The sequence below is a fragment of the Lepidochelys kempii genome, chromosome 8, assembly GCF_965140285.1.
Source record: "Lepidochelys kempii isolate rLepKem1 chromosome 8, rLepKem1.hap1, whole genome shotgun sequence".
Classification (NCBI taxonomy): domain Eukaryota; kingdom Metazoa; phylum Chordata; order Testudines; family Cheloniidae; genus Lepidochelys; species Lepidochelys kempii.
In genome coordinates, this window is record NC_136387.1 from 77,883,454 (window position 1) to 78,004,827 (window position 121,374).

At 42.9% G+C, this 121,374-nt stretch overlaps 2 protein-coding genes across 5 annotated transcripts; both read right to left on the reverse strand.

Annotated features, from left to right (window-relative positions):
• Positions 1–13,946: 13,946 nt before the first annotated feature.
• SH3GLB1 (SH3 domain containing GRB2 like, endophilin B1) lies at positions 13,947–47,928 on the reverse strand. 4 transcript variants are annotated; one of them, XM_073357160.1, is made up of 11 exons: positions 47,744–47,928; positions 40,661–40,802; positions 33,785–33,913; positions 31,831–31,964; positions 31,318–31,410; positions 29,611–29,697; positions 27,363–27,386; positions 23,467–23,556; positions 22,805–22,905; positions 18,148–18,379; positions 13,947–14,425 (listed from the first exon to the last, which is right to left on the reverse strand). In XM_073357160.1, exons 1-11 carry the CDS (start codon positions 47,813–47,815, stop codon positions 14,318–14,320), a joined length of 1,212 nt encoding a protein of 403 aa, XP_073213261.1. In that variant the 5' UTR covers positions 47,816–47,928; the 3' UTR covers positions 13,947–14,317. The 4 variants fall into 4 exon arrangements, with proteins under 4 accessions (XP_073213261.1, XP_073213262.1, XP_073213263.1 ...); XM_073357161.1 differs by having other exon boundaries at positions 29,659–29,697; positions 47,744–47,927; XM_073357162.1 differs by lacking the exon at positions 29,611–29,697 and having other exon boundaries at positions 47,744–47,927.
• Positions 47,929–61,085: 13,157 nt separating this feature from the next.
• LOC140916627 (calcium-activated chloride channel regulator 1) lies at positions 61,086–92,670 on the reverse strand. Its single transcript, XM_073358300.1, has 14 exons — positions 92,521–92,670; positions 90,627–90,767; positions 90,002–90,152; positions 88,193–88,310; positions 85,248–85,425; positions 79,350–79,577; positions 76,326–76,550; positions 75,216–75,393; positions 73,603–73,709; positions 69,068–69,298; positions 68,237–68,507; positions 67,038–67,202; positions 63,606–63,842; positions 61,086–61,584 (listed from the first exon to the last, which is right to left on the reverse strand). The coding sequence occupies exons 1-14, from the start codon at positions 92,668–92,670 to the stop codon at positions 61,160–61,162; spliced, it is 2,805 nt and encodes a 934-aa protein (XP_073214401.1). The 3' UTR covers positions 61,086–61,159.
• Between the last annotated feature and the right edge of the window lie 28,704 nt (positions 92,671–121,374).

The following is a 121,374-nucleotide window of genomic DNA, read 5'->3' on the forward strand; positions in this document are numbered from 1 at the left end:
TTCATGGTTTCCAATCTAATTCCTGGTTTTCGTCATTTTTAAATTTTCTGAAACTTGCATCTTTTAAAAACTAAAGTTTGGAATCAAAAATGTCCTCACTGAGGAACAGCAAATGGCCTTACTCTGGAGGAATTAGGTTCATAAATCAAATCTTAAGCCAAGAGCATTTGAAAATCACATTCTGAGCATGTGCAGGGTTGTTTTTGTTTTTGTTTTGGTTTTGTTAAATTCATTAAGGCCCTAATCCTGCGATGGGTTCCATGGGATCCAAGCCCCAGTGAAGTCAAAAAGGCTCTGTGCAGACTGCATTGAAGGATCAGGACTTGTGTGTACATTCTCAGAACAACATGCTGTGTGTGTGTGTATGGGGTTAAGTTAGCTTTCAGTGAGCCAGTCAGTCACCTAGGGCCATATTTCTTCTCTCTCTTTCTCTCTCTCTCTCTTTTGTAGTGTAGGAAATGCCATAATAGAAAGTGTTTAATTATGTCCCTTGAACATTATTTTAACACATCAGGAAATTTTAAAGTCAGGTGTGTACATACAACCATAACTCTTGCCTGTATGTATGTGTGCATTCTGATACTGTCGAATGACATGAACACATCCTATTTCTCAAATACAATGTATTCTCCAATTTTTATTCAAAGCCTTAAGATTCAGACTTTCATGTCAGAAGGGACCATCACAATCATCTAGTCTGACCTCCTGCACATTGCAGACCACAGAACCTCACCCACTCTTGCAACAGATCCCTAATGAGTTAAAGACTTCAAGTTACAGAGAATCCACCACTCACACTACTTTAAACTTTCAAGTGTGCCCCATGCTGCAGCAGGAAGCAAAAAACTCCTAGTGTCTCTGCCAATCAGATTTACGGGGAAATTCCTTCCCGACTCCAAATATGCGTTGTCTTACAGTACAGTAGTACACAATGCCCCATGATACTGAGAAGAGTCAGTACATATCAATTATATGAAAACAGTACACTACACTTATCTAGGACTTTTCCAAATACAAACAGAGTAATACTTAAGGTTCTCCAGCACCTCTAGGGGTTTGGAATCAAATTAAAATTCTTCCAGTGATTACAATGTTCTCAATGGTGCTTCATTAATATGTATTTGAATAATATAAAGGCATGTAATTGAAGGCTATCATCTCCCAGAAGGGAACAGAATTAAGCACAGCCTTAACTTTCATTGTTCATGTCAGCAAATGCCATTCTCTGGAGACTGCATGGTTAACTCAGGCCCTAATCCTGCAATCATTTCCCTGTGAGCAGAGCCTCAGCTTCACAGGGGCTGAGCACAACTACACTGGGGCTGAGTTAACAGCTTACATGCAATTATTAATAGCTCTTGCGTCCAGCATGACAGAGGGAAATAGTGTTTAAATTACAGTTCACACCAAATTTATTCTTATTTATCTGTACAGTCCACCAGGCTCATTTCCCTACAAGAAACAGAACGTAGAAAAATGAAAATAAGGTGTATAAATTGTCAAAACAAAAACAACCAACATCGTCTCATAGTACCGCAGTGTCCCAATTCTCTTTCACGGTACCAGGCACTAACATTCGGTCATGCGATGTCCCATCTGAAATATCTGAAAGAGAGAGAGAGAGAGATTTTCCCTCCACCACACTCAGGGGTTTGTTTAACTGAAGATCTGGAGAATGTGTTCATGGGACCACACTGGAGCCAAACTGTGGTACTGCACATGCTGGATTTCTTGTTTTGTACAGACTGCCTGGCTCTCTTTTCTACATCACTATGTATCAGCCAGTTTGCTATGGGAAGTACTTTTTAAACCAATACTATAAAGGACCCTCCCAGGAACATACCCTGTTGCCAGTCCTGAAGGCTTCTCTTTCCAGAGCTGACAGCAAAAACCATCCAGACAATCTGAATTGCCTGGCATGAGTCAGCTTCTTGTGTAACTGGGTTCCACACAATCTGAAATTACACCCTGAACTGCTAACCACTGCAGAGCACAGAGCATTAGCGTTATGTGGAGTACTCGGTGTCTCCACGCATTTGGAAGAAGGGGAGCTGAACTCTGCAGCTTCCAGAACAGTTCCAATAATGTACCTTGTAATAATCCAACCTGAAAATAAAGACATGCAGAACTGTGGCGAGGTCCATATTAGAGTGGAAAGCTCAAAGCCCAGTGACAAACTCTAGATGAAAAAGGCACTTAGCTTCTTTCAAAAATGTGCCTTAATAGATTTAGGAGCCAAGTACCAACTGACTCTCAGTGGGACTTGTGATCCTAAATCCTTTAGGGGCTTTTTGAAAATGTCCCCTGTAACTGAGAAACCAAGAGCAGCAATGGATCCAATATGACCCTGATGCAAGGACCTCTCTTTGCAAATGGAAGAGAACCCCTACCCCAAAAAGGAGCTAACACAGCCTTTCCCCATGTCTCCAAATGTTTTCCTTTACAGGCATCACTTCAGCCTGATCTGGAATGAGTCTCACCACACACCTTATCTCAGCTAGGCAATGAGAAACAGACACTGCTACAGAATCTTAATTCTGTGAAAAGCTGGGGAAGAGCTAAGTATCAGCAACCTAATGACTCTGCAGCTCAGAATCTGTCTGCAACAGCTCAGTGCACCACTAAACAGGACAGGTGACAAGACAGAATTGAGTTGGAACCCACATGTGAGTCTGGAGAGCAGAGGAGCAGTTAATCATAAGTAGGGCCCTATCAAATTCCCGGCCATGAAAAATGCATCACAGACCATGAAATCTCCCACCAAGAAATCTGTTCTTTTGTGTGCTTTTACCCTATACTATACAGATTTCATGGGGGAGACCAGTGTTTCTCAAATTGGGGGTCCTGAAGAAAAGGGAGTTGCAGGGGGGTCATAAGGTTATTTTAAGGGGGTCTAGTAGAGCAGGCTTCTTCTATACCTGCCCCACCAGGTAGTAGGTGTTTCTGGTTGCTGTACCTGCATTACAGTAGCAGCCCTCAAGGACATAAGAACAGCCATACTGGGTCAGAACAATGGTTCATCTAGCCCAGTAACCAGTGGCCAATGCCAGGTGCCCCAGAGGGAATTAACAGAACAGGTATCATCAAGTGACCCATCCCCTGTTGCCCATTCGCAGCTTCTGGCAAACAAAGGCTAGAGACACTTCAGAGGATGATTTTGCATCCCTGCCCATCCTGGCTAATAGTCATTGATGGACCTATCCTCCATGAACCTATCTAGTTCTTTTTTGAACCCTATTATAGTCTTGGTCTTCACAACATCTTCTGGCAAAGAGTTCCACAGGTTGACTGTGTGTTGTTTATTTTCTTTTGTTTATTTTAAATCTGCTTCCTCTTAATTAATTAAGGATATGTCTACACTGCAATTAGACACTCAGGGCTGGCCTGTGCCAGCTGACTTGGTCTTGTGGGGCTTGGGCTAAGGGGCTGTTTAATTGCAATGTAGATGTTCATGTTTGGGCTGCAGTCTGAACTCTGGAATCCTCCCATCTCCCGAGAGACCAGTGGACAGCAATATGCACCAATTGTTCATATACTGCCTATCCAGAATAAGGCCCCTCGGAAACAAAGTCCTTGCCTTCAACTTCAGAGCTTTCTTATGCTATAATGCACACAAGCTTCTGAGGGAGCTTTGTAATTTTACATAGGTCAACTAACTCCCACTGCAAAACCCAGCATGGAGACATCATGTGAATATAAGACTCTCCCTGAAATTTTATATCCCTAAACCAGTACATGGATGCACTCAACTCTATATATAGATTTTTAATATGTGACAGATTTAAATGATATTCTCTTTTAATTAATCCATCATCATACAATTTGGTAGCATTCGTTTGTATTAACTGTTTCAGAAGGCCTTATGAGTAAGAACAAAAATGGGACTAAATACAAATTGTGACTTGGGGCTGCAAATAAAGTCACCAAAAGCTGCAACCCTACTAGGTTCCCTACAGGCTAGTTTAGTGCATTGCTGAGGCAGAGGTAGCTATTTTTCCTGTAAGAGCAGAATGATGAGCAAATTAACCAATATTTTTTATTTCTGGGTCATACAATTGTTGGTAAAATCAGAAGTGTGATCATAATTGTTCTGTTTGTCTTGCATTCAGCAGAGAAACAGTTAAATAGTCTTCCAAGTGGGACAGCTAGAAGAGAACAGTATAGAAAACTACTGAATGCCCTAACACTTAAACAATGGGCATGTTTGCCAAAAGCATCATTATGGAAACCACCTCCCTCTCACCATGGAGAAGTCTGCTTCAGTGACCCACTCCAAAAGAAATGTAGGTTTGGCAAATATATCGATGCATGAACTATTATTTTAGCTAGTTATGTGTTTCCAGGAGAAGCCAAGGTTGGGCCTGATCACTTCAATAGGATTGTACCTTTTCTCCAAGGCAGGATATCACTTATATTAAAATTTTAGGATCAGGTTTTAAAATTAGTTATTTTAACAGTTTGAAAGATAGCTTCAGGCCAAAAACATCATGGAAGAACAAGAGCTTGGGGGAAGAAGTGAATTTTTCCCCTCTGAAATAAATCATACAACCCTCTCCAAAAATCTTAGTTTATTGCAGCGTAGGCAGTAGCCGAATATTGTGACAGACACAGCATGTGCCTACAGCCTTTGAACCGTAAGAAAGGAAATGCCCATTCTGATCCTCTTACTCTAAAAGATGTGGTACATCATCATATGAGCCAGGATGACAACCCAGACACATGATCCCTCTACAGTTTTTTTCCTCTCCCCTGGCGTGACTGTAGTCAGGGCTCTATATATTCCATGATTCTGTGGCTGTGAAGCATTTGCCAAAGATTTGTGCTCCACAATCAAAACACTTAAATTAAAAAGAAAAACAAGGGAGGGGGTGGTAGAGGTGTTCAGCTGAATGGCTGTAAAAATCTAAAGATACTAATTGAACGCAAATGAACGCAATGTCATGTGCCTGATTCTGCAGAGAGCCTGAAACAATAGCTCAGGTCAGAATCAAATGGGGGTGGGGGTTTGAAACCTAAATGCAACAAATGAAGCATTAAAAATAATTACTTCAGGACATTCAAGTTGGTGCTTCGTTTAACCTCTGTTTTCTTAAATATAAATGAAGCTTCATATTTTCCAGTCTGCTACAGAATCTGATAACCCTGCTCCAGAATCTCGGTTCGGCTTGCTGCAGAGTACACAGCACTATGACTATGTTGATTGATATGGTACAAGCCCCCTGATAGTATTAATCCAAATACAACTATTAAACAGGCCACTATGTATGTATTATTCAGTGGCGGAAGTATGCACACCCACATAGGCCAGCACACAAAGTACTGATCCCTAAGTACCTATGCCCCTTGTATAGAGTAAATGCAGAATGCATTCTGCATCACCACCAAAATTAAATTAACCAATCAGAGAATTAACAAAAGTAGTAAAACTAAATTGCTCTACCGAGTCAGAAATACAGCCTCAGTCAGAGTTTCTCCCTCCTCACCCCCAGTAGCGTTCTCAAGTTTGGTTGCTAGAATTTAACTAGTATCCAAAATACCAAAAGTTGTTAGTGTTCCGAGAGAGCTTTACAAGGCAGTGGTAATGCTGCTACTGGACCCTACCAGTAAAGTAGTATCCTTTGTTCTGTGACCGTGGTTTTCAACCTGGGGTCCACAGACTACATCTAAGGGGTCTGAGAAAGGCGACTATGAAAATAGTTTCAGATCCCAGAAAAGGCATTCAAAAGTATGTGAATACCCCCACCTACAGGTCAAAACCCGGAAGTGTTGTCTTTACCATAGAAGCCCACAGTTCAGCGCTCTTTCTCATGCTGCATTAAATGCCATGTGCAACATTTATAGTTGAATTCTGTTTAGACAGTTTTCAGTCTGACTTCCATGGTAGGGGCCTGCAGACCACAGGTTGAATTTCCAAAAGGGTCCACACCATTTGAAATTTTTTAAGGGTCTGCAAATGAAAAAAGGTTGAAAACCACTGTCCTATGAAGTAGAACATTAATGGAGGACCAACAGATTTCTAACGTAAAGGACAGTGCGAACAAGGCTTACCTTGGAAGGAGGAAAAGTGAACAATGAGAGCCACATAGAAGTATCAGAGAAACAAAATGGAAGTTGCAATGGAAAACAAGGTTTTGTACCCATAGGTACATGGTCCAAGATAAGCTAGTCCTTAAACAAAAGTTGTCTCTCTAAAGTGCTTACCAGACATAGGGTAATCCACTGTTTAGCAACAGGCTTCCAAAAGAAGATGCCAGTTATTTAAAAATAGATGATGTGTTTCCACATTACAATACTGGTCCCAAATGTTTGGAAATTTTCAGTGAGTTTGATTTTTGCCTGGTTATGGCCAAGAGTATGGCCTCAATTTACTGAAGCATCTCAGAAGCACATCCCACATAGAACTTCTGCTCAGAAAGCCTGGTGGGGTGCATTTACTTAGGACTAATGTACAGCTGAAGTGTTTAGACAGTGTTTTCCTGTGGCACAGGTCTATTGTACCTACATCCTAATTAGAATGCATAGCATAAAAAACTAATATAATTGGCTGAGAGATGAATAATGCTTCATAAAATACCTCAATAGTACAAGTTTATGTGTGTTCTATTATTCATGTGAAAATAAAGAAAGAACGAACTACAAAATTATTTCAGCTTCCTCACATATCAGTCTGGCATTAAATACTGCTTATACATTATTATAGAAATATATATGGTCCTCATGGTTCATTTCAGTATTGAATTATTCATTTGGGTCATTGCTAATCACACCTTAGTTTGACAATTCATTTATTATGCCTTTATTACATCAAATGTGTCAAACCAAGAACGTGAAGGAAGATGGAAACGCACAACTAAATTTAGAAACCTGATAGATCTCCGGCTCTCCCTCCACTAACCTCAACTAGTGGGGCTTTACTGTCGGACACCCCACCCCTGCATCCCATGGGAATGTTCATACTGAGGCTACTTCTGACTGAGCACATTTTTCTCAGGATGATCAAATGGTCAGAAGGTCAAAGATAATGGACTACTGTGAAATGAAGCTATAGGATTCAGCAAGACTTCTAGAGAACAAGAAGGTAGCAATCTTTTCAGAACTGGTGTTTATGCAGCATATAGGCTCTGTCTACACTGGCGTCTGGATACACGTCCACACATCTGTATATTCCCCCTGACAAGTGTCCAAACATGCTGTGCTAGCCACGGCTATACACTTTGTACCTGGGTATATCCACATCCACGCTGTCTTCTTTGGTACACAAGGTTAGCGTTAGCATTTCAGGGGTGGTATCCCCAGGTTCAGTGAGTCACAGGAGACGTCCTAGGATCTGCCTTGCTGGGTATTGCAGGAGCCTTCACAAATCTGGCAATGGCAGCTCCCACTAACCCCTCTCTCCTGTCCAACTTGGAAGACATGAAACAAGTAATCAATTATGTGGTTCTGCTCCTGCCCTTCTTGCTGGACAAATGTGTGTATATTGCAGTCTGCGACAATTGAGAATCCTGCGTCAAATCTCTCTCACAAGCCAGAGGCAGGTGACTGGGACGGTGACTGACCCACCAATGCCCTATGACACAGAGATGCAAGGAGAGGGCCCATGTTGTGACTGTAAGTGAGCTGTAGCTCACGAAAGCTTATGCTCAAATAAATTTGTTAGTTTCTAAGGTGCCACAAGTACTCCTTTTCTTTTTTGGTACATCCATGATGGACTGCTGCTTCTGGACCACAAAAACCAGCAGAGTGTGGTGGGGCCACAGTCTTCAAAACCTGGAATGACCACCAGTGACTCCGGAACTTCAGAATGAAGCAGCAGACATTCCTGGACCTCTGTGAGGAGCCAGCCCCAACCCTAGAGCAGCAGAACACATGGTTCCAGAGATGCATACTGGTGCAGCAGCAGGTGGTTATTGCCCTCTGGAAGCTGGCAATGCCAGATAGCTACCAGTCAGTCACAAAACACTTTGGGATAGGGAAATCCACTGTCAGGCTCATGGTAATGCAGATTTGCGAAACTATCAACACTCATCTACCCATGGGTAGCTGCCAAAGTTATGGAAATTATTGCTGGTTTCCAGACAATGGTGTTTCTCTGAAAACATCCACTCAATGTGCAGTGGCAATCAAAAAAGCAAACAGAATGCCAGGAATTATTAAGAAAGGGATAGATAATAAGATAGAAAATATCATATTGCCTCTATATAAATCCATGGTACACTCACATCTTGAATACTGCGTGCAGATGTGGTCGCCCCATCTCAAAAACAGATATATTTGATTTGGAAAAGGTTCAGAAAAGGACAAAAAAAATTATTAGGGATATGGAATGGCTTCCATACGAGGAGAGAGTAATAAAACTGAACTGTTCACCTTGGAAAAGAGATGACTAAGGGGGATGTGATAGGGGTCTATAAAGTCCTGACTGGTGTGGAGAAAGTAAATAAGGAAGTGTTATTTACTCCTTCTCATAACACAAGAACTAGGGGCCACCAAATGAAGTTAATAAGCAGCAGCTTTAAAACAAACAAAAGGAAATATTTCTTCACACAACACAGAGTCAACCTGTGGAACTCCTTGCCAGAGGATGTTGTGAAGGCCAAGACTATAACAGGGTTCAAAAAAAAAAAACTAGATAAAATTCATGGAGGATAGGTCCATCAATGGCTATTAGCCAGGATGGGCAGGGCTGGTGTCCCTAACCTGTTTGCCAGAAGCTGGGAATGGGCCACAGGGGTGGATCACTTGATAACCTGTTCTGTTCATTCCCTCTGGGGCACCTGGCATTGGCCACTGTCGGAAGATAGGATACTGGGCTAGATGGACTTTTGGTCTAATCCAGAATGGCTGTTCTTACGTTCTTAAGATGCATGGAGGCTATCAATGGCACTCCCCCCCACACCCCCCCGTACTTTGTCCACCAAAAGTGAGGGAGTACATCAGTCAGAAAGGGTCCTCATTCAAGCTCTAGTGGACCACAAAGACAGGTTCATTAACAGTGACAGACACACAGGCAGGGTTCATGACACCAGGGTGCTGAGGAGATTGGAACTGTACTTGAAGTGGAAGGAAAGGACTTTATTTCCCCAGAAATTATATGTTTCTGTACCCAGGATCATGCTGTGGGACCCCGTCTAACCACTCCTATCCTGGCTAACGAAACCCTACCCCGACATCAACAACCTGGCAAAAATTAGAATACAACTTCACACTAAGCAGCTTCAGGATAGGAGTGGAACTCATCTTGGGATGGCAGAAGGCTCATTGGTGATCCTGACACACCTGATTGGATTCCAGTGTGGCCAATGCCATTCCCATTATTGTGGCATGCTGTGCATTTTGTAACATGAGAGACTGAAGGTGAATACTTTGGGACAGAGTGGGCACAGGACAGGACATGTGCACGATGGCACAGTTACATCACTGTTTTTCCTGTTCTGTTTTGTCAAATGCAGAGGGAAGTTTATCCACCCTTTCTTCTCCCAGACTCCCGTTAACAAAGTTAACTTATTTCCATGCACATTGTACTTTCAGCACGTCTCCAGCTTATTTATATTCACATATCTAGATGGGGGTCAGGGTGGACTGACTGGAAGTTCTGGGAGGGACAGATAGGACCTTGCACTTCTCTGTCCTGGGCAATTACACCACTTAAGGCACAGACTGGTGGGGCCCAAACCAAAGCGGGAGACGGGACAAAAATGTACCCTCTTATAGCCCAAATGAAGGGTCTGCACACAAGTAAAGGAAACAGACTTCTATTGAAACTAGTGCATGTAGCATAACTCTGAACATTAAAAAGAAACAAACAAATCAGACTCCCTGAAGTACATTAAAACTTCACTGCCTATGACCCAGTCTCCTTGGCCTTGACCTCCCTTCCCCCTGGACAAGGAGGGGGTGGGGAACAGCTGTGGAAAACATTTGAGGTGAGGGGCAGGGGACATAAAGAAGGGCATCTCCAGCATGGCATTCGGGGGGACAGACGTGTGTCCGTCAGGCACAGTCTCAGGCTCATCCCTCTGCTGCACTGTCACAGATCTCCCCCATGAGGGGTTCTGGGTACTTGTGCAGGGTGTTGTGCCTGGAGTCCTGAGGCCACGCCCCCATCATGGAGGTTGGGGAGGGGAGTCCTCCACCGTAGCAGCACAGTGGGCAGCAGATGCAGGAGGTGGTGCCAGCTCTCAGATACTGGCAGCAGCTATTGTGGCAAGCAGGACCCAAATCTGTTCCACCACCACTTGTAACAGGGACTACAACAGGACATGCTCCTGGGTCCTTTGGGGCAAGCTCCCATTCCTTGAACCACAAGTCCTGCTCCAGGAACTGGACCATTAATCCCTCCTGCCTTTGAAAAAACATTCCTCCCACTCTACAGTCTGTTGCTTCCACTCCATAGCTCTTCGCTCCCATTCCCTCAAACTGCTCTGAGCTTTCCCTGTCGAGCCCAGGGAGCAGGTCCTCAAGTAACTTTCTCCATCTGGCCCTACTGTCCCTGCACAGAACAGGTGCAGTCTCCTCAGCCAAACGTCCTGCAACTACAATCTCAAGAGCAGCGCTATACTTTATCTTTCCTCTGAAAGCGGGTATGAAACCCTCCCACAACTTTGCGGTGGAAGGCCAAGATATGGGCACTTTACAGCATCTGAGGAATGCCATTGTTTCATTCAGATGTCTTTTACAGACCGAGAAAGGAGCACCTTCTGAAAATGGTAGGTAGCATGAACTAATGGTTTTTAAAAGTGTAATGCCTTGAAAGTGTGTGATTGGGTTGGTGGGGGGCATTTATTTCAGGGACAACATTAAGAGTTCTCCATTTTTTCCTCTTCAGACTGGCTAGCTGTTGGAGAACATAGTTTTGGAAGTACCAGTCTGGAGGGTTTGTGGGGGGTGGGGCATGGGGGAAAGAGAGAAGGTGGCTTAACTGTTCTGAGGTGGGGATCCAGCAATCTATGCGAAAGAGAAGTTTGTACAACTTTTCAACTCTTTACATAATTGCTTAATAGAGAGGCTTTGGAAGCCAAGAAGGTAGACCAAGCCCAATTACACTGCTGTTGAATCTTAAGAACTAGCTGGAGTTTCTGCTGCACCAAACGTTTGCCAACATATGCTCACAGAACTGGGAGATAATTCAAATGGAAAGAGACTATAGTCTAAGCTAGCAGACAGAACTTGCATAGAAGCGAGAGTGAACCACTTCAAGTGCTCACCTGTTCCCAAACTAGTCCCTGCAACACCAGGAAATGCAACCCCTGCGTCCAGAGAACAGCAGTTGTCTCTTGGCGACCACTGGGAGCTGTGGGGTGGGGGAACATGCCCCTTGGACATATATCTATATAGACACTGGCTTCTGTACACAGGTCACTCACATGTTTATGCCAGAACTCCCCTACCGTCTGCATCTAAACCCCAGAAACACAGACTTCAAGGCATGTACAGGGAGGGGGGAGGCTTCCAATCATGCATGGAGTCCCAGAGAAAGAGGAAGCATGTTGCCCAGGAGAGCCAGGTTTTAACTTACCAGAGTTGGGTTCTGGATCCTACTGAGTCTCAGGGTCCTTCTCCGACTCCTCAGGAGAGGCTTGCTGAACTGGCTCCTCCAGGTAGAGGTGTGGAATAACATGCTCCTCTCCTTCTCCATAGTTCCTGCTGCCTCCACGACCTTGCCTCCATTAGCATCCCACCAGATGACAAAGCCAGCAGGGTTGAGGAGGGGGTCATCCATCACCTCCAGCTCAGTACTTGGAGCTTGGGAGAGCACCTGGTTCAGCTCCTTGAAGAAGGGATATGTTGCAGGACCCCTTCCACAGTAACTGCCGGAGTTTTTTGACCTCTATTACTGGAGCCTCGAGTGCTTTATCCAGTCCTGGCCCTGGGCCACGGTGCAGTGAATGCCCACTTGCACTAACTCTCCAGAACTTCCCGGTACAGGTGTAAGTTCCTGGTGTTGTGGGAGAGGCCGTGGAGGATGGTGAACTTCAATCACAGATTTAGCAGCATCCGAGCATGCTCAGCTGACCAGGCAGCTGCTCTTGCATATTCCGTGTGTGTATATATGTGTGTGCGTGTGATGAACCTTTGTAGATTTGGTTAGAGAGTCAGGCAAGAAAGTGCAATGCATTGTGGGAAAGGGGCTAGAAGACTAATTAATTCAGTGCATATACCTTACCCTCATCCACACTACATAGTGGCATGGGTAGGGGGCCATGCCACACCACACTCCAAGGCATGATCATACCCACACCCCTCAGGAGTGCTAGCGTTCTTGCCTTGTACATGCCTGGAAGCCTGTGTTTCTGCGGTTTAGGTGCAGATGGAAGCAGGGTTCTGCCACAAACACGTAAGGGGACATGTGTCCAGAAGCCAGTGTAGACATAAATTATAGGTATGTCTAAGAAACATATTCCACACAATATTGAGTGTTTTATTCAAAGGAAGGTCTAAATGGTAACTCTAGTTCCGAACTGTAACACTGAAAGAGCTGTTCATTGTGGCTCCCCTTGGCCACAGTAATAACATTCTAGGAAGTAAGAGTGGGCAGGAGCAGGAAAAGCTGATGCCACCAGAAGGTATACGTATAAGACACAGCAGGTGGCAAGATGCAAGAAGGTTGAGCCCTTCAATGTGACTGGGGCACTTTTCACCTTTGTTGGGTCAACTGTCAGTCACAAGCCCACTCCAAAGGAGTTCAGCATAAAAATCAAGGAGATCAGCGGTCAAGAAAATTAAGGGGGCACCAGGGGCTGTTTCTGCAAATTAATTCTTAGCTTAATTGCAGTGAAGTTGTGTTCTGCTTCTGAACAAGCGTTAATGTCTGTGCATTCCTCCCAACCTCCCCTTCTGTTCAGAGTGCACCAAGTCACCTTTAGTGATACAATGGTAACTGTTTGGCAGAGTCTTATTACCTAGAAAAACAAAACAGATGCAGCTCCGTTTTTACCTCTGCTCTTAAAAATAAATAAATAATAAGATGGAGTTCAACTGTTTGGCTATCTATTCTAGCCCATCACAGTTGTGTTAGGCCCTCGGAAGATCTCTTGCATGTTCCGACAAGTTCTGGGTTTCCTTTTCATATACATTGTTAAGAGTTAGTTTTGATCATCTCCAGACATTTTATCTACTTTCACTATTTAATAAATGACATTGCATTAGATCCCCATTATCCTTTTCAAGAGCAAGGCTGCTCTGTGGCAGCAATATGTTGGTGCATCTCAATAAGATGCAACTGACAACTTACTGAAAATTCAATTAAGTCCTTTGATTAGTTTGAAGTTAGTATTAATAAACACGAAGCGCGAGAGTAAATTAGTGAATTGCCCACCTTTGCCTATATGTGACCTTGAACTTAAAACCACATCTGATGCAAAATGCATTCGTTACATGAAAGGGACAATTAAAAATAGCATAAATTGACACTGACTTGTGTTCTGGGGTCAATGTCATCAGTGGAAGTTATGGTTAAATCATTGGGTCATTTTCTTCTCCCAAGACCTCAGTACTATCCTCTCTTACTTATAGCGAATGCAAACAGATGAACGCAAGTAAAATTGCAAACATTTATGATGCATCCTGTGACATTTATACTCAATGGAATGAATATCTAGAATTTTCCTGGTGCTTGGCTGTTTCTTTGAGTAGACTGCAGTAAGCCAGTTGGAAAGTTTGGGTTGGTTCATGTGTTTGCTTTATTAAAGCTTTGGCATGAGGGAAAAACAAAAACACCAAATAAATAAAAAAATAAAAATAAAACCTTGGCTTTTCAACTAGGAACTCAATTTATTTTAAAATTTATTTTAATTTTATCATTAATTGTTAACCACAAATGTCAACAAGTTCCTATTCAATATGCCATGTTGGAGAACTAGAGACAAATATAGTTTCATTTTTAAAGTGTTAACACCTGGTTTTTGGCTATTCACTATGCTGAGCAAATAACTGGAGTCAGACTGATATCAATTCACAATAAATTTATTTTGTGTGAGGAAAGCAGCTTGCCATTAATGAAAAATTCAGTAGAAAACAGTGCCTCCTGCTTTCAGTCTAGATTACTCAAAAGTAGAAGCTTGGTATTAGTGAAAACTTCAGTAGAAACAATTCTGTAGGAAACATTCTTGGCACATGAAATAAAAGCTTTAAACACAAATTAAGTCTGAACAGAGTATTTACCATGCAACAATACTGGCAGAAGAGCCAGTTTCTGATGACTGGTATTCTTATCCCTTAAGACAATATCATGGAAGACACTTAAACCTGCTTTATATAAAGTTAATTGTATATAAATATGGTGTCACCATAACTGGCAGTCTTTATTCAAGCCAGCCATTTAGTTTAGCAGTTCTAAGTAAGTAATAGGCACTTTGCCCTTCTGATTCCCCCTTTCACCCATCAGCCAGTCTGAATCCATACCAGGGACACTGTACACTGTGATCACCTAAAAACAAAAATACACCATTAACATTTGACCTAGAATAAATATTCCTGACAATAAAAAACAACCTATATGCACTTGAAAACTTATGTTCCATCTGTCTTCTCTTTTCCAGACTAAACAAACCCAATTTATTTTTCAATCTTTCCTTTCCTCCTTTCTAAACCTTTAATCATTTTTGTTATTGTCTGAACTTTCTTCAGTTTGTCCATATCCTCCCATAAATGTGGCACCAGAAACTGGACAATACTCCAGTTGAGGCCTTATCAGTGGTAAGCAGAGTGGTAGAATTATTTATCATGCATGCTAACAACACTTCTGCTAATATATCCCAGAATGATGTTTGCTCTTTTTGCAACAGCGTTACTTTGTTAACCCATATTTAGTTTGTGATCCATGAAAACCTCCAGAACCTTTTCTGCATTCCTCCTTTCTACGCAGTCATTTCCCATTTTGTATTTGTGCAACTGCTTATTCCTTCCTAAGTGTAGTACTTTGAATTAGTCCTTACTGAATTTCATCCTATTTAATTCAGACCATTTATCCAGTTTGTCCAGATCATTTTGAATTCTAATCTGGTTATCCAAGGCGCTTGCAACCCTGCTCAGCTTTCAATTTATAAGTGTGCTCTCTATGGCATTATCCAAATAATTTATGAAGATATTCAACAGAACTGGACCCAGAACAGATCCCTGAAGGACCCCTCTCGATATGCCCTTCGAGCTCGACTGTGAGCCATTGATAACTACTGAGTATGGTTTTCCAGCCAGTTGTGTACCTACTTATAGTACAGGGGACGGCAAACTATGGCCCGCGGCTGGATCTGGCCCATCAGGACTTTCAATCTGGCCCACGGGATTGCCAGCCCTGCGGTGCAACAGGGCTAAGGCAGGCTCCCTGCCTGCCCTGGCCCCGCGCCGCTCCCAGAAGCGACCGGCACCACATCCCTGCGGCCTCTAGGGAAGGGGAGCGCAGGAAACCCCGGCCAATGGGAGCTTCAGGGGTGGTGCCCACAGGTGAGGGCAGCATGCAGCAGAGCCACCTGCCCTACCCCACCCTAGGAGCCATTGCCGGATATGCTGGCCACTTCCGGGAACGGCGCGGGGCCAGGGCAGGCAGGCAGCCTGCCTTAGGTAAGAGGAGCTGGGCCGGAGCCTGCACACCAACCCCCTGCGTGAGCCCCCTCCTGCATGCTGCACTCCCTTCCACACCCCAACCCCATATTCATGGCCCTACATAAAATTTCCCCACCCAGATGTGGCCCTCGGGCCAAAAAGTTTGCCCATCCCTGTTATAGTAGGTTCATGTAGGCTATATTTCTCTAGCTTATGAGAGGACTATGAGACAGTATCAAAAGCTTTACTAAAGTAGATGACATCTGCTACCTCCCCCATCCACAAGTCTTATTACACTGTCAAAGGAGGATATTAGGTTGATTTGCATGATTTGTTCTTGACAAATCCATTTTATTATAGGTGCTTACAAATTGTTTATTTGCTCCATTATCTTTGTGTGTAGTGAAGTTAAACTCACTGGTCTGTAATTCCCCTTTTAATACATAAGTATTTTATTTGCCCTTATCCAGTCCTCTGACTCTCTCCCATCCTTCACAAGTTCTCAAAGATAATAGCTAATGGCTCAGAGATCTCTTCTGCTAGCTCCTTAAGTATCCTAGGATGTACTTCATCAGTCCCTGCTGACTTGAAGACTTCTAACTTGTCTAAAGGCATGTCTACACTTAAAACACTGCAACGGTGCAGCTTCATCAACACAGCTCTAGTGCTTGAACGAAGTCACTAAGCCAACGGGAGAGAGCTCTCCCATCAGCATAGTTAGTCCACTTCCCCAAGAGGAGAAGCTCGCCTGCCGATATAGCACTGTCTACATGGGAGGTTACATCAGTATAACTACATTGCTCTGGGGTGTGGATTTTTCACTGATATAGGTCCATACTGTAGACCAGACCTAAGTAATTCTTACCTTGTTCATTTCCTATTTAACCTGATATCCTATTTCATTTACATTGATGGTCTTTATGTTTGTCTGATGACTACTAACTTTTTTGGTGAAAAAACAACAAAAAAGGCATTTAGTACTTCAGCCATTGCTGAGTTTTCTGTTATTGTCTTTCCCCTCCTCATTGAGTAATGGGCCTACCTTGTCCCTCATCTTCCTCTTGCTTCACATGTATTTGTAAAATGCTTTTTTGTTACCCTTTATATACCTACCTAATTTAATCTCATTTTGTTCCTTAGCTTTTCTAACTTTGTCCCTACATTCTTGTGGGGTTTTTTTGTATTCATCCTTTGTAAGTTTCCACTATTTATATGGCTCTTTTCGAGTTCCAGGTCATTGAAGATTAATTGGTTAAGCCAGGATGGCCTCTTACCATACTTCCTATCTTACCTACACATTGATATTGCTTGCTCTCATGCCGTTAATAATGTCTTTTTAAAAAGCTGCCAACTCTCAAACTGCCTCCCCACATAGACTTGTTTCCCTTTGGATTTTACCTACCAATTCTCTGAGTTTGCCATCTTGAAGTCCATTGTCTTTATTCTGCTGTTTTCCCCTCTTACCATTCCCTAGAATCATGAACTATCATTTCATGATCACTTTCACCCAAGTTGTCTTCCACCTTCAGATTCTCAATGAATTACTCCTCGTTTGTCAGAATCGAACCCATAATAGCCTCTGACCTAGTTCCATTCTCCACCTTCTGTAATAAAAAGTCTCCAATGCATTCCCAAGAAGTTGTTGGATAATCTGTGCCCTGCTGCATTAATATCCCAGCCTATAATGCTAATTAGCACTTTCTAATAGATTTTATTGTCAAATAAAAGCCTAATAGTGCCATTTCTTTCCAGGTTCTCTGTTGAAATCAAGTTTTTGTGCTTGTGCACTCATCCTTGCGTGTAACCTAAGCAGAATTTAATGACTCAGTGATTACAATGGTAACACCAATGGGTACTAATGGAGGGAGGTACTATATAACATGAAAAGGGATGGCAGAATTGAACCCCAACTGCTTAACTCATAAGATAACACCTACTGTGCCTGCCTCACAGAAGTTATCCCCATTTTATGATATTTGGATATGCAAGTACCGGGCACTTCAGTGACAGTGAAATTCTGATACATTAGATCAGTGGGTCTCAACCAGGGGTACGTATACCCCTAGGGGTACACAGAGGTCTTCCAGGGGATACGTCAACCCAACTAGATGTTTGCCTAGTTTTACAACAGGCTACAGAAAAAGCAACAGCTAAGTCAGTACAAACTAAAATTTCATACACACAATGACTTGTTTATACTGCTCTATATACTGTACACTGAAATGAAAGTACAATAGTTATATTCCAATTGATTTATTTTATAATTATATGGTAAAAATGAGACCATAAGCAATTTTTCAGTAATAGTGTGCTGTGACACTTTTGTATTTTTGTGTCGGATTTTGTAAGCAAGTAGGATTTTAAGTGAAGTGAAACCTGGGGTATGCAAGACAAATCAGACTCCTAAAAGGGTACAGTAGTCTGGAAAGGTTGAAAGCTACTGCATTAGGTTACACGGAGAGGTTTATAGCTTCCACTCCAGAATACTTACATCACTATTTCTATGTTGAATACATAATTTACCTAAAATAGTATTTAAGACATTTAAACTTGTTAGTCATGAGTATACTGGTTTTAAATTACTATGCTATTTAGAAAAAAACCTCTTACCTCATCTGCAAGAAGGGATAGTTCACTGCTGTTTGCAGCATCATAATCATAGAGAACTCTGGCTTTCCTGCTGCCACTTGATGCTTTCAGTTCACTGAAGCCTGAAGTATTTACGGAATTGCTTACTGAAGGCAATGAAGCAGAGCCAGAAGCCAAGACTGAGGAAGCAGAAACACTTGGTGCTGGGGTCGAGGAAGACTGATTATTGTTAGAGAGGAAGGTAGATGGAAAGCTGTGGAGAAACAAGATGACCACTGACTGAATTATTTCAACACACATGCAAGCAAGTCTTCATCACTATAGTAAGAGTTTCAACTATATGACCCTGTGACCTTTCCTACCAACTGTCTAACCGGCACTACACATTGTGAGAGCTTATTACTTCCTTGAAGTCTGAAGTGTAGTTCTCTTCATGCCAGTTGTATCTGTCAACACCCCAAATGGGAATCACCTTTGATTCATGGATTTCACAAGCAGAACCATTATAGCTGATACAGCTAGCTACTAAGCATTATTCATAAATGATAGGTTTTATCAGTTTCACAAACAAAACATCCAGCTATTGGACATGAACAGGAATACTTACAACTCGGGCAATTCCTCTGACAAGAGAATATATTGCCCATTAAAAACACACACACACCCACCCACCACCCCCGCACCCCCCCCACAGGAAGCCATTGTTGTGCAAATCCCACTTTCACTCTGCCCCACACCTTCCCATACAGTCTATGTACAAAGTGTTCCAGCCACTCTTGCTCAGACATCTTGCTGCGGATCCCCAGTCCCCCCCCCCACAATCAGTCCTCCTACACAGGCTGGAAACCCCACTGGTGCTACCCCTTTCACTCTCCCGATGTGGGGAAGAGACTTCACCCTACCCTGCCTACTTTATTTCACAACAGAATAGCATTAATGGGATTTCAAGTAAAATTAAGAGCTGGGGTCTTACCATGAGCAAGCTGGAACTTGCATTTACTGGCTGCAAACCCCAGAGTAACTACATACCCAAACAAGAACATAATTTCATCTCCTCAATCAAGATAGAAAATAAGCTAGGGCATCTGCCCTTCTTGCTTGGCAGCCTGCTTCTGCAGAAAGTCTGGCTGTTGCCTGTATCTGACAGCACTCCAGTGGTCACTCAGCTAGTACACAAGCCCAGTGGTCTACATATCCTCCAGCTATGCCTCATCTATTTAGAAATGTACGGCCCTATCCAGTGTGAAAAGTGCAACTCAAGAAACTGTCCTGTCACGCTCCATGACTAGTACAATGGAGACTTCCTTGTCCAAGATATATAGCAGGAAGGACAGGAATTGGTTTAACCACCACTATAGTTTTAAGTCATGTAGATTACTCCTGTGGTAGTTCTGCGCCAAAAAAAATTTAAAATCCTTCAAATTTTATTTGTCAATAAATAAATGTGGCTCTAGCATGAGGAGCACAGGCCATTGGCTGCACTGAGGTGGGATATCACCCTGAAGCCCCCACCTTCCCTGGTACTGGGACTTGGCAGTACAGCTGCACCTGATCCTGACGCAGTGCAAGGGCTGGGCCTGCCTCAGAAACACCCCAGGGCCCTGCCCCTCTGCACCAGGTGTGGGTGGACAGGCTTAGCCCAACAGGATCTAAGTCTGGAGGACTTCATGTGGAGGGATCCAGGTGTGTGGTGAGAGTTTCTGTGCGGGGCAATCTGGGTGCAGGCGGCTCAGTGGGAGATCTGGATGTACAGGGGCTCATGGGTGGGGGAGGGGAGGAAGGTTCCAGGTGAAGGAGCAAGGGGACTCTGCAGGGGATCCGCAGGGGGGTTTGGGTGTAGGGAAAAGGGGCTCTACAGGAGTGGGTCTGAGTGTGGAGGGCTCAGTGGAGTGGGGCTTGATGTCCAGGTGCAGCTAGTTGTGGTTCAGTGGGGTGGGGGTCCAGGTGTAGGGGGCTCGTCAGAAGGGTCTGGGGGTAGGGCTTCTCAGGGTGAATGTTCAATGGGCCTGCTTAACAGGGGAGCCCCAGCTGCTGCCGAGGGGATGCTGCATGCTGGGCTCCTGCTTCCCCTATCCCCTTGTCTTCTCCAGCTCCTTCCCCCTCACTCCCACATTCCTCTCCCCTTGCCCTATTCCATCCTCTCTTCCTTCCCCACTGCTTCTTCACCTCACCCCCTTCCCTCATTTCCCCCACCCTCCTCTTACCCAGCCCCACCGCAGGCATTCATTGTTGCACAAAAAACAGGAAGGCTCCTAGCACATAGAAGGGGAGCATAACTAGCACTGGGATCCAGGAAGCAGCGTTCAGCCCCCAAAAACTGTACCCATGGTAGTCAGTTCTCAGTGGCTTCCCTTTGCTTCCCTGCCGTTTTCTGCAAAATCCCCACAAGAGTAGCAGATGCAAGTTTCATAGGGCAGTTTGCGAGACTTTTCAGCCATAGACTGAGCATCGGCAGGATTATGGAGATAGAGTTAAGGCCAAGTTTCAAGACCACACTGACATAGTTCCAAGAACATAGGCAGTTTGTAAAAACATGCTAAAAATAAAAGCACTTTTACATGCCTAGGCAAAGAAATTAGTTAAGAGGAACAATCTTCTTTAGGTTAAAACTACTATGTTTAAAGCAAGTCCTATTTGCTTTCTATAGATTATCAACCTAGTTCTTGAAGTCTGTACTCTTGTCATTTGCTGATACTCAGAACAGTCTTCCAAAAACACTTCATTTGACTTATCATAACAATTTAAGATATCGAGAAATCCATGCCCTTATTCTCATGTAGCTTCTCTTCAACTTTTGATTCTGCAGTATGTGTTGTATACAAGTTACTTAATTTATACGAGTGTACCATCTTTCATGGAGGCTCTCAATGTGTTTTACAGATATTATACCTCTTCACTTGTTCATAACTAGCACTTTATAAGTGGAAGAAATGAGGCAAAGGGCTTAAGTGACAAGGTAGTGATAAGTCAAGAAAAGACCCCGGAGTATTAAGTTTTTCCTGCTATAGCTACTACACTCTCCCTCTCATTAAGGCAAAGCTTATGCATTCCTTATCTATATAGAGAAATAGAATGCCTCATATAGTAGAGCCTCAGAGTTATGAATACCTCGGGAATGTAGGTTGTTCGTAACTGAACAAAACATTATGGTTCTTTCAAAAGTTTACAACTGTAAATTGACTTAATACAGTTTGAAAACTTTACTATGCAGAAGAAAAATTCTGCTTTTAACCATCTTAATTTAAATGAAACAAGAACAGAAAGTTTCCTTACCTTGTCAAATCTTTAACGTTCCTTTTTTTTTAAAAAAAAAAAAAGTTTACATTTAACAGTACTGTAGTGTATTTGCTTTTTTTGGTCTCTGCTGCTGCTGCCTGATTGCGTACTTCCAGTTCCAAATGAGATGTGTGGTTGACTAGACAGTTTGTAACTAAGATTCTACTGTATGTATGTTTTGGGCTTGTTGATTTAGAAGCCCCCATACAACATATGCATTTAGAATCCAACAACATAACAAAACTTATAAATGAGTTAGTGCAAATTATAACACTGCTTCAAATTTTAAAAGATACTAGTTTCAAATGCCAGTTATTTCTAGATTTGTTTTGATAAGGCAAGTCAATGGTAAAATGGTAAAATTCAGTTACCACCACCATCCCAAAAAAAAAAAAATTTCCAGCCACTGGGCACATGTTAGAATGTGTTTCAGCAGGTATGCTAAGAGTTCTAGATAAAGCAGCTTATAATTTACAAGTGGCTGCAAAAGAGAATCTTTTCTTCTAGTAAAGAAGTGGTTGTTAATAGAAATTATCCAATTAGGGCTTGTCTACACCTTGAAATACTCCAAAATAGCTATTCCCGAATAATTATAAACCTCCACATGGACACCGATTCCAGAAAGCTTGCTCTCCATTTAATAAAGGGGTCTGGCATACACCATAGTTTCAGAAAAATTCTGATTGGGACAAAGGGTTTGAAAGAGGGAGCTGTAGGGAATGTATAGAATCTATCAGCATACAGTACGATTCTTTAAAGCATTTTAGAATACAGAGCACATCAAATTAAAGAGTCTTTTAGGCAATAGATGGTTTCTTCCACTTGCTTTTTAAAAAAAGCTTAAGCTATCCAGACTCTAGGCAAGTAGTCTACCTACTCAGTTGCTACTATTAATTTCCCCACCAAGCTTCTCGTATTATGAAATATATTTCTCCCCATAGTATATTGCTTTACTGGTAATCTGCTCTAACTTTGGAGAACACCCCTGTTCTCAAATCATCTTAAGGTCTTGCATGTCAACACTTCTTGACAGCTGTTTGCTAGCATGAATCACCACCAACACAGTAGAATAATTAGCAGTATACTGCTAGGAATCCTCTAGATCTCTACCAGAAGTGATCACGTTAATTATAGACTCCGCAAAGTCTCCGTCTCGCTTTATGCTTCACAGCATTGGCTCCATCTACAGGTTTGGGATTTTTGCTCCACTGGTGCAACATCAACATCACCACCTTCGTTACACTGGTACAAACCCTGTTTTGCACCAGTGCAGCACATCTGCATTAGAGGTTTGCAGCACTATCACTACATTAATGTAGTTCCAACAGTGCAAGTTTTCCTACCTCTAAACAAGTCCTTACACAAAGCTGTAACTATAACAAAGCTTTTGCAGTTTTGTTACCTTCCAAGTTGTTTCTGGAGGTCCAACATATATTGGTAACATTGTGCATAATAGGTCATCTGAGCTTCAACAAAATCATTCAGACAGCGAAGATGATGTGCCTATAATATAATGAAGGTTTCAAATTTTTAGTGCATATGAAGAATACTATACCTACATTAAAAAGGCTGGCTTGGTAGCTTAGCATCAGTGGCAACTCTGAACTGGGGAAGGGACGGGGGACGACACAAATTCAGGACCCAGACTCACAAGATAATTGGGATGTTAGTGCTCTAGAAACAACATTTTCAGGCCTGAGAGATAGGATACTTGTATGATGCCCACCATTCTTAATTCTCTGCCCAATTAAAGAGTTACTGTAATATACAGTAATTTTGTAATGTGTAGCCTCAACACAGGGTGGGTCTGGTGGTGGTGGGGATCACAGCAGCTTAGAGGAAAGTAAGACCACCCTTTGGGCGCCTAGGGCCCTGGGGAGACCAGAGTTAAGTTAGCTGGACCGTAACTACAGCTTAGAAGTTGAGATTCAAATGGGTATGTATTGTGCAACACATTTTAAGGTGTTAAGGAAAATTAGCATTTTAAAAGTTTTTCCAAGCAACTTCCTGTAGTTATTTTAGAGGGTCTCAATTTTATTCATTTTCTTCATTTTAGATACTCACATGTGTACTGCTGATGCCTTCCAGCAGCAGTCTGGTAATCTCTGCTTGACGGTCAAATTCACTCTGAGTTATTCGTACTTCCTGTTCAGACTGAAGAGTATAAACTTATTAGAAGTTTGTACAGCACAGCTTAAAACACTGATTACAGTTTCTATGGGAAGGCCATGACCCTATAAACACAGACAGGTGCTTAACTTTATGCATCTAAGTGGTTCCATGGACTTCAATGGGACCATTCCTATGCATGCAGTAAAGCACATGTTTAGGTGTTTGCAGGATTAGGGCCCAATTTTGCTTTCGCGCTCTACAATACTAAATAGATTACAGCTACTTAGTGTTTTCAAATAGTTGCAAATATCAGACTTTTTGGCAAAATTTTAACAGAATATTTTATTAGTCACCAAGCTTTATGTTTGATCTACCTATCCAGATCTATGGGTGCCTCAAAATTAAGATCTTGAAGGAGAAAATGAAATTTAGATTTAGTCCCACAGTCTGATGTTTTAACCTCTCTTCTAGACTAGAAAATGAATTAGGTCACCAACAGCAGAACATCTTTAAGACTTCATATATAACACTAATATTTATTTTTACAAATCTTTCAAATTCCTGGATTGCTCTCATGCTGCCAGTTAGCCTACAATTATTAGCAATTTTAGAACAAGTCTAAAATGATCTAGTAACAATAGAGGGCCTCATTTAAAACACAAGAACAAGTCATTCTGAATTCCATGCTGTTCTGAGCAACCAATACCACCCAAATTGCACAGGACTTTTTACCGAAGTCTATATTTCTGCTTATTCTACTATGGATAGTTCCATGGGAACACAAAAGTGATTCATTCAAAGGAATATGCACAGAAGAATTATGGAACTAAAATGTTTCTGGGTTAAGTTTTTACAGCCACTTTTGAAATTGCTTGAAAGACAATGAAAAAGCTGTGGAGAATGAAGTATACAGTGATATTTAGCACACAAGCTAATTCATATTAACTTTCCAAACTTTGTGCAGAGTGTACCAAATGGACAGCATGGGTCCACTAGAACTTGTTCTGTCAGAAGTCTTTCAGGACAAGCTAGCTTACTCCTCCCTCTCCCCCCAAAAACAAGCAGTTTTACTTTCAGAGAAAATGGCAGAGAGACATTTACTATAAATTCTTATGCCTGAAGTGTTGACGCTTATTGCTTCAGAAGTCAGGACTTCACCAGCACAATGAACTCATGGCCTGCCATTCGGAAAGAGCTGGGTAAGAACAGGAAGGAAAATAAGAGGGTTTGTGTGTGTTTTGCTTTGGTGTTTGTGTTTTGTTTTTTTTTGCAGGGGAGAGGCGGGAAGATTGAAAAACGAAAAAAAGGAAGAGTTCCATTTCCTGCTTTTGCACTCTACACATAGCTTCCCACTGGATGGGAAAACTAGTAAACTGTCTTGAGTTATTACAAAAGTTATTTTTTGGTACTTCAACTTGCAGTAAATTTCAGGTGATTGTTTTTAAACACATGCAGATATGAAGCTGTAGCAAGGCTGATAATTTGCCCTCTGCAGTGTTTCATTAAAGTATCTACTTTAACGATAGCAGAGAAAATAAAGCAGATTCCTTCCCATACCAAGTCGATAAGAGACAAAATAAGAAGTTATACAACTGTGTGTTAAACAGGTGCACACTGAATTAGTCCACCAGACAGAAGGGCCTTTGGAAGCGCTACTGCTTTAAAGTCAAGCTTACTTGCTATATGCAGAGAGTTCCTTGAATTGGCGGTTGCGATGGCATGCTCCAAGATCTCTAGTTTCCTGATCTTCCCACGCATTGCCTCATCCCCTTTTTCCACTGCTGCTGATTCAAGTGTAGCATTATGGCATACCATTTATATCCCTGGGGTAAAACTTGTATACATGCACAACTGACATTCTGAGTTCACGCAACTTGTAACCTTATCACCCCTGTTTTTGAGAAGGGTTAAGGAAAGAGCCTTGAAATGTAAATCTAGGCTACCCTGTCCCCCAGTGTACAACTGCAACCAGAGTCAGTGAAACCTCCTGTTTGAATAGGAAGTAGCAGGCGACTGGCGCTGTCTTGCCATGAAGAGCCCTTGATGTGATACCTGCTCTCCACCTCAGTTCAGACCATGGATTTGTAAGCCTTCTAGGCTGAAAAGCTTATTATAGATAACCAGTTGACTCAGAGTATAGTGCGTCCAGTGCAGGCCACACTTCAAAAAAGAAGGTTAATTGCAAAGAATGCAGAAGAGCTACAAGACTAATTCAAGGTCTGGAAATCATGCCTTGCAGTAAGAGACCAAAGAAGTTCAGTCTATTTAAGTTCACTCTAGAGAAAGTTAAGGGTGACAATCACCATCTACACATGCCTACCTAAATGGGAAAGATTTGACAGACTAAGCTAGTAGAAGCAGGCATAACTAGATCCAATGGTTAGAAACTGAAGCGAGACCAATGCAAACTTGAAATAAATCACAAATTTTATTTTATTTTTTTTTTTAAAGGCAACTATATCCATAAGATTAGTAGTTCTCGTGGTTAAGTGATTCTCCATCATCTAGAGTCTTAAAAGCAACACTGGAGATCTATTTCTAATGATAAGCTATTTCAAAACAGAAGTTACGGTTTGATTCAGAGATTAGTTTATGAATCAGACTCCCCTCCATCCCCAGGCTTTCAATAAAGGGGAAGACAGATCAACCTAAATGCATTTAGATCAGTTACTGGGCCTTCGGAAGGAGGCATGAGCTATGGGTTGGAGGATTGGACTGGGTGGTCTCTGGTTTTATTACTTTTTCATTTTTTAAACCCTACAGCACTTACAGCAATAGATAGGTACTTTATAAACCTAATAAGGCATTCAGAGTTTCTAGCCTCTCTCGGTTAAGATTTGAAAACAAATAAGCCAATAGCTAGCGTTGAAAAGTTGCCACTGCATTTTTCCTTAGATACACAACTCAGTCCCCCAGAATTGGCTTTTGGGATGCAAGACAGCTCTCTAGAGTAGACCACTTCTCTGCTAGTTGGGTGATGGAATGCCATTCAGGCTGCTGCCAACTGCACTATGATTATTCTCCAGCATCCCCCAGAGAGCTGCTTGTAGCTCCTGTCACAGAATGGTAGCTCAATAGTATGGAACAGCATGATTTGGCAACAAGCTCTGATGTTCTACTCCCAGCTCTGACTTCTTAAGACTTTGCTTCTTAGTTTTGCCATACGAAAAGAAAGGGGAACCAGTTTAATAGTGTTTATGATAGCACTGCGTGTGTGCTAAAATCCAACAGAAGGCAGACACAAGCCTTTGGTAAGTCAAGTGACGTCTCAAAGTATCATCTTGTCAACCTATGGTTTTGTCCTGCATTCCATTACATTTGCGGGCAATGAGTGCTGCTCCTTTTTTCACCCTCCTTCAGATGAGCTTACTACTTCAGCAGTATCAGTTCCCCATTTGAGTACTAGGAGGCCGACAGTTGAACGTCTGTCTTTTAATTGTTTCACAAAATCCTTCAGAAAAAAAATCTACAATGCAATTTGTTACTGTGATGAGTTTGCAATAAGATACTATCCTAAGAAATTAACTTTTGTAAGAGAAGCCCTACTGTCTTGTTACTTGCAGGCTTACAGTCTTATCATATTATATCTTGCCACAAGAATGTCACATGATGGCAATGGTTACTTAGAAACAGTATTTCTTCAAATTCCAAGTTTATTCTAAGCACTACTCTGACGATGTACCTCACTTCACTACTGGTACCTGAAAGTCTCTACAAGAGGCTAAATAGTTAATGCAATACAGCAGAATGACTGCCAGCAGTATATTAACTACAAGAACACTCTTTATTACACTGTACCAAACAAGTAATTGTTTCATAATGCTGCAGTTTCTGAACTGTTTACTTACTTTTGTCACTTCCTCTGCCCAAATCTTGTCAGCATTAAGAGTTAAGACAGACAGACATTTAGAACAGAGAGTGGTTTTAACACAGTAAAGCCATACTTGTGTCTCCTTTAATAATTCTGCCCCCGCATCCCCCCACGAAGCTGTAAAGTTTTTAAAGAGTGAACAACTGTGACTCATTGCACCCATATGAAGGCCTTTGCTATGAACTATGTTCAGTCAAGAAAATGTAATGCATTCTTTAAACAAAATAAAGAATTCCAGTTTAAACTGCATACCTATAGCACTATATTACGTACATTATGTGAGGTTATAAAGCTATTATAAACTTAAGTGGATACGCTACAGAGCAGAAGTGATGAAAATCCAAAAATTGTCCAAATTGGGAACTTGTCCGTAAAACATGAAGCTCTTAAAATGTAAAATATGTAACTACTTGGAAAATGGATACAAACTAGACAACAACCTAAATTACTTACGGCAAGTTATAAATAAATTAAAGATTTTTAATTTAGTTATGGATACTTTAAGGTTCGCTAAGGTTGAAATATTGATCAACTGAAAGATATGCTCACCCTTCACAAGAGCCTACTAGACAAAACTATGTTAATATAAAACTGTGAAATTGAGACAAGCGATTTCTCTTGCCATCTTAATTCCATTATTGGTTGCGGCCTCCACAAGGATTTGCAATAAATTGGACAATTTCAGTAAATTGGACGATTAAAATTCTATTGTGACATCTCAATAATAAGTTAATATGAAACTTAATACAGCTACAACAGGAGTCTTCCTCACAATGCAGCTTTTCCTCTAGTTTATGATGTTGAAATTAGAAGTTTTTTGGAAAGCCATCCTAACACAGTCAAAGTTGTGGTTAAAACATACAATTATGACCCAAGACTTCATTAGTTTTATAACTAGAGGTAAGATATTTTTGGTTTAACGATTCACTGTCCATCAGCAATGGAACCTTTAACACTTCAGTGTTGATTTGTATTACAGGCCCCACTGAAAATCAATGCCATATTGTACCAGATGCTGTACAGACCGAGGACAACGCCACCAGAATGAGGAACCATCATAGAATATTATGCATGTTCTACAGAAGTAATTTTGACTAGTATGCTAACACTCTGGTCTAAAAACTGTGTAAATATTTTCCAGGCTGAGAAAGAATCTGCAAATATTTGCAACAAGTATCTTGCAATTGTTATTTCTAAATTAGCCCAATGATCATATTGCAATATTCATAGTTTCAATTGTTTGTACAATTAGTTTGATATCAAAAGACAAGAAATAGTCCCTAAAATATTTAGATTTACAGTTTATTCCAACTGTGATAGAGATGAGACCCTGATAGCATGAAAACTACAAAGATTATGATGTTGAGATTATTTATTATGATAATTCAAACATCTGGAGTCTAATCAGATGCTATGGGCAAATAGGTTGCTCATAAACTGTTATATCAATACATATCTATGTGCATGTGTGTATATATCTGTGTTCCTGGTTCATTGGGTGGGTTTACTGTGAATCTGGAATCATTAGGAGGTAATTAATGCAAATCCATAGAAATACGACACAGACAATTATATATACTGGCTTGGACTGGGTTCAAGAGGTGAGCAAACATCCCTCTCCCCCCAGAAAACAGTATGAAAGGTCAACCTGCACTGACTGTGGATAGAACTCTGAACCACACTGGATGATGGGTAATCCCTGGTAAATTTAATTTGTGTTTATGACACTATTTTGATGACATGTTCTCTGTAATGCTTTTGACTGGTTTGGGGTGCCCTCAAGGACACCATAAAGTAGTGTGAGGTGCAGTTACTCTGAAACGGCCCTGTACAAAAAACTAGGGGGAAAGTCAAATAATGCATTTCAGTTGTTTTCCCACAATTGCACTTAATTTTTCAATAGTAAAAAAATTTCAAATTGGAACATTAAGCTTTCTGACATCAGTAAAGTTGTGGAAACAAGACTATAGTATTGTACACTTTAGATTATTGGATACAGTCTGACAAGGACAATTTAACAATACAGAACCATGAGTCATTTATCTAGCAATTCCCCCCCCCCCCGCCTTTTTTTAAAAAAAATATAAAGTAAGGACTCTAAGAAATTGGAATATTGATTCTGTTCTCCATTCCAAATATTTGATATGACAATTAAGGCCACTAGAGATGGATAGCAAGAGGAAACACTTTGTAAAAGAATGTATGAACACAGAAGGCCAACAAACCTTTAGCCATTTTACATGCAGCAAGTTGAGCATGTAAGAGACATTTACCATAATGTTATTTTCTTCGGGCTGAGAGGTGTTTAGTTGCTTTAGGGCATAGATAGAGACAAAACCAGGTTATACTGTTATTACTATAGGTGAACAACATGTTACAGAACACAGAATAGTTAAAACACTGCAAGATTGAACTAAGCAAGTGGTGAAGCATACCTAGAAATCCAGACAGTTGCTGGTTTAATTCAAGTAGTTTTATTCAGCCATCTTAAATACTGCTCTGGGCTACTTCATTTAGCTATTAAACATAATGGTGCATGACTTATGAAGAGATTAAAGTTACATGTTACTCCATCTGCATGTGTTTCATTTTCTTTTACAGAAGAGAGAAAAACATTTGAAATAAGACCTGAGGCTATCACAAAGATGAGCACTAAAACCCTCAATGAAAGTGTGCGCTACTGACTCAGACATTCACTACAGCTATCAAGCCAGATAAACATCCCTCAGAAATAAATAAAGAATGATCCATGGTAACCTGAACCAATCCCCTTACACTTCTTCACCCCCTCTTGATCTTCTGGCTTCTACTCTGACCATTCACTACCAACTGCACAGTAAGACTTTAGAGGCCCCTTTGTGTATACTCTGGAAGCTTGAAACCCAGTGTTCAAGAGGAAGAAAAGCATTAAAATGTTCTTAGTTTGAGTTATCAGCCACTAAAGTGGATCTGGAATTGAAGTATAGGCAAGCAAGAGGGGAATGTAGACGTACCTTTAATTCCATCACAAATTGAGGTGTACTTTATAAAATGCAGGCAGGCATACCTGTGCTAGCTTTCGCACAGAAGACGTGATGTCATGAGCTTCAGTGCAGGCTAGCTGCCCCAGTTCAAGTGCACCGCCCAGTGGGAGTGGGCATGTATTCTGGTTGCTAGCCCACACCAAGGTCTGCGCACCACATCTTCACTGCTATTGTTGTCCACGCTAGCTAAATTAAAGCTAATACAGGTATTACACCATAATTTGCAATGTGGATATACCCGAAGAAGTAGGAAGTCTCATGATCTACCACCAATGAAACATTGACAGATAAATGTTTACAAGAAAAGTATTTTTCTATTACTAGTCCTGTAGTAATGACCAGCAAGTAATTTGTTCCTCTGAATAAATCAGCAGATTAATTCCCTCCCCCAACTAACAAAAATATAATAATGCATGTAAGCAAATCACAACATAACTTGAGATAAAACTAAGATGAATGAGGCCACTTAAATGTTTTGGAAATGGTTGTTCCTGGGATTTTTATGTTTGGTAAAATGTGTATCTGCTACACTGGCCCTAGCAAGCTAATACGTAAGGTAACAGGACTTGTAGCTGTTAATATGTAAAAAGGTATAAAGATGTGATAAGTTCCCTGAAATTATGTATAATGTGTGACAAGCCATTTCAAAGAAAAAGACAAGAATATTTAGCAGAGGGCAAGGCTGAGCCTTCTGAAGGCTCCAAACTAGTCTACTTATGCTCCCACACTTCTAATAAACAATCAAACCACCAAAAAAATATTTACACATCTATATACATAAAAAAGTGTCTGGCTTCTAGCATAAATAATTACAATTTGCATAGGGCCAGAATTGTCTATGTTTGAGACCCAAATGTGGAGAGTTATGGTGAACTTCTTGTTTTTTAATGAAAAGATTATTCTACTTACTGCAGCTCTAGCTTCTGCAACTTTTGCCTTCTTCAGTCTGGTTTTTGCTGCATCCAAATCTAGTCTTTTATTTTGCAATAGTTTGCGTTCTTTCTGGAAGTTTAGGAAAATCAGTTGGTAAAAAGGATCATGAAATAAGTTGTGAGCTTGTACTACATAAAGATCACTCACTCACTACTGTGGATTATATTCGTAACATACTGCATGCAAGCAGCCTCCTAAAACTGACAGCACAGGCATAATTAGATCCAGATTTTTATTACTATTATTTTAACTCCTATCTAAGATAAGACACTTACTGAAAGTGGCAGATACTCAAGAAAATTTTCTCGAGTCAGACAACCCCCCCCAAAAGAAAAAAAAACCCACGACATGCATTACTTAAGACAAAAGTCTCAACTGCTTCTTCCTTATTGTAAGTTTAAAGAAAACTCCATGATTTATCTATCCCTTCACTTAAATGTTTATATTTAGAACTATTTACAAATGTTTAAAATACATTTGTCAACTTACAGTAATTGTTTTATAATCTCCTTCTATAAAATTTCTTAGAGGAGTGAGGAAGTTTATAGCAGATGTTTGAATTAGTTCTCTATCTGCTGTTCCAATTCGCTTTTGTGTTTCTCCACATTTAATTAATGCATTTCCTGCAAAGGAGAAGAGACGGTTGTTAAACAGTGATTCCTGTAAGTGGTTATGCAAATTTCTACAAGCACAAGAATTTAGGCCAACATTTTGAAGAATTACCAAATGCTAAACAAATAGCTTTTAAAGAAAAAGTTAGAACCAAGGCTGTTTTAATGAAAGTCACTAACTGGAAGTTGTGAAGGAATTAACATTCCTTGTTAGATCTTAATCTATTGAGCAGTTACGGCACTGTGGTAGTAGTACCACCTATGGCAATTCCATTTCGCCTTTGCTAATGAAAGTTCTAATTGTTAGTATTAGTCCAGAAGCAGTTTCCCCCCTTTTGACTGTTTGATTCACCTATCTGGGCTTTTGCTAAATAGAAAAATGTCAACTGTTGAGAATGCTTTTTGCATTTTATGTAAACTCTGAAAGTCTACTTTTGAAGACACAGGTAGGCTTTGTACTTTAATACAAAACATTAGTAAATTTGATTCTGAAGAACAGGGTTATGAAAACAACTTCAGGGAGACACCATGATCAGATGCTTCCAATGATCACACATTTTACTGTTCTTAGAATTTTTAATTAATTAAAAGAGGAAAGGGACTGGGGACCTTATCATTCAAAGTTTGTTTTGTATGCCCTGGAGGTATGGAACTTTTCAGTGCAAGTGCTCATCAATACCAGTTTCCTACCAAAATTCATCCTTGCTCAACATGTTAAGTATCATGCAATGAAACTATTTGAAAGCTAATGCTGTAACTTATTTATTTTTGCATCCTAGAATGAATCAATCAAGTTGCAATGGCTGCATACTTATAAGAAGTTACAAACACTGGTATGAATAAGCTGAGTTTCATTTAGTTTGTTTTATATTAAGACTAGCAAGCTTCAGGCCTGGTTAATACTTGGACAACCAGCCACTGATGTTTAAAGTGTCTTGTCACTTCTCTGATTGTAAAGGTTGCCATTACTGAAGTTATGCCCATACACTTTCTGTGAAAATCTATACTTGGATGCTTCAAACAGAAAGAGTAGGTTATCTTCTACTTAACAGAAAATCCTATTAATTTCAGATGCAAAGATCTATGATTCAATTCCTTGTGGAAATTCATCTCACAAAACAAAGTTTTTTGATTTACTTGCTCAGCTGGCTTGTGTTCTGAAATGAAAATTATCAAGCTTTGTAGTATGTGTATTTTGGCAACAATATACCTATATATTAAACAGTTGGTTAATTTTAACTGTTACCTATATTAAACTGATGGGTAGGTTTAAGAGAAGATGAGAACTGGACTTCATGTTATTAAGACCCAGTCTCTAAAATTTTCCTTGAAAATACCAGAGATGACATTATAAAGGAGTACGTTTTTGGGGGAGTAAGAGAAACATATCCATGAACAAATGTACTCTAACTCTAATAATCCCTTGAAGAAAGTAGTTAAAAAAAAAAAAGTCAGGACTATGAAACTGCACTGAGATTTTAAACAAGAACGTAGTTGTTTCCCACAGCATTTCTACTCTGCACACAGTACATATGTATTTCATATCTTTTTCAAAGAAATCACTTTATTCAAAAGAAAGGAACTGCATTTTTCCCTTGTGACTCGAAATTCATAGGGAAACAAAATGTGAGCTATCTGTTCAGGTAGTAAAGTTATGCATCCACTAGGGGGGTAGAGATAGGGTTCCAACAGCAGCTATAACTAATGCTACCCTCATCTTCATTTTAGATTAAGGCTTCAGAGCTTTAATATTCTCAAAGATGTACACTGAATACATAAATTTGTGCAGTTATTTTTTTGAAATTTGAGTCATCTCCTTGGCTCGAACTTACCATATGCTGTTCCTGGGCCAAACTCATTCCCTGCATCAATCATATACTGGCCTAGTAGTTCTGGGTTATTCATACGACTTGGTGCTTTGCGGTCCAGTTTCTCGTAGACAAATTCTTCTATTCTAGCATCTAAAAAAAAATGTTATTTGCTAATTTGAAGTGCAATTACTGTAAATCAAAGCAGTATTTAAAAAAATACTCACTCACAGAAAATCAACTTACTAACTAATTCATTCAAGGAATATCAAAGTATTAGGTAATTGACGAAACCGGATAAAGTGATTGTCACTAACTGTGATAAGTTAGTCTAAATCTCCATCTGCTCTGTTTACAAGTATTTCTAATATTATCCATGAAAATTCAACACAGGCTCTTGTAATAAAGCAAATTCATACCTTCTTACACATCGGCAGTATCAGAGGTTATGCAGGGCACATCATCCCTAACACTTGAGCCATACCCATTGTCACTAAATGCAGTTGCAATTTCGACTGATTTCATCTGTAAACTAGTGTAGACCTAGCCTAGCACTTTCGTCAGTATAACTTACGTTGCTCAGGGGTGTGAAAAAAAAAACCAAAAAAAAAAAAACCAACAACCCAAAAAACCCCGAGTGACAAATTACATCGACAGAAGCACTATGGTGTGGACAGCACTATGTTGGTGGGAAACGCTCTCCTGCAGACATAGGTATTGCCACTCATTGGGGGCGGGGTTTAATTATATTGATTGGAGAGCTCTTTTCCATCAGCTTAGAGCTACTACGTGAGAGATCTTACAGCGGCACATCTGCGTAAGTACAGCTGTGCGCTGTAAGCTCTCTAAGGTAGACATGGCCTCAGTAAGCAGTTCTGAATTCACCAGGAACAGAACACAGCCTTCTTCCCTATAGCCACACAGACATCTGTTTCCAAAAGTACTTAGTAAAAACTCTGCCTCTAGAGTCAGTAGTAGATATCACTACATGTAGTGAGTGAATCTGTTGAGTATGAAAGAGGGTTTTTGTTTTTTAAAAGACACTTGAAGTCTAGAAGCCACACAAGTTATGCTCTCTTCAGCTTTCATTTCTTTAATATTTCAAATCTCTAATGTGCTAGAGATCGTTTGACACTGAGCCTTGGATGTGAATACACCTCAAACTTTAACTTGGCTAGAATCACGATCTGAGTTTTGTAACTTTGGCTGATCTCTAATTTCATAAAGAGCACTTATGCTTACCACTGAAACTGTCATACACTTGTCACATACATCTGCCACAAGTTTCCCGTGAGCTACAGTAGCATTTTGGGGTTAGGACTATTGTATAGCGCCAAGTAGGCTTTCCCTACATTAGTGATTGCTTGTACCCCTTAACTGTAGCATAAACAAATCTGTTCACCCTGTTTACACATCCATTACTACTACTTAGAATCCAGCATTCTTCTGTAGCAGAGCCTTTAGTTCCATTACTCATAGGAAAAAATGGCTGTGCTTGGATTGTGGAGAGAAGATATACATGTCTTAAAGGTACCAAATAAAGCATTTATGCAGAAAGCATTTGTCAAGGTTCCTCCCCCACTCTGAACTCTAGGGTACAGATGTGGGGACCTGCATGAAAACCTCCTAAGCTTACTTTTACCCGCTTAGGTTAAAACTTCCCCAAGATACAAATTAATTTTATCCTTTGCCCTTGGAATTTCCACTGCCACCACCAAACTTTAACTGGGTTTACTGGGAAACGTAGTTTGGACATGTCTTTCCCCCCCAAAATCCTCCCAACCCTTGCACCCCACTTCCTTAGGATTTTTACTAAACCTTCCCCACCAATTTGCATAGGTGACCACAGACCCAAACCCTTGGATCTGAGAACAATGAAAAAGCATTCAGTTCTCTTACAAGAAGGCTTTTAATAGAAGTAAAGGAATCACCTCTGTAAAATCAGGATGGTAGATACCTTACAGGGTAATTAGATTCAAAACATAGAGAATCCCTCTAGGCAAAACCTTAAGTTACAAAAAAGACACACAGACAGGAATAGTCATTCTATTCAGCACAGTTCTTTTCTCAGCCATTTAAAGAAATCATAATCTAACACATACCTAGCTAGATTACTTACTAAAAGTTCTAAGACTCCATTCCTGTTCTATCCCTGGCAAAAGCAGCATACAGACAGACACAGACCCTTTGTTTCTCTCCCTCCTTCCAGCTTTTGAAAGTATCTTATCTCCTCATTGGTCATTTTGGTCAGGTGCCAGCGAGGTTACCTTTAGCTTCTTAACCCTTTACAGGTGAGAGGATTTTTCCTCTGGCCAGGAGGGATTTTAAAGGGGTTTACCCTTCCCTTTATATTTATGACAGCATTAAAGAAAGCATCTTTTAGAGAAAAACAGATTAAGGTGTGACACTCAAGTTGAAGAGAGATAGCTGATTTGAACTGAGTATTTTCAGATTAGATCAGAACTGAATACAATTCAGAGAGCTGAAAGTAAGGTTTAGATGGCATTATTGAGATATTGCCATCCATTCATTATTTACACTGTAGTTAATGACTCAGGCTTCTGGTTAAACGTTTAGTGAGACATTTTATAAGCTGTTTATTTTTTTCTCTCTTAAAACCAGAAATCCAAATTATGTAAGTGTTTAAGTTTATTTTCTCTATTATTTCAAGCCAGAGACTCAAAGCACTGTAATTTTATTATTTATAGTCTAAACTGTCTCTGGTTCACTCAGATTTTAAGTGAATAAATTTGACAAGTGTTTCAGATCCTTAAGTTTGCTGATGAAGAGAGATCAGACACTGCACTGGAACCTAGATTTGAATAATAGATTTACAGTCAAGCCAGGGTGACCACTCAGCTCAACCTCCCATAGCACTCCTGCCAACTAGATGGCCCAACTGAGCTCAGAAGGGGAACCTGAAGCTGTTGCCCCAGCATTACTGCTGCTCTGCTCCTAGCAGCTGCTCCATATGAAGGACAAGGAAGCATTGCTTACCTTTAGAGTAGGGGAACATTAGTTCTAGCTACCAATTGTGATAAGTGTGACTTGTTGCCAAATACACTGAAACCCTCCCCTACATGTCTGAATCCCCACCATTTCAAAGGTGTGGGGACAGAGGCGGGAGAGAAGGGAGCGAAAGGGGAGGGAAAGTTACTTAGCTTGGGCACTCACATCTTTCCCAATACCATTTGTTTATCAGCCACTCATCTACTGAGGTCAAAATTCCCTTCAATCATCCTATGGCTGTAGGAAGCAAAGAACTTAACTCTCTGCTGCATCTGCTCCTCCTCTGCCCCAAAGAAGAGAATGGAGCTAGCATTTTTGTTTATAGGCCATTCTATTTATGTAATGGGAACTATAATATACAGGTTTCATAGAATTTGGCTTTTAATTATATTTTTATTCAAGGTCTGTGTATCCAGCTGTTGCAGAATTTATTCTGGAATCCACCTCTTGCAACAAGTATGCTCCATGATTTCAGCACCATTCAGTTAAGAGAAGTGTTTTCTATTTTTCTGGATGTCAGGAAAACTTTGAAGATGTGAAGGAAGAGTAAGTTGGAGGTCTGAGTATACAAACTGCTTGAAACAATAGCTCTGAGAGGCATGAACTGTTACACTTACCTCAGCAGGTGAAGACTGAAACCCAAAGATGACCATTTGCATCTATACGGTCAACTATTTCACGGTTGCTCATTTTGGCCGACATACGCAGCTAATGTGCTTGTTCCACAATCCTAAACTGCCTTACTCCCTCCTGGATACCATGAGCCTCACTCACCACTTTATGCAGCGGCCAAAACACTCAGCTTCACCTCTGACAGGTTCTAGAAAGCAACTATGCTTTAATACAAAACTGGCATATTAAACTAAGTGTGGAACACCATAAAATTGAATTTTGTATCTGAACAGTACCAGTTGTAACTCAATTTCATGCTGAATCAATCAAAAACACCCATCTTTTAATTTAAGAGAATCTTACAGGATTTCCAGTTTGCCACACCAGAATGTCACAGAATCCAGGTATTTTGCAACAGAGTTTAGGTCCAGCTTCCCATGGAATACTGTGAAGATGTGAACAGCCTACAAAAATTATGATTTCTAGTAGGTACAGCAATTTTCACAACTTCATAGTATCAGTGAATACCTCTGTGTAAAAATGGAATCCACCGTGGGCTGACAGTGCTTGTGTACCCACCAAGCTAGGGAAAATGGAAAGCAGTTATCCTTAGCGACTGTACTCTGACCACACAACGGGTAAGTAAGAAGGTTGGCTGAAGTTGGGGAAAACAGATTCTCCTAACTCCTCAACAGGGAGCTTGGATTTGGAACAGCTGAACAGAAACCAAGGTGGTGATGCTAACCTTAGAAACCTCAGAGGCTGGGTGGGTCGGGGAAGACTCTCAGCCACATAGGAAGTTTTGGGCAGGAGAAGGGAAGCGACTGGGATGTTTTTGTAGCAGGAAGCCCTGGTATAGCTGCAGGACCAGCCAAGGTTAAAGTGCTCCATGGTTAAGAAAAAAAGCCATGTACTGCAGGAGGAACATGGAAACCTGCAGAGAACTCTGACCCTAGCCCAAAGAATGCTCTGGAGTGGTGAGGCAGGGAAATGCATGCAGGCTGTATTTCTGTACAGATCTGGGTACTTCTCATCAATTAAAGAGAGTAAAGTCTGTGTTATGCCTATCACACTGAAGAGTTAACCCAAGCATATAGAACAGCTTCCAGACTAACAGACTTTGACACAGCTTTTCTATTACTTTAAGATCAGCAGCTACAGACTGAATCATAAAGTTGAGGGGTTCTTGCTATAATTGTACATGGCACTTTGCATTAAGATGGAACCCTATGCAGGGTGGATAATGATCAACTTTTTAAATAAAAAAGAAATTTGATTTATTTAATTGCACTCTTTAAAAAAAGATCAGTGTAGGCTGCCATAATTTCAAATCTATTAAGGCCTAAACTCAGTATAATCTATTACAATTATTTAAATTAAGTAAAAATATTGAAGCAGTATACCACTTTTGCTGTGAAATTTTTAGATTCACCAAACTGGTGGAAGTCACTGGCTGAGCACCTGGGACCAGAGTCTGTTGTTAACGAAGTGCTAAACCAGCTTTTGATGGCAGTAGCCACTTTTGCAGGCGCAGAAAGAATATTTTCTTTTCAATGTATTCAATTCAATGACTAGTTCATTGAAAAGCCATACACAAACAGTATGTTTGTTACCATACACAAACAGTTCAATTCAATAACTACGGATAATACTTCCTTTGTTTGTTAGGCCAGTGTCAAACGAAAACAGGTTTGCTAAACTTTGTCCAGCACATTTAAGATGTTTTTTGTTCGATAAAACAGTTTTAAAATTGGTTCGTGCATTTTTAATTGAATTCCAATTTCTATCCAAATATAGCTCAACGTAAATGAGTAAAAAATTAATCTAGCAAATTAAGGTATTAGTTAATATTTTAACTTAAAAATGTAAATGTTAAGATTATGAATAAATGTATGTGAAGCTATATAGTTGCTTAAATGTCTATAGGGAAGGTTTCTCTGGTTAGGAAAAAGCACCAAATTTAGTGTAAAGGCTATATTTAATTGAAAATCAGTATGTTCTCATTGGTTGGTAACCACTACCATCAACCTGTCTTTAGGAAAATAACTAAAGAGTACAATGCAAAGTAAGATAAAGATTAAGCATTTAAATCAATGTTTCCTGCTTGATGATTAAATGATGATTTAATTAAAAAAATCTGTGATTTCAGTTAACTGTTATTTACATCAACCCATCCACCCCAAAAGACATTAAAAACAGTTTATATAGTTTAATCTATGTTAGTTAACGAGAAGCATATGACCCACTAAAAAAAAAATCTAGAAGAGGAAATGAAGATTATAACCAATTGAAACTGTAGGGGGAATTGAGATAGAATACAACTCAAGAAAATCATTCAAGCTAGAAATTGGCCAGGATATTAGGTTTACAACTTGGAGTTAAGCCAATATCTTGTAATGAGAAGCTTAGTTGATTAATTTAGTCTTATTCTGTGAGCAGATTATTTGAATTTATTCACTTTAAGGATTTACTGCCAATATTTGACATTTGAGCTTTGTTGCTTGTGTGTGACCTATCAGCTAAGGATCATGATCTTGTTTATTTTCCAGCTGAATAAGAACACAAGCACTTTTGGTTTCCACAAATACACATGAAAACTTGAAGTTTTGTGAACATTTCCCTAGTAAACCACCACTCAAATATTTGTGAAAAGCAAACCAGAAGGGCATGGCCAGAACAGATATGTTGCAAAACTCAGAAGTGTGCTGGCCTTGTTCACCAAAGTCTAATCAAAACTCTTTTTCATAAAGAGTCACTAAAGGTAACATGCCAAGTGATCAGAACCCTAGTTCCTATTCTCAAAGAAAAAGATCAAGCAGCATCATGCCCCTAATACAATGGTGGAGAAGCGACACAATACAGACTGAGGGAAGAGTGACACCTATTAAATAATCAACATATCTTCCCGAGCATTTTGTTTTCCTTTGGGGTAGGGGGAATTCTCTCATCTTAGTACTGATGAAGACAGACCCTGCATAGCTTAGATGAGATATGACAGGATCAGAGCCTAAGATGTTTTGAGACAACCCTCACACAATCATTATTCTGCTATAGATTCCAGATGCCGTTTTATGTAGTCAAGTCTTTGCATTGGAATTAAGAGCTAATTTATTGCATTATATCAAAAAAGCATTGTACATCTTGTACATGTAAGTTTTAAACAGGAACAATGAACTGCAGTGTGTTTAAATATGCAGCAGCGACTCTGCCAAATACACACACAAATAGACAAGCCCGTTAACACTGAAGTATCGATGAAAAACCCAACAAGTTTCTTACTTGGGTTTGGCTGCAATAAAACCTCTGTCTGTTTCATAATTTTTTCTGTCCACAGTTTAGTACATTCTGCTTTGCTGAGGAGGTTCTCCAAGTGAGCATCCAGTTCAGTCTTCTCTGCTTGACCAAGTTTTTCTTCAGTAAACTATTGGTTAAAAAGAGCTAGATTAGCAATGCAAGTCTGGTCAGCACAAACACCCTCATGTAATGTTAGCCTTTATCTAATTATGTTTTATTTCATGTAAAAGCCTTTTTGAAGACTGACACTTTACTCAGTCTTCAGCAACTAAGCCCTACTAATATTACCGAAAAAATAATTTTAAATGAAATGAAGATAACTTTGAAAGCTAGCAAATGTGCATTTGCGTTTGCAAGTTCATACTCCGAGCTTTCAAATTCTTACTGAATTAAAGCATACTATTCATTTCAACTGGTGTTTAAGTCACCACAATAGGATTTTAGTTTTAACATGGAGAAATTTCATGCTCATGAAAGAGCACACAGCATCTGTGTCTGGATCCAGAGACAGGTATGCTTTCCCAAACAGCTCTATTATTACACCTCAGTCCTCACTTGCAAACCTGGTGCCCATCACAAGCAGATATTTAAGTCCCAGCACTATAGGCAACCGCCAGCCATTTTAGGTTGAGTTTTAGTCTTTCAGTTACAGAAAATTGCACACTGGTGGGTCTGGGTCTTGTTCTAACCCCTGAACTGATTTAGGGTTTTTCACCTCCATCTCCAATGTTAGATTACGTACTCATCTGACAACCCCGTTTAGGTTGGGCATTTCCAGAGAAGGGAACCTGGCTAGGTAATTAAATTGTAAACTTTCTCGGGATTTAACATAACCAGACTAAAAGTATTCTGGCTGCAGTAACTTCAATTGTAGTAACTTCAACATTCTCTGCAGTAAGTTGTACAAGAGAACCAAAAGCAAAACTAACTGGAAAAGGAATCAGATTGGACAACATTGTTTCTCTTTCCATTATGCAGAGTGAAAAAGGGTAACTTGGTAGTGCCTCCTTTTCAAGACTGGACATATGTTCATCTTCCCTGGGGATCCACATCAATGCAAGGATCTGCACAAATGTTGTCTGTGGTCTTATTTTGTAGGCATATTAATATTGTTCTGTTTTCTAATGTTTATAAAAATAATTTCAAAACTGTTACATTGCTTTACATTTGCTAAAAGGAATGTTTGATTAAATGAAGTTTGATTAAACCATGTTTTCCACAACAGAAAAAAAGTAACGCGCCTAGCAAAAGAATAAGGAGTTAATAAGAAGAGTAACAGCATGCACCGTTTCTTTTGATGATGAGAATTGGAATACAGATGTAGACTCCAAATTTACTAATCAAGACACTGCCTTATTGAATCAGTTCAAAAACAGACCCTCATCCATCAAGCAGACTGAAGTTTATAAAAACATTAAGGTTTGGCTCATAAAACATGTAGCTCTTGGTTATAACAGATTATGAACAAAGGCCAAATCTACACTACAAACTGTTGCCAGCATAGCTATGTAGGTCAAGGGTGTGATTTGTCACCGACATACCTGTGCTGGCAAAACAGTCCTAGCGTGGAAACTATGCTTTTGCTGGTAGAGTTTATTAGCCTAGATTAGCTATGCCATCGAACGTACAGTTTACCACTAGCAGTTGCAGCAACACTAGTAGTGCTTTGCTGGTATAATACACCAATGTAATTCCTTCTGTAAACCTGTGATCTAAGGTTCCAGGTGACTTTACTACTATATGAAGAGATTTCTAACACAACTCCAGTTTTAGAAAAGGAGCATAAGTAGGTCTCCATTTCCTCGGACCCAGCCAAAAGAATACTGACCTTAGTATCTGTGTGAGACTTGTGCAGAACTAACTGGCTAAAACTAATCCAGGTAAGGTTGAAGTGAAATTACCTGTCTGGAAGAAGTAACCAAAAGAGACTGCAAGAATATTGGCTTGTTTAAGTGTGTGCGCATCTCCACCATTTGTTTGTCAGATTCACAACACAGGGGCCCGTTTAGACTCCCAGCTGCTACCAGAAGATGTGGCTTGCTCAGCTTTTATTATTTACATAAAGCTAGGAGGCTGCATCCATTCATTTTGTATGTGAACCTCACAACTATCATCCATGCCTTTGTCACCTCAAGATGAAACTACTCCAATGCATTCTGTGGGGCAACATTTTAAAAGCATCCAGAAACTGAAGCTAGTGAAGAATGCAGCTGCCTGCTTGGTAACTGGGATGTCTTGCCATGATTCTCAGTGGCTGTCTGTGGGTTTCTAATTTACGAGATTATGGGGTCAAAATCAAAGTCCAGAATGGCGGAGAAGCAATGGTAGAGAGAGTCCCATATCACAGAGCATCAAAACCGCTCAAGATTAAGTGCCCACTAGCATAAGACAGACAACACTGCTGGCTCGGCATTCTCCATGAGGAACATTTCACAACATGGGAGTTCCCTCTCCCTGATCTCTAAGAGTCCAAATATTTGAAGGGCATCCTGCAAAGTCAATCTGCCACCACCACCATAGCAGCATCAGAGAGGGGAACTTAAAAAGGTGTGGAATTGCTGGAAAAAGGATATTTGAGTTTCCAACTGCTGCATGGTGGGTGCTGTACATTAATTATGTTTAGGTATCCATTTTGCTGTATTTTTAATTATGGTCAAGAGTGCATAGAACATATGGATCTATTAGTGTTTTATAGAAATGCAAATACCTTCATGTTTTTAATAATTAAACTCATTTTCTTTTTCATCATTTGTTTACACTTTTTCATCATACTCAGAAAGTCAAATAAGATTGGTTAGTTTCTCTCTCTAGTTCTCATATAACCTGTAGTGTAAAGAAGTTTAGGGTACAGAAACTGAAGTTTCATAGACATTAAGACATTTCTAGTTCTGTTGTGTTCTTAGATTGAAAGCTCCTGGGGCAGGGAAAGTGCATTTACAAGTCATCACATAAGTTATGGTGCTAAGTGACATTCATCACAGTTTACTTTTTAGGGTTGACTAATTTCGATAAGTTACACTGTCATTTTTGATACAGCACCCTCTAAGTCATTTGTCTTACAAATGAAGAGCTTTTCTATTGTCCTAATGATGTCTGTATGAGCCTTCCAAGTAACAGAGAAGCTGATTAGACAATTTTACTATTCACCCTGTATATACACAAAGTGGTATCAAGTACAGTTTCAATTGAGAGAAAAGACTTACGTACATTAATTCTGAACGTGATTCGCAATGTAGTAACATTTTTAGACAGAAATGGTTTTCATATTGATGTTCCCCTAAGTCAATGCCATACTGCTGTCACCCTAGTTCTCCCCAAAGTGGTGAAAGCTACCTTAAACTCTAAAATTGAAATGGCTTTATTTCATATCCTCTTCATGATTTATGTATTTAACATTCAAAACTGAAAAGGTAAAGGTGGCAGTGTTCTGCACCCTGAAGCTTTGACTTTAACTTTTAAGGGATAGCTAGCACATGGCTGCTCCAAAAAAGGCAGATGGTGTTACATTTTAATAAAAGAAAGGTAACACTTTTCTAGAGCTCTATTCAGAGTAGAAAATTAGGCTGCTTTCTAGGACACCGTAACATATTGCCATATTGGATCATACCAGTGCAGAATCTAGTCCAGTAGCCTATCATTAAACCAAATAACAAAAGCAGCTGGTGTGTAATATGGACAATTTATTTAAGGGGAAAACTAGCTTTTTCCACATGGGAACAACTCTATCTACCCCTTCATACCTTGGTGTTACAGAGCTGTTCAGACGCAAAAGGCCACGTTAGTGAGCTCCTGAAACAGAGCCACTACCTTCCCCAATTCCAGAGGCCACACAACAAGAGATACGGCTTCTGCTGTATGGCCCCAGGAGGAGGGAAAGACTGACCCATTCTTGCCTGGCTTTTGATAGGGAGCATACTAGTTGTGGGAGCTATTTGGGAGAAGGGTCTCTGGAATCTTCCCAACAATTGCTGTTCAGGTTAGTTTGAGATTCCATTTTCCCCGAAGACCAGGGACACCTGGACACCTTCCTCCTTAAATGACAATCAAGATGAGGATGAGGAAGAACTCTTCAACCCCACAAAAACTTGGTTTTGTTCCCAGCAAGCAGAACCTGTTTTTACAAGGGTGATGACTGCTACGAAGCTTCACTTCCATGAAGTTGTCCCTTTAAGGGTCCTCCCCACCCAGAGAGGCAACAGCTTCCCTCAAGAGTCAGTCCACAGAATAACAGCTGGTGAGTGGAGTGGGCAATGACGAGGAAGATAAGCACTGGTCAACTACATCTGCTGAAGATGAAGGAGCCGCCACTGAATATAAATTCAAGGTACAATTTTCAAAAGCACCCAACTGAATAGGGCTTGGGTCCTCTTGAAAATGTTATGCACCCTCTTGTTATGCATCTCCAGGAACTTCCTCAGGAACACCAAGCTAGAGCAAGCACTTAGAAGTTATTTTCCTACAACTGTATTATACTGCTTCACATTGTGCTTTGTAAACCTTCTTTTGAAAGAAAGATGTTTCACATTAAGAGACAATTTCTATGGCTGCTTATACTCCATACTACCAAGCCAGCTGAACATTAGAACACAAGAAGAGTTTAACACAAACCACAGAGCAGTGCTTGCTGCCACACAAAGAAGGAGTATAGCACTGTATTTGCAGTCCCTACATAGATAGTGGCTTATAGAATTTAAAATCTAGAGAGAAAAGATGGAGTGGGGGGAAGTAGAAGTGGTACAACATATGAGCAGGGTGACAAAGGCAACACGAACCTGCTTTTTTTTTTTTTTTAAATATTAAGCTTATTGTATTCTTTAAAAAGAAAAGGAGTACTTGTGGCACCTTAGAGACTAACCAATTTATTTGAGCATAAGCTTTCGTGAGCTACAGCTCACTTCATCGGAATGCATCCAATGAAGTGAACTGTAGCTCACGAAAGCTTATGCTCAAATAAACTGGTTAGTCTCTAAGGTGCCACAAGTACTCCTTTTCTTTTTGCGAATACAGACTAAAACAGCTACTACTCTGAAACCTTTGATTGTATTCTTTGGTCAGCAGTTGATGTAGCAACACTCAGTTCTGCATTTCCACTGAGGCTTTGTCTACATTAAGGTTTTAACCTCGGATGTAGCTACACTGGTGAAAACCAATAACATAGATGGCAGTGCACTGGTTGTAAGCCATGACTCACAGCAGTGCAACATACCCCTACTTTAACCCAGGGTAGATGGCAAAAGATCTACAGTAGGCTTAAGTGTTAAGTTGATTTACATGCAAAAAAGGAATCAAGATATTAAAAAAAAAAAAATCACAAGATTTACACAGAGATCTTACAATACAAGGAAAACTGTGCCTCTTTTTTCCCCGTCCACTGAGGAAAGAGAGTAAGCCACTACATAATCGGGGGGGGGGCATAAAAAAAGTCTGGGAAGTATGGAGACACCCCCAAAGACCTCGAAGAGGACAGAAAAGAGATAAATGTGCTAGAAGAGGAAACGATCCAGCTCATAAAGAAGCCATACCAGCTTTAAGATTGTTTAATGGCACCGATTGTTCACTAATCTGGGTCTTCTGTTATGTTTCTATCTCCCCTCTACAAACCATCCCACTGATCCACATGGTTCCTTCTTGAATGTGAAGATTTAAAACAGTACTATTTTCTCAGGGTCATGGCTAGATTCTAGCCAGATATTAAAGTATTCTTTTTTGCATCTTAAAATTGTAAGCAAATTCAAAGCCTTATTGTGACTCACCAAAAATATTATGACACCCCCAAAATGAGTTGGGAGTCTGATACCTGAAAAGATTTGCTGTGGCAGTGATTACATAACACAAGATCAGAGGCTTATGCCCCCCCCCCCCCCCCCCGGACTAAGGAACAGGAGCCAGTTTCACTTTTTTAATGCTAAGGACACTGCGCAAGAGTAGTTTGGAGACAGAAGACTGCTAAGAGAAAGTTTTTTGAAGTAATATCAAAATCCACCAGCATCTCCTTACAGAGAGATTGTACATCTTTTTAAAGTATTCAGACAGGTTCATATGCCAGGCCAGCTGCTTAAGGTACATCACCCATGTTCACTTGCTTCAGATGATACAATTTTTTTTTTTTAAACTTACTGATGGAAATTTACCTTCACATTTCAGACCCCCAAAGGGTTAACAGATCCTGTGTCGGTACATTGTACAACACTGTTGTAAGATTTCAGAGTAACAGCCGTGTTAGTCTGTATTCGCAAAAAGAAAAGGAGTACTTGTGGCACCTTGGAGACTAACCAATTTATTTGAGACAATGCTCAAATAAATTGGTTAGTCTCTAAGGTGCCACAAGTACTCCTTTACTGTTGTAAGACACAGCTGCTCGATCTAGATAGAGTACTTACTGTACATGCCCTGCCCCATGTCCATAGCATCTGAATTACTCCTCCTCCCCTCCCAGGCCTGTGGCTTGGGGTTTCCCATCTCCCCTTCGCAAACCCCTGTAGCGCCGAGGGGCGCGGCGTAAACGCCCACGAAAGAAGAAAGGCTCACACCTGAGGCGGGAGGGGTTGGAGGGAGGAGCCGGTTTTTAAACAGGGCGCCTCGCTCTGTAGCTGGAGCCGACTGCACCGGCTCCGCTGGAGAGCTGGCATCAGCCGCGGGTTATTGTACTACCGGGTAGGCGAGACAAGAGGCGCCGTCGCCTCACCCCGCTCAGCTCGGGGCACCCCGCTCCGAGCACACAGCCCGGTTCAGACACGGTCAGCGCCCCACCCCCCAGCTCCATGCCCGCCCCCCAGCAGGGACAGGGGCGCGCAGCCAGGGGTCCAGTGGGCCAGGCCAGTCTGTGACACACCCCGCCGCCGCCGCCGCCGCCCCAGCCCCAGCCTGCGGGGACCGGCGTAGGGCCCGGTTCCGGCGCCAGGCTCCGACCGAGCGCGGACCAACGCCCCAGCCGCCGGGCCCCGCAGCAGCCACCCAGCACCAGGCCGCAGCCTCCAGCACCGCCGCCACAGGCGCTGCCCGGGCCCGACCCACAGCCCGTGCCGCGGCGGCTGGACTCTGCTCCCCCGCCCGGCCGGCCGCCGGTACCTGCACGGCGCGGCTCAGGAAGGTGCCCGCATCGGCAGCGAACTTCTTCACATTGAAATCCATGATGTTCATCCTCGGGGGGGTCGGGGGCTGAGTCAGCCCCGGCTGCCGCTGCCGCTGCCCTGCCTTGGGGGAGGCGTCGGGCGCTGCCTGCCCCGGCCCGACTCAGAGGAACCCGGCAGCCGATTGGGCGGAGCGCGCGGCGTCAGGGCTAGGGCGCCGCCCGCGTTGCCGCCCCCTGCCCTGAGGCGCTGGGACGGACAGGCCTTAAAGGGGCCCGTCCCGCCTCAGGGGATGCGCGGTGGACGAGAGAGGATCGGATCTGATCTGTCCTGGGATCCGCCTCGGGCGATCGGGGGCAGAGGGTGATGGGGGATCCGCCCCGGGATCATCCTCAGCAGGACTGGGGCTAGGAAGATTTATATGCAGAGAACAGGGATTATAAACAATCCTGGTGGGAGAATCTGGTTGTTTGGAGGGTCACAGGTGAACTTTGTTTATTTGCCACCCCTCCGAGATCATCCAGATTTCACCGGTTCAGATGGCTTGCGGTCCGCTAAAATGTGCTATACCCATTGGGAGAGGCAAAGTGGGTGAGGTAATATTGTTTATTGGACCAACTTCTGTTGATGAAAGAGACAAGCTTTTGAGCCCCACAGAGGCATATCCTCTCTGAATGGGAGAGATTAACTCCCCACTTTGCAAAATCCACTGTTTTATATTAGTCAAATCATGTTGTTTGTCTTCCAAGAGAGTAATATCAGGATAATTCATGACAAGGTAGATTGGGAAAGGCCAAGAAAAAGACTACAGAGAACAGTCCCATTTGTATACATAATGCAATTTATTTATTTACATACAATGTATCTCTGTACACTCTAGGTGCCTTTAATGTAACGTAAAATACATTAATATACAAATATAAGGAAAGTGCAGGAATTAATATAATCTAAATATAACTCACAACAAACCAAAAAATTACAAGCTCAAATTACTCTGCCACTTACATCATTTCCCACTATTAAAATCCCTTCCCCCACCACTTCCTGACAATTTATAAATGCTGGGGAAACAAATATGAGATTTGCTTATATAGAATAGTTTGGAGTTGACTATTATAGTATGTGACATGTTGCATAAACAAATTGCTATTTTTAGTTGGAGAATAATTTGGTAAACATGTTTCACTTAAGCCACACCACAGCAGCAGTAATTACTGGCTAAGCTTAGTAAAACTGTTTTGCCTATGGTCAAGGAGATTCTAGGGTACTAGGATAGGAAGTACATTCAAAACAATCAAGGTTTCAGAGTAGCAGCTGTGTTAGTCTCTCAGGTGCCACAAGTACTCCTTTTCTTTTTACAAAACAACTCAGTCTTGTTTACATTCTTCTACAGGGGGATGCCAGGAAGGGGCAGGGAAAACAAACAAACAAAAAAAACCCCAAACACTTTCAGCAAAGTTGCCATTGTACAAAACAGTAATTGATAAAGATCGGGCCTGAAAGCTACTGAGTATGTATGCATTTGCTCTGCTCGAGGGCATTTTACCATTCATCTTTTACTTTAGCAAATGTATGTATCTTTGCTGATGGAAGGCTGCTTTCAAACCCTTTTTCTACTGTTGATTTATCTCCATTTTGCTGAAACTATTTTTTGTAATATAACCTGTCATTGTCTTTCAAACCTCAGAGGAGGCACCATGCTCCTGTAGAGACTATAGTATAGTGAGAGTGAGAGGAGCAGGGTTCTATTCCTAGTGCTGTCACTCTGAGATTTTTCTGAAAGTCAGTCAGGCTAAAGTTTTCAAACTTGAGTACATAGATAAAAGTGGTCCTGATTTCAGGGGTTGAGCCCCTATAGATGCCATTGATTAAATGGGAGTTGTGGTTGCTCATTGCCTTTACAGATCAGGCCACTTATGTCTCTAAATATGGATTTAATAGCTCATTTTAAGTAACAGGCAGTGTTTGAAAGTAGGGTTGCCATCTTTCTAATCCCTGAAACCTGAACACCCGGCCCCATCCCTTCTGAGCTTTAATGCTCAGAAAAATGGGGTTGAAAGTAACTGAGATATAGATGAAAATCAGTACAGATTGAAGCTAGTCCCTTGTTATCAGCACAGTATTCAAGTCCTCCTCCTCCCTCACTCCCCGCACTTAACTTCTCTAAGAAGAAACTGACCTTCCTGAAACTTTGCATTCCTTTTCTCATCGCAGAATAGTTTTTCTGGGAAGTTTGAACAAAAAAACCCCAAACAGTTTTAAAGCTATGGTATATTGAAAACTTCCCTAACAGGCACTTTTTTGTCCACATGCAAAATGCTTGGCTGATAAACTCAGAATTTGTTTTGTGGGCCTTGGTCAGGAGAGGTGCCTTTTAGTTTTGGGAGGAGCATGAGGGATGTAAAAATATATAAAAAGAGTTGTTTTTAAGCGTACAGGTCACCATCCATTAGAGTCCTTCTATTAACCTCAGTGCATGTTGGATCTGGCACATAAAATGCAACATTCATCAAATAATAATGATAAACATTTGTACTATAAGTATTTTGTAACTTAAATGTTTATAAATATAAGCAGTCCTTCTTCTGACTCCAGCTCCTGACTGTGGGAGAAGTAGGGGCATGACCTCAAGAGCAGGAGGCCATGAGATTCAAGGCTTTCACAAAAAGTAACACCATTAGATTCAGTTTAATTTCAATGGAGACAGATTTAAAAAACAAAACTTTCTGCAGTGTTTGTAACCCAACATTATACTGGCTCAGGGGTTCTCACATTCTTTATAGTGTGGACCACAGCGCCTGCCATTTGTGCCTCCCCTCCCCATCCATGATCACATAACATCCCTGTGGCAACTACAGCAATTGCTTACATGAAAGAGTCACATTGAAAAAGTATTTATGTATTAGAATTTTCTTTTAATGTAGTTTAGCAGCTGGAGATGAGAGGAAGAGCCAGTCCCTTGTGACAAGCTAGCTGTTCACAGACTGCCAGCCAGCACTCTGCAGAATAGCAGTGGTCCAGGGACCAGGGTTTGAGAATTGCTGTGCATGAAAATCTGAAGATAAATTTGATTAAAAATGGACTAGTTTATTTTCAAAAACTAAAACTAAACAAGCAGTATGAGCAGTGGAAATTTAAAACTATTTAAAATTCTTTGTGTTTTAATGATCAAAGTTATTTGTCAAGCAGGCCATTTGTTTCTGTAGATATATAAAAATGCATGGGGCTATATTTTCCCCCTCTGCGAAAATGAACAGATGGGGCTCTAACCTGGGGGTAACAAGGTGAGAGGCCTTAAAAGGTGGTGTGTCCGCTCCATTACATACTCCCCCTTCCCATATTCCATTCTATGAGCTTTGTATAGTTAAGGCTCCCTGGAAATTTGGGGACAGGAGTGGACAGAGCCAGGCAACAGCTGTTCCCTCCAGAAACCATGTGTGATGGGATCCCCAGGGTGCAGCCTGGGACTGTGAGACCACTGTTCCCCATTAACTCTCCAGCCTGGGCTGTCTCTCACAATGCTTTGCTAGTGACAAGCAGCAAATCCCTCCAGGCACTGTTATCACTCAGCACAACCACATGTGGAGCCCCACACCCAGCTAGATTGCATGAATGCTCCCAGAGCCACTCATGAATCACACAGAGAAAGGCACCCACTGAATCTCTGCAGCTCCCAGCCTTGGACTTCAGGAATATACCTTCTTGCACTGCTTAAGACAAGCAGTGCTAGCTTATTAATTGGTTCACCACTTCATCAATGGAAAGTGGATATACACCAGCCTTTGTAAACGTGAGCAGATTTACCAAACTTCAGGCAAACTCACTGGTAAAGATAAACAGTAAAACAAGTTTATTGACTGCCCTCACTGCCGTGGCCCCACCTGCCGCTCTGTCATCTCCCCCGCCCACTGCCTCCGCTACCAGCTATAGTGGCCGGGGCCCCTTTCCCACCATGACCAGGAAGCTCGGCGTCCGTTGCCTCCTGGTGCCCGCCTCGCCCCACGTGGAGACGTACGTGCGGGCGTTGGCGAGGGTGGTGGGGCCCACGGCCATTGTGGCGGCCTCCAAAATGTATGGGAAGGTGGTCTTCTTCCTGGCAGCGGAGACCTCTGCCCAGGAGGCGGTGGAGAAGGGCCTGGCGGTGGGGGGCGTGTTCGTCCCTCTGGAGCCGCTGGACAACCTGGGCGTCCGCCTGGTCCTGACTTACGTCCCTCCCTTCCTTCCCAGTGCTGCCCTGTTAGCTGCCCTCTCTACTCTGGGGAAGCCCATCTCTGTTTTGAGCCCTCTCTCCCTGGGCTGCAAGGACCCCGCCCTCCGTCACGTCCTCTCGTTCCGCCGGCAAGTGCAGCTGCAACTGCCGCCAGCGACGTGTGACGGAGAGGCGCTTGAGGGGTCCTTTTTGATCCCCTACCAGGGGGCCCATTACCGGGTGCATTATTCCATGGGGGAGGCCTGGTGCTACCTCTGCCGGGTGATGGGGCACGTCCGGAGGGACTGCCCCTTGTCCTGGCAAGGAGAGGCATCCAGGATCCCCGAGCTCTGGCGGGGCGCCAGCCCCATCATCGCTGGCGCCCCTCTCTGCCAGGCGCCTGAAGCCGCCCCTCCTCCTACTCAGTCCACCATTGCTCCCGCTCAGGCCCAAGGGGCACTCCCCCCAACACGCCCAGACAAGCGGGAGAGCCCTGCCTCTGCTGCCTACAATCTGGCGGGGCCCCTAGAGGAGGGTGCGGCAGGGTTACCGCGGAGCATGAGAGAGGGCCCGCCCCAGGGGAAATCTTCCCTCCCTCATTTTGCCCCACCACTGCCTCCCACGGTCCCTGAGTATTCATCCTTGCCCCCGACCCGATCCCTGTTAGCCGGCCCCCCCGATGATGCCATGGAGGGCTGGGCCCTAGTTCAGGGGAAGCGGGGCAAGTGGAGGGCTTGAGCTCCACTCCTTTCCACTGATGCGGAAGCCCCCCAGAAGACCAGAAAGGGGGGCGCCGATGCCAAGCTCTCTGCCTTGCCCACGGGCGCGTGCCGTCCCCTGGTGCTGGCTGGGGAAAACGTGGCAGCACGGGAGGGCAGTACCGTCCCTCCGTTGGAGTCCCTTCCCTCCAAGGCCCCCGATGGAGACCCCCACCTGCCCTGTTACCATCCGGAACCCCCGTGAGCCCTGGGGCGAGCGTCGCTTCAGGCACTGGCGGGGAGACCTCTGGGGTGGCGGAAGAAGAGCTCCCCTTCATTTACGAGGAGATCGAGCCCTGGGTCTGACCCCAGTCACCCAGGGGGAGGACGACCCTCTGCTAGCAGGCCTCAATCTGAGCGACCTCACCCCGGCCCCGCCTTCCCCATGCTCCTTTCCCCTAACCGCTGCTTCTGCTCCCGCCTCCGAGGGTTCCCCGGGCTCCTCCATCTGCCCGGCCGCAGGTGGCACCCTGCCATTGGCCGCCGAGCCCACCAAGGCGACCACCAGTGCCGTGTGGCTGGGACCTGAGTCCCACGGGCTGCCCCTCGTAGGCGTGGGGCGACTGACCTCCGTCCCAGGCAGGGACCCCACTGAAGATGCTGTGGCTACTCCGCCGGCCGTGGTGCCGGAGCCCAGTGTCACGGAGGGCCCCCTACCCCGCCCTCAGCTCCCAGAGCCCGGTCGAGAGGGGCCATTTCCCAACGGCCTGGCTCCTGGGGCCCAGGATCCTGCCTTTGCCCCTCTCCCTGACTCTGCACCCAACCCCTGCCTTGCCCCTCCTCTGGATCCCTGCCCTGCCCCTGATGTCAACTCCGCCCCTGCCCCCTCCACCTCCTGTGCTATCATTGCCGCCCCTGGGGCCGTCATCTCCTCATTCCTGGAGGATAGCCCCCAGGGAGCGGCTTCTGTATTTCCCAGTCCCGACTCACTAGGGGCTGCTACCTTCCCTCCACCACCCCCAATCGAGTGTTTGAGGGGGGCTGCGTGGCGCCAGCCCATCGGGCGCCACGTTGGGGGTCTGCCCCTTACCTGCCCATTTCGGTGGGCCATGGGGCTGTGTCAGTGGTCCCTCCGGAGGACAGCTGGGAGCTAGTGACCCCAGCCCCCCATACGCTGCGAGAGGAGCTGCGGGAGTTCCTTGAGGATGTCCGGGGCTCCCGTAATAAGGTGCAGCTCACCCTGCAGCAATGGGGGGACTTCCATCTAATCCTCCGGGCTGTGAGGGCCCTCATGGGGGAGGGTAAATGGATCGGGAAGCAGCCTGCCACGGCCTACCAGCGGGTCCGCCTCTTCCGTGATTCCCTACTTACCTACGGGGTAGGTCATGGATTGTTGTGTGGCCTGTTGGGAACCACGAGCGTCCCTGCCGGCGAGGATCCCCCCCAGCCCTCCTCATGGCACCTCTTACCATCACAACGTTAAACACCCAGGGCTGTAGGATGGGTCTCCGCAGGTGCCAGGTGCTCTCCTTCCTTTGGGAGGGGGGTACTCCGTGGTTTTCCTGCAGGAGACCCATATGGATCCGACCGCCGAAGATAGCTGGCAACTGGAATGGGGGGACAGGGTCTACTTTAGCCATCTCACAGTTTGTACGGCTGGAGTGGCGACCCTGTTCTCCCCCGACCTACGGCCCGAGGTGCTGGGGGTCGCCGAGGCTGTGCCGGGCTGCCTGCTGCACCTCCAGGTCCGTATGGAGGGGCTCGTGGTCAATCTTGTCAACGTCTATGCCCCGACATGGGGCCCGGAGCGGCTGCTTTTCTTTCAGCAGGCGCCCGCTTTCCTCGGTACCTTGGATCCTCGCGAGTGCCTGGTCCTGGGCGGGGACTTTAATACGACCCTCGAGAAGCAGGACCGCTCGGGGACCGAGCAGTGCCCGGCCGCCGCGGACATCCTCGGGGAGATAGTCGACCATCACTCCCTGGTGGACATCTGGCACGACCACCACCCGGACGACGTTTTGATGTTTACTTTTGTCCGGGTGGAGGCTCATCGGTCGTGCCACTCCCGGTTGGACCGCATCTATTTATCACGTTTCCATCTTTCACAGGCCCACTCCTCCAGCATCCAGCCGGCCCCATTCTCCGATCATCACTTAGCCACCGTGACGCTCTCTCTCTGCGCAGAGAGGCCGGGGCCGGCCTATTGGCATTTTAATAACAGCTTGTTGGAGGATATGGTCTTTGTGGCATCCTTCCGGGAGTTCTGGCTGGCCTGGAGAGGGCAGCGGTGTGCCTTTCCCTCGGCGTGGCGGTGGTGGGACCTAGGGAAGGTGCACGCCCGGCTCTTCTGCCGTGACTACACCCGGGGCACCAGCCGATGGAGCGATGCGGCGAGAGGGCAGTTGGAACGGGAGGTCTTAGAGCTGGAGAGGCGTCTGGCCGCCAGCCCCGAGGATCCATCCCTCTGCGGGGCGTGCTGGGAGAAGCAGGAGGAGCTCCGGGCCCTCGAGGACCATCGGGCCCGGAGTGCTTTTGTTCGATCCCGCATCCGCCTCCTTCGGGAAATGGATCACGGCTCCCACTTCTACGCAGGCCTTTTCTCCCCGGTGTTTGGCTTCGGACCCCAGTTTGTGGGTTTTCTCCAGGTTCTGTACGCCTCCACAGAGTGTCTGGTCAGGCTCAACTGGACCCTGACCGAACCGGTCAGCCTCGGGTGAGGAGTACGGCAGAGGTGCCCCCTCTTGGGCCAGCTGTACGCTCTGGCGATCGAGCCCTTCCTCTGTCTCCTCCGCAGGAGGTTGACGGGGTTGGCACTACGGGAGCCGGAGCTGAGGCTGGTCCTGTTGGCATATGCCGACGATGTGCTCCTCGTGGTCCAGGACCCGGGTGACTTGGCACAGGTGGAGGCTTGCCAGGCTGTTTACTCGGCAGCCTCCTCCACTCGGGTCAACTGGGTCAAGAGCTCTGGCCTGGTGGTAGGGGACTGGCAGCAGGTGAGCTCCCTCCCACCCGCGCTTCAGGCCATCCGGTGGAGCGCGGGTCCGCTGCTCTATCTTGGCGTTTACCTTTCTGCCACGCATCTGTCTCTGCCAGAGAACTGGCAGGATTTAGAGGGCAGGGTGGTAGAGCGGCTCCAGAGATGGACGGGACTGCTCCGGTGCCTCTCCCTTCAGGGGAGGGCACTGGTGCTTAATCAACTAGTCCTGTCCATGCTCTGGTACTGGCTCAACACCCTGGTCCCGGCCCCAGATTTCTTGGCCAACCTCCGGATGTTGAATCTGGAGTTTTTGGTCAGGACTGCACTGGGTCTCTGCAGGGGTTCTCCATCTACCCCTGGAGGAGGGAGGGCAGGGCCTGAAGTGTCTCCGCACTCAGGTCCATGACTTCTGCCTCCAGGCCCTGCAGAGGCTCCTTTATGGTGCAGGTAATCCGGTGTGGAATGTACTGGCGCACGCCTTCCTGCGCCGCTTCCGAGGGCTCCGATATGACCGGCAGCTCCTTCACCTTCATCCGAGGGGTCTTCTGCGAGACCTCTCCGGGCTGCCGGTCTTCTACCAGGACCTCCTCCGGACCTGGAAACTGTTCACAGCGACCAGGTCCGTGGGGGAAGATCTCCTCGCGGAGCCCCTGCTACACAACCCCCAGCTCCGTGCGCAGGTGGTGGAGTCCCCCTCGGTGCGCCAGAGGTTGGTCCTGGCAGAAGTTACCAGAGTCGGAGACCTCCTGGACTACGACCGGGGAGACTGGCTGGATCCCCTGACGCTCGCTCAGCGCATGGGGCTCTCCAGACCTCGTACTCCCCTGCGCGTACTTCAGGAGGTGAGGGCCGCTTTACCGCCCGCTGCTCGGGTTTACCTCGACTGGGTCCTACGAGAGGGCGCGCCGCGCCCACCCTCCACCCCAGACCCTCCGGACCTTTTCATCGGGCCCCTGCCCTGTGGACCCGACTGACCCCCCCCCCCCCAGCCCCTTCACCGTGAGCCGGCTAGGCGAGCTGCAGCCGGTCCGGTTCCAGACCGCACCAAAGAAACATCTCTACACGCTCGTGCTCCACACCCCTCGCGTCCCACCCTGACACAAAGTGGCGGGACCTCCTGCCACCTCTAGAGGGTGAGGAGCCCCGGTGGGCCAGCCTATATTCCACCTTAGTCCCAAAGCCCACCAGGGATATCAGTTGGCGGCTCCTTCACGGGGCCATGAGCATGGGCGTGTACTTGGCGCGGTTCACTCCAATCCCGGACACATACCCCTTTTGCAGCGTGAGGGAAACCCTGCACGTCTACCTGGAGTGCACCAGGTTGCAGCCCCTATTCCGGCTGCTCACGAATATTTTGTTAAGGTTTTGGTTGCACTTTTCCCCTCACCTCCTTATCTACACACTCCCTGTCCGTGGCCCCACTAAGTCTCGGGACCTCCTAGTCAACCTCCTCCTGGCCCTGGCTAAAGTGTCCATCTATAAAACCAGGGTGAGGAGGTTGGCCGATGGACTCTCCTGTGACTGTGGGGCCTACTTCTGATCCTCGGTCCATTCACGTCTCCGGGCAGAGTTCCTCTGAGCAGTGTCCACTGACTCCCTTGACACCTTTGAGGAGCAGTGGGCACTGTCTGGGGTCCTCTGCTCGGTGTCCCCGTCCGGTTCCCTTCATTTGACCCTTTGACCGCACTCCCATCCCTGTTGTTCATTAGTTGTCCCCCGTAATTACTTGGTTTTCCAGGTCCTGTGGACCTCCCCCCCCCTTAGGGTGGCGGGGGGGGGGGATCCTTTAGCTTCGCCCGCCCACTTCCTGGATCCCAATAAGGCTACTCTGCTGTACCCAACTGGCCTGGGTCTATCACAGTAGGCTGTGAGCAGTTCGGGGCAAGATTGTCATTTACAGTGTGTGTGAAAAGTGGCCAAAACAAGGAAGCCCCAATTGTAGTTGGGTCCTCTAGGTACTTGTGTAATATAAAGAAGAGGAGGAAGAAAAAGAAGAGCCAATCACAACTGATAGATGAAAACTCAGATCTATCATTTTTGACTGTCCCACTAAATAAGTATTTATATGAGACATCAGTGCATCCTTAAAGAAGCTGTTTTGGTCTATCGGGTAAATGTGTGATTTTTGGAAACATAACTGAAAATTTTTTGTGTGTGTATTCTGATGATCCACTAGATGTCAGTGTAACCAAAGCATTAAGCTGGTAGATAACAAGTCTATTGGCTGGAGAACCAGGACAGAGATGTCCGTGGAACAACAGTTATGCTCTCCCTTGCCCAGTGGACACAATACATGTCGGGACTGCTACGTTTTTATGCTACTCTAGGAAATATGTCCAGGAACAATATCACAGCTGATTATTCTGACTCTGTGATATACTTCCTACCCATACAACTTCTGTGGAGTAGGGATGTAAATACTTTTGAGAATGATGAGCTGGCAGTACCCTTCAGTGTAGAGGTAGGATGAGCAGGCAAAACGAAGTGCTACCAAACAGGTGGAGTCCAGGTAAAACTAGGGGCACTTGAGGGGGTTGATACCCGTGAATGTTGCTTTGTGATTGTAATTTTTCTCTTTATTCCTCCCTGAAAGGGGTCTTTCCAGCTTTTCTTCAGAATGTGATGACTATTCTTCCAGACACCGAGGAGTGGTCCTGGCTCCCTCGAGAGATTATCAGGGCTGCTTTCGAATCAGGCAGAGAGCTTGATGCAAAGTACTACAAGGTGCTCCCTCCCGAGGTTGAGGACATTGTCTCTTTACAGCGCTCCTAGCTTTTGCCATGTCAGGAATGAAGGACCAGCCCCAAACACGGATCTCCAGCTGGTAATCAAACTGTCATCACTAAGTCAAATGCTCCTAGGCTCCCAGATCAATTTTTCTATCTGGAAACAGCTCGGCTATATATGATTGGGCAGATCTATCAGGTGAGAAATCCCCTATTCTTAGAATATTTCTCACCAGGGCTAGAGAGTAATTAAAAAATAAAAAGTAAAACACAATCCTCAATTCCCATGGTCTGTTTTGTTTTACTGGTCTTTATGCATAACACATATTCATAAAGCGTCCAAGCCTTCTGTTTATTACATACTCTACTAATCACTCTCTTCTGTCCCATTCACCTATCCCCAAGAGACGTGAAGAAAACCACCAACATGCGCGAGACAAAACAAAAATGGGGAGTTACATTACCTTTACTTTTGGAAGAGCAACTAAGAGTTCAATTAAATTTCTTACTTTCACTTTATACCATAAAAAACCATCAGCGGACATAAGAATTGCACTACTTAATCAGATCCATGGTCCATTTGAGCCCAGATCCCATCTCTGAAAGGGCTTGTCTTTGTTAGGATATAGATATTCAGGTCTGTCTGTAAAGGCCTGTACTCTAAGAATTTAGGTGTATTCTTATCACTTGGCTAGTTATAGAGGTATAAAAGAAAGAATCAAAACCACTGTCTGCCAGTGTAAGGGCCTTCTCTTACTGTGACAGTCTGAGGCCCTGTTCTTAGGCTAAGGCCTTTGGCTAAGCAACAGAGGCAGCCATAAACTGGGAAGTGAACGGTCACATCCTCACATTCCAAACTAGTCACATTGAAATAAGGTGCTATTGGGCTGTTAGGCACTATCAGGACAGGATTGTATTCCTATCACCTCCAGAGAAAGGGAAGTGCCTAGAAAATGTAAAAGGAAACTAGTTTGATAGCATCCTGTCTGGCAAGAACTCACTTATCAATAGCTCGGATGTGAAATCCTCACTTCTGTATTGTCTTGTCATTATAGTTCCCACTTTGCTATTGTTTGTCTGTATAATCTCTGTCTGGTTCTGTGATTGTTCCTGTGTGCTGTATAATTAATTTTGCTGGGTGTAAACTAATTAAGGTGCTGGGAAATAATTGGTTACATAATCATGTTAGGATTGGTTAGTTAAATTTCAGGAAAATGATTGGTTAAGTATAGCTAAGCAGAACTCAAGTTTTACTATATAATCTGTAGTCAATGAGGAAGTGAGTGGGCGTGGGTGGGGGCGAGAGTGAGGGAAATGGGAACAGGGAATGGGGGTAAGAAAATTGCAATCATGTTTTGCTAAAGGGCAGGAATGGGAACAGGGACACAGGTGTAAGGCTCTGTGGTGTCAGAGCTCGGAAGGAGGATACTAAGGAAGGAAACTGGAATCATGCTTGCTGGAAGTTCACCCCAATAAACATCGAATTGTTTGCACCTTTGGACTTCGGGTGTTGTTGCTCTCTGTTCATGCGAGAAGGACCAGGGAAGTAAGTGGGTGAAGGAATAAGCCCCCTAACAGTCTTCACTCATGATTTTCACTTAATATGTTTGTAAAAGCTAACATGGACATTCCCCAATGTTTGGTCCAGGCATGGTCCAAATGTGGTAACTACCTTGAGCTGTCAGTTAATTAAAATTATAAAAAATCTGAGTGTAGGCATAGCCATGTTGGTCAATATTACTAGATATACGTCAGTGGAAGCAGCAAGAAACCCCATAATGGACAATTATGAAATAATTTGCACATGGAAAACTTCCTCCTTAGCCCCTGTTAGTGATAAACTGATGACCTGAAGCATGAGGGTTTTTATATCTTATAAAATAATTTGATCCCATCTAATGTAACGATGGATGTTTTCATTATCCAAAGAATAGGCGATCTTTTCCCATTTCTGGAGCGTCACATCACAGATCGTGATATTGCAAATTGGGCTTGCAGGAGATGGGAAAAACCAATGAAAAGTCACCTGGTGAATAGCTTTTCCTCTTGGGTGCTACATGCTGTCGCTTCTGTCACATACTGTAGTAGGTGGAGTTTCTGCTACCTAGAAATTTAGTGTTTTCTCTTCTACTATTTTGCATTTGTTCTATCATTTAGAGTTGAAATGTTGCATGTGTGTTTGATGATTTTGTCAGGTAAAAAGTGTTTTCCATAAGATCATTTGTGGATAACACATGGCCCTGATCCACGAATACTTAAACACCTGCATTAGTCATAGGATGAGAGTTGAGTTATGCATGTACCTAAGCATTTGCAGACTCAGAACCAACAGATGTATACATTTATGTTTCCTACACATTGAATATAACTGAAAGGAATGTATGAAAAGCAAAGATTTCAGATCTAATTTCTTCTTAAATCCTCCTTTCCTGACTGCTAAGCAACTGGAAAACAAAATTAGAAAGATTTTTTTCCTACTTTTAAAAAAACAAAGCATAGAGTACCTAATGTTGCAGAACTCTTGCAAGATTAGAATTAAAGCATACAACTAGAATGTCATTTATATGCTACACTTTATAGTGATGTCTTCATTTACTCAGTACATACTTTTAAATTCACTGTTCAGTCTACATACATGTACTATAACATACTATACACTCATTGAAAGCAGATCAAAATACATCTAAATCCACATTTATTTTAAAGTCAATGACTTAATTTTCAAATCTATTACAAATTTGTTTTCCCTTATGTATTTTGAAAACAACAAATAGAACTAATTAGGATAAATACCTACTGAGCTTTCGTCTTACAATTAGTTCTGTTACATTCTGAGCGCAGGGCCTCCCTTTCCATTTTTCTTATATAAAATACAAACAGTTGTACTTACAACTATTAATACAACTATTACAGCCCCAGTAACAATTAATACTATTTTTGAAACATTGATACCATCACTGATAACATCAGGAGGAAGCGTACCAGGCAAGGATTCCTTTGGAGGAAGAAACAGAGCTGCTTGTGCTATATTAGACACCTCTGAGGTCAGGAAAGCATTATCAATGGCACGTATTGCAAAGTAGATTACGGTGCCATTTTCTATTGTGACACTTTCTGCTTTAAACTGAAATGATTCTTTGGTGCCGGCAGGGTTAGGTATCAGACTAGAGGTATTCACGGAAGTAGCATTCTCAAAGGTGTTTCTTAGGTCCAGAAGACTTTCACTCATTTTTATTATGTATCTGTCAGCTGGAAAAAGAGAGGTATGCAAGTAAGAATGTGTTAGTATGCCTATTATACTATCTGTAAATGTAAGGATAGTACAGGATTTGTAGAATAGTTTTGTATCTTTATAAGAACTCCAATGATACTCCATGACCAACCCGACCATTTTACCCACCCAAATTATTGATGGGCCTGCTTAATTGACTAACATCCTTTCTCTGAAGAGCTCTGGACAGAATTCCTGTTAGAACTTATCAGTTCCACATTTTAGTTGGGTCAACAGTCTACTGTTAACTGATGTGGGGCATTCCTCCCCTTCACGAGCACTAACCACATAATGTTCCCAGCACTCTTAGCTTCTGCTGGGCTGAGCAGCAAGAAACCAAAACCAGGAATTTGAGATGAGTCTTCCACATGGCAGTGCAGAGAACTTCCATTAAACTGCCCCCATCTATGCCTTACTCCCCCACGCTTTACACAAAAGTATTTATAGTACTAAAATAAAAACATAACTTTTGGATGAGAAATGAAAATAGGATTTCTTTCACTTGTCTCTAGGGAGTATCCAGGTCAAGTATAAGACCAAACAGTACATCTGAAAAACACAGCAGTACAGGGACCCTGCATCCTGGTCAACATTCCCTCTCTTAATGTGAGCAGGTTCTAAAGCATAGGCTGAGAGATAGAAAAATGCCTGCTCCATTTGCCAGCATAGTTAGTGTGTCAGGGATCTTGCTGCAAATGTGCCTGGCTTCCCACTGTCCACAGTTGTCATTTCAAGACTCTATGGTTCTGTTCTGCTAGTGGGTTTTCTAGTTCTTTGCTTGATTTGAGTTCTACTTCCTGCTCTGCATCTTCTTTTCTGTCCCTTCAGAGAGGGGGTAAGGGGTAGCATAAGAGTGCTATTCCAGCTCTACACCATCAGAGGATGCTCCTAACTGAGGTTATTCTTCTGTTGCTGGCTACTCTAGCTGTAGGGCTGTTTTGAGCCAGACGAGTAGTGAAAGTAGCCACATAGAAGAACCTAGGCCAGTGTTTTGGGGATTTAATGGAGTTGCTGGTTTGTTCCCTGGTGAGCTGGTTGGCAAGAGCTGTAGGTGTATGTAAAGATTTTAATCTGAAGCTGCTCTCTGTGTGACTGAAGGTTGTCTATCTTAACCTCTCTGGCTTGTGTTGATGTGCACACTATAACATAACCTGGTTACAACACACTTAAAATATATATTATAAACGAGACCTAGCTGTGTCCCCATAAATGGACTAAAGCCTTGGACTGTCCATGTTATAATTGGGACCCCTGACTTGTTTATAGTTGCAGTGTAGACAGTGGCTAAGCCTTGGAAGAGTCACTGGTGAGTGTGGTTTTTGATTTGTTTGCCTTTGTAAACTAGCATAAGGCTGGTTGGTATACAAGTTTTGCATTTTCTGTTGTACCAGGTTTGGGAGCACAGGCACTGACTTTTGGCTTTTCCAGGGGGTGCTCCACCGCCGCTCTGCCCCGAGGCCCCACCCTCACCCCATCTCTTGCCACCCCTACTTTGCCCCCTCCCCCAAGTCCGCACTTCTTCCCATCCTCTTCCCACTATACCCTGCCCCATCCCCTTCTCTTCCCACGACCCCTCCCCCTCGCCATCAAACAGCTGATCGGCAGCCAGCCCCGGGACCCTGCTGAACCACTGTGACTAGTGAGTGCTGAGCCTCCCCTATTTTTTCCATGGTGTTTGAGCCCGGAGCCGCCTCAGAGTTGGTGCCTATGTTTGGGAGTATTCCATGTTTCTTTAAACATTTTTTTTAAAGGATTAAGTGGGACTAATGTGAGTATCATATTGAACAGTGAATTTATTGGTTATTAAGTCCTGGTCTACACTAGGAAATTTTATAGAGAAAATCTAGAGTCGGTCAAGCCATAGCAATGGTCATATTTTTTGCAGATGGGAAAGACAGCTCTTTTCCTCACCTCTCCTTTGCTGGCTCTTCATATGTAATTTCAGATAACTGACAATAATTCATCACTTCCAGCTGACTAAAACAAAACTTCACCTTACCTTGTCCCACATCCAAGTCATTCCCAGGAGCTGTCCAAGACAAGTGAATGTTATCTTCTTCAAACTGAGCCTCGAGGTCAATAATTTTACAGGGTGGGAACACATCAGTAGTTCCTCCTGATGGAACATTCGCCACTACAAAAGAACCTCCTGTTGCAACTCTATTGAAACTTCCTAGCTTTGCTTGAATTTCATCATCACTAACTTCAGGTCTCGGGGCATTCATTTTGATTTCACCTGCCCCAAAAAAGAAAAAAATTGCTCATGCTATTTGAACATTACAAAACTCCAAATTGTAACACACTTTTTATCTAGCATCCTTCTCTCTTTAATCTACTTTTTTTGTTGGCCTATTCAAGCTTAGTGCAAAAATTAGCAAGGCTAAAAACCAAAGTGAACTTCAGGATCCTGCATCCTTGCACAAAACTAAGGCAGACCCCCAAAAGCAAACCAGATTTCAACGGCAGTTGAAAGTAGCAACAGTGCCTATTATCAGTTAGGGTATTTAAGGTATTGAGCAGGTGTCAGTGGGAAGTGGTTGTGATAAGGTAGCTTCCACCCATCTCCTCCTAGGTATTGCAGGCAGCATAAGAATTACAATCTTGTAGGAATTTCCTTATTTTTCTGAGTTTAAGTTGGAGACATTTTTTATGTAGACTTCTTTAATTCAGTATATTCTAATTTTCTAGGAATACAGAAAATTGTCCCTCTGTGTGCACACACACACATGTGCAAGAAAGAGGATATGACATGCAAAAGCTAACAATCTAAAATTAAGGTTGAGAAATCAGGCACTCAAAAGTCAAGAAATTCAAAAAGCTAAGTTTTCTATTACCATATTATATATATATATATACTCCTGAGGGAGCTCTGCATTACTGCATGCATGCATAATTAATGAGCCCCGCAGATTTTTAATTTTTTGTGCAGAAAAAGCTTCTGCCGAAATGTTGCTGCAGTTCTGCCTTTAGCCCACCAGAGGGTGCTGTGGTGATTGAACAAAGCAGCAGTTCACAGCCAGCTAAGGAAGAGAAAGCCTGCCTTATTTACAGTGCCTGTCAGGCCAGGTCAGGAGACAGACATGGGGAGATAGACAGCGTGGGGTGTTGGGGGGATCAGACAGGGGCTCATAAGGGCTAGTGGGGGAGGACAGACTGGGGCAGGGGCTGAATGGGAGTAGAGGCACAAGGCAACAGGAGGAAGGGGTGGAGGGAGGTGCAGGGCCACATGGTGAAGGGGTGCAGAACTACATAGGGACAGGGGGTGGCTGAGTGGGGGCTCAGAGACACTTGGGGACAGGGGATGGGTACAGGGACACAGGGACAGGGGAGTAGCTGGGTGGGGACATAGACACACATGGGACAGGGAAGGGGGTACAGAGCCACATAGGGACAGGGGGAGGGGGTGCAGGGCCACATGGGGATGGGGCGAGGGGTGTCTGAGTGGGGGTGGAGGGACACGTGGACAGGGGGTGCAAGGACACATGGGATGAAGGGACACATGGGGAAAGGGGCAGATATGCCTGACTGCATGGGAGAGGCTAGGGATCAGCCAGGGTCTGCATGGGGGAAGCTCCCTAACAATTCTTCCCCGCTCCCCGCCCCCCCAAACCCCCCGTGTTCCATACTTTTCCCACCCATACTCAACAACCCTCCAAGTTCACACCCAGGCTCCTTCCCAGCAATTTACTTCCCTGTTCTTCAGCTCCTCCATTACCCCTGACTCCCCCAAGCCTTTGCACTGCTTCTGAGGGGTGCAGGAAATATGGTTCTGTACTGTAGTTTAAATGAATTATTACTCAGTATTATTGCCTAGTAAGGAATCTACTTGTCAAAGATTCCCTGAATCTTTTTTGTTGTCTGTATTGTTACAGACATACTTGCTGACAGGTATTTTGAAATAAATGACCAAAAATAATTGAAACTGGTGTGATTATATTGTGTTATTTTGACAAATAAAATATGCAGAATTTTGCAGAATTTTAAAATATTGTGTGCAGAATTTTTAATTTTTTGTTGCTGAATTTTAAATTTTTTGGCACAGAATTCCCCAAGGAGTAATAATATATATATTTACCATCATATTGCACAATTTGCTGGGGTGGGTTTTTTTTTCACGGGCGGGGGGCATGTACTGGTACAAGAAGGTTAAGATGTATATTTAAAAAGGAAAACAGGAATAGGAAATACTACATTGTGCGAACACTGAGTGAACACTGAGGTATAAATCTTAACTGTTGGAACTTCCTGAGGTATTTGGGTGCCTAATATCTCACGCTTAGAGTGTGTTTCTTACTCAGTAGAGCAGGAAGTCTGTCTACCCAGAGTCAAATCTGCTGGATTAAATGGCAAAAAGCAAGTTACTATTTTTTTTCTCCAAACAAACCGTTGTTAACCAAGTTCCATTTGCAGAGCAAACTCTGTAACTAGTGCCTTCAAATTATGCCCCCAGTTACACTTGTGCAATCCCACTGAAGGCCAGAGGACTGCATAGATATACTGAGCATGGCATTTGGCCTGCAGACCCTGGTGACAATTCACAAGCCAGAAAGAACACAATTTGATTTTCAGATCCTAGGCTGAGTCTGCAGGGCTCTGAGTTGTTAACAGCACAGTTGTTCTTTGTAAATAGAACAATTTTCTTCTGGAGTGATTGAGAAAACAAGTGTAGAATTTGACAATACTATTTTTACAAAGTCACTTTTCAGAATAAAACTATATTTTAATGATGAATTAACTGTTTTCTTTGCATTTGATTTCTCTGGGGCCTCTAGATCAAAAGAGAAATGCAAAAGTAGTAGAAAGATGAAAAGATATACTAAGTCACAACACACTCGTAACAGACTCACTGTAAAAGTATCATTAACTGAAGCTCCATTGATTGAGAAGGCTTAAGCAGTAAGACCTGAATAGCAGTATCCATACCTGTGGTTTCTGGAACTGAGAATCTTTAACTCACATGCCTAATGGAAAGAGTCCTGAACAATGTGTCCAGAAAACCCAACAGAAGAACAGAAAAATTCTCATGTGGATGCATTAAACTGATAAATTTAAATTTCCTAACTTTGAAACGGATTCCCTAAAACCTCATTTTTAAGTCTCAGTGAAACATACAAATTTAAAATTTCTAACTTCAGCTGTTTTTTTATATGATTTTCAGTTCCAGGATCTTTGGCAACTCCCATGTGTTCCAAAGAGCACTTAATTATTATAATATATATTTTTTTATAAAATGTGGCACTATACCCATTGCTCAGATATAGCAAAAATGCTGTGGTTCCAGCTACTGTTTTCTAAAAGTATAAACAATAGTGGAAAAGATATATGTAACAAATGTTAAGGTTAAAAAGCTTTTTGTGAAGCTAAATGATCTCCCATTCACCCATATTGAGAGAGAGAGGAGAGAATTTTCTACTTCATAAATGTTTCTTACCATTTTCTATGTAGCCTGGAACATACAAGGCTCGGCTCTGCCTGCGGCCAAGTCTGACAGTCTTATTTCTCCCCTGGATATGCACTTTTAAGTTGTATCTACCATTTCCCTTGAAAGATGTAAAGTACTTTGAATAGATTCCATCATTCTTGGTAATATCAGCACCTTGACATACAAATATTAATAATTACCCATCCAAACAAGGTAGTTTTGTTAAGCAAGGGCATTTTTTGCTGTTCAGTTCATAAACACATAGGGTCTACACCTTCTTCTATTGAAATCAATAAGAGCTTTGATACGGACTTGGGTGAAAACAGGATCTGTCCCATTGTGTTGACATGAGCTCATTACTTATTTAGCTGGAGATAACAATGTAGCATTAAAACATGTTACTGTGTATTTACTGTTGTTTCCAATAGGCCAGCAGTTCTCAACTACTTCTTAGTAGTTCTCCATAGTAGTCTGATCTGTGGAGTCCTTCTTGGTGGTCTGCAGACTAACATACTTTGAGATTGAAGCAATGATGGAATGTGGGGAGGAGAGAGTCTACAGTTTGCATTACATGGTTCAGATAATGGAGAAGGTGGAGAACAATAGAATTATGCATTTGAATCACATCACCTCTGTAGGCACAATAGATTTGAAAAGGAGAATAATAATCCATGTAATTTATACTTTTGAAGGAGATGTTTTTAACATTAGCTATACTGTCTATATAGCATGTGACAAGCTGTAGAAACAGACTCTTGCTCTCCTGTTCTGCCACCCCCATCCCCTCTGCAGGGCAGACCTGTATGAACATAAGTTCAAATGGTGAATATGGCTGAATCAGACCCACAAGGCAATTGACCCCTTTCTGTCTTTGTGCTAGCTATTTGCATGATGAGTAACAGCACAGGAGAGGGAGAAGGCTCTGCACAACCATGACACTTCCCTTCTTCTTGGGCACAGTTTCTCTTTCTCCTCCTTCCTAACACACCCAACAGCGTAAGTGCACCAGCATGTCAGGGCACACATGCTGCACCAGTTTAGACCCAGTGCAGTTTATTCTCATCCTGAAGCTGTGGGGGAGACCAGAGTTACCATCTCCCTCCACTAGATGCCTCTTGTTCTGTGCTCATGGCATAGGCATGGCTGAACCAAAATGGGGAATGTATACATTTCTTGACAAAATGTAAGGAAAGTAATAATCAGATTACCTGAACCATCATCAAGGAGTTTGAGCTCCACTGCAGATCCAGTCTGTGGTTCAACAGTGGCCATCACGGTTGCACCAAGAACAGGCAAAAATCCTTGACTAACTTCTGCATAAATCACCATTGGATGAGGGAAGTTGTTTGTATCCTTATTCATGTGGGCTTTCACAGTCACTGGAGGCACAGTCAAAGATGCTGCTCGAGACGTTACTATCATTGATATGACTTGAGAAACTGTGTGGCTATTTTGAATCCAATATAACCAATCTCCCACCTGGAAATCAAATAGATATAAAAATATAATATAAAAACTTCATTAGTCTAAGGGCAGCTTTGTGTTTCCCTTAGTTAATTATTATCTTAGTTCAGGGGAGATTTCCCAAGGCAAACAGGGCAGTTAAGGTATTGCTACAGGACCACAGCTAAGGTATTTTGCATACCTTACTTGTGATTCTTCATGCTCTCAAATGTTTGGTTTCTTTTAAATTTAACCTTATATCTGAATTTGCTCAGTTTTAATGGTGGATGTTTGAGAATTATCACATTCTTGGAAGGATTAGAACCTGTATATTATAGATATGTACTCTCAAGCTTAATTTCCCCTGAATTCAATATTTTGTCTGGCCGTCTTGTGTACTTGGGATGTGTATAGTGCATAATAAAAAATTAGGAAGAGCACAGACAACCAACTTCCATGGCAAGTCAGTTGAGTTACAGGAAGGATAAAATTGGTTCATTAGGAATATATGTTTATAACTTCTAAAAAGAGAAGGTGCATTTTAGTCTATGAAAATGTTAACATATTTGAATAATAAAACAAAGTTTAGTTTTTACCTCTGCAGTGCCTGCTATATTCAGTCGAGCTGTTCGGAGGTTTAGATTACTAACTGTGAAGCCTGAAGTTCTATATTCTTTTCCTTTGGGGTCCCTCAGTAAAATGTCTGGTGGAGATGTGCTTTGATCCCATGTAACTACAAAGAAGGTGTCATTTCCCACAGTGCTATCTATAGTCACCGTACCATTCATCCACTGCTTGACTGCGACACTCCGAGCTGTACTTTCAAGCTATTAGACAAATAAAATATGTTTTACGGCAAGTTAGCAGATAAACACTTTAAATACCAGTAATTTCAAAGTGGTTCATTTTCCTCTTAAAGGGGAGAACAAATCAATATTTTGTCTATTCAGAGGGCACCTCGACTGGCTGGTGGACAACTGGCCCACTACTGGAAGAGGGGATAGAGGAGCATTAATGCTGTCACAGGCCTGTTGGCACCACGATGAGCAGGTCTCTGCTGTTCTGTGCAGAGCTGAGGGTTGTGCACAGGAGGCAGGAGCCTCCTGACACTGTGCCTCCACACATGGGGAACTAACAGGAGGATGAGGGCCACGTGGATTAGCCATTGAAGGGAGTGGAATGATGAAGGCCTGAGCACATTTTCAGTAATGCCCATTTGCAGAGTACAATTACTTAAGAATGTGAAAGTATAGTAACCAAGCATCTCCTTCCACTGTTATATGTGGTCTATCCACCTACCTATCAAATCACATCTGTGCAGGAGATTAGTGCTACATTTCCTCTCCAGCTCTAAGCCTGTTTCCAGAAAGATCGCACAACAAGAGAGCCATACAACCACACGTAGAGACAACAGAAAAGCAATGATAATTGAAGAGACAGAAATAATAAAACACAGCAAGAACAGAAACAAGATTTCCTTTACCAGCATTGGTATTGCACACGTGGGCCACCAGAATTTACAGATAAGCTATCAATATGAGTTTTATAGTGGCCCACTGGACTACTAGGCTGCCAGTAGATTTGCTCACTTCTCTTTTAGGGATTAGAAAAACTACAAATAGAAAAGTACCTTTTAATAAAATAACTTTCTGTTTAGAATAAAAATGGGAAGCTAGATACTGAAACGCTATTTCAAAGAGCATCCGAGCAGACATTTGAGAGTCAGGTGTTCAGACGGTACTCTAGTGATGAGATTGATATAAGTGCTTAGAAAGTGAGATAAACTGTCTTTTAATAGCAGCTGTTAATAGCCCAGAAAATAAAGAAACATTTTGTTTTCTTTCTCCTGAATAGAGGTGATAGTGGAGCTACAAAAACAGGAAACCTAATAATAATGGGGGATTTCAGCTCTCCCCATATTGGCTGGGAATGAGTCACCTCAGGATGGGATGCAAATATAAAATTTCTAGATATCATTAATGATTTCTTTTTGTAGCAGCTAGTCCAGGAACCCATAAAGGGAGATGCATGTCTTTAACTAGTCCTAAGTGGTTCACAGGATCTGGTCCACGAGGTGAATATAGCTGAACTGCCTGGCAGTAGCACCAATACTGTAATTAAATTTAACATTCTTGTAGGGGAGAAAATACCAGAGATACCCCCTCAGCAGCATTTAACTTTGAAAATGGGAACTAAACAAAAATGAGGAGGTTAAATGGAAATTAAAAGGAACAGTCAAAGGAATGAAATGCCTTCAAATTGCATGCAAACTTTTAAAAAACACAAAGATAGAGGCTCAAAAGAAATGTCTACCTCAAACAAAAAAAATGCTGTTAGTTTTTGTCCCTCTTGCTAGCTGCTCTTCACATTCTTTTTTGGCCTTCCCAATTATACTTCTGCACTTGATTTACAAGGGTTTGTTCTGTTCTATTTTCCTTAGTAGGATTTCACTTCCAATTTTTAAAACATGTCTTTTTGTTTCTAACCACATCTGTTTACTCCGCTGTTTAGTCATGATGGCAGTGTTTTGGTCCTCTTCCTGTTTTGTTTGAGTACATCAGAGGCGGGAAGCCTGCCAAACAATCACTGAAGCCACTGGATGATCAAAGTGCTAAAGGAGCACTCAAGAAAAACCAGACCTTTGTGGAGAAGCTAAATCCATTATTTGCATCAGTCTTCACTGCAGAGGATCTGAGCGAGGTACCCACACCTAAGCCATTCTTTTTAGGTGACAAATTTGAGGAACTATCCCAGACTGAGGTGCCAGTGTAGGAGTTTTTGGAACAAATAGATACATTAAACAGTAATAAGTCGCCAGGACCAGATGGTATTCACCCAAGAGTTCTTAAGGAACTCAAATATGAAATTGCAGAACTACTAACTGTGGTATGTAATCTATTGCTTAAACCAGCCTATATAAATATGACTGCTGGATAGCTAATGCAATGCTGAGTTTTTTAAAAAGCTCCAGAGGCGATCCTTGCAATTACAGGGCAGTAAGCCTAACTCCAGTACCAGGCAAATTGGTTGAAACTAGTAAAGAACAGAATTATCAGATTAATAGATGAATGTGATATGTTGGGCAAGAGTCAATATGGCTTCCGTAAAGGGGAATCATGTCTCACCAATCTACTGTATTAGTATTCTTTGAGGGGGTCAACAATTTTGACACAGTCTCCCACAGTATTCTTGCCAGTAAATTAAAGAAGTATGGACTGGATGAATGGACTATAAGGTGGATAGAAAGCTGGCTAGATTGTTGGGCTCAATGAGTAGTGATCAATGGCTCCATGTCTAGTTGACAGCTGGTATCAAGTGGAGTGCCCCAAGGGTCGGTCCTCGGGCCGGTTTTGTTCAATATCTTCATGAATGATCTGGAGGATGGTGTGGATTGCACCCTCAGCAAGTTTGCAGATGACACCAAACTGGGAGGAGAGGTAGATATGCTGGAGGGTAGGGATAGGATACAGAGGGACCTAGACAAATTGGAGGATTGGGCCAAAAGAAATCTGATGAGGTTCAACAAGGACAGGTGCAGAGACCTGCACTTAAGAAGGAAGAATCCCATGCACCGCTACAGACTAGGGACCGAATGGCTAGGCAGCAGTTCTGCAGAAAAGAACCTAGGGGTTACAGTGGACGAGAAACTGAATATGAGTCAACAGTGTGCCCTTGTTGCCAAGAAGGCCAATGGCATTTTGGGATGTATAAGTAGGGGCATTGCCAGCAGATCGAGGGACGTGATCGTTCCTCTCTATTTGACATTGGTGAGGCCTCATCTGGAGTACTGTGTCCAGTTTTGGGCCTCACACTACAAGAAGGATGTGGAAAAAGGATGTGGAAAACGTCCAGCGGAGGGCAACAAGAATGATTAGGGGTCTGGAACACATGACTTATGAGGAGAGGTTGAGGGAACTGGGATTGTTTAGTCTGCAGAAGAGAAGAATGAGGGGGGACTTGATAGCTGCTTTCAACTACCTGAGAGGTGGTTCCAGAGAGGATAGTTCTAGACTATTCTCAGTGGTAGAAGAGGACAGGACAAGGAGTAATGGTCTCAAGTTGCAGTGGGGGAGGTTTAGGTTGGATATTAGGTAAAACTTTTTCACAAGGAGGGTGGTGAAACACTGAAATGCGTTACCTAGGGAGGTGGTAGAATCTCCTTCCTTAGAAGTTTTAAGGTCAGGCTTGACAAAGCCCTGGCTGGGATGATTTAATTGGGGATTGGTCCTGCTTTGAGCAGGGGGTTGGACTAGATGGCCTCCTGAGGTCCCTTCCAACCCTGATATTCTATGATTCTATGATAAGTTATAAATAGCACAACCCAAGAGCTCTGGTAGAAATAGGAGGAGGGGATAACTCAGTACTACTAGCCTCAATTATTTTGAAGAAATCATCACTGAGTTGAAATAGATCATGAGACATGTCAGGAAAGCTGGGAATCAAAATGTTATCTATTGTTTAGAAGAGAAGCAGTTAAGATAGTTTCCTCATTATTGATAACGTTAGTATAGTAACTATTCTCTGGAAGACAAGATCACTTATTTACAAACATACACATACACATATTCTATTGTTGAGAAAAGCCCACTTCCACTTTAATTGAATTGTCTCGTTAGCACTGACCCCCCACTTGGTAAGGCAACTCCCATCTTTTCATGTACTGTGTATATATACCTGCCTACTGTATTTTCCACTCCATACATCTGATGAAGTGGGTTTTAGCCCATGAAAGCTTATGCCCAAATAAATTTGTTAGTCTCTAAGGTTCCACAAGTACTCCTCGTTTTTGCTGATACAGACTAATACGACTACCACTCTGAAACCTGTCACACATACTATGGTATTTCTGACTACCTCTATCTATATAAGTCCCTTTGCATTAGCTAATTGTGAGAAATTTTAATTTTCTTTGTTTCACAATCTGTTTCATTTTATTGTTAATAACAGACCACACACACACACACACACACAAACACAAAAATTCCCACTGCCATTTCCAAATATCAGTTTATATTTTAAGATCAGTCACTGGCAGTGCAATAGTTAAGATTAGAGACTACTAAAATTACTCTTAATTGATCAGTAACTGATTAATAATGTGAAAAAAACAAACAAAATTTGAAACTCAGACCTGAATAGACTGTTCAGCAGTATTTCCACTTCCTGATGAAATTCCACTGAATGCATCAATTAGGCCATTGGAATCAACTGTATCTGTGGCATACAACTTTAAGCCTCCTGAAATGTGATGGTTAAAATAATCACAATAGTCATTTACTGTAAAACAGTAGGTTTTTGTTATGTGCCTTATGTTTGTTTAGCTGTTGCTATAGAGCACAGTGTTAGTTTGATAAATCAAATTTTGATCTTTTATTATCCTTTATTCATCTCAAAATAAGTGCAGGGAGGAACCACTGTGTGGTGAGGAATCAATTAATACAAACACCCAGAGAGTTCCTGCAAAAAGCAAGTCTGACCTGGGAAATGATCCCATCTGTTCACTTTTTAACTCCACCTAGCTTGGTCTGACTAAGAATTGTCACCTGTAGCACTTCATCAAGTACAGTGCTCACTTGCTCATGGGCTGTTCTTGGTAAGTCTGGACTCTGAGCCATGGACCTATAAAGTGCAATTCCACTCTGAAAAACACCTCTGTAAAAATGACATGGTGGAATTCCAAGATTATTGCTTCTCAGTGACTCAGATCAAATCTGCTTAGTTTACAAATATAACGTTTGGGCCTCTTTTTCATTTGTGCTGAGCACCCATAATGCCAATGGGAACTTCTAGTGCTCAGTGTCTTTGGAAATCTGGCCATTTATTTAAAACAGTGAGCACTGCCCGCTGAGACTGGGCTCTGAAAGACCAGCTGCGTTCTTTCTGGCTCATACAATCATTTAACACTAAAGATTCTGTGATCAGAACATAGTGAACTATTCTGTTATACTACACAAACCAGAACAGAATTCAGGTTGTTCTTCCACAGCCATGTTGGCTGTACAGTGCTAACAAGAGTAAAAAGCAGTGCAATCTTATTTAAGTCCCTGAAGCAAGAAAATGTGACTCTGAATACACAAAATGAGCATCTCTGTTGACTAAGAAGGTGCAATTTATACATAGTCACTATTCAGAGTCAAGCTACATTCTAAATCAACACATGGAATTCCCATTGGTAGTTGCCCTGTACTGCAGCCTCACCCTGAACCCATCTGGCTTTCTTTAAAATGGCTGAAGGTAAAAGTAACAGTGCAGCTCCAACTCAAAAATCCAAAGCAGACCTGACTGAGCCTCCTAGTTGTAAGTGTAGAGCCTGTGGTTGCTAAGTCCTCAGCTAGAACCCTCTAGCTGTGACTATTTGTGAGTTGGTAATTGTTTAACTATTTAGGACATTAATAGATTTGCATATTACTGCTAAGTAAACCTCAGAAATAAAATGTTAATCACTTAAACAGGAGCTTATCTTTTTGTTTAGAGGAACATCCTCCAGTAACATAATTATCAAACCTTGCTATTTAGCAGGGTGTTATCAGGATACAGTTTTTTTAAAGCAAGAACAGATAAAGATAAACAATTGCTCCCAATATTGTTGTGTTTATTCAGCTGAAAATAAACATTCTGTAACTATGACTGGAATTAGCTGATCTTATTTTCTTTTCATATTACAAGCTGTAAACCACTCTAGTTTTACATTTCATGCTTAAGGTGTGCATGCCAAAAGTAGGATTAGTTTATAAACTTACTTACCTGTCATGTCTGAAAATTGTTCTAGTTGTGGAGCAGCACTTGGCCCTAAGGCAATGGTGTGAATGATTGATCCACTTTTTTCTACCTCTGTAAGGCAACTGCTCATACCTGAATCCTCTCCATCCGTCAGCAGTACAAGTTCAGAACCATCAAGATTAGAGTATTTTTGTTTAATCACCTGAATTGATAAGAAAATTTCAGGTATTAGCCATAGGACTTTATTGTAAATGTTAGCTGCTATAACACAGGCAGTGTCTACATCAAGAGAAACTCTTAAAGTTCAAGTTTAAAGCAAAATCTTTTCCTTACAAGTGTGAATTGTGCTGGTGTAGGAGGCTGTGTCATGTGGCAACAGCTGAATTGAAGGAGTCTGAATTACACTGCCTGTACAGGGCAGGATGGTTCACAGGAGAGGTGTCTAAGGGTAGCACACTCCTTACAGTATGCCAAGTAGTAGTAACGTGTGTCTGCTGGCCCCCACTCCAGGTCCTGCAGCCAATGACAGCATATGCACAGGGCATGTGGAAGCCTGTCCATGCCCATTGAAACTATGGAAAATTATCTTTAATACAGTTCTGTTCTGGAAAGTAACTTGAGAAATCATGGAGCATGAAGGTGTCATTTTACATAACCCCGTTTCAGAATAAAACCATGCTTAAACCAATGTTAAAATAAACAAAATTTGGATTTTCTATATGAGAAGTTATATGATTTTGATCTTCTGCACAATTCCTTGAGATTCCGGCAAAGCATTCTTGTAAGATTTTCTCAAAGCAATCTTATTTTTTTGCTCGTATAAACATAACAGGGCCTTGTTAATTTCTTAGCTCAATAGGAGTAGTTTCAGGGCCTAACTTGATTGAGCTTCCTAAGCCTCTCACTATAAAACACATTTTAGAAACCTCTAATTGTTCTTGTAGCTGTCTTTCTGAACCCCTTCCAGTTTCCCCATCCCCTTTGTGGATACCAGAGTCAGTATTCCAGTAATGATCTCAGTACTGCTGTACACAGAGGTGATATCACCTCCCTACTCCTACTCACTATTCTCCTCCTAATTCCATTTCATTATCACTGCATTCCAGGATACATTCCCCCCAAGTTCTCCTTCACCTCAAATCCTTTGCGTACTCCTTTGCAGATGTTAGTTCCTCCACCAGCTGATGTAGGCAGGTGTGCGATAAGATTCTGGCGTATATTATCACTGACTATTTGTTGTAGATTACTTTTAATTTGTGCTGTAGAATGGAATGTGACAATTCCAACCCAGGAACCTATTTCGATAATCTGTAGCAGGAATATCTCCGCAGCTTGGTAAAGACGTTTAATGCGGTTATTCTGCAGGTGAAGAAAGGGATGTACTTAGAACTACCAAGGCTTTTCAAGAGAGATCGCAAAAAGCAAGAATACAGCAATTACTAATGTTGTTCAGTTTGTACCGATAAATGGGAATGTACCTGCCATAGAGTAGATGAGAGATTTGAGGGGAAAATATAGAAAATTAGACAGATACCCAATATCTGGGTACCCCAAACTACCTTACACATCATCCCCCGGCATATTCTTTCCAGACCAGTGGAGATGTACACTGTGTTCTGCTTTCATGGAAGGGTATTTGCATATTGAAACATCTAGGAGATATATAACTGTGTCAGCCAAACAGCATTCTAATAATGTGATGATATTCCTCACAAATACGGGTTTTTCTTTCACATTGTTTAAATAAAATCGCTGCAGCCTCAGAGAACAGTACTCAACCTACTTATGAATTAGGATAGCCCCTCTATTTCACAGTTTCCTGGCATTTTGAAAATTTGATAATTTCAGTGAAAGAATTTATTTTAAATGCAAATATTTTAACAGATTGCTGAAAACCAGCTGAGAAAGTTTACCCTTGGAAGCTTTCCTTTCTCTATAAAACTAGCTGTCATTATTCTTGATCTAGTTAAGGATATTCTTCCTCTCCTATATTAAGATTAAGGGATGGGCTGATTTATATCTTTTATCTCTGGAAATCTAGTACATGTTTGCCACTTAATAGCTTTGGGTTGAATTTGATGCTAATGACAGTAAAATGCTCATAGTACTAGTCTACATAAGCTTTTCCAATCTGAAATCTCTCCAGAAGAAGGAATGCCAGCTGTATCAAAACATTTGGTTGTGAGATGGGTATAAATAATCATTAGAGAACACCACATTCATTTTCACTTGTGATCTAGAATTTGAAGTATTATCTCTAGAGGGAAAAGGTACCTGCTTTCAGACAGTGTTTAGTACTTTACTTTCAAGACCTCTGAATTCCATTCTGCTCAACTGTAGCTCATCACAAAATACATCACTTATTTGAAATCCATACCTTTCTTTGTCCCAAAGAAAATTAAATTATGATTTGATATTGAGAAATACTGAATTACAAAACTGAAAGCATATAAAACATTATATAGTACCCTGTAGGCCACAGAAATACGCCATATGCCATTTTAAACATCTTCCTGTGCATTTTCATTGGATTCATTATTGTGGGTTTGTGTCAAATATTTTAAGAGACACTCACAACCTGTTTAAGCCCCATAAATTATCTTTCTGAGAAAGAAGATGGATACCATACACCATCCTTTGCAAATTCCATACCATAAGCCTAAGATTTTTTTATCAAAACTTCATCATTTGGCTCCTCAGTGGAGTTGTGTTGATTGTTGAACTGAAGACCTAAAATATTAGTATTTTAAAGAAAGCTATAGTAGAACTCTTATTTATACCATATAATCATATATATGGAGTACATGATAGTGTGATATAGCATGAACTGGAGATTCTAATGTTGTTTCTTGATGATGAAATTTTGAGTGACTATATTTGGTATGACAGAAAAAAGTATTTTTAGAATGTTTTAGAGAGGTTTTAATTTTTTTATATTGGGACTACTTTGTATCCCTCCACCTGTAAAGCCAGGTGCCTTTGTTATCATTATTCAACCCACAGAGGGCTCATAAAGTCTTTTAAAAATTACAGAAGTTTTTTTCCAGACATAAAGATGCCACCATTTTAAAGCGAGATATCTGGAGCCTCTCCAGGGCACAAAAGGATGTTGTGCCTCCCACAGGGAACCTGAGGATCTTCTCTTCCCAGAGATATACTGGTGGGAAGGTTCTATTTCTAGCCTTGAAGGTCTGAGATATATCAAACTTGAAAGTTGTAACATATTTGAGAACAGACGTTGTCACTAGCTCAGGATTGAATGTTTGAAACAAATACATTAGGGATGAGGAAATTCTGTATATTAGGGAAAGAATACATCAGAGGTTCATATAAAAAATAGCTCTTGGAAGCTGGGTAGTGGTTTGGAATGTAAGAATAAAACCTGAGGGGATGGATTTATGGGCAGAAGGCAGGTGAAGCTTGAAAAGGTACAGGATAAACTGCAAAAAATGTGGCAAACTTATCATATGACTCTCACTTCTACGTGCTATTTATACATATGAACACATCTTATTCAGGGAGGTTATATTGGATTTACTTTAAGAATGATAAATTTGAGGCCCTAAACAGATTGAGAGTCTCTTTAAAGGCTCATATCACCTGAAGCAGCCTTTACAAGAAGAGAATTGTGTTAAGTTTAAATAAAAAAAAAGCCTCACCCTGGTTAATCCAGCATCACTTTATGACAACCCAAATTTTTGACTCATTAGGATGAATGATTATGAGGAAAGGTATTTCATTTTTATTTTGCTATACCTAGTGACATATATTGATTTTTAAAATAATTTGAGAGAGTCACATATGAATAATATCATGAAACTTCCATCTATGATATATTTTCTGTTTTGGGGAAGTACAGTGGTTCTGTCATTCTGGATCTGAAACTAAAAAGAGGAGCAAAAGTTATCTTTTGTAAAGAAAAAGAGACCAAGTCTGGCATATCATTTTTAGGAATTTGATGAGTTTCCTTTTAGCAATCCCTAAATATGTATAATGGGAGAAATAGTGGCCTCAGTTTTTTCTTAAAGAATAAAGGATGGTTACTGAAATATTGACAAAGGAAAATATTGTCATATATATACACCACATTGTTTTATAACTGCCTAACTGTTTCTAAGCAGTTCTGCTAAAAATAAGAACTTATATGTTTATTCTTACCCCAGTCATGCTCCCAGAAACATCAAGTACTAGACAGACGACTCTGTCTTTGGTCTGCAGCAATGAGAAGGAGGTCTCAAATGGAGGACTTGCGCTATTTATTTGAGAGGTGTTATTGAAGTCAGGAGAGTTCATAATTACTTCCCATGTGCTGTGGTAGTTGCACATTTTGTTCTGCATATTTGTAGCCTTTTCATTATGAGTACTTCGATCACAGAACTCAACCACCTAAAAAAAGCCAATTGGTAGAGAAGAAAAATTATTGAAAAAAGCAAGTGAACACATGTAGTAGCAAATTCCAGTTTACTATTTTTCCATTGCTCACCACAACCACAAATACAGAAATTCTTTGCCTGCTCTAAGGGCTATAGAGAATAAAATCCTTCTATGTCCTGGACCTTGGAAAAAGTCATCAAAGAAGAGCGTTCCCCAAGAATCTGTCTCAGGGGTTACACAGGTATGTCCACACTGCAATCAGAGGTATGAGTGAAGCTCAGGCAGGCATACACATGCTGTCTTTAATCCAGCTAGTGTCTCTACTGATAGCAGTAAAAATGTGGCAACATGGGCTGTAGAAACCTACCCGGAACCCTGGATATATACTTCACATTGCTAGCCTGCACCAGTGTCCATGCCACCATGTCTTCGCTGCTATTTTTAGCCTCACTAGCTAGATTAAAGCTAGCACCAATATGCGTACCTGAGCTTCCATCATACCTCTGATTGCAGTGTAGACATACCTGTATTTAATCACTGTTTTTAAGGATGCCCTGGCAAATCAGACATCATCAGTAAAGTTCACAGTTATGTAGATACCATGAGAAAAGGAGTACTTGTGGCACCTTAGAGACTAACCAATTTATTAGAGCATAAGCTTTCGTGAGCTACAGCTCACTTCCTCAGATGCATATCGTGGAAACTGCAGCAGGCTTTATATATACACAGAGAATATGAAACAATACTTCCTCCCACCCCACTGTCCTGCTGGTAATAGCTTATCTAAAGTGATCATCAGGTGGGCCATTTCCAGCACAAATCCAGGTTTTCTCACCCTCCACCCCCCCACACAAATTCACTCTCCTGCTGGTGATAGCCCATCCAAAGTGACAACTCTTTACACAATGTGCATGACAATCAAGTTGGGCTATTTCCTGCAGGAAATATGTCCTGTAGACATAGGAAATATGTCCTGTAGACATAGCAAAATATCATTAGAGACCTGCAGCTGGATGAATCATACCCTGAAGGGCCACAAGGGGGCAGCCCATTCAGAACAAACTTGGGGAAGAATGCAGACACAGATCCAGCACCGGGGGAAAGGGAAGAGGTCAGGACATTTAAAAAAAAACAAAAAAACCCAGACACATAAGGAAGAGACTCCCCAGCAGTATGGACATGGAGCAATTACTGAAATCAACGGTGGAGCAAAACACCCACCAACACCAGCAGCAACAGCAGATCCCACAGCAACTGGCCCCTCAGTAGCAGCAACTGACTTGAGACTTAGCTGCTCAGCAGCAACAGCAACAAAGGTTGGTGCAACAGGGCATTACCTGACTGCAGCTTCCCACAGTCGCCAAGCTTCTGCCATGGGTCTGGTGGACATAGACCTGGCCTGGGCCCTGGTACCCGTCAGATTCATGAAGATGGGGACTTAAGATGATCCAGTGACTTTTCTTGAAAATTTTCAATGGGTGGCAGGGGTAGCACGGTGGCCGCCAGAGCACTGAGCAGTCTTACCCATCACCTACTTGACCAGGACAGACCACAGGCTGCCTATTGTGGGCTAGACCCAGCGACAGCATGGGATTATGCCTCCAATAGCAAGGTTTATGCCTGTGGCAAGGTGGCCATTTTAAACTCATTGGATATCTCTGTGGGCCTGGTCCTGCCTGGTGGCACAGAAACTACAGGACTTGTGCTGGTGGTGTGGGGTCGGTGGGGGAGCTCGCAGGGCAGGGGACCAATAACAAGTTCTGGAGGGTCTGGGGCGGGCGGGCGGGCGGGGAGCACCCTCCCGCAGGACCCGCTTAAGGAAAAACCGAGAGGCGGGTGATAAGATACACCTCCTGGAGTACACGCTGGAGAGTATGAGGGGTGGAGAGCACTGGCCAAGTGCCAGGGGATCCACCCAGTCCCCCCGGTCATAGTCCAAAAGGTCTCCAAGTCTGGTTGTTCCTGCCAGGACCAACCTTTGGTGCACCAAGTGGGACTCCGCCTCCTGCACACCAAGTTAGGGGGTTGTGTAGCAGGGCCTCTGTGAGGAGATCTGCCGGTGGCCGCCACTGACCTGGTCACCGAAACCAGCTTCCAGGTCTGGAGGAAACCCTGGTAGAGTCTAGCGGAAGACCCATTGGATGCAGATGAAAGTGCTGTCAGTAACATTGGAGCACTCAGATGTGGTGAAGGAAGGCGTGCACCAACGTGCTCCATGCTGAACTAACTGCAGCATAAAGGAGTCTATGCAGGGCCTGGAGGTGGAGGAGATGGACCTGACTGCAAAGGAAGAACAGGTTCTGTCCTTCCCCCTCCAGGGGAAGACTCAAACCCCCCACAGAGACACAGAGCAGTCCTGGCCAAAAGAATTCCAGAGCTAACCTCTGGAGCCGGGCCAGGATATCCAGGACCGGGCTCAGGATGTTGAGCCAGTGCCAGAGCATGGACAGTACCGGCTGGTGGAGCACCAGTGCCCTCCCTGATAGGGAAAGGCACTGGAGCAGTCCTGTCCACCTCCTCAGCCGCTCAGCCACTCTGCCCTTCAAATCTTGCTAGTTCTCTAGTGGAGAGGGATGGGTGGCGGCAAGATAAATGCCCAGATAGAGCAGCGTCCCCACGCTCCACCGAATAACCTGAATCACGGGTGGGAGGGAGTGTCATGGGTGGTGTCCCTGACCACCAGGCCAGAGCTCTTGACCCAGTTGACTGGAGTGGAGAAGGCCACCGAGTAGATAGCCTGGCGGGTCTCCAACCTGCGACAGGTCAGTCAGGTCCTGGACCATGAGGAGTATGTCATCAGCATACGCTGACAGGACCACATGCAACTCTGGCTCACAGAGCACCCACCCTGTTAACCTTCTACAGAGGAGACAGAGGAAGAGCTCAATGGCCAGAGTGTACAGCTGGCCTGATAGTGGACATCCTTGACACACCCCTTGCCCAAAGCTGACAGGTTTGGTCAGAGTCCAGTAGAGCCTGACCAAACACTCCACAGAGGCATACAGGACCTGGAGAAAACCCACAAACTGGGGCCTGAAGCCAAATGCCCACAGATGTCCTGGAGATAACCGTGTTCCACCCTGTCTCCTGGACAAGGGACAGGACGGCAAACGACAGACCATCCCTACACCTTCCATCAAGGAGGTCCCGGACCAGATAAAGATTGTTGAAGATAGCATTGCCTGGGATGGGGCAGGTCTGGTGGGGTGGACCACATCCACCAGCACGGACTCCAACCGCAGCAAGATGGCCTTTGCTATGACCTTGTAGTCCATGATCAGAACCAAGATGGGATGCCAATTCCAAAGGTCACAGAAGTCTCTCTTCTTGGGTAGCAAGATGAGTTCAGCTTGCCTGCACAACAGGAGAGTCACCCCACTTCCACAGGACTCAGCCCAGATGATGGCAAGGTCTGGACTGAGGACGTCCCAGAACATGCGGTAGAACTCCACAGTCAGCCTGTCCATATCTGGAGATTTATTAGTGAGCATCTGATGGAGGGCTTCTGAGAACTTGGTCAGAGTGAGAGGCAGCTCCAGCCGGTTCTGGTCACCTGCGCTGACTGTCAGGACTCCATCCCAGAGAACCCTGTAGGCATCGGTGTCAGTCAGATCAGGGAGAATAGGCTGGAATAGAAGGTCTTGGCCCTCACATGCATCTCCACCAGATCTGTGAGGGAGTGCCATCCTCTGCCAACAGGTGACATGCTTCTTAGCCCCCTTCTTTTTCTCCAGGGAGTAGAAGAAGTGGGAGCCGCGATCCTTCTCCCAAAGTAAATGGATGTGGGATCGAACAAAGGCACCCTGAGCCCCATGGTCTTCAAGGGCCCGAGGGAACCAAGAGCTGAGCCAGTGCTTTGGACACAAACACCAATTAATTCCCCCCCACCCCGGGTGGACTTGACAGAGCCTAATTAGTGGATTAGAATGGGCTGGGGGAGCACTAATGAGCAAATTGGCCCATTAACACAGGAGGTAGAAAAAGGCATAGGAAGGCAGTGCAGGGGTGCGAAAGGCAGACTAGCAGAGCCAAAACCAGGAAGGATCTCTGGGTAGCGAGATCCCTTCCCTTCCCTTCCCTTCCCTTCCCTTCCCTTCCCTTCCCTTCCCTTCCCTTCCCTTCCCCCTCCTCTCCTCTCCTCTCCTCTCCTCTCCTCTCCTCTCCTCAGAGAACTGAGGAGAAACTGAAACTGTAAATAATGATGGTACATGGATCGGTAAGGGTGTGGGAAGAGCAAATGCAAATAAACTGCACAGGGGGGTTTGACAACTTAAGGTTCCTGAGTCTCTGCAGACAGAGAGAAGACAGGATCAGGACATTGCCCTGTCAGAATGTCAATCTCTTAAAGCCATAGAAAGCTGGGGAAGGCCTATCTGTAGCTCATGTGAACCTTCTGCTAGGTGGTGTTAGCAGCAACAAGGGCCAGGTTCAATATCTGAGATAGAGAGCAGCTGAGGAGTGCATAGTCAGGTTCCAAGGCAGAGTCAGTACCAAGGGTCAGAGTCCGAGTCACATTTTGGGGTCCAAGTCAGAAGGTGAAGTCCCAATCAAGCTGAGATTGGAGCAGGGAGAAGTCATGGCATGCTGTTCCCTGGACACTTCCTGGAATGCCCCTTAGATTTATATAGGGTGGGGAGCCAACCAGAAGTCATGGGGCTGCTGTCTGTCAGACCCCTGAAGGTGGGACTTCCCATGGTCTGTGTCCACAGCAGGTCATGGGCAGTGCCTGGCAGGATACGACTACCAGTTTGCAGCAGGGTTCTCATCTATTGTTGCCTTTCTCAATAATCTGCTTAAGAACAGCAGCCTGAGAAAGATCCGTTGAACGGAAACCTGTGAGAAGGTCTTTCAGCAACAAAAGGCTCACCTTTGTACAGAGCCCATTTTATACAGCCAAGAAATTCCTCCTACACACTGATGCTTCTGAAGCTGGATTCGGGGCTGTCTTCTCCCAAGTGGTTAATGGTGAGGAACATCCCATTCTGAGTTACAAATTGTTCCCAAGAGGGGCCTACTCCATTATAGAAAAAGAGGACTTAGCTGTGAAATGGGCCATGGAGGCACTCCAATATTACCTTCTTGGCAATTAATTCACCCTGGTCATGGATCGTGCATCTCTACGATGATTCCATGCCATGAAGGACATCAACCCCCAACTCATGGTGATACCTCTCTCTCCAGACCTTCTCCTTCTGTGTCTGGCATAGGACTGGGTTGCTCACTGAAATACAGACTTTGTCTCTCAGTAGAGGGCAAAGCAGAGACCTAAGTAAGATCCTTTTTGTGTGTGTGCATGTGCACACAGGATGGGTGGGTGATGAGGCAAATAGGCCTGGCAATGACAAGGTTAATGAAAGCCTGTGGATTCACCTCACAATACTTCAGCAAATGTTGGACATGGGGAGGGAAGGACTGGAAATGTTGCTCGGAAAGCAGAGGGGAAGTTTTTTGGGCAGAGTGATGGGTGGAAAAAGGCTTGGAACTGTGAACAAAGAAAGTACCTCCTGTTGTTTGATTCCTGCTATCTTCAGAGTAACAGGACTTTATGTATATTCTTTGTAAACAAACCAGATTGCATCAAAGAAATACTTTACTACATATCAGTTTCTCCTAATGGAAACAACCTACAAGACCCCAAATATTGGCTATCCAGTTGGGTGAAAAAGCAATAACAATACTTACAGAAGGGAGGCTTTGCATGTACATTATAGATGCTAGGGCATTTTGTGTTTTATCTGGTACAAATTTACATCCGGCTTCATACAGCTTTGTCTGTTGATCATATTTGCATTCTCTTGTCGTGCAGCTGTTTCCCGTGCAGCTTTGGACTATGTATTTACCAGTGATATCACCTGAACATCTGAAGGAAGATGAGATAGCAAGAGGCTTAGCTAACAAGCCACATATAATCAACAAATAAGAATCTGTTATTTATTAATTGAATCATTGTAGGCCCAAAGCCTCCAAACATGACTGGCATTAGTTAGACACCATGGGCAGTGGGTGAACCACGGTCTTGGGGAGGCTAGCTAGCTCCTGGGCCACCTCGCCTTTTCTGCCTGGGGCCCCACCCCTCCTGCCCACCTTCCCCCTCTGGAGTGCAGAGGCTCCCCCACTCCCGCCAGCCCCGGGCCACTCGAGCACCTCTCCCTGCCAGTCCTGGAGCGCCCGGTGGGCAGGCAGGCAGCGCAGCCCCTAGCCCCAGAATGGCAGGCAACCAGGCGAGTAGGCAGCTGAGCACGGCCCCCCAGCACAGTGGGTGGGCAGCGCACCTTCCCCTCCCAGAGCGCCAGGTGGGCGGGCGACACGAGTACCGGCTCCAGCCGCCTGGAGTCCCTGGCTGCAGGCCAGCCCCCACCAACCCCAGGGCAAGAATGGGAGGTCTGGAGGCTCCCACCCAAGGTGGAGGCGGAAACAGCCCCCGGCCTGTGTCACAGGCCCCCCGACCTGGGCAGGTGGAGGGTCCCAGGCTCCGCACAGCTGCCTGTGCAGCTCTCCCCGACCTGGCTCCAGCCAGGGTGTGGGGCTTCAGAGCCGCAGCCTGGCCATTATAAGAGCCGGATGGGCAGGTGGAGGGTCCATGGTTCCTCTTAGCTGCCTGCGCAGCTCTTACTGTGGCCAGGCTGCAACTCTGAGGCCCCTCCCGGGTTGGGGAGAACCGTGCGGGCAGCTGTAGGGAGCTGGTGCGGCGTCACAGACCCTCCTCCTCTCCCAGGCAGCCGAGACTCGGGCTGAGGGCTGCTCTCAGCCTCCCCCCCGCACCCTGGGCAGGTCTGCCATGGCTTCCCACAGCTGTCTGGTCTCCCCGGCTGGACTCCGTGCTGGCCTGGACGGGGTTGGGGCTTGAGGGGGGAGGAGGAGGGGAAGGGATGCGGTCCGGCCAGGCCCGTTCACTTTCAAAAAGTGGGAGGGCTATGGCCCCCAGGTCCCCCCTGGTTCTGGTCCTGGGCCCCGGCTACATGAGAAGGAAGAGTCACAACAGAGAGCGGCTGGAAGCAGGAAGGGATCAGGGGGTGGAGTGTGGGCGGGGTTATTTACAGATTGTGTGTCAAACACCATCTATGTGAAGAATAACAATGCAAGTGCCTCCGCTATTCCATCAATATGCATCAATCCAGACATGAAGGACCCTCTCCTGAGGTCAACTGGTACTACATTCTCCATGCCCATTCAATCACTGCCTCTGGGACAGAGTTCTAAGGCTATAGCTCACCCAAGACTCTGATCACTAAGGTACTATCTATTCCCCCTGGAGTGGACTTAACTGGGAGATGGGTGCTCAATGGCTTAATTAGACACAGGGCTGATGTGCTAATGAGAGCAATCAATCCATCAGCTGGGAGTAGTTAAGAGGCAGGACGGAAGTACAAGAGGGAGGATGCCAGGAGATACAGAATGGATACAGAAGCTGAAGAGATCTTTTCCTCTGCCACCCCAGAGAGTGGGCTATGGGGAAGTTTACATACACTGGTATGTTGCTGCCCAAGACTGTACTGATGAACTGGTGGATAAATAAATAAATAACACACTCATGCTTATAAATCTGGAAAGTGTCCAACCAGTTTGTGGTGGTTGAAAGGGCAGAGCAGGGAGCCCTGTCACAGTCTCCTTCAGTGGTGATTGCCAATTGGAGTGCCAATTGCAGTTCAGAAGTTTGGTGATGTTGATACTTGTCCATTAGGAATTGGACTGAAAACACCAATTCATTTCACAGTGGTCAACAAGTGACTGGCTGATAGTGATGAGTTTAAGGCACTACCAAACTGGTTCCAGTTCAGATCAGTGCCTGAGATGTGAAAAGTTCTGTATCCCATTTCCAACCCTCTGAGATATCCAGTCTCACTCTGTTTTTTTGTTTCTCATTGACAGAACTGTACATTTTAAAAACACCACTTAAAAATGCAGAATCTAGAGAACATTATTATAAAATAGTAATAGCACTATAACATGGCAATAATGGGGTGTGCACTTTCACCATGTCCCTTTTTAATATTTAGATAACACTAAACATGAACTAGTAAGAATGTTTTGGAATTTCAAGGATCACCCCCCCCCCCCCCGAGGAACTTGAGAAAACATTCTTATTTACAGGTTTCAGAGTAACAGCCGTGTTAGTCTGTATTCGCAAAAAGAAAAGGAGTACTTGTGGCACCTTAGAGACTAACCAATTTATTTGAGCATGAGAGCTCATGCTCAAATAAATTGGTTAGTCTCTAAGGTGCCACAAGTACTCCTTTTCTTTATTCTTATTTACTACATGCTAACTGCTATTTGATAAAGCCATGGTAAATCAAAATGTAGAGAAGGTAACTCAAATCTGTAAAATTTGCACCTAAATTGCACCTATAAATTGCACCTAAATTAAAAGCTCATTTAGTAATAAAAATGTGACACATTACAAAATGATAGTGATAATTCAATGAGACTGATCTGTAGGCAGCAGTATTGTTAGTTAAACATTATTGTATAATCTTCTTTTTTAATCCTATGAACAAGACTTTCAAGGATTAAAGACTTTTCGCATGGGGCTCAAAGTACAGACTAAACACAGAAAACCAGTATGTGCCAAGTATCACTGAGGTATTTAAAATTTCATCAGCTGAAGATAAAATATAAAACATTGTTACCTAGTTGCTTCAACACTTCCTGTTCCAGAGTTTACAGACACATAGAAAGGTGCATCGTTATTATATTCATCAAATACTCCCCAACGAAGATGGGCCCATTCATGGACAAAAACTTTAGCTGGGGAAGAATAGGATCATTTGTGAATTCTAAATACAACACTTTATAGTTTACTTTATATTTCCATAGATCATTTAAACAAATTTAGGCCCAATCCTACAATTGTCTCTGCTTGGACATACCCCTGTGCCCACACAGGACTCACTGTGGGATCCGGCTTTAAACCCAAATAGATCACTGTGTTCAGATTAATCCTCCCAGAATATTAACAGACCTAAAGTAAAGATCTTTTTCCATACAGTAGCTTCTGACTATTCCAGGTATCAAGCAAGGTTTCTCATGTTACCCATGTCTTTTAAAATAATAATTCTTGGCTCTTATATAACACAAAGGAAAAGGTGTATATTAGAAAACCATACAGAAGTTAGTTTAACTTCAGTTCAGGGTAAAACTAAGGATTACTTAGTAACTTACTTATTAGTAACTTAGTAACTTATTACTTATGTAGATAGTTGAAGGCGGATAAAGTGTAAAAGATTAGACAACCAGAATACTTTTGCAGAAAACCAAACTATCTCACCAAGACAATCTAACCCCTTTCTTGCAGGTGTTGGAAAAGCCATTGACATGGAGAATGTATATAATGTTGTCTAACTAAAGCTTTCAACTAAAGATGGGCCAAGGAAGCAGAGCTCAGATCAGATTAAGTTTAAACCAGAATTCAAGGTTTGAGTTCAATGCTTCACTTGGCTAGAATTTGCGTTTGTATTTGATTTAACTAGAATCCAATGAATTATTCTAAGGAGATTTTTGTCCCAAACTTCCAGAAATCTGATGAGAAAGACTGTTCTTGTGAGACTTCCACCATTTTAGGCCAACAAACCTCTAAATTTTTGATCCAAGCTAATGCAGTTTCGTCTTGGATTTGAATCCCAATAACCTTGCACATTTACCAGGGTTCAGATTTGAGGGGCTGGTTTTGACCTAGCTCTATTTTAAAAGAAACACATAAATGATTTATTCTAACTTGTGTATGGAACAGAGATAAATAAATTGGACAGTATATTGGTTAAATGGACATAGGAGAAAGTCATTGTTAATGACAGGAAGTTACACTGCACAAAACTGAGAGGTCTCTTTTGGGCCTTTTTTATTTGTTTATTAATGGCCTCGCATAGGCAATGCTCATGCAGCCAAAAAATTTGCTGATGAAATCAAAATGGGAATATTGTTAATTCCTTGTGAATGTACACTTACAAGAAGGGTAGTTGGGCAAATGTGATTTTCAGAAGTTCCAATAAAAACCTTCACGTCCTCAGAGCAGGATCCGCTCATGAGCGTTTGGTCTATTCTAGAATCCTCTGAGACTGGTTTTACCGGCGTATTCACCAGGTTACACCCACTGCAACTCTCAGATTAGTTTACTGCACTGTAATGTTAGGATATAGATTATTCCAAGTCAAAGCAATGATTTAAGAGGACAAACAACTCACATTTACTGAAAAAATATTAGCCAGAATTTTCAAGAGACTGGTAATGTTAGGTGCCCCCATTTCTGAGTGTTCAACTTAAGACTCATCCAGGGAGCCTGATGTTCAACACTGTGTGAAAAACCAGGCTCTTTTAAAGTTTTGCAGCTTGGGCAACCAAAAACGGAGGCATCCCAAATCACTAGTCACTCCGGAAAATCTTGGCTATTGCATATTTATAACTACAAAGGCAGAAAATTAAGGTCCAATAGATGGTGCTACCTCGTGATCCATAGATGTTATTCAAATTGTCTTTTAACAGGAAGTCGGGAGTGAAATGAATGTATCGTCCCTTTTCCGCACATCCTCCATATTGCAGCGTGTAGGGATCATCTCCGTACTTCAAGAAAGGATTAGCCACGATAACATCTGCCTAAAAATAAAATAGCCCTTGTTTAAAGAGCAGGAGGAAATAGAGGGTGGTAGATGATTCTGTTGAATGGGCTCATCCTGCAGCTTTTACTCATGCAACACTCCCATTGATTGTTTCCCTGGGTAAGGACTGCAGGACTGAGCACTAGAGGGCAATACAAATTCTAAAAATAGGAATTTATATTCCCTCATTATTGGAAAAACTTAGGTCTTGTCTACGCGGTGGGGTAACACGCACTACCGGGGGATGTGTGTGTGTGATTTCTAAAGTGCAGCACTACATTAAAGTGCATCAGGGAACGCTTAGTGCACACCAGCAGGTTCTACAAGGACCAATTAATGAGCAACACATTAATGTGTTTTAGAAATCATACCTCCATAGTGTGCATTACTCTACCTTGTAGACAAGACCCTACGTCTTAAGCGTATGAACACTACATATATTTTTGATTTATAAGGGCACTCTAAGTCTTACCTTATCATATGACTCTGTTTTTACACTTAAATACTCAGGTTTTGGCAGCCAATGCAGAGGAATTATAATTTTTACAGCCTTGAAAAAAAATCTCTGTTTTGTAGCATGGAACAAGTAAGTAGAAGCCTCTTTGATCATGGCCTGGGAGGGAAAGAAAAGATTTATGAATCACAAATTGAACGGTAGAGGCAATGAGTAGTTTAGCCTGGCCAGGAAAGAAGAGTACATAAAGTAACACTAAATATGTGACGGCATAGAAAGAAACCAATCTTGGCCAAGGGAAGGGCTGGGACAGATTATTTCCCTCATGGAGCAAGGAGAAATCAAATTGTAACTCTGAAAGACTCTGGATTGCTCCTAGGACAGTACAAATATACACTGCTCCTTGCTCAGGGCTATGATAAAAACCAGAATCTATCCCTTAAAATAAAACCTGAAAGAGATCCTTCCAAACATGACATTTCTTCAAAAAAGTTACATGGGCTTGAGGTGATGGATGGTTCAGTCCTGGACTAATCCTTTTCATTAATCTGTAAAGTGTACTGTGGTGCTTGGTTAATAAAATAAAATGATAAATTGTAAGTAATATCCTGTTGTTTCCTTTTTCTTCTCCCTGGGATTCCTCATTTCTCTGTTCTACTTGTATTAGGTTCTACTTTCTTCCTGCCTCTACAGTGGGCACTACTTTGTCACTATTTTCCTGTTTCCCTCCTCCTTGTTCCTTCCCCACCTCTCTTGAGTACTTTGGGGGTCACTAGTTAATGGCTATGCCCTCCTCTGTTTATTGTTCTCTTTACAGCAACTGAATGCTCAATGACCAAATCATGTAAACATGGAGTAAAGATCTACACTGTGACACTGAGAACTTAAAGAATAACGAAAAACAGAAATATCACGATATACATATACACACACACACACGCATACATATACACACAACAAGGGTGTTTAAGAACACAGTGAATGCCTGCAAGGACAGGGAGAAAGGAGGGATAAAAGTAAATGGCAAACTCTGTAATGGAGCTGAAGTAATTGGAAATTAAATATCCATGTTCTGGAGATTCTCTAGTCTAAGTACTCATGTTTTGGAAAGAAGTAATTAAGTTCTGGTCTCTAGTCTAAGTACTCATGTTTTGGAAAGAAGTAATTAAGAAGGAGGTGATACATATTATCAGCCTGACCTTGAGCCATAATATTCCTGTTAAAATTCAAGAGATGAGTACACTTATTTCATTAACAGCAGCATCTGAATAAAAATTCAAGCAAAGAACAAATTTAGTAACCATAGAATTGATCTTGCTCCCATGAAAATAATAATAATAATAAAAAAACCTTGACATTAATAAAAAGAAAAGGAGTACTTGTGTCACCTTAGAGACTAACCAATTTATCTGAGCATAAGCTTTCATGAGCTACAGCTCACTTCATCGGATGCATAAAGTGGAAAATACAGTGAGGAGATTTATATACACACAGACCACGAAAAAATGGGTGTTTATCATACACATTGTAAGGAGAGTGATCACTTAAAATGAGCTATTACCAGCAGGAGACCCCACTCTTAAGTGATCACTCTCCTTACAATGTGTATGATAAACACCCATTTTTTCATGGTCTGTGTGTATATAAATCTCCTCACTGTATTTTCCACTTTATGCATTCAATGAAGTGAGCTGTAGCTCATGAAAGCTTATGCTCAAATAAATTGGTTAGTCTCTAAGGTGCCACAAGTACTCCTTTTCTTTTTGCGAATACAGACTAACACGTCTGCTACTCTGAAACTTGACATTAATGGGAACTGGAACTGGTCTTTTAGGATTACTGCTAATCTAGAGGTAGGAAATAACCTGGAAGTCTGAATATCACTGAATGACAAATATACAAATGTTCTTACCTGTATGTTTCTAATGATATTGTGATCTTCTGGTAACTCAGGGTTAATTGCAATAACAATATCCTCGTAGCCACCATTTTTCAGCTGTACTGTAGAACCTTTCACCATAGGTACTAAAAATAAAAGAACAAAGCTCTTAAACACCCTCATTGTCCCGTTCCCCACAATTTTTTGTTATAAAAATGATGGCACAGCAGTGCTATTTGTACAATTACTGATTCACATGAAGGCTTTGTACATTTTATGGCAAGTATATATGGATCTGCTGTGTAAATACAGGTTGCATAACTGCGTCCAATCTGATGGTGTCAGGTTATATATTAATACACTAGAGAAATTCCCAAAGACTGTAATGATCTAAACCTGAACTACTTCCGTATCTATTTCCAACACATGAAAACAAAATAAGGCACCAAAAGAAGAGTGAGACAATTTGAATTTTTTTATTTAACAAATGCTTTTCTAGCCTTTTTCTGTGCAAATGCACTAATTATTAAGGAAAAATCTAGCTTTTGTGCAATGTCACCGTTGATATTAAGCATGACGATCCCATTCAAATGCTCTTTTCCCATAGTTGAATGTATCAGAGGGGTAGCCGTGTTAGTCTGTATCCACAAAAGCAACGAGGAGTCCAGTGGCACCTTTAAGACTAACAGATTTATTTGGGCATAAGCTTTCATGGGTAAAGAACTCACTTCTTACATCTGAAGAACTTTTTTTTTTATCCATGAAAGCTTATGCCCAAATAAATCTGTTAGTCTTTGAGGTGCCACGGCCTCCTCATTGTTTTTATAGTTGAACCGTGATAGCTCTTTACCTGCTTCAACACATTGAAGGTGTGTTCACCTGAAGCCACTGATGCAGGCAAACTGACAAAAATATGCAATGCAATTGTGATATTCGGAAACACACCAGAGAGTCCAAGTTCAAGTATTTCTTGAAGCAATTCCTTTGGCTTGCAATCCAATTTAAAGTTCGTGGAATATATTCATTTGAGGAAGATGACCTCGTCACTGAGATCTTTTGAGATTTCTTTTTTGTACTGTTACTGAAATTGTTCAGCTGCAGAAAGTAGATCTTCATTACTCAGTCTGTTGAACTGCCAAAGAAACCCAAAAAGGGTACAAATTAGTTGCAGTGACTCAGATCAACGTGTAAGACCTGATTGAATAGATTCAGTGATGACAAGGAAGACATTAACCCTATAATGCTGCTCGGCATTGGATTCAGTAAGTAAGTTGCGATTGATGGAGAACTCAGATGAAATGCCAATATTCTGTGCTACTAATTTGGACTCAGTCAGGATCGCATCCCATTTTTCACAAATCTGTTGAATGTCATTGATAAGACTTTCAATGTTATCCCTCTCAACATCAAGTGTAGCATTGCATGCTTCAACTACCAGATTAGTTTGGTGGATCATTGTAAGTAGCTTCATCCATAAGCCTGTGCAGTGAGACTGAGAGATTGAAGCTCATTTAAAGCCTTTCTCACTGAATTAAAATGCTGCGCATCTGGTTGAACACCATCAATCTGTGCAGACCATCTAGTTTTGGACATCCTATGCAGTGAAACAGGAAGATATTGCTGTAGAATTTCCCACCTTTGTGGACTGCTACTGAAGAGATTGTACATTTGCTGAACAGTCCCAAAGTAAGTAATTGTCTCCTTGCATGATTCAGCACAGTCAACACCTACAAGGTTTAGTGTGTGGTTTCCACAGCTGGAGAAAATACAGTTTGAATTATGCTCAAGCAGAACTTTGTACTTCCCAGCCATATTAGATCCATTGTCATAGGCTTGACCAATGCAGACTTGAAAATCTAACTTAAAACCTTCTAGAATTGCTAGTACTCGATCAGCAATTTCTTTTCCAGTTTTTCTCATGAAATTATTAAAAATAAACCTTTCCTCATGTCATAAATATAAAGGGAAGGGTAAACCCCTTTGAAATCCCTCCTGGCCAGGGGAAAGCTCCTCTCACCTGTAAAGGGTTAAGAAGCTAAAGGTAACCTCGCTGGCACCTGACCAAAATGACCAATGAGGAGACAAGATACTTTCAAAAGCTGGGAGGAGGGAGAGAAACAAAGGGTCTGTGTCTGTCTGTATGCTGGTTTCTGCCAGGGATAGACCAGGAATGGAGCCTTAGAACTTTTAGTAAGTAATCTAGCTAGGTATGTGTTAGATTATGATTTCTTTAAATGGCTGAGAAAAGAATTGTGCTGAATAGAATAACTATTTCTGTCTGTGTATCTTTTTTGTAACTTAAGGTTTTGCCTAGAGGGGTTCTCTATGTTTTTGAATCTAATTACCCTGTAAGATATCTACCATCCTGATTTTACAGGGGGGATTTCTTTATTTCTATTTACTTCTATTTTTTATTAAAAGTCTTCTTGTAAAACACTGAATGCTTTTTCATTGTTCTCAGATCCAAGGGTTTGGGTCTGTGGTCACCTATGCAAATTGGTGAGGCTTTTTATCCAACATTTCCCAGGAAAGGGGAGGTGCAAGTGTTGGGAGGATTGTTCATTGTTCTTAAGATCCAAGGGTCTGGGTCTGTAGTCACCTAGGCAAATTGGTGAGGCTTTTTACCAAACCTTGTCCAGGAAGTGGGGTGCAAGGTTTTGGGAAGTATTTTGGGGGGAAGGACGCGTCCAAACAGCTCTTCCCCAGTAACCAGTATTAGTTTGGTGGTGGTAGCGGCCAGTCCAAGGATAACGGGTGTAATATTTTGTACCTTGGGGAAGTTTTGACCTAAGCTGGTAAAGATAAGCTTAGGAGGTTTTTCATGCAGGTCCCCACATCTGTACCTTAGAGTTCAGAGTGGGGGAGGAACCTTGACACCTCAATTGAAAATTTTGAGCTGCCTACAATCTTAACATATTGAATAACTATAGTAGTCAGTTCCTTGTGAGAACAATCTGGAGAGGCATCAACAATGATCGAAAAATACTTGGCATTTTGAATCTCATCAAGAATTGTTGTTTGTACGAATGACCCACATAGCTCAATAAACTCATTTTGTATGCGTGTGGAGAGATAATGGACTTGCATACGCTTTGACTCTCTTGCGATTCTCAAACACGTTTAACATGCTCTGATAAAAGTGGGTTATATTTGCTGAGGAGCTCAACTATGCCTAGAAAGTTTCCATGTGCACGATCACCAATACGTTGACTGCAACCAAAGAACATCAATCCCCGCTCAGAAAGAAAAAGGATGACATTCAGGATGCGCTCAAGAAGTTTTTTCCAGTTATTAGTTTCTGTAGAGAGTTCAGTCAAGAAGAGTAAATTCTCAACTGAACTTTCAGCTGATGCTGCTTTACTGGCTGATTTCCATGCCACATAATTTTCTTTGTGTGATGTTGAACTCTCATGTGATGGTATTCGGTCTTTCAACTTCCTCCAACCTCTGTTGATGCTCCATCCTGATTGATCAGAGGGAACTGATGCATTTTCAGCACTTTTGTTCAAAATGAAGCAAGGTGCACAGTACAGAGATTGTTTTTCCATACTCCAGCATAACCAGTCTCTTGTGCAGGTCTCATCATTTGGAAGAGTTTTTGTCAGCAGATGAGTAGGGAAAGCATGATTATCAGCATCTTGTGGAATGTTACTTGGAATTTGAAAACAACTAATTTGAAGAAAAGATTGCATTTGTGCAACATTGCTCTTGTCAATAATTCCAGTGTCAGTCACAGTCAAACCCGTTGTACTCATGAATTTCTCTTGCTGCGTAAGATCTACATCTTCTTGTTGCTGTTGAGTTTCTTGATCGTACACAGGATCTTCTGCTGCATCTGTTACTGTTGGCACATCTCCTTCTTGACTACTGTCCTCATGTTCAGGTATTGGCATTGAAATATCACCTGTTGCAGTTGCAGAGTTTTTATTATCTGTAGCATTGTTTGTTGGGTAAGGTGTGTTTTCCAGTGGTTTGAGAAATGAAGTTATTGGCTTTGAGCTCTTAGCTGCTGCTTCACTCAGTTATTTTCGCTGTCTCTTGCTTACACCACTGTCAAATCTCCTCTTCATAGTGATCTATCTGGTCAATATGTAGCCTATCGACACTTGAAATATTCTGCTGTAAATAGGTGGCTTATCTACACTTGTAAACATATACACAAATGCTGATAAGACTTAAAACGAAGGAATACTAATTAAAAACACAAAATGAAACAGTCAGGTTATTATCTTTATCACTGAATCAAAACTCAAGCATGCAAGGTATAATATAACAGGCTGAGCTGAAGACAAAGGAATGACACACACATATATATATAGTAAACACAGACACGGATACAGACAGGGATAATGTCGAAAAATTTCAAACGTGTGTCCTCACGAAACTCACTGTACAAGATTGTTCTCACAAATTTTCATCTTGAATCTGTGCCTATAGACTACAAAAGCCTATGATGATGCCCAAGCTACCAAGCTAGGGCTCAACCAACCAGTCACCTCTTTTAGATACCATATGAAGATAATAATGATGAATTCTCACACATAAATAATTCCTTAGTCAGCTAGACATAAAACTGTAAAGACACTAAAATGTACCAATTCTCTACCTTTCAACACACACTTGATCTGGCACCACCCACTAGTAGTGGTTTGTTTATATGATCAGCTGATCTGAGAGGACACGTTCATCATGGTTTAATATTGTGCCATCAGAACCAATATATTTTTATTAATATTTATGAACATTTTAAACTCTTTAATATGACAAAATCTGTATCAATTAAAAAAATTATGTCTTTTACCAAATCACATCTCTTATTTGCTTAAATTTGTAGATCTAAGCTGAGAGAGTGTGTCACATTTTAGTCTGATAGGGATGTGCATAAAAACAAGTTGCAAAACTTATCAAATGCCAAAAAATTAACAAGTGTCTAAATTTGAGGCCCATTTTGAGCTTGAGGCCCAGGCCAAATGGCCTTTCTGGCCTCCCGCTCTGATTGGCCCTGTATGTACTACTGAATGGGACAAATGCAGATTGAGTGGCAAAGGCAGATCAGTGCTAATCTATGTGATTTGAGAGAGAAATTCCATATGGAATGTATCAGAGGACCTATTAGTTTTCATTAGATGCTTTAGTTTAAATAGAACTGTAGAAATTTGTCATACCTGCCAATATTTGAAATCTACTATATAAATAAAATAGGGACAATTGTTATGTACTGTATGTAACTTTATATTCTAATATGTGTAATTTAAATTGCTTTCCTTTTTGTAGAGAGAACACTTCCACTCAGCTTAGCTGTTTTACTTCAACAATGCATATAACTGCAGTCACAATTCATAGATGCATTGATTTTAAGGCCACCAGGGACCATCAGATCATCTAGTCTAACCTTCTGTATAATACAGGTGATGGAATTTTATGATGACTAAAGCATGTCTTCCAGAAAGGCCCAGTCCCAATCTGAAGACTTCAACTGATGGAGAATCCACCACTTCCCTTGGCAGTTTGTTTCAAGGATTTATCACTCACACTGTTAAAAATGTATAACATAGTTCTAATTAGAATTTTTCTGGCTTTAACTTACAGCCCTTGGTTTAATGTCTAGTATATTCTCCCCAGGAAGGTATTTATATACCATAATAAAGTCATCTCTTGATTTTTTTTAAATCAACTAAATACATTGAGCTTCTGAACTCTGTCACACTGAGATATACTTACCAAACTTTGAATAATTCTTGTAGCTATTTTCTGAACTCTTTCCAATTTTCCAACATCCTTTTAAAACTGCAGACACCAGAACTGTACACAGTATTCCGGTATTGGTCTCATCAGTATTGCATACAAAGGCAGCCTTCTCCTTGCTGCTACTCACAACTCCCCCTTTATACACCCAATGATTGAATTAGACCTTTTGGCCAAAGCACAGCACTGGGTGCTCATTTGAATTGTTTGTCCACTCTGACCCCTAAATCCTTTTCACAGTCATTGCTTTCGGAGATACAGTTCCCCATTCTCCATGACCTGCATTCTTTGTTCCTAAATGTATATTACATTTGTCTGCATTCAAATGTATTTTTGTTTGACTCAGCCCAGCTTACCTAGCTATCTAGATCACTCAGTATGACTGGCATGGCCTCATCATTATTTACCACTTTCCCAATCTTTGTGTCATCACTAAATTTTATCTGCAGTGATTTTATTTACTTCCAAATCATTGATAAAAATATTGAATCGTATTGGGTAGAGAACCAAGGCCTGGGTAACCCCACTGACAACACCCTCATTTGATGACGAATCCCCAACAACAATTACTTTCTGAGAGCTATAAGTAAACTAGTTCTTAATCCATTTAATGTGTGCTCTAGTGATAATGTATAGTGCTAATTTTTAATCAGAATGTCATAGAGTGCTACGTCAAACACCTTACAAAATATAAGTAAAAGACAACAGTGTGGATGTCATAATCAACCACACTTGGAATCTTATCAAAAAATGAAATGAGGTTTGTTTGACAAGACCTATTTTCCATAAAATCACTGTGCCATTGCACCCCATAATGCTTTATGAAAATATGCTTATGAATGTATATATGGGACATAACTGAAATATGTTTTATGCTACATATGCTGTGTAACATATCTCTGCAAAGGTTATGATCGACTGAATATATTCATGTATTTGTATGCATGTATCATTTTTGTATTCAAAGTTACGAATATTGGCTGTGTACTTGTTTAATTTTAAGTAGTCTTAGTAAAGCATTTGGTCACCTTCTTTAGAAAGGAATTTGCAAGTTAAGTGCCCAATCAAGAAACACTTAAGCTAACACTGAACTTGGAGACGCCAATCCACATCTGAGCTTTCTCAGGAATGTGGTCTGGCTGGTAAGGAACTCAGTCATGCATGGACATGTTACTTGCCCATGTGATTCCAAAACTCCATCTTGGAGCTGGATTTTGCACAGGAGAGAGGAGGGGTCTCCACCCACTAGAGAAAGTCTATTTAAGCCTTCCATTTTGTCTTCAGCTGGCTCAAGAGATAGCCTCTCCACCCCCAAAGGTTATCTAAAAGAGACGAACAAAGGACAGTAACTACAGGGGGTGTGAGTGATTGCTGGACCCAGATTAGAAGGAGACTAGTCTGTAAAAGAAGCTTACTGGAACATCTCTGAGGGTGTGATTTCATCCGTAATGACTTTCTTACTGTATTAGGCATAGACTTGCTTGTTTTATTTTATTTTGTTTGGTAATTCATTTTGTTCTGTCTGTTACTACTTGGAACCACTTAAATCCTACTTTTTGTATTTAATAAAATAACTTTTTACTTATTAATTAACCCAGAGAATGTATTAATACCTGGGGGGGGGAGGGGGCAAACAGCTGTGCATATCTCTCTATCAGTGTTATAGAGGGCGAACAATTTATGAGTTTATCCTGTATAAGCTTTATACAGGGTAAAACAGATTTATTTGGGGTTTGGACCCCACTGGGAGCTGAGCATCTGAGTGTTAGAGACAAGAACACTTCTTAAGCTGTTTTCAGTTAAGCCTGCAGCTGTTGGGAGATGTGGTTCAAACCTGGGGCTGTGTTTGCAGTAGGCAAACTTGTCTTGCTCAAACCAGGCAGGGCACTGAAGTCCTAAGACGGCAGGGAAAACAGACTCAGAGGTAGTCAAAGCACATCAGGTGGCAGTTCCCAAGGGGTTTTCTGTGATCCAACCCATCACAATCACATCATTTATATTCATTATATTCCCATCATGTAATTCTTTATTGATTGAATCTCATATCGGCTTTTCCATTAATTTGCCCAGGACTGATGTCAGGCTAACCAGCCTATAATTACCCTGTGTGATGGATTAGTATGTGTCTATTTCAATCTGCAAATCCTATTCTGTTTTGTGAACACTATTCTGGTTATAAAATTATGCTGTGCCCTCACTTTGGCACTGCAGCCTTCATCTTGATCTGAAAACACACCTAAGATGTCAGAAAAAATCCTTGCATCTGGCAGCAGGCTAACAATGGAGAGCAAACAAGAGTAATCAATTCTGGATAGTCTTCTATTTCAATGGAAGCATCCTAGAGCAATCTGCTGGCTGCAGTTTCCCAATCTGGACTTCAGGTGGACTGGAACTAAGCAACAAATCACTTGATGAGGGAACTGAAGCTACTCAGAGAAGTCCCCTGATAGACAGAATGGGAATATTATGAAAGGATAAGTTCTGTTCTGAGCTGCTACTCTTTCATTGGCCATCCAATGAGACAAGACCGGGCTGAAGGAGAGGAAGTGTAAAAGAATGCTGTGCTCCCTGGAAGAAATTGAAGATGATCCAAAGGACTCACAGGAGGGATGAGGAAACTGAGCAGCCTTGTGTGGAGCTGTTTAATATTTTCCCATAGATTTGTATATCTCTTGTGATTGTTTAGAAGTGCTTCTGTAAAGCCTGTGTGTTCCTTGTTTTAACTGTCACAATAATCTCTGAAGGGTGAAACACTCATTCTGAGCAGTGTTGGGGAAGGGGACTTCACTGGCACCTGGAGAATTTAAGGTCTACAGCATTTATTTCTCTGATATATCAAATTCCACAGCCATCAGCCAAACCATAATCTCCATCCCATACACCCGCTCTCTCCTCATTGACCACCACTCCCCTAGTCCCCATGGTTGAGGCTGGTGGCACTGCAGAGGTTAAAAATCACACACATTGTAATGCAGGCATGTTTCCTAAAATGGCAGAAGCTCATGGGCTGGATCAGAACTTAGTGACTAAGGAGGAAAGCCCAGCAGCTAAGGACTGGATGGGAGGAGAGTGGGCAGGCTATTCCTGATGTGAGGCAAAAAACTGGCCTTGAGCTAAAAATTGGATGAGGACTCCAGTCTGCCAGAGGCCGTTGGTAGGAGGACAGACCTGACCTGGGTACATGCGTTAACTGGAGCCCAGCAGCTGGCCGTTAGATGGTGAGAGGGCTGTTGCTGCTAGGAACCTGCCTGTAAAGAAGGGGGTTGAAGGCTGAGTTGAGTGGGACTGAAGGCACTGTTGTGTTGATGTTATATTGGACTGGACTACGGGACTCTGTTACCCAGGAAGAAGATGAATGCTTTGAAGTAGCTTGGCCAGAGGGCCAAGTTACCTCTATGGCTGGAGCAGGCTGAAGATCATTGTTGGGAAACTGAGGAAGAGTGCTTGGGATGGTCAGTCTTGTAACAGAGACCATCACTGCTTCTGAGCCATGGACCTATCTGAAGAAGCAGCAATGTCATGGGGAGATATTGCCATGTAACCCCCTTTGACCTGCTGTACAGCCTCACCTACCAATTTCCATAGTCTTACTCCCCTCTCCACTGCAGTAATACAGTAGCACCAAGTAGCATTCCAGCCATGTGAGTGCCATCCCCTTCCTGAAATAGATCAAAGCACTACCCTATTTAAATTTAAGAATGTCATCCAGCCCTATGTAGAAAGTAATCTTATTGCAGCACAGCATATACAGCCAACTGTACAAAACCTGGGGAATGCTATTTTCCATTACAGTGGAAGAAGGAAGTAAGGCCATGCATAGAATGCACTTGTGGACTCTTGCACGCACAAAGTTCTTATATTGCTATTATAGCTGATGTAGCTATATCTTATCAGTAACCTAACCGCACTTTGGAAAGACTGAAAATGCTTTTGCAAAGCTATTTTAAGAGACAAAATTCACCCAGATAGCAGGGTCAACCGTAAATATACTAGTGGCTTTAGCAAGACATTCTTGGTACCTTGATCACCTGAACACACACCATGCCCACAAGATAGAGATTTAGCAAAAAAAAAAAGTTTAAGCATAAAATGGGGTGGCTTTCATTTTCCAGGTTTCAGAGTAGTCTCTAAGGTGCCACAAGTACTCCTTTTCTTTTTTCATTTTCCAGTTATTGCTTCCATTCCCCACTTTTCATCTTCCATTCTCTCACCCCACTTCCCCCTTAATTGTTTTGTTCTCCTCCCTTATGTCAGTTCTGTTCCCGTTTATCTTTCTCTACTCTTTCCTCTGGATCCTATCTTCCGGTGTCTCTAGTATTTCCCCCATCTCTTCCCTACCCAAAGGAATCAGACTGGCTCACAGCGATAGCACAAAATCAAGTGGAATTATTAAAAATAATTCTCCTCATGATGTTTAATGGGGTCTGTTCCTTTAAATCATGCACACAATGGCTTCAGCCCTCCACCACAGGTGTTACAGTTATGCAGTGATACAGTTAACGGCTCATCGTTTGCATTACAAACCTTGATTAATAGTAGAAATGGGCAAAAAAAGGTGATGTGTGGACTACGTTTAGGTTATTGTTTGAGTTGAAACAATCATTTCTTACTCTGAGGTTCAATGGTTCCTAAATCATGGAAGTATTTTTATGAGAGTTTGACTCCAAATGGCTGAAAACAGATTTGCAGCTGCATTTTCTGCATGAAGAAGCTTCTTGGGTTGCAGCATTCCTGGGAAACTTCTTTCACTCATGCTCTTTAGTCTCCACTAAAAATGCAGTACTTGGCTGTCTATGAACCAGCAATCAGATGAGGACCAGCATGAAGCTTTTTCCTGCCTCAACACATCCTCCAACTGGGTGCACATCTAAACCAACTGTTAGCTGGCTGCTTCCTCTGGATGCCATGACATGCATGAGAGCTGAATTATAAAGATGTTCACCGTATGGGCAGCTGCAGGAAACCTCACTGTACATCTTCTTTTGCATATAGATTTAAGACCTTATCTCATTAAATTTAATTACAGCTTTTTCATTATAGTGTACACATAGACTATGTAATCAAGTGGCATAAAGCTTTAAGTGGCATGAGTTTAGGGTGTATATATGCAGTACATACAGTGTCCTTTTAGGGTATGTCTACACTACGGAATAAGGTCGAATTTATAGAAGTCAGTTTTTTAGAAATCGGTTTTATATATTCGAGTGTGTGTGTCCCCACAGAAAATGCTCTAAGTGCATTAAGTGCATTAACTCGGCGGAGCGCTTCCACAGTACCGAGGCTAGAGTCGACTTCCGGAGCATTGCACTGTGGGTAGCTATCCCACAGTTCCCGCAGTCTCTGCTGCCCATTGGAATTCTGTGTTGAGATCCCAATGCCTGATGGGGCTAAAACATTGTCACGGGTGGTTCTGGGTACATATCGTCAGGCCCCCGTTCCCTCCCTCCCTCCGTGAAAGCAAGGGCAGACAATCGTTTTGCGCCTTTTTTCATGAGTTACCTGTGCAGACGCCATACCATGGCAAGCATGGAGCCCGCTCAGGTAACCGTCACCCTATGACTCCTGGGTGCTGGCAGACACGGTACGGCATTGCTACACAGTAGCAGCAACCCCTTGCCTTGTGGCAGCAGACGGTACAGTACGACTGGTAGCCGTCATCGTCATGTCTGAGGTGCTCCTGGCCACGTCGGCTGGGAGCGCCTGGACAGACATGGGCGCAGGGACTAAATTTGGAGTGACTTGACCAGGTCATTCTCTTTAGTCCTGCAGTCAGTCCTATTGAACCGTCTTATGGTGAGCAGGCAGGCGATACGGATTGCTAGCAGTCGTACTGTACCATCTTCTGCCAGGCAGGCAAGAGATGAGGATTGCTAGCAGTCGTATTGTACCATCTTCTGCCAGGCAGGCAAGAGATGAGGATGGCTAGCAGTTGTACTGTACCATCTTCTGCCGAGCAGCCATGAGATGTGGATGGCATGCAGTCCTTCTGCACCGTCTGCTGCCAGCCAAAGATGTAAAAGATAGATGGAGTGGATCAAAACAAGAAATAGATCAGATTTGTTCTGTATTCATTTGCTTCCCCCCACCCCGTCTAGGGGACTCATTCTTCTAGGTCACACTGCAGTCACTCACAGAGAAGGTGCAGCGAGGTAAATCTAGCCATGTATCAATCAGAGGCCAGGCTAACCTTCCTGTTCCAATAAGAACGATAACTTAGGTGCACCATTTCCTATTGGAACCCTCCGTGAAGTCCTGCCTGAAATACTCCTTGATGTAAAGACACCCCCTTTGTTGATTTTAGCTCCCTGAAGCCAACCCTATAAGCCGTGTCGTCAGTCGCCCCTCCCTCCGTCAGAGCAATGGCAGACAATCGTTCCGCGCCTTTTTTTCTGTGCGGATGCCATACCAAGGCAAGCATGGAGGCCGCTCAGCTCACTTTGGCAATTAGGAGCACATTAAACACCACACGCATTATCCAGCCGTATATGCAGCACTGGAACCTGGCAAAGCGATACCGGGCAAGGAGGCGACGTCAGTGCGGTCATGTGAGTGATCAGGACATGGACACAGATTTCTCTGAAAGCATGGGCCCTGCCAATGCATGCATCATGGTGCTAATGGGGCAGGTTCATGCTGTGGAACGCCAATTCTGGGCTCGGGAAACAAGCACAGACTGGTGGGACCGCATAGTGTTGCAGGTCTGGGACGATTCCCAGTGGCTGCGAAACTTTCGCATGCGTAAGGGCACTTTCATGGAACTTTGTGACTTGCTTTCCCTGCCCTGTGGTGCATGAATACCAAGATGAGAGCAGCCCTCACAGTTGAGAAGCGAGTGGCGATAGCCCTGTGGAAGCTTGCAACGCCAGACAGCTACCGGTCAGTTGGGAATCAATTTGGAGTGGGCAAATCTACTGTGGGGGCTGCTGTGATGCAAGTAGCCCACGCAATCAAAGATCTGCTGATATCAAGGGTAGTGACCCTGGGAAATGTGCAGGTCATAGTGGATGGCTTTGCTGCAATGGGATTCGCTAACTGTGGTGGGGCCATAGACGGAACCCATATCCCTATCTTGGCACCGGAGCACCAAGCCGCCGAGTACATAAACCGCAAGGGGTACTTTTCGATAGTGCTGCAAGCTCTGGTGGATCACAAGGGACGTTTCACCAACATCAACGTGGGATGGCCGGGAAAGGTGCATGACGCTCGCATCTTCAGGAACTCTGGTCTGTTTCAAAAGCTGCAGGAAGGGACTTTATTCCCAGACCAGAAAATAACTGTTGGGGATGTTGAAATGCCTATATGTATCCTTGGGGACCCAGCCTACCCCTTAATGCCATGGCTCATGAAGCCGTACACAGGCAGCCTGGACAGTAGTCAGGAGCTGTTCAACTACAGGCTGAGCAAGTGCAGAATGGTGGTAGAATGTGCATTTGGATGTTTAAAGGCGCGCTGGCGCAGTTTACTGACTCGCTTAGACCTCAGCGAAACCAATATTCCCACTGTTATTACTGCTTGCTGTGTGCTCCACAATATCTGTGAGAGTAAGGGGGAGACGTTTATGGCAGGGTGGGAGGTTGAGGCAAATCGCCTGGCTGCTGGTTACGCGCAGCCAGACACCAGGGCGGTTAGAAGAGCACAGGAGGGCGCGGTATGCATCAGAGAAGCTTTGAAAACCAGTTTCATGACTGGCCAGGCTACGGTGTGAAAGTTCTGTTTGTTTCTCCTTGATGAAATCCCCCGCCCCTTGGTTCACTCTACTTCCCTGTAAGCTAACCACCCACCCCTCCTCCCTTCAATCACCGCTTGCAGAGGCAATAAAGTCATTGTTGCTTCACATTCATGCATTCTTTATTCATTCATCACACAAATAGGGGGATGACTACCAAGGTAGCCCAGGCGGGGTGGTGGAGGAGGGAAGGAAAATGCCACACAGCACTTTAAGCACAGCACTTTAAAAGTTTAAAACTTTAAAATTTATTGAATGACAGCCTTCTTTTTTTGGGCAATCCTCTGTGGTGGAGTGGCTGGTTGGCCGGAGGCCCCCCACCGCATTCTTGGGCGTCTGGGTGTGGAGGCTATGGAACTTGGGGAGGAGGGCGGTTGGTTACAGAGGGGCAGCAGTGGCAGTCTGTGCTCCAGCTGCCTTTGCTGCAGCTCAACCATACACTGGAGCATACTGGTTTGGTCCTGCAGCAGCCTCAGCATTGAATCCTGCCTCCTCTCATCACGCTGCCGCCACATTTGAGCTTCAGCCCTGTCTTCAGCCCGCCACTTACTCTCTTCAGCCCGCCACCTCTCCTCCCGGTCATTTTGTGCTTTCCTGCACTCTGACATTATTTGCCTCCACGCATTCGTCTGTGCTCTGTCAATGTGGGAGGACAGCATGAGCTCGGAGAACATTTCATCGCGAGTGCGTTTTTTTTTCTTTCTAAGCTTCACTAGCCTCTGGGAAGGAGAAGATCCTGTGATCATTGAAACACATGCAGCTGGTGGAGAAAAAAAAAGGGACAGCGGTATTTAAAAAGACACATTTTATAAAACAGTGGCTACACTCTTTCAGGGTAAACCTTGCTGTTAACATTACATACATAGCACATGTGCTTTCATTACAAGGTCGCATTTTGCCTCCCCCCACTGCGTGACTACCCCCTCAACCTTCCCCCCTCCCTGTGGCTAACAGCGGGGAACATTTCTGTTTAGCCACAGGCAAACAGCCCAGCAGGAATGGGCTCCTCTGAGTGTCCCCTGAAGAAAAGCACTCTATTTCAACCAGGTGACCATGAATTATATCTCACTCTCCTGAGGATAACACAGAGAGATAAAGAACGGATGTTGTTTGAATGCCAGCAAACATACACTACAATGCTTTGTTCTACAATGATTCCCGAGTACGTGTTACTGGTTTGGAGTGGTAAAGTGTCCTACCATGAAGGACGCAATAAGGCTGCCCTCCCCAGAAACCTTTTGCAAAGGCTTTAGGACTACATCTAGGAGAACCACGAATGCCAGGGCAAAGTAATCCTTTCACATGCTTGCTTTTAAACCATGTATAGTATTTTAAAAGGTACACTCACCGGAGGTCCCTTCTCTGCCTGCTGGGTCCAGGAGGCAGCCTTGGGTGGGTTCGGGGGGTATTGGCTCCAGGTCCAGGGTGAGAAACAGTTCCTGGCTGTTGGGAAAACCGGTTTCTCCGCTTGCTTGCTGTGAGCTATCTACAACCTCATCATCATCATCATCTTCTTCGTCCCCAAAACCTGCTTCCGTATTGCCTCCATCTCCATTGAAGGAGTCAAACAACATGGCTGGGGTAGTGGTGGCTGAACCCCCTAAAATGGCATGCAGCTCATCATAGAAGCGGCATGTTTGGGGCTCTGACCCGGAGCGGCCGTTCGCCTCTCTGGTTTTCTGGTAGGCTTGCCTCAGCTCCTTCAGTTTCACGCGGCACTGCTTCGGGTCCCTGTTATGGCCTCTGTCCTTCATGCCCTAGGAGATTTTGACAAAGGTTTTGGCATTTCGAAAACTGGAACGGAGTTCTGATAGCACGGATTCCTCTCCCCAAACAGCGATCAGATCCCGTACCTCCCGTTCGGTCCATGCTGGAGCTCTTTTGCGATTCTGGGACTCCATCATGGTCACCTGTGCTGATGAGCTCTGCATGGTCACCTGCAGCTTGCCACGCTGGCCAAACAGGAAATGAGATTCAAAAGTTCACGGTTCTTTTCCTGTCTACCTGGCCAATGCATCTGAGTTGAGAGTGCTGTCCAGAGCGGTCACAATGGAGCACTCTGGGATAGCTCCCGGAGGCCAATACCATCAAATTGTGTCCACAGTACCCCAAATTCGAGCCGGCAATGTCGATTTAAGCGCTAATCCACTTGTCAGGGGTGGAGTAAGGAAATCGATTTTAAGAGCCCTTTAAGTCGAAATAAAGGGCTTCATTGTGTGGACAGGTGCAGGTTTACATCGATTTAACGCTGCTAAATTCGACCTAAAGTCCTAGTGTAGACCAGGGCTTAATTTGACCTGGCCATTCAGACATGCGGTGTACATGCAGTATGATACAGTTCTGTATTATGGCTTTCCAACTATTTTATACACCCATTTTCTGTACCAGTGTAATTATTTTTGTGTATTTCTTGAAAGCATCTAACGAATCCTAGAAAAATAAGTGGATGTCATCCAAAGTTTCATCTTAAGTCACAGTAGATTTGTTGCAGTTTCTGTGATAACCACTTTCTTCTTTTACTTTAAAGCACATATGGTTGCATTTATAAGGCAAACTGCTGTTATTAACCCGAATCCTAGCAACACTATATTCAATATTACAAGTGAGATGATCCATTGCAGGAACCAATGTCACTGTTTGTGCTGTATTAGATATATCAGAGTGAAAAGAGGCTTAATCAATGGCATGTACAGCCACATAGATGATGGTGATATTTTCTGTTGCAAAAGCTTCTGGTTTAAATACAAATATTTTCTGCTATCCAGCATGCTGAGGTGTCAGAGGGCAGGTATGCACCAGAATAGCATTATCAAAGTTGCCTCTTACTTTCAGAGGTCTTTCACTTGTTCTTATTTAGAAACTTGCAGCTGAAAATGGAAATATGTCAACAGAAATTATACAGCATGTATTTAACCCTGTAATTAAAACTGTTGATCTGTTCCTTTAGAAGCAGTCAAATTGTTAGCAGCATAAGTGAGCGCCTATTCCAGTTACCCTATTCAACCATCTGATCAGTGAAGGTTGCATGCTGGACAGATCCCATAACAGAACACTTGCTCTGCTAACTTGAGGGAGACTTGAGGAAGCACTTGTGAACTCGAAATCTCACTGAAAACAAAGATTCATGATATTGAATTTAATAGCCAGTATGGGTTAATCCTGTCCTCACCCAAAGCCTCACAGCCCTACCAACATCACTGAATTCAGTCTATAATGAAGAAGTAAAATTACAGTAAAATTATTGAGTCAAAAGCTTTCACTCTTCACTCCACGCTCTCCCTTCACAGTTGGAGACCACATGGCTCCCTTTTGTGGCTGCTCAGAAAGCAATACGACACTATAGTCAAGGTAAGACCTCCCATCACAATTGCAAGCACCACTTCTGCAATTCTTTCAAAATCCATTGGCCAAGTCAGTCCAAAATCACCCCAAAATCAGGAATGAAATCCTGGCTCCATTGAAGTTAATGGCAAAACTCCTACTGATGTCAATAGAATCAGATTTCCCCAGGGACTTGTGTGGTGTACTATGTTTCAGGCTGAGTGACAGGAATGACTCATATAGGTTATTTATGGGTGAACTCTGGTTCGTAATCACATTTTATTCATACTAAAACAACAGAAATATTGGGTCAAATTCTTGGAGTTTCTTCACTTGCTCTCATACTTCAGAAGTGTGTTGGTTTGCACAGGAAAAACCTGTACTGACATTTAAAAAGGCATGTTTTCTCTGTACAAAATGGTTGTGGTTGCAAGTTTTTGTGAGCACAGTTAAGGAGGACCAGTGAAAATCTGCCTCAGTCACTGTGCGGTTTCATTGCAATCAGATGACAAGCAGATAAACCATCAAACATACCTTGCCAGTGGTCAAGATCATCCCCTGATGCTGTCCATGATAAAATAATCATACTGTCAGCTGTTCTGGAATCAAGATAAATAATTTTACATGGTGGAAACACAGCAGTAGTAAGTCTAGTAGGAATGCAGACAATATGAAGGATCCTCCTGAGGCTGTGCTGCAGAAGCCACCGACTCTGATTTGAATATCTTTGTTACTGATAACTGAGGGTCTTGATGGGTTCATCTGGATCTTACCTACAGACATGCACGCACCCCATTGGATTTGTCTCAACATTCTCACATTACGGAGCTCTGCAGATACTGTGACCCCAATTCTGATCTCACTTATATTGCTGTAAATCAGGAATAACTCCATTGAACTCAGTGGAGTTGAGACCAGAATCACTCCATAGTATGTGCTCTGTATCTTCAAGAATACTGAATTAATGAGAATGAAAATAATACCTAAGTGAAGTAGTTGAGACTCAGTATAAAATGCTAAGTGTTTGACATTTCTAAACCTTTGTCGCAATTCTGAATGTAAGATTATTGATTATGATTTTCCAGTGCCATTGGGGTACATGGCACTTTACAGATGTAGAGGCAGGACAACTTTCCATATCTGCTTTTTTCACAGGCAAAATATAAATTCATGTGGATTTATTCCCTCTAAAGTCCCATCCACATCACAAAAGTAGTGTTCTCGGAAATAATGGTTTTAAACTAACTTTAAACACTGATTTAACTACCCCTTTTTTGCTCCTCTGTAGAAAGGGCAGAATTTAGTTAAAACAATTTCTGAAAAGCATCCAAAACTAATATCATCCAGCCGGGCCGATCCTTATACTTATGAAGATCTCTTAGCAAGGATGTCAATGCTCTAATGCCCTTTAACAGTGTTTGAGAGAATGTGATGCAGTTATTTATTCCAGTGTATTCACAATGGAGCTTGTTTTACATGCCTCACCCCGCATTACTCCATCTTACCATTTTCTGTGTAACCGGGTATATACATAGAATGACTCCATGGCACTATGGGGTGTGGTCTGACAGTCTTGCTAGCTCGTTGAACACATACTTTCAAGTTGTATCTGCCATTTTCAAAGAAAGAATAGATGTTCCTAGAATAGACACTATCATTCTTGACAATGTCTGACCCTAGACAGAAAAAACTGAACGAGCACAAAGAAATTACTGCATTAGTTCGTTCTTCATTGTTAGAAGGAAACTAAAAGGCAGGGATGGAGGGAAATTCTGTTCTGACTTATAACCCATGCAACTCCATTGACTTTGGTGCTGTACAATATCAGAGAATAATTTTACACAGGCTGTTTATAAAGTGACCAAAAGAATGCAGTCGGAAGCTAGAATGCTTGCTTATCACCCTGAGGGATGCTGACTGAGGGAGCAGCTGATTTCTCAGCATGGAAGAGTTAAGGGATTTTCATCTCCTGGGCCTATTGCTTCCCAGCATGGATGATCATACAACTGTATCATTAAAGCTAAGTGAGCCAAAGTCAGACCACTGTCAGAAAAAGGCCACACAATCAAACCACACTGCTCAGTTAAAAGACAATGATGCAAGTATTGTGCTTTCAACAGACAGGCACGGTTATGCAACTGGAGGGAGCTCCAGGGAGGTCTTTATTAAAATTCGGCCAAAAGCTGAAGGGAGTTTGGGATGATTTTTCTGTATACAATGATGCTTACTCCCTTTTTGTATATGGCTAACCCATCGCTTTTGGAGATGCATGTTCTTTGTGAGGCCCAGGGAAAAATTATTTTGCCTTGGAATGTACCACACAATAGATATTTTCAAGAAATTTCCCAGATTACCCCCTATTTAAATCTTCATCCACAGCCAACACTTCAAAAAACTCCAGTGCTACACTATCGGTTATACTTAACACATTTTTCATTAAGTAAGTATACCCATTTCCATTAAAGCACAGGTGTCATAAATATAAAGGGAAGGGTAAACCCCTTTGAAATCCCTCCTGGCCAGGGGAAAGCTCCTCTCACCTGTAAAGGGTTAAGAAGCTAAAGGTAACCTCGCTGGCACCTGACCAAAATGACCAATGAGGAGACAAGATACTTTCAAAAGCTGGGAGGAGGGAGAGAAACAAAGGGTCTGTGTCTGTCTGTAGTCGTCTTGGCCGGGGACAGAACAGGAATGGAGTCTTAGAACTTTTAGTAAGTAATCTAGCTAGGTATGTGTTAGATTATGATTTCTTTAAATGGCTGAGAAAAGAATTGTGCTGAATAGAATAACTATTTCTGTCTGTGTATCTTTTTTGTAACTTAAGGTTTTGCCTAGAGGGGTTCTCTATGTTTTTGAATCTAATTACCCTGTAAGATATCTACCATCCTGATTTTACAGGGGGGATTTCTTTATTTCTATTTACTTCTATTTTTTATTAAAAGTCTTCTTGTAAAACACTGAATGCTTTTTCATTGTTCTCAGATCCAAGGGTTTGGGTCTGTGGTCACCTATGCAAATTGGTGAGGCTTTTTATCCAACATTTCCCAGGAAAGGGGGGGTGCAAGTGTTGGGAGGATTGTTCATTTTTCTTAAGATCCAAGGGTCTGGGTCTGTAGTCACCTAGGCAAATTGGTGAGGCTTTTTACCAAACCTTGTCCAGGAAGTGGGGTGCAAGGTTTTGGGAAGTATTTTGGGGGGAAGGACGCATCCAAACAGCTCTTCCCCAGTAACCAGTATTAGTTTGGTGGTGGTAGCGGCCAGTCCAAGGATAACGGGTGTAATATTTTGTACCTTGGGGAAGTTTTGACCTAAGCTGGTAAAGATAAGCTTAGGAGGTTTTTCATGCAGGTCCCCACATCTGTACCCTAGAGTTCAGAGTGGGGGAGGAACCGTGACAACAGGTAACCAAAGTTTGTTAGCCAAGTTGTAGTGTCTCCGTCCTGATTAGTTAAGAGAAAAAGATTAGATTCCTAATTCCCACATACTTCCTTCTTGTAAGCACATTCACACCTGGTAACAGGGTTGCAGTGAAAAATATTTATGGGAATCCTTGTTAACTATTAGCCACACTTCCTTGTTGGCAGGTGATTACTTCATGTGAACTATGAACCAAATATAACCCTAGTTACAGCCTGTTCTGGAAGGCGATGCACATCAGCAAAAGACAGCCCAGAGCACGTTTGTTCCCCTAGCTATACACCATTAAAATCGGTGCAGATGTCAAAAAACCAAATGTGTATACGTTTCAGTAGTCAGTGTAGTCGAATATATTGCATATGACAGATGGCAAGTCAAAAGCACCATTCACATTTGTAAGCAGTCAAGATGAGCTCTACCCTGACAGCTGGTGGCGAGTCATGGTGGGTTGTGGAAAAGAACTTCAGGGGCTGATCTCATTTGCATCGTCACACCCACCTTGCCTAGATGGTCACTTTAGCTGCTGTAGGATCCCCAGTTTCTCTGTTATTGGGGAATGAATAAACCTGTTATTATCCTGATTATGTGAATCAAGGACAGTGGAACTGTACTTGGCCTTTTGTTATGATGGAGGGACTCACCATCAACTAAGCAGCACTCACTAGGCAAGGGTCATGCGTTCCAACTCCCAGTAAATGGAGAGAGGCTGGGGACAGGTATTAATACTTGGTGGTATGGGCCCCCTGGTGAGGGTCTTACATGCTAATTGCACTTCCATCTCTTTCCACTGTAGAATATCAAAGCTAATTTTGATTCCTTTAGGAGTCTAGTTACAGGCTGCTGAGCTGAATTTACTTTGGGCTAATGGTGCACCAGCACTGAGGTTCCCCTACTGCAAGCTGAAATCACAAAACAGCTAAACTTACTAAGAGCTGAAATCACTGAGTGTTGTGTTAAGTAGTAGGGGAGCCCAAAGATATATGGCGGAGCAGTTTGTGGGACAGCTGGCAGAGCAGAGCGGCTGGTGAAGTAGAGCAGTTTGTCGGATGCCTGGAGCAGGCCATGGGGGCAGCGGACAGAGCGGAGCCCCATGGAGAGGTGGGGTAATCAGCTTTGAACCACGTAAGGTGCCCCTTAACCTTCCCCCCCCATCTCCACACAGGTTGGGAGGTAGAACTCTGCAGATTAACTTTTGAACTCTGGGGCTGCCCTGACCAGGGACAGAGACTTTTGGGTCGTTGGACTTTTGGGACTTTGGGTGATTTTGGGTTGCTGGACTCAAGAACCAAAGGGAAACGACATGCCCCAATTTGCTTGGGGTGGGTTTTTTGCTCATGGGTTGTGTTATGAATCCTGTTGGTGGTGTTTCCCCAACATAATGCCACATTGTTTCTCTCTGTTATTAAAAGGCTTTTTGCTACATTCAGACTCTGTGCTTGCGAGAGGGGAAGTATTGCCTCTTGGAGGCGCCCAGTGGGGGTGATATATATTTGTCCCAGGTCACTGGGTGGGGTCTCGAGCCGGTTTTGCATTGTGTTATTGGAATGGATCCCCTAGATACTGAACCCGGCCTTTGTTGCTGCCAACTCTGACGAGCAGAAGGGTTACACATTAAAATCTTTACTCTTCCTGGGCGCCTCTCAGAAACTGTGCTTTGAAAATGATTCAACCTCTACACACTGCAGAAGCAAGAAGCTCAGTGTCATTTCTGAAACAACAGCTAGCCTCACTAAGGGGATGTATCAGTTCATAAATTGCCTTGTTCTATTCATTCCCTCTGAAGCATCTGGGGCCGGCCGCTGTTGGAAGACAGGATAATGGGCTAGATGGACCATTGGTCTGACCCAGTATGGCCGTTCTTATGTTCTTAACAAGACCAGTATACAGTTGCAGACAAGCTAAGTTGTCCATGACCAATTCTATGTTAGCTGCTGCGAATGATTCAGATAAAGTGCAAAACTGGGTCCATAGCTGAGCATTAACAAAGTGAGGGCTGAGTTGTTAAGTTATAAATAGCACAACCCAAGAGCTCTGGTAGAAAGAGGAGGAGGAGAAAACTCAGTACTACTAGCCGCAATTATTTTGAAGAAATTGTTGCTGAGTTGAGATAGATCATGAAAAGTGCCAGGAAAGCTGGGAATCAAAATGCTATCTACTGTTTAGAAGAGAAGTAATTGGGGTATTTTCCTCTTTATTGATAATAGTATTAAGTAAGATGCTCTGGAAGACAAAAATGACTTGTTTACAGCATTCCATACAGGAGTGGCTGAATGTTCTGTGGTATTTCTGCCTACCTCTGTCTATAAGTCCTTTTGCATTAGCTAATCGTGAGAAATTCTAATTTCCTTTCTTTCACTGGCTGTTTCATTTCATTGCTAATATAACAGACCACAGAAATTCCCACAGCCATTTCCAAATATCAGTTTATATTTCAATTTTAAGATCAGTCACTGGCAGTGCAAAAGTTAAGATTACTGACTACTAAAATTACTCTAATTGATCAGTAACTGATTAATAATGTGAAAAAAACCAAAGGTTTGAATTTCAGACCTGAATAGACTGTTCAGAAATATTTCCACTTCCTGATGAAATTCCACTGAATGCATCAATTAGGCCATTGGAATCAATGGTATCTGTGGCATAAAACTTTAAGCCTCCTGAAATGTGATGGTTAAAATAATCAGAATAGTCATTTACTGTAAAACAGTAGGTCTTTGTTATGTGCATTATGGTAGTTGGCTGTTGCTATAAGCACAGTGTTCATTTGATAAATTAAATCTTGTTCCTTTATTATCCTTTATTCATGGGGCAGTGCAGGGAGGAACCACTGGGTGGTGGGGAATCAACTAATACAAACACCTAAAACAGTTCCTGCAAAAAGCTAGTCTGACCTGGGAAATGATCCCATCTGTTCACATTTTAACTCCACCTAGCTTGGTCACATCTAGCACTTCATCCAGCACACTGTGCTGACTCACTTAAAGTCTGTTCTTGGTAAGTCTGGACTTTGAGCCATGCACTACTTGTAAAGTGTAATTCCGTTTTGAAAGACGCCTCTGTAAAAATAACATTGTAGCATTCCATGATTATTGCTTCTCAATGACTCAGATCAAACCTGCTTAGTTTACCAGTATAACATTTGGGCCTCTTTCATATGTGCTGAGCACCCATAACTCCAATGGGAATTTCTGGTGCTCAGTGTCCTTGGAAATCTGGCATTTGTTTCAAACAGGTGAGCCCTGCCCGCTGAGACTGGGCTCTGAAAGACCATCTGGGTTCTTTCTGGCTCACACATCAATCACTAGCACTGAAGATTCTGTGAAAAGCTTGTTCTCCCACAGCCATGTTGGCTGTACAGTGCTAACAAGAGTAAAAAGCAGTACAATCTTATTTAAGTCTCTGAAGCAAGCAGATGTGATTCTGAATACATAAAAGGAGCATCTCTGACTAAAAAGGTGTAATTTATACATAGTCACTATTTTGAGTAAACTTACACTGTAAATCAACACATGGAATTCCCACTGGTAGGTGCCCTGTACTGCAGCATCACCCAGCACTCATCTGGCTTTCCTTAAAATGGCTGAAGTTAAAAGTAACAGTGCAGCTTCCACTGAAAGCAGAGCTGACTGACTCTCCTGATCACTAGTGTAGTGACATTGGTTACAGACTCCTCAGCGAGAGCCCTCCAGCTGTGATGATTTGTGAGGGGGTAATTATTTCACTATTAAGTTTACACACCACTGCCAAGTAAACACCAGAAATACAATGTTAATCATTTCAACACTGAGCTTATCTTTTTGTTTGGAAAAAAATCCTGCAGTAATATCTTTATCAAACCTTGCTACGCCACTAATGATAACCTATAAGTAATGTAGATTAGACAACTAGTAGTGTACTAGACAACCTGGACCCAACCTTCTCGGGCCCACTATAGTGGGAAGTCTGGAACACTAATTGGAATAGGTGTGGTATGTCCCTATAAGGGAAGGTGCAGGGCACTGTACCACACAAGGGGCAATGGGACAGATGGATCATCGACACCTTCCACCTTGATGCCTGGCCCTATCAGGAAGTGTCGCCATATGTCCTATGCTTTTCCAGGGATACCTGGGCAGGAGGATTCCCAAAAGAAAAAGAAAGGGGTGGAGTGTTAGAATATAGATATTCAGGCCTGCCTGCAAAGGCCTATACTTTAAGAACTTAGGTGTATTTTTATCACTTAGCTACTTGTAGAGGTATAAAATCAAAGAATCAAAATCACAAGTCCGCCTGTGTATGGGCCTTCTCTCACTAGGATAGTCTGAGGCCTGGTTCTTAAGTTAAGGCCTTTGTCTAAGCAGCAGGGGCAGTCATAAACTGGGACGCGAACAGTCACATCCTCACATCCCAAGCCAGTCACACTGAAACAAGGTGGTATTGGGTTGTTAGGAAGACAATCCTGTCCTGATAGTTCCCATCACCACCAGATAAAGAAACAGATCTTAAGATGGTTAAAGAAAACTTAGTTTGATAGCATCCTGTCTGGCAATAAATCACTTATTAATGGCTGTGGTTGTGAAACCCTCATTTCTGTATTGTTTTATCTTGATGGCCCCCACTTTTTTATTGTTAATCTGTCTGGTTCTCTAATTGTTTCTGTCTGCTGTATAATGAATTTTGCTAGGTGTAAGTTAAAGAGGGTAGTGGGATATAATTGGTGAGACAATTATATTACAATATATTAGGATTGGTTAGTTAAATTTCAGTAAAATGATTGGTTAAGATATAGCTGTGAATATTCCTATATAAACTGGGGTCAAACAGGAAGTGGAGGGGAAATTGGAATCATGCTTGCTAAGGCAAGGGGAATGGGAACAGGGAATGGGGAACAGGGACAAAGGAAGGCACTGTGGCGTCAGAGCTGGGAAGGGGGACACGGGGTAAATGCTCTGCGGCATCAGAACTGGGAAGGGAGACACTGGGGAACAGACTCTATTGGCATATAGAGATAAGCCTGACTGGTGTGAAGTGCTTCAGAATATGCTTGCTTGTAAACTAACCCCAATAAACATCACGTTGTCTGCACTTCAGACTTCTGGTCTTTTGCTGCTTGGTATCTGCGTGACAAGAACCAGGGAAGTGGGAGGGAGAAGGGAAAGCACGCTAACACTATTTAGCAGGGTGTTACCAGGTTACAGTTTTTTTTTAAAGCGAGGACAGGTAAAGATAAACAATTGTTCCCAATATTGTTGTGTTTATTTAGGTGAAAATAAGCGTTCTGTAAATACGACTGGAATTAGGTGACTAAGTTTACTTTCTTTTCATATTACAAGTTGTAAACCACTCTGTTTTTACATTTCCTGCTTCATGTATGCAAGCCAAAAGCAGGATTAGTTTGGAAAGTTACTCACCTGTCATGGCTGAAAATTGTTCTAGTTCTGGAGCAGCATTTGGCCCCAAAGCAATGGTGTGAATGATTGAGCCACTGTTTTCTACCTCTTTAAGGCAACTGCTCATATATGTATCCTCTCCATCTGTCAGCAGTACAATTTCAGAACCATAGAGATTCGTGTATTTTTGTTTAATCACCTGAATTTAAAAGAGAATTTCAGGTGTTAGCAATGGGACTTCGTTGTAAATCAGAGGTGCGCAAACTACAGCCCGCGGGCCCGTTCTGCCCAGCTCCTGAGCTCCCAGCTGGGGAGGCTAGCCCCGGCCCCTCCCCTGCTGTCCCCTCTCCCCCACAGCCACGCTGCCGCATGGGCAGCGCTCTGGGTGGCGGGGCTGTGCGCTAATGCAGGACAGCATGGCAATGTGTCTGGCTCTGGCCGGGCGACGCATCTGCCAGACATGCTGCTCTGAGCGGCATGGTAAGGGGGCCAGGGTGGGAGGTTCCAGGGGTCAGTCAGGGGACAGGAAACAGGGGGCGGTTGGATAGGTGTGGGAGTCCTGGGGGGCCGTCAGGGGGCAGTTGAATGGGGTGGAGGTTCTGTGGGGGGGAGTTGGAAAGGTGTGGGAGTCCCGGGGGATCAGTCAAGGGGCAGGGGTGTGGATAGAGGTCGGGGCAGTCGGGGGAGGGGGTTTGGATTGGTGCGGAGTTCTGAGGGGGCAGGAAGTGGGAGGGGGTGATAGGGGGCGGGGGCCAGGCTGTTTGGGGAGGCACAGCCTTCCCTACCCAGCCGTCCATACAGTTTTTCAACCCCAATGTGGCCCTCGGGCCAAAAAATTTGCCCACCCCTGTTGTAAATGTTAGCTGCCCTAGCACATCTAGTGTCTATGTCAAGGGATATGGTTATCAGTGCAAGGCAAAATCATAGATACTAAGGTCAGAAGGGACCATTATGATCATCTAGTCTGACCTCCTGCACAACGCAGGCTACACCCACCCACCCACTCCTGTGAAAAACCTCACCTATGCCTGAGGTATTGAAGTCCTCAAATCGTGGTTTAAAGACTTCAAGGAGCAGAGAATCCTCCAGCAAGTGACCCGTGCCCCATGCTACAGAGGAAGGCGAAAAACCTCCAGGGCCTCTTCCAATCTGCCCTGGAGGAAAATTCCTTCCTGACCCCAAATATGGCGATCAGCTAAACCCTGAGCATATGGGCAAGATTCATCAGCCAGATATTACAGAAAATTCTTTCCTGGGTAACTCGGATCCCACCCCATCTAATATTCCATCACAGGCCATTGGGCCTATTTACCATGAATATTTAATTACCAAAACCATGTTATCCCATTATACCATCTCCTCCATAAACTTATCGAGTTTAATCTTAAAGCCAGATAGATCTTTTGCCCCCACTGCTTCCCTTGGAAGGCTATTCCAAAACTTCACTCCTCTGATGGTTAGAAACCTTAGTCTAATTTCTAGTCTAAATTTCCTGGTGGCCAGTTTATATCCATTTGTTCTTGTGTCCACATTGGTACTGAGCTTAAATAATTCCTCTCCCTCTCCGGTATTTATCCCTCTGATATATTTATAGAGAGCAATCATATCTTCCCTCAACGTTCTTTTAGTTAGGCTAAACAAGCCAAGCTCCTTGAGTCTCTTTCATAAGACAAGTTTTTCATTCCTCGGATCATCCTAGTAGCCCTTCTCTATACCTGTTCCAGTTTGAATTCATCCTTCTTAAACATGGGAGACCAGAACTGCACACAGTATTCCAGGTGAGGTCTCACCAGTGCCTTGTATAACGGTATTAAAACCTCCTTATCCCTACTGGAAATACCTCTCCTGATGCATCCCAAGACCGCATTAGCTTTTTTCACAGCCATATCACATTGGCAGCTCATAGTCCTCCTATGATCAACCAATACTCCAAGGTCCTTCTCCTCCTCCATTACTTCTAATTGATGCATCCCCAGCTTATAACTAAAATTCTTGTTATTAATCCCTAAATGCATAACCTTACACTTCTCACTATTAAATTTCATCCTGTTGGGGACACTTGGCACTACACTAGGTAACTCGGGAAGGTGGAAGACCACGAGTGTCGATGAAGCCCTCCTGCTCTATGCCCAGATAAACCAAGGCCCCTTTGCTTCTTGAACCCTCTGTGATCCTGCATAACACTGAGGAAGCTAGCACATGAACAGACAGGTTTGCACACGGCTAGCCAGCCAAGGCCAGCTTCGGCCTGGGAAACAGATAGATAAGGCAGAAATGTTTAGCAAAAACTGGTAACAAATAGGACCAAATAAGGCAAGGCTCGGGCAATGCTACTGAGGAAAAACACAACTGGCTGCTTTAGCTGATTGGCTACGGTATTGTACGGGGCAACAGGTAATTGGTTGCATAAGCTTGTGTAGTGAAATAGGAAAAGGTATAAAATGTATACTAGAATCTGCTGCACTGGGGCAGGATTTGAGACAGCTCAGTCTCCCTGCGCCCTATTTAGAGCTCCAAATAAATCTCTCTGCTTCTCCACCCCGTTGTGTTTATTGGGTGACGCACACTGGGCAATGAACCCCTGTTGTTGCTTGCCTCTGGCACTGGGTGCCGGCAACAATCCTATTACTATTACTCCAGTTTACAAGGTCATCCAGATCCTCCTGTATAATATCCCTGTCCTTCTCTAAATTGGCAATATGTCCCAGCTTTGTATCATCCGCAAACTTTATTAGCACACTCCCAGTTTTTGTGCCGAGGTCAGTAATGAAAAGATTAAATAAGATTGGTCCCAAAACTGATCCTTGAGGAACTCCACTGGTAACCTCCCTCCAGCCTGACAGTTCACCTTTCAGTAGGACCCATTGTAGTCTCCCCTTTAACCAATTCCTTATCCACCTTTCAATGTTCATATTGATCCCCATCTTTTCCAATTTAACAAATAATTCCCCATGTGGCACGGTATCAAACGCCTCACTGAAATCTAGGTAAATTAGATCCACTGCATTTCCTTTGTCTAAAAAATCTGTTACTTTCTCAAAGAAGGAGATCAGGTTCGTTTGGCACGATCCACCTTTTGTAAGGCCGTGTTGTATTTTGTCCCATTTACCATTGACTTCAATGTCCTTAACTACTTTCTCCTTCAAATTTTTTTCCAAGACCTTGCATACTACACATGTCAAACTAACAGGTCTGTAGTTACCCGGATCACTTTTTTTCCCTTTCTTAAAAATAGGAACTATGTTAGCAATTCACCAATCATACTGTACAACTCCTGAGTTTACAGATTCATTAAAAATTCTTGCTAAT

Coding starts and splice junctions, on each gene's coding strand:
- LOC140916627 (XM_073358300.1), bottom strand. CDS start 92,670: ATGAGGGTGTTTAAGAGCTTTGTTCTTTTATTTTTAGTACCTATGGTG. Junction 85,426..88,192: donor GGAAGTGTTGAAGCAACTAG/GTAACAATGTTT, acceptor ATCTTCCTTCAG/ATGTTCAGGTGATATCACTG. Junction 69,299..73,602: donor CTGCTGAACAGTCTATTCAG/GTCTGAGTTTCA, acceptor TTTGTCTAATAG/CTTGAAAGTACAGCTCGGAG.
- SH3GLB1 (XM_073357160.1), bottom strand. CDS start 47,815: ATGAACATCATGGATTTCAATGTGAAGAAGTTCGCTGCCGATGCGGGC. Junction 33,914..40,660: donor TTTATTGCAGCCAAACCCAA/GTAAGAAACTTG, acceptor ATTTTTTTTTAG/ATGCTAGAATAGAAGAATTT. Junction 22,906..23,466: donor AAGGCATCAGCAGTACACAT/GTGAGTATCTAA, acceptor ATTATATTATAG/GCACATCATCTTCGCTGTCT.